The 134744-nt window shown below is 39.6% G+C and overlaps 4 protein-coding genes across 4 annotated transcripts; all 4 read right to left on the bottom strand.

Moving 5' to 3' along the window:
• Positions 1 to 8783: 8783 nt before the first annotated feature.
• On the bottom strand, positions 8784 to 26940 carry LOC311170170 (cytochrome P450 4V2-like; the record flags this gene model as incomplete). Its single annotated transcript, XM_084232568.1, has 11 exons — positions 8784 to 8956; positions 10100 to 10279; positions 10371 to 10505; positions 11800 to 11902; positions 13190 to 13375; positions 15675 to 15801; positions 17697 to 17766; positions 18142 to 18332; positions 19056 to 19141; positions 20504 to 20616; positions 26712 to 26940. 11 exons carry the CDS (start codon positions 26938 to 26940, stop codon positions 8784 to 8786), a joined length of 1593 nt encoding a protein of 530 aa, XP_084088694.1.
• A 10402-nt stretch (positions 26941 to 37342) lies between these two features.
• LOC311170169 (cytochrome P450 4V2-like) lies at positions 37343 to 55296 on the bottom strand (the record flags this gene model as incomplete). The annotated part of the gene is made up of 11 exons (XM_084232567.1): positions 37343 to 37515; positions 38657 to 38836; positions 38928 to 39062; positions 40740 to 40842; positions 42254 to 42439; positions 44316 to 44442; positions 45732 to 45801; positions 46177 to 46367; positions 47360 to 47445; positions 49073 to 49185; positions 55068 to 55296. The coding sequence occupies 11 exons, from the start codon at positions 55294 to 55296 to the stop codon at positions 37343 to 37345; spliced, it is 1593 nt and encodes a 530-aa protein (XP_084088693.1).
• Positions 55297 to 65011: 9715 nt separating this feature from the next.
• FAM149A (family with sequence similarity 149 member A) lies at positions 65012 to 103600 on the bottom strand (the record flags this gene model as incomplete). Its single annotated transcript, XM_084231602.1, has 14 exons — positions 102825 to 103600; positions 81502 to 81612; positions 80793 to 80925; positions 79576 to 79718; positions 79238 to 79363; positions 78145 to 78297; positions 77428 to 77618; positions 76440 to 76588; positions 71604 to 71707; positions 70905 to 71114; positions 69402 to 69522; positions 67803 to 67931; positions 67642 to 67720; positions 65012 to 65085 (listed from the first exon to the last, which is right to left on the bottom strand). Exons 1-14 carry the CDS (start codon positions 103511 to 103513, stop codon positions 65012 to 65014), a joined length of 2412 nt encoding a protein of 803 aa, XP_084087728.1. The 5' UTR covers positions 103514 to 103600.
• Positions 103601 to 116736: 13136 nt separating this feature from the next.
• Positions 116737 to 123547, bottom strand: TLR3 (toll like receptor 3; the record flags this gene model as incomplete). The annotated part of the gene is made up of 4 exons (XM_084232566.1): positions 116737 to 116965; positions 117206 to 119058; positions 121218 to 121409; positions 123104 to 123547. 4 exons carry the CDS (start codon positions 123545 to 123547, stop codon positions 116737 to 116739), a joined length of 2718 nt encoding a protein of 905 aa, XP_084088692.1.
• Positions 123548 to 134744: the final 11197 nt, after the last annotated feature.

Below are 134744 nucleotides of genomic sequence, written 5' to 3'. Positions count from 1 at the left end.
GAGAAGGGACCTGGAGACACAGAGGGGTTTGGGGATTAGGTGGGCTGAGCTTTGGGTTATAGGACCCAGCTCCTGAGCAAGGGAGAATGCCTGCAGAGAGAGTGTGCTCCCTCCCTCTTACAATCAAAATAAACAGGCACCTGCTTTGAAAGTCAGCTTTTGGCACTTCACGGTTCCTTGCTGGGTACCTGGCCATTAGCTTCTCTGCACCACCCGCAGCTCCTGTTGTCCGCTAGGACTGGCAGCCTCCCCAGCGCTGGGTTGAGTCCTGACTTCTGCAGCAGAGTCATCCAGAGCAGCTACTGCTGGGGTGTGGAGTTTGCAGACATGGGTTTTCAAATTGCTCAGTGCCTGACGGAGACACTGAAGGACTGACTTAGATGGTTGTGTTCCAGATATTTTCCATACTATCTTCTGGACCAAGAAAAACTGAACCTAAGAGAACAGGGAAGGGACAAGTAGGAGAGGGTGGATGCCAAGATTTCTAAATGCAAGGGAGCAAAGTGATACTGAGAAAGGAGGGATTGAGGAGACAGTCCTTATGGAGAACTCTCTAAAGGAACAAAGACAAACCCCAGCCTGCCCAAGGAGAAGGGAGGACAGGGAGAAGGCTGCCCCGTTTCAGACCAAGGCCGTGTTTACTCTCTTCCACTCCAGGCAGACATACCCCAAATTGTCTACATGGAGTCTTCTTACAAAGTGGGTGGGTGAGTGTCCCTTTGATAGTAGCAGATGCCTGAGCTATGGGAGCAGTGTCAGGAAGATGACATAGTGAGAGATATCCTGGATTCCTACTCTGCTTAATTAGATTTTTTTTTTTTTTAACTTGCAGCTAATGTGCAGGTTTGCCACAGCCACCTGCAGGGCCTCTTTGATGTAGAGAAAGACATCTAAAGTTTTTCTCCAACTGAATTTGTTAAGATCATCTATATGTACTGGCATGAAAAGACATTTTAAAATAGTAAGTGAAAAACTTAAACAGTTTTCAGGACAGAATATGTAATGTAATGCCATTTGGGGAGAAAATCTGTCTCTAGCTGGACTAATGTCTGGAAAGAGAATGCTGATCACCTCTGTAGCATGGAAAAGTACATTTCTATTGAGTATAGATATGAGAGTATAATTGCTAGGTCATAATATATGCATGTACTTAGCCTTTGTAATAATTACTGCTACTTTTTTAAAGAAGTGGTACCGATTTACACATCCATCAGGAATTTATGATAGTGTGCTTCACATACTGTCTTTTCTTTAAAAAGTCATTTGGGGGCCTCCCCGGTGGCGCAGCAGTTGAGAGCTGGGTTGCGAAGCTGCCCGCAGCCTCTGCAGTGCTGGTTCGGTCCCCGGCTGCTCCCCGGCCACCAGAGGAGGGTCCCACATGGTGCGCAGACCTCTCCTGCCGCCCGCTGCTCCCCTCAGCAGTGTACTTCGGTCCTTCTGCCTGCTCTGCTCCCCGCTCTGGCTCTGGTGAACTCTCTCACCCTCCCGAGATTCTGACTGTACCCAGTGCTTGTATAAATAAATAAAAATAAATCTTAAAAAAAATAAAAAAATAAAATAAAATAAAAAGTCATTTGGCCAGATTATGTAGTATTATCACATTGAGTTTTTAATGTGCATTTTCCTAATGACTTTTGATAGCACATTTTCATATGATTATTGGCTATTTTGACAATGCCCATTTTTAATGTTGATATTATTTAATGTTAATATTGTCTGTATTTATAGGATTTGTATATACCTATGTTGGAGAGGTATATACAAATCCTACAAATCACTAAGAAATAAATATATAATCAATAAACAACTTGTGTATATGAATACAAGTCTTTAGATATATAACATGAGAATAGTCTCTGAATTCAGGATATTTCTCAAGAGTTGCTTAGCCTTTATAAAAAAAAAATTCATGGCTCTTAGATGAGCTCATATCTCCTTCCTATGGACCCTCTCCTTCTTTTCTTGCCTTAAACTCCCCCACTGTCTTTTGTGCAACATGAACACTAAATTCACTAAGCAGGAATATGCAAATTTGTCCCTTTTGTTTTCAAGGAGCAATAGTTTTTTCATCCAGACATTCATCCTTTTTTTTTTCTGATGGGGGAGAGGAGAGTCTTTATAAACAAGAAAGAAAATTATTTACAAAATGGAAAAAATAATTACTGTCTTCACACAGCACATTTCCTTTCCAAGATCTGCATCCCTGCTCACCTCAAAGGGAGGCTGAGTACAGGGGGGTCTGGAGATGTGGGGGTACTGAGGGGTCACTGTAAGAGGAAGGCCTTATAATACCTTCTATTTCCACACCATTGTAACTTTTTTTCTCCCCTGCTCTTATCTGCCTCACATTCTTCCTATTTCTGTGAAACCTCTAGACTTCAGACTTCAGCATTAAAACATATTCTTCTGACCATGGATTCAGAAAAATTGTGAAGAGGAATTTGGGGCCATTACCTTGATGGTGGCACAAGGTCACCAAGAAGATAGAAAGCTGGACCCAGGACCCAGGCCTCTTGACCTGCATATCTGCAGGAACCATGAGTTAATGATACTGGGGACTAAACAGATAATCTATAATTAGACCTTTTTTTTTTAATGTCTTGTTTTGATTTTTGCTTCTTCTGTCCTCTAACCATGTGTTGTACTGTTATTGCATGCATAATATTGAACATCTTTAATTCCCTATAAACTATTAATTCTTGTGTTATCTATGTAGTCTAAGAAAGTGACAGAATTTCAGAATATGTCCCATAATATTTTAAAATTTGATGTGATGAAATGTATATTAAGTTCATATCACCTAATATAGATGACATATTTAAATGCTAGTTTTTATCTATATTGGTTAAGTTTTAAAGATGATAAAATACTGTCATTACATATAAGCCTGCTCATTTGGGACAGCATGCAGGTTTTAGGATAGACTGAACTGCAACCATTGAACTATATTACACTAGTTTGTTGCTGTGTTAAAGTTAAGGCTGAGTCCCAAATTGCATGACCCATTCCAGGTCAAAGCAATGACTGCATAATTTATTTTTTTAAATTTCAAATAAAATCACCTCCTGGTAGCCCAGCACCTTCTGCTACTTCATCCCTGTAGAAATTCAAGTATTAAACAGTGATCACAGCCTTCACAATTTTGTGTATCTGTTGAAATGATGGTCTGAAATGATTGCTGCTTTCTGAACGGGTGGAGTGCAGGCTTGTTTGCTGGGTGGACTGCTCCCTACAATGTTGCTTTTCCCATAACACAGGCTGCATGACTTCTCACAAATATGTCCTAAGGCATCCTCAGCACTCTCACCAATGGAGAGTGACTTCATCTCAGGAGCCAGGAAAGCAAGTGAGAACAACTGAGCAACATCACCAGGGAAGGCCTGATGATGTCAGCACATGAGATTCCATAATGGAGAAGGGACCAGATGGATTTAGTTTTGCAGGCAAGACAAAATCACGCACATGGCACAAAAATATGACAAGACAGAATATTCACTTCACTTCCCAGACAAGACTATTCAATCACAGTCAGTCCCAGCCTCATGCCCAGGTTTGCCTGGACACCTTTCTCCAGCAGGGAATCAGAATTCCTATGTGGTACTCAGGGGCACCAGGAAACTGAGGCAGAAGCGGTGAACTCTATTAGAACCTTTCCACCTACTGCATATCGCAGCAGTCACAGAATCAAGGCATTGCAAAAATAGAGCCCACCTCTCAATAGGAAGATGTCACAGGCTGTGCAGACACTTTACTCTGCCATAATCCACCTTTTGCAGCACCTTATTTATACCCCTTATTTATACATGCACAATATTCCCAGGTTTCTCTGGGGCCCTCTAAAATTTCATCATTTCATGTCCTGCCAGGAGGAGGAAGTTCCTCAGGGGAGGGGAGGCATTACCTCTGGACCTGAACATCTGTGAACTGAAGGTGTAAGCCAGCAGTCCCCCACATGTACAACAAACGATGGTGAGACAGACACAGGATCACATCAATTTATACTCTGCTTTCAAAAGAAGGGCAGTGGATTAAGATGTTTTCATGCAATGCTGCTGGAATACCACTAGATGTCAAGCTTCCCTAATTTATTAACACTTAAAGCTAGATGGATTTTAATGTCACCGTGTTTTAGTTAGGATTCAGTGAACTTTCATTCTCGTGGAGATGTAGAATCCCATTTAAATTGCCAATAGTGTAACATCTTCAACTGGAAAACTGGACATTTTATATTTCATTCTAATACATTTGATAAGTGCATCCAATAATATTCTTTAATATCCAATATTTTTTCCTTCTTATTTAGCATTTACCTCAGGATATCTTTATCTCTAGAAGATGAAAGGAAAAACAAACAAACAAACAAACAGGGGCCTCCCTGGTGGCACAGGGGTCAAAGTCTCAGCGCTATCAAGCTATCACAAACCACTGCAACACAAGTTTGATCCCCAGCCAGGGAGCTACCCACGTGGTGCAGCAGACCTCTCCTGTCTTCCCGCCTACACCCCCCAGCAGTGTATTTCAGTCAGTCTGCTGTTCTGCTACCCACTCTGTCTCCAGTAAATCCTCTTACTCCCTGTACTTCTGGCCTACACTCCAGTTCTTGCATGCATAAATAAATAAAAGTAAATCTTTAAAGAAAAACAAAGAATTCCAAAAACATTTTATAAATATTTTTATAAAGAATTCATCAAGTCTTTAAAGTGGTAATATCTACTTACATACAGTCTCTGAAAAGCTTAATTTCTTAAACTGTTATCAATACAGACAAATTTTCTGAAACAATGTTTTGAAGATTAGACAACTTATTCTTTCAGTTAGTAAAGCAGAAAAGGGAAACTTTGTAATAATTGCTACATTAATAAGTTTCTGTTTCATTGCATGTAATTGAAAATTAAAGTCTCATTATTCATGGGCTCCATATCTGTGAATTCATCTATTTGCTAAAATTTAGGTTTATTCATAGACATATGCAGAGCAGCAAACGCTCTGAGCCTCCTGGACCTCCGCCCTCAGCTGATGTGGAAGGAGCAGAAGTGCTTTGTAGGGTAAATGAATTAATCAGGTTTTTGCGCCACTGGCCTCTGTGGCCATCACCTGTGGCCTCGATGGTGTTAATGCAGAAGGCACTTGAGAGTGTGGGTGCAAGGCACGTGTGCCTGATTGTGGAGCATGGGTGTGTGCGCATGTGCAAGTGTGCACACCTGATCCTAGAGGTCAGGGATATAAAGGTGGCGTCACTCAAAGACAAAGGCTATGGGGGACATCTATGGGAGGACAGCTATAGGAAGATGGCTACTATGAGTGAGTACAGAAGAGGCAAGACCAGAGGAGAACACCAGAGAGTCCAGAGAAAGTGCAAAGATCCACTGGGGGATATGGGGCTTGTTTGCTGCGTGTCTCCTGTCCTCCACCCCACTCTATCCCCCCAATACCATCCCTACCCCCCATCCTTCCCCTCCACCCTGTCCTACACCTGGTTGGCCTGCAACCTGCTTTAATTTCTGTTTCACATTTGTACTATAAATGAGTGTCCTTGTCCTGATCTATGTGGTGCCAGGTTTTTCACATTTCTGTACTTTTTTTTGTGATTAGTCTGTGTTAAAAGGCCTCCAGTGTACTGTTGAAATGCCTTCTGTTCCTATGTGCAAGGGTCCTGCAACACTGATCTTGTTTAACTGGGTACAATAAAACTGAAAATTTCTCTGAGGAATTCTGTAGGAACAAATCAGAATGAAGTGAAAGCGGCCATGTTGGGCAATATTCTAATAGTTCCCCTAGATTTCCCACTCTAATCCAGGGGGCTGAATAGGATGAGAGTCTTTACCTGTGCTTATATTATGTGGCAAAAGCAATTTTGCAGGAATAATTAAGGTTATTAGCAAGCTGCCTTTGAGTTAATCAAAATAGAGAGGATCAGGGTGGGTTTAATCTCATCATAGTCCTTTAACAACAGAGTTTCTTCTATGATAAACATTAGTCAGAGAGATTCAGCTTGTGAGAGAAACTTAACCAGAGGGAAGGTCTCCATTACTGACAATGAATGGAGTCAGAGCAAGAAGCTAAGAATAATTTCTAGGACTGAATTGTTCTCTGGACAAGAGTCAGCTTATAACCTCCAGGATCTGAATACTTCCAAGAAATTGAAAGTACTTAGAAGACTTTTCTTCCCCAGAACCTCCACACCTTGATGCTGGGCTTGAGACACAAAACAGAAAACACAGCTAAGCCTACTCACTTATTTACAGAACTTTGAAATAATAAATCAGTGTTGATCTAAACTAGTTGGCGTGATCTGTTGAATCGTAAAAGAACACTAATTTATCTGAAGTGACAGGCCCTGGAGAAACACTGGGAACTGGACAATTCTGGAGTGAGGGAATGCAGAGTTCCTCATGAAACCTGGGATCTCTGGGTGCAGGGGATAGGCTAATGTGGGGTGGTGACCTGCCTGCTATGGAAGATTCAAGAGAACCTGTGATTTTTTTTTTTTTTAAAGGAGGGGTCTCAATTCTCTGGTGGCGCTCCTATGTGACCAAGAGTTTTGTCCACCAGGAAAGAAACTAATGAGCAAAGTGACCTTTTGCTGGCCATGAGCAAAGAATCTCGTTCACTGAGAAGGTCTTTACACTTAAGCATTTCTTCTCTTGGGTCTCTATAAATTCTGTTATGTGTCTCCTAAGAGTGGCTATATAATGGGCTATGTTCTTCGTACCTCAGTGAGAACTGTAGCCTCATTTATATAATACAATAATTCATATATGCAGATATATAATACAACGAAACTGGACATTCAAATAAATCAAGTACATATTTTAACAGAATTATTTTAAAAAGGTTAACAGACCAATTGTCACAGTCCTTGTTGCTGAAAGGACATGTCTGGGATGTATCTAGAAGATCTAAATATATTTTTTGTCTAGCAAAAAGGAGATGCTGGTAACTACATAAAATAGAGAAAATAACCCTTTTCTAGATATAAGACTCTCTTTAGTTTTTACTCTATCCTATGATTAAAAAAAGAGAGAAAAGTTTCTTTAAATGTATCCTTAAGGTAGACAACTCATAGTTTCTATTTCTTTTTTTTTTTGAGATTTCTTTAGAAATGGAAATTGAGTCCTGCCTTCATTTTGTGCTGTCCTTCCTGCACACAAGGACTGTGACAATTGTTAAAATTTTTGTGATCATCACGTCCTTAATCGTAAGATAGGTTAGTTGGTCACACAAAATATAATTTATTTTTCTTAACATGACACTTCTAAGCAGGAAGAAAACAGGTAATATGGATACACATATATGATAATTATATATATTTTTTAAAATCAGCATCTGTATTGCAGTACTATAGACTACGTTGTGATTAATCAATTTCAACTCTGAAAGTGTTTACATGAATTCCAATTAAAATAAATATTCAGAGATGAATGAAGATTTTAGGCTAAAAAAAACATTAAACAGGGGCCTCCCCTGGTGGTGCAGCAGTTGAGCACTGGGCTGTGAGGCTGCCTGCAGCCTCTGCAGAGATGGTTTGTTCCCCGGCCGTCAGCAAGGGTCCCACAAAAAAAAAAAAAAAAAAAAAAAAAAAAAAAACCCATTAAACAGTATTTAATTTTAAATTTAATTTTGCATCCAGAGTGAAGTATTAAATTCTTGAAAAAGCAAAGTTAATGTAAGTGCATACATGGATAAATGACTGACTTCTATGAATACAACTACAATTATCCAAAGTCATCTGGGAACAACATTTTTTACAAATATTCACTTTTTAAAACAGAGGCAAATAGAGATGGGAATCTTTTACAGTGGTGTCATCTATTTGCTTGACTGATTCTCATCATCTTAGGAACTGGATTGTCTATTTAGGGGCTCTTTGGGAGAGTAAAGTGAATGCACTTGCTGAGCCTCCCTAAACTACCTCCTGCAATATTTGCAAAATGGCTTTGTTCTTGTACCTCTTTCCTTGATTTTTCACTTGAATATACATTCCATCTTCTTAATTTGCTTCTTCTATCTGTTGCTATCTTGGGAACACTGGAGAAACCATCTTGTTAAAATTATGTATTGAAGAAGCTTTTTTAAAAACCGCTAAATGAGATTATTGAGATAAAGTGTCTGGAATTAAATGCAGGGAATATGTCAGCTGTCATCTTGGTAAGTACCTTCTGGCTGATTGAATTTACCAGAAGTACTAAGCTAAATGAGATATTACTGTGTTATAAATATTAGATGAAAGGCTTCTCTTTTCCTTTTAAGATGAGATAATTGTAGAAGAAATATGCCAAAATCAGAGGTAGATGATGTGTTTTAATGAAACATCTAGTTATAGATGAAAGAGCAATAAGGCAATAACATATTGTAGTTGAAAGTGTGTCATATCAGACAAAAGAGATTTAAGATAGTCCTGTATTTCCAGATCAATCACCCATTTATATTGTGACTTTGGCAGAAATATACTTTCTCATGGATCTCATTCCCTAACTTCTAGTAAACCTATTTCTTTAAAAATTCAAGATTTCAGTTAAATTATATTCTTTGGTCTGGCAATGGAAATTGGGTGTGCCTGTGAATGCCTCCATTGAGAAACTTGTAATGTGTTTATTTGGGTCTAATTTTTGGAATCAAGAATGGGAGTAATAACGATGAAAACATAAAAACCCACTCATTGACTTAACAAGAAAATAAGGTCTTGGGTTTAACAGTGTTGAGCTCATGATCTAGAAATTATAAATGCAAATTTATCTTAATGGAAGAAATTTTGCATGATAAAGGCACAGTTAAATAATAAGTTAGGATTCATTGGTGTGTCTCCTCTTCAACTTGATCCAGATGCCATTAGTTGGACGAAGAATCAGATCTCCTGCCAGGCCAAGTTCTTCTCTTTTCTGGTTGCAGTCTACCCAAAAATGTCTCAGAATGCAGGAAAGAATGGTCTTTTCTTCCATCATGGCAAACTTTTGACCTTTAAATTAGTGCAAACACCATGAATTTAGTTATAGGTATATTTCAAATGGGAAAATAACACTGATTTGGAGGAAACAAGCTGTTTTGTATTCAGAGCAGGTCTTGGGATAACCAGGACCAGCTGGGAAGCTATTTAAAAATGAATCTTGAGTTCCCTTCTCTGCTCATACCCATTGTATCTGACTGCTGGGGTGCACCAGGAAATCTATATTTTAGCAATGCCCCCAGATGAATCCTGGGCTCCTTAAATCATGAAAATCCCTACTGTAAATCACCTTGTTACATAGCCTTTATGTAACTTATGACAATCTCCAAATATGATTCAGATTCATCCCCTTAAATCTGACATCATGTCACTATACCTGCTTTTACATATATAATAAAATGCTAGAGATGCTAGAGCCAAAACTGTTTATAATGATGATGATGTACATTATTTTTTTTTTTAAAGTAGTTCAGCTGGGCATGTTGTAAATTTTCATTGTTTTATATTTGTAGAATACCATTCATAGAAAACCCCACAAAAAGTAAGTTAAATAATTATTAAATTTTAAACATGAAATGTATATTTTAACACAAAATATACAACATGTGTCAGTTCTACCATGAAAGTGATTATTTTTTATGTTAAGGGCTGAATTGTGTGTTCCCTATCCCCCTAAATTCATATGTAGAGTTCTAACATCTTGTACTTTAGAATGTGACTATGTTTGGGATAAAACTTTTAAAAGGAAATGAAATTAAAATGAGCTTGTATACATGGACTGTAATCCAATGTGACTGATGTCCTTAGAGAAAGAAGAGATTAGGAAACAGATACACACAGAAGAAAGATCATGTGGTGATACAGAAGAAGATGAACATCTACAAGTCAGAGAGAGTCCACAGAAGAAACCACCATGATCCTGGACTCTAGTCCCTAGAACTATGAGAAAATAAATTTCTGCTTAAGCCACAAGTGTAGTACTTTGAAAACTAGTACAGTGAATGTTGATAATATCTTAAAAATAATGCATGGTAAGATGTAGAAAAAAGGAAAGCAATTTTTTAAGAGCTGCAATGGACCACCACATTGCAAAGAATGTGAGAAACCCTCTATCGTGTGACCTAAAAGGTCAAACCAACTCAGATGGATACAAACCTATACAGTTTCTTGGTCCAGCAGAGAAGGGCACATATGCATATGGATGGCGTCCTTGTGAGTTTTCTGGAAAGAACCTTTCTGGCTTGAAATCCTCGGGGTCTGGGAAGAACCTGGGGTCTCTGTGCAGTGCATAGGTAAAGATGATTACTTCAGAGCCTTTCACGATTCTGTGACCCGCTGTCAAAAAGAAAGTCGCCATTCCATAAGAATGAAGCAAGACAGACATACAAGCATCCATTTTCCTACTCTTCTATTGTATAATACATACCAATTTCGCAGTCGTCATTAAGGTGTCTGGAAAATAAAGGCACTGAAGGAAAAAGACGAAGGGTCTCCTTAATAACACATTCCAGATATTTAAGTTTCTTCAGGTCCTCTAAGGTAGCAGGACGATCAGACCTTCCTGATTAAAGGAAATACACGAAGTGACAATGACAGAAATGTTGGGCTGGGAGATGGGTGGTCAGGGATGGGTGCTAAATAGCTTCCGATGAAGTAGAACTTCTGCTACTACATATAATCAGAATAAAATGAGACAATATGCTCAACAAAAGAAACCAGACACAAAAATGTCACAAATGCATGATTCCACTTATAGTAAATACTCAGAATAGGTATACTCAAAGAAAGTAATCAGAGACTGGGGAGGCAAAACTGGGAAGTGGCTGATTAATGGCACAGGGTTTCCTTTTTGGGGTGCTGAAATGTTTTGGAATGAGGTAGAGGTAACATTGTACAACACTGTGAGTGTACTGAGCTGCACATTTTTAAATGCTTAATTTGAAGTCTCAGAATTTCCTTCCAGAAGTGCTTCTTTGGGTCAGATTCTTGGACTTGCATTACAGTATACCCTCAAAGCCCCTCCCCCACCTCAGGCAAAGAAACCAAGACAACTCTAGGCCTTAAGAGACATCCACTTCCCTGGTTTGGTGGAGGGAGAAAAACAATAGCGAGAAGCAACTGAACATATTGATAAAATACAAAATGAAGTAGACTTCATGCAGAAGCCAAATGTGGAGTTTTTACAAGCAGAAAAGCTTTTGGTTAACAAAAGCCAATTAAATTTCATCAGAAGAAATTTAAATTCACCACCAAAGTCTCAAATTGCAGGGTAACATTTGTCCACCTAACATAAGTCTACACCGCTTGGAGAAGACAAGGAATTGCTCTGTTCTTAGACTAGAGTTGAAGTGACACTGTAACAAAGGAATCTCCATAAAAAGGGGAGGTTCCAGTTTCCCTGCTGCACCTAATGAGGAGCAGAGCTGAGCAACCAGGTGAAGCTTTAGAAGGTTTGAAGGAGACACGGGAGAGGAGAGAAATGGAGCAGAGAGACCCGTAAAGAAGGCTGCCTTTCCGGAGAGAAGACTATGACTACTAGAAAACCTTTATGCTTTATATACAAATGTCTATTTCATCTGTTAAGCAGGGAGACTCTTGAGGACAGTGACATCTGTTTGCATCCCCAACATCTAGCCCAATGCAGTCACAAGCCAGGCAATTAGCAAATGCCTTTAAGTGAATGCAGGAAGCAGAGGACCTAGGCAAAGGAGGGGAATCCCCCTGGGGGTATCCCCATGGGGGCCTCCTGCCATTGCAGCATCTTTAGAGCAGGTCCTGCACATCCTGATAAGAGAGAACACCACTGACTCAGAGGACTCGGGACCCAAGTATAACGACTGAAGGGCGCACCGTACCAAACACTTCCTCCAGCTCCTTGTGCACTTCTCTCTGGACTTCTGGGTAAGAACCCAGGAGGTATAAAGCCCAGTTCATTGCAGCTGCAGTTGTATCATGGCCCTACAAATGGAAGGAAAAAAATAATTTAAAAGCCGAGCAATAGTGAGAAGAACAGCAATAACTACACTTTGAATTCACAGAGGCAATGTGGCTGCAGAGCACAGCAAATTAACTCTGTATAGCAAGTCACTGCAGTGAGACACAGAAATGCTGGAGATTCACACTTAGATTTTTCATGCTACACGGAGTTGCCAGAAGTTTTAATAAGGGGACTTCTAAAGGAACTAATGTGTGAGACTATTTTTAAGGGGAATAAATTCTGACTTTCATGAGTCAAACTGCTATATCTATACTTTCTACCTTCCCATTTGTAAGGTAGGTTCTACCTGTCCGTGCTGGACACCGGCAATTATGTGTGGGTCTGAGTCATGTTCTTGCCATGACATGTTGGTAAGTAGCCACATTTAATACTTGCTGAGTTTTAGGAAAAATATGAAGTACTTTGCAGAAATGAACTCATTTTACTTCAAAAAAACTCCCATGAAATGTTTGATACTGCTAGTCAGATTTTAGAGATTAAACCAATGGAAAAAATGTTAAATAACTTCCTCAGAGCCAGATGCTTTAGTAGGAAGAAGAGGTAGAAATAGAACCCTCAGAGTCCATACTAGTCCGTTCTGCCAGTGGTCTGGGATAAGGATGTTTAGACAACTTTGTTTTCTGCTCATTGTTATAGGCCTTTGTTTCTTATGTTCCATCCTCATCTTTTTTTTTTTTAAAGATTTATTTATTTATGCATACAAGAGCTGGGGTACAGGCCAGAAATGCAGGGGGGTGAGAGGATTCACCAGAGACAGAGTGGGGATCAGAACAGGCAAAATGACTGAAATAAATTGCTGAGGGGAGCAGCAGGTGAGTCAGGAGAAGTCTGCTGCACCATGTGGATTTCTCCCTGGCCAGCCGGGGATCGAATTTGTGCTGCAGGGGAGGTGGACAGCTTCATAGTGCGGTACTTAACCCCTTGTGCTACCAGGGAGGTCCCCATCCTCAACAGGACATTTCCAATACAAAAATGGTGGGTTCTTCTGAATAAAAAGTTATGTATTTGAAGAAATGATGAAAATGATAGTTGTAGAAGGCTTTTAGGAAAAACAAACATTCCCCTCTATGAATGATCTTATTTTTCCATTTTCCTAACCAACAAATGATCATAGTAATATTTCAGTCTCTGGGCAGAAATCTTCAAATCATTTGTCTTATTTGCTTTCTTTTTTTCCTATACTATATTTTTATGAAAGTGACATTGCATTATGGCAGTGATGCCGGAAATAACATAATAGGCAATACCTCAAACATGAAGGTATCAACTTCTTCTCGAATATCATCATGACTTAGCTTGTTCCCTTGATCATCGGTTACATTTAAAAGCAAGTCAAGAAAAGCCCTGCGTTTATTTTTGGAGGAGGCGGTGCCCTGGTGGTCAGTTGGATTTTCTTCCTCCCTCTTCATTTCATTGGCCCGTTCAGCTATGACCTGTGTGATATAAGCATCACATACTTTGTTTGGAATTTATGTTAACACATTTTCTCAACAAAACATATTTGGTTCTTTGCTTAAACTCTTCTATCACTTCTATCTCAACAATTACTTGGGTTCTTGTGACTCTAATGCATCCTGTTGATACTTTAGAACATTATTCAATAAGGCTCTTGAAAATAAATTTAATGTCAGACAAATTCATACTCTTCAAGTGCAATTTGTGGCTTTTCCTAAACAAAAATAGAATAACTGTCTACTTGATAGGGACTTACAGTTTGGATGGAGTTAATGATAACCAGTTTAGGTGGCAGAGGGAATGCAATCATCATCCGATAGACTAATTGTAGGTCCCTCTAATTACGTATTGTATTTAGAGAAAATAAAGTGGGAAGTTGATTCATCAGTTTACCCTAAGTGCCTGCTATGCCTTCTGTCTACAATGCTGTTTACTGAGATGCCAGCATGGTAGTGACCTCTCTTCCTCCAGGCCTCTGCTCATCTTCACATCAGAAAGGCCTTCTCTGATGGCTGCAAGGCTGGTTCCTAGCACACACTGTCTTCCTAACACTATGTTTTCCCATTACACTGAACACTTGACATTATAATGTACTTCTTCTTTAGCATCTTCCCCAACTTGAAGAACTCATCCATAGAACAGCTAATTTGTCTTCATTCATGGATGTATTTCCAACCTTTTCAACACTGCTTGGCATTTTAAGGAATGCTCATTTGATATGTTTTGAATAAGAAAAATAAAAGTTCATAAATTTAATTTGGCTATATATGTCACTTTCTTCTTCTATCAGGAAATTCTAAATCTGTACTAGGTGGTTTTGAGGGCAAAACACTGTAACTTCTTTTGCATTTGGTGGAGGGCCTCTAGGTAGAGACCTAGAGGTCTATATGGAATTGTCAATATTTATTGATTGAGTGCTATTGTATATCTAATTTAGAATTATTTGTTTACATGCACTGATACTAATGTGTGAAATTGAGGCAAAATGTAATTATACCCATAAAACATGAACTGTTTGTCATTCTCCTACCATGAGGTGATTATAGACTTTAACGGTGGCCAGCTCAACCCAATGTCTCATTTATCTAACATCTGTTGACTTAGTAACACTTGCTCTGCTGCGATGGGATGAACCTCACTGTAAGGAACCAAATCCAACACATTTAAAAAAATATATAGCAAGGAGAGGAAAAACTTAAACAATTGAGATAGTATATTTAAATCAAAATTTGATATACTTTCAATAAAATTTTGCTTTTTTCATACACACATCATTAATACAATTGACATCCTATAATCACAACAGCACTATCACCTGATTGTATTTGAATTGGAAATAAAAGAATAATTTCTAGTTACTTTTCTTTCTTTTTTTTTTTTTTGCGGGACCCTTGCCGGCAGCTGGGGAACGAACTGGCGCTGCAGAGGATGCGGGCAGTCTCGCAGCCCAGCACTCAATCACTGCACCACCAGGGGAGGCCCTACTTTTCATCTTTTACAAGTAAAGATACTGCTATACATTTCTCTCTGCCTTTGAAAATTCTTGCCTAATCCAAACATTCTCAACAAGAGTCTGCAAACATAAATCCTTGTCTTTTATTCTTTTAACAAACTCATAATAAAAGTTCATAACCCATCTCACTTTTTGTTTACATATAACCTCTCCTACTAGACTAACCTTTAGCATACACTTGCTTCACTATGTGATATCTAGCAAGTGATAAATTAATATTTACTGAATGTATAGGTGAAATTGTGCTGCCTATTTCTTTTCTTTTAAAGATTTATTTATTTATTTATACAAGCACTGGGTACACTCAGAAGCGTGGGAGGGTGAGAGAATTCACCAGAGCCAGAGAGGGGAACAGAACAGGCAGACTGATGAAATACACTGCTGAGGGGAGCAGTGGGCACGGCAGGAGAGGTCTGTTGCGCCATGTGGGACCTCACCAGCGGCCGGGAATCGAACTGGCGCTGCAGAGACTGCGGGCAGCTTTGCAGCCCAGTGCTCAACCGCTGCGCCACCAGGGGAGGCCCATGTGCTGCCTATTTCTTTCCATTATTATTGAACTTTTATCTTGGAAGAAACCAGTTCCACAGTCCTACACTGGGCATGTTAACAAATAATAAAAATCATGAACTTATAAAAATACTGGAGGTGGACAATGTTAATGGTTGCATAATATTGAGGATGTGCTTTATACCATCAAAGTGCCTATTTAAAAGAGGAATAAAGGTCACTCATATTATGAACATTTTGCCACAATGGGAACTTACATTTTTGGTAAAATTATGTAGAATCATTAGGCTCCTCTTGTGTTCCTTTCCGTCTTTAAACATAAGGAATATTCGATCAGGCCAGAGCCAGGGCATCTTGATTCTTCTAAGTAAGATGTCACTCATTCTATAAATAGGACAGAAATATATCTACTGATATATCTACTGATACATCTACTCTGTATTTCTTTTTTTTTTTTTTTTTTTACAGAGGCATGTTTTATTTATTTATTTTATTTGTTTGTTTGTTTTGTTTATACATGCACTGGGTACAGTCAGAAGCGCGGGAGGGTGAGAGAATTCACCAGAGCCAGAGCGGGGAGCAGAGCAGGCAGAAGGACCGAAGTACACTGCTGAGGGGAGCAGTGGGCGGCAGGAGAGGTCTGCGCGCCATGTGGGATCCTCCTCCAGTGGCCGGGGAGCAGCCGGGGATCGAACCGGCACCGCAGAGACTGCGGGCAGCTTCGCAACCCAGCGCTCAACCACTGCGCCACCGGGGAGGCCCCTACTCTGTATTTCTTGAGCATCTATTTGGTGCCTAGTCTCAATGAGGGTAAGATAGGGTGGTGATGATGATTTTTTCTGAGAAGTGATTAAGAGCCCTATGATTTATGCTCATCAGTGAAGGCATGGAATGTTACATACCCAAAGAAGTTTAATTTTTTGATGAGTTTTTAGATGATTAAGGAATCTTACAAACAGCCTTACTAGTTAACCATCTGATCACTGCTTCTGTTTCTCCATAGAGTGCTGGCTCCCAAGTCTGCCTGTGACTCTTGCTCTTAAAGAGGTGATCTGTCTCTTTTTAAAATCCACTCATTGGCTTGATCACTCCTCTGGAATGACAGAAAACAACTGGCTGCCCTATTCTACAGAAAAGTGCTTGGTGCATGTTAAGTGCCAATCTGCCCCACCGCTGCCCCAAACACAGCTCTTATCATTTCCAGTGATGGAGCAGGAAGACTCATGTCTTTTCCTTCATGACAGAATGAGATGCCCATTCTTCAGGGTAGCCTTCCTAGGCCACTCAATGGGTATTTCTATTTTCTTCTCTAACAGCAAATTGATCTTTCCTTTTAACCATGTATTACAATTTATAAATTTATATTTGTTTCAAAAGCTATCTCCCAGGCCATTCTGTCTGTTGTGTGCCACAATAAAACTAGTCCGTGCCTTGTGCAATAAATAGGAGATCATGGGTGCTCAATAATTATCATAATTTAAAATGAAATGAGCAGTGAAGTTTAATGACAGAACATGTCAAATCATATCCTAGACCTACCTTTTAATAACTGAATAATATCATAAGCAATTTTAAAAGTAAAATAAATTATGTCAACTAAAAACTAATACAGTGTAGAAAAATATGGGACAGGTGAATAAAAACAAACATAATACACAATAAGAAAAAGAAACAACAAAAGACCATATAGTATCATCTAATTTTTTTCTTTCTATGAATAAATTTTTTATCTAGTGGCTAGCGGACTGTAAGACATGCTTATCTCCTGCTATCAATTAGTATCATAATGTAATGATTCAATCTCATGCAAAATTATCATTTAAAATTACTGCTGAATAAGAAATCTAGAAAACCTAAATAAGGGACCAGGAAAAAGAATAACTATAAGAAAGAAAAAATCAAAATCAACAAACAACTATGAACCAGAGACACACTATGGGGGTGGAGGGTGGGGAAAGGAAGGATTGGGGTCAAAATAAGGGGGTTGCAATTGTATGGGGAATATAAAAATAAAATAAAAAAATAAAATTACTGCTGAATGTACATTGTGTAAATGATTGTCAAATCACTAAAGTTGGAAAAATACTGAATAATAGGGGTATGCCATAAATTACATACCATTCCTCTATTGTTGAAATTCATGCTTAAATATTAAGTTAATTTGTAGTATTATGTCCATTAAGGAACAATGGAAAACACAAACAGAAATCATAAATAATAACTACTTTAAAGCCTTAATTATGAACAATTTAAAAAACAATAAAAAGGCCTCCATTTACCTATAAACAGCATGTACATATTCAGAATCTTCATGACTTTGAGCATTAATATTCTTCCCCATAGCAGTTTCTATAAAATATGGTGAGGAACAAACATTCAATTCATGCACATATTTTGTGTTTCTTTTCCAGGGGCAGGCACTTGACCAAAAAAAAGACAAATCCTGTTTGGTTCTTATGTACTTTAAAGTCCCCCCATCCCCTCTTCTCCTGCATCTTCTGCTCCCCTGCTCCCTTGCACTGCTCTCTCTCTCCTTTCTCCTTCCTGGCAGGTGGACTCTGGCTGTTCTGCTCTCAGCCCTGTGCTGTTCTCGGGCAGCAGCTCTGCAGTAGGCCCACCCTGGAGAATCCAGCATCCTTTCCAACCCCTTCCCATACCTTTCCATGAACAATAGCTCTTTTCCATTTGGGTCACATTGTCTTTACACTAATGGATGAGACTCACCACAGATGATATCTAGGGCACACAGCGTGATGTAAGAAAAACAGTTAAATGCTTCTTGGTTAACATGTCTCTCAAGCTTATTAACCAGTATATTTGCTTGTTTGTTCATAACATCTAAGAAGTTCTCCAGAATTGTAAAATGGAAAGTGGGTGTTAACATTTTTCTGCGAGCATGCCATTTGTTTCCAGTACTAGAAAAACAATGCACAGTGACAAAAGAGAAATAAGTAAAGTATAAATACAGTCATGTCAGCAAAAATCCCTTGAAATAGCTGAATCTACAGATTCTCAAATGCTTTAGTCAAAAATACAGAGATTCATCTATATGTAAAAAATATATATTTTACATATTATTCTATATTATTAATGTTTAAGTTTTAATTTCTAAATTCTGAGATGCTAAAAGTTAGAATTAATTCCTTAATTCTCTTATGATGCACCTGCTCCTGATGCTGCTTTATCTCCATCATGAGTTTTCCAAAGTCCCCACAATGGTCTCCTTTGTCTTGCTAAGTAGGCCCTCTCCCAGAGCATGGGGTCCTAACCTGGATGCAAGTTCAAGAATTGGGGTTACTGCCCTCCATATTCTTCTCTGAGACTGGCTGTCTTTTTCATTTGCTTTTCAAAATTCCCTGTGCCAAACTCTCATTTCCTTCACTCTATTGGGACATGAGGACCTCCTGATTCTCTTTTGCAAACTGGTGATCATTACTGAAGATGGTGCCTAGAGATCACCATGCACCGCCTATTTGTTAAAGACCCATAATTAGCCAGACCTATCTTTATAGCTTCTCCCTTACATCCTGACAGCACAATCTTGCTACAGAACAACCGTGTGTCGATTTTTAATATATCAAGTTATGCACTGAAACAACTATTTCTACAAACAGCGTTACAAATTGATATTGACATACCTTGTAAGAAGTCCTAGGCCAAGCCATGGTTCTAAAAAATTGTACAGATAGGACTTGTCAATTTGCCTTGAACTAGTCACAATTACCTTAGAAAGAGAAAAAAAAAATATTTGAGACATATATAGACATCAAAACAATCTCAGAGATAAGGTTATCTGCCTAGAACACACCTACTTAAAGCAACATTGCATCGCCATTATTTCTCTGATTCATTTTCATTTCTCTGCCTGAAAGAAATTCAATTAGAGATCTGAATCTTAAACTGTCAAAAAACTTGGTGACTAAAAGGAGTCTAGAGAAAGGAAAATGATCCAAGATGATTTCTTGTTTCCTGTTATGACCTAGGATCTAGAAGAGTTATGTATTAAGCAAGTGCGCTGGGTGGGGAGTGTGGACAGGTGAATCCTGTCTAGGATGGACTACATCTAGGGAGACGAGAATCACCAGGTCATTTTCAGATATTGAATTTAGCCTCGTCTATAAGCAGATGTGAAGCTCAGGCTAAAAGCTGGAGCTAGAGGTACACATCTGAATGTCTCCAGCAGACACGTAACATTGGAAGCCAGGGGTGTGACTAGGTTGCCTATTCGCAAAGTGAAGTAGAACATTTAGTGGATCAACATTGGCTCCTTAACTCTAACAAAACTCTGCCACCTATTCCTAATCTATGTACCTATCTATGGTCATAGGTCTCTCTCTTGCCCTCAGGATCCCCTCTGAACCAGGGTTCCAGTTGTGTACAAGAGAAATGCCAACATTTTCACCATAGTAACTAAGAAAGACTATCCCAGCACTATTCCCTAGAAATTTCCATTTTTAACTTTGTTCCATAAAGAGAAACTCTATTTACTTCATTTTTACTCTCACCCAAATCCTTTTTTCATCAAACCACAAGATAATTTATTTCACCAGTGTCCCATAATAAATAACAAGTATATATCCTTCCTAGAATTAATTTCAATCACACAGAGTATCTATATCTGTCCTATTAATATCAGATTAGCATTCTCTTTTAGGAAAGTTAATTTGGAATAGTACTTTTATAATGAATATAGGATGAGAATGTGAGCCCATTCAGGGAAACCCTCATATTAATTAGTATATATATGTATTTTATCTTCAAACAGTGCCTGGCAGATGCCATATGCGACCCTTGTGGAATCTGAAATGGTTCTATAAAATGTCTGCTTCTGCAGACTTTCCAGAAAGGGAAACAAACAAATTGGCACCTGACACCCAATGTTCCCTGATATCTGGAGGCTGTTGCTCTCCCAGGACTCAGAGTCCACTGCAAAGCAATGAATGCTCCTATCCAGCTGTAATAAAGTTGTCAACACTTGCTCATGCACTTAACATAATTAAATATATGGAAATAGTCACTATACTGATTCTGATCTCGCACCATCAAATACAGAGTGGATTAGTGATCATATCTACCCTGTACTCACCTCCACACTTTCTGCATTATAAAGGGCCACCATTGGCATTGGCCCAAGCCAGAGTTTGACCAGTGGCAGGTGTCGGAATTCTTCAGCATACACAATTAACTGCTGAAAAAATTCTGGAAAAAAAATATATTTTAAAAGATTTATTTATTTTTGCATACAAGAGCTGGGGTACAGGCCAGAGATATGGGGGGTGAGAGGATCCACCAGAGACAGAGTGGGGAACAGAACAGGCAGACTGACTGAAATACACTGCTGAGGGGAGCAGCGGGTGAGGCAGGAGAAGTCTGCTATGCCATGTGGGTTTCTCCCTGGCCAGGAATCAAACTCATGCTGCAGAGGCTGTGGATTGCTTCATAGTGCAGTGCTTAACCCCTTGCGCCGCCAGGGAGGTCCAAAAAGAATAATTTTTTTAAAAGATTTACTTTTTTATACAAGAACTGGAGTACAGGCCAGATGCGTGGCAGGGTGAGAGGATTCACCAAAGACAGAGCGGGGAACAGAACAGGCAGACTGACTGAAATACACTGCTGAGGGGAGCAGCGCATGAGACAGGAGAGGTCTGTCTCACCATATGGGCTTTTCCGCAGTTGGCAGGGATCGAACTGGCACTGCAGAGGCTGCGGACAGTTTCACAGCGCTGCGCTCAACCACCTGCGCCACCAGGGAGGCCCAAAAAATAAATATTTTAAATCAAAAGTAACTAACTCAGCCAAGATGACAATTTTGTAATAGGTCCCTTAAAGTGTCTATTTAGGTATTTTTTTATTTAAATTTTATTTTTACAGTCCCCTTACAATTGCAACCCTCTTATTTTGACCCTAAGCCCTCCTTTCCCTGCCCCCACCCCCCATAGAGTGTCTCTGGTTCATAGTTGTTTGTTGATTTTGATATTTTCTTTCTTATAGTTATTGTTTTTCCTGGTCCCTTATTTAAGTTTTCTAGATTCCTGCTATGAGTGAGACCATCCGGTATTTTTCTTTTTCTTTCTGGCTTATTTCGCTGAGCATGATCCCTTCCAGCGCCATCCATGTTGCTGCAAATTGCATGTGTTTATCCCCAATGTCTCATTCTTAAAGGTAAAGTATATCATCCCTAGAAACTGATGATTGAATTATGAGGGTAACTTAATTTAATTATGACTGATACAATATATATTAAACAACCAGGTTAATTGTGATATGCCAAACTTTACATCAACAAGAAAGAACAAGTTTTGTCTACATAAGAACCACATTTCATGGATTTCCTAAGTGCCTGGAGGTTATTCAATTTCTCTAGTCTCTTGCAGCCCTTTTATAGGGAAGGAAACCTATTCATCCTTCCACTGGGTGGGCTGTAGTTTTGTTAATAAATAGCGATATACAAATGTTAATTGTTTAGTTTTGATAATTGTATTAATCATATAATAATTCACCAGTAGAGGAGCTGGGTTAAAGGCATATGTGAATTTTCTACTATTTTGCAACTTTTCAGTGGGTCTAAAACTATTTCAAAATACATAAAATTTTGAAATGAAAAAGGAAGTATATTTTTCTGAAGGTGGAGAGTAAGAAGTAAGCTGGAGGAGGATTAAAAAGATATTTCGTTGACTTGGAGAACACTTACATACAAATTTATTGTAATTGACTAATGTCTGTATCTCCTCTCATATAGGACAAAAGGTTTTACTTAATTCAAACGGTGGAATTGGTTTGGAAATGTGAAAAAATAAGGAAGAGTTCTCATAGTGAATAAAAGAAAAAAAATCATTGACCTAACGAATTTTATTGAGAGGCTTTGTGGACAGCATAATGATTAGATGGGCAAATTTTATAGTTAATGAAGTCAATTTTTGATTACAAATCCAAAATGAGAATTAAGAAGCTGGAAGCCAGCTTCGTGGCTCACACATGCAGTCCTCGAGCATCGAATGTGTGCCTCCAAACAACTAACCTCTAGCCTCAGGAACGGATAAAGGTCACTTCCGCAACAAATCACAGTACCAGAGGCAATGAAGAGGTTGCTAGAATGGAAGGTTAAGTCTGAGGAATTACTGAAAGTGACTGAGAAGATAGCAAATACCATGAAGTAGATGGCTTTTGAGTGCTAAAGAATGATCTGAATTTTTATAGGTAGAAAAAGGGAAGTGGAGGTGGGAGAGAGACTATAAATTAAGCAGCTGAAACAGTACATCAGAGACATAGAAAATTCTCTGTCTGTCCAGCCAAACTATAAGATCAGCATGATAACACTGGGAGATGAGACTGTAATGTTGGAGACATGGAAATTTGATTTTTTCTCTTATAGGCTCTGGGAGTAACAGAAAGTATCTGATATGGACTAACACACGGGACTTTATTTTAGGACAGTAAAACTAATGCGTGTGAGGTCAGAGAATAATGTTGGACCACAGGGTATAAAAAAGGGTGAGCTCTCATGCACCTGGGTTAAGCTGCTGATCCTGCTTCATGACTGCTCTGGTATTAGGTGTGGCAAAATGGTGACCATCTTCCCAATGACAGCATTGAAGAGCTGTGAGAAACTTGGGCGCCACCACTCTCTGTGCTAACACCCAGGAGGCCCCAGCCCGGGAAATGCAGCATGGCACTGGGAGAAGTCATTCAGTGACAAAAGTGTCCATCAAGGAACAGCACACTGGCGAACACCACCCGGTAGAAACACATGGCAGTACCCGTTGACTAAAGGATGAGGAGTCAGGGTCCAGGCCTCAGAAGAGAGCTGGCAAAGGTTAGACAGTTGTCGTGACCCTCATCCAGCAAGGTGAGGAAAAGGATTGAGTCCTAGTTGGGAGCTGATTACACATGAGGATCTGAGGCCTCACTACACAGGTAGAAAAGGCCAGGTAGGGGAGGGCTTGGGGGCAGGCCACCCTGGTATGTGGGTATGTGGGTGCCAGGACTTTTACTGAGCAAAGGCAATGCCCAAATGACACATCTGGACTTACTCCAACCCCACTACGAGGCTACTGATATGCACTCAAAATTTCAACAGAGCAGCTGCAAATGGGAATTTGGGCACCAGGGACAAAAGTGCATGGCATAAAAAAACAAACCAGTTAACCTTTTTTTGCCCATAAATGTGTACATGCTCAGCCTATACCTGCTACTCATCCATCCCGAAACTTCAACCCACCCCTGGTCTTCAGGACAAGCTGCTCAAAGTCCAGTGAGAAAGGGCCTGAGGCTTACGGATGTCCACTGCAAATACTACTAAAGAGCAGTGATTTTGAACAAAGTGTTTGTACATTCTGCATCAAAATCTACTATAATTGTCCTAAAAATCTAACACTCATTCTATTTATTTACTGTTTCAGATTATTATAGGCCAAATCTAGTACCAAGTGTATTATATGCATTATATCTTTTATGCCTCACCACAGTTAGATGAGAAGCATTATTATTGTCATTACATAACTGAGGAAATTCTACACAGTTAATTAATTTGTTCATTCACAGAGCTAGTGAGTAGTAGAAACTGGTTTTGAACCTGAGAGTTAGACCTTGACAGACAGATAGGGTCTGGGACCCTGGGAGACATAACAGGAGGGAGCAAATCAATTACAGGGAAGAAAATCAAAACCCTGTGTTGAAAAGCCACCAGTTTGCCTATATGAACACACAAATCCCAAAGAAGCAATCAAGAAATTGCAAGACCACCAATGCTATTCCCCTAGACCCAAAACCTGAGCATTTGGCACTGTATTTACCCAGCAACAACAATTTCCAGACCCCTCCTGTGTGGGAGCTGCTCAGTTTCTTTATCTGTCCCTGCATAAATCTCCTCGGGGCTGCTTGCCTTGCGGAGGGAAGGAGTTGGTCTGTTTCTTTAAATAAACTCTTCTGCTCCATTGCTATTGTGTGTCTATGATGGTTTCATTCTTTGATCAACAGTTTCAGTTTCAGCTTGTCACGCTGCATTACAAAGCCAAGGGAGCCTGACTCTAGAATGATCCATTTTAACTATTAGACCATACTGCTTCAAATTGTCTTCCAGTCAAAATCGTGGTCAAAATTGCTGTGAGAAAAGCTTGTCAAAAGACCCATGTCAAAATATGGCTTCCTGCTAATGTAATGTCTCTTTGGTCTGGTCTGACAAAGGAGATGGGTTTCTGAACCTGTGGTTTAAAGGTATCAGGTCCAACAGCAGGGAGCAGCTGGGAAATGCAGGTGTTGACATAATATACCAGAAAGGCAAGAAATTAGAATTCGAGAGGGCAATGGGAAGCCAATTGCAATATTCCAGTTAGGTTTACTGAGGCCAGAATTTGGATCATCATCACAAAGTGAAACACAGCCTGTCGTATGAGATTAGGTGACTGAGAACAGAGAAAATATTCAGAATATTCTGATAGTCACGACTTTGATGAGTTCAATGCTGGATACTGGACAAGGCCTCAATAAATGTTGATTGACTATTATGGCTCTTATTCTAATCAAATTCTCAACAGTGATTTGGAAACTGCATGCATTCATTTTAACCTAAAATAACTCTGCAATAGTTTCATTTATAATTAAAGGGAAAATAACTCTCATTTACAGAGTTTTAAACAATGTCTCAAAGTCCAGCACTTGGTTGCAAACCTAGAAATTGAGTAATGTTTTCTGTGATGCCAAGGCATCCTAATTACCAACACTTGTTGATGGCTTAAAAAGTCCCTTTGTAAGACTACAAGTGTATTGATGGTGGGCATGGTGTGGTGACATACATCTGAGGAGGTGTGACCTATTCCCCTAAATCATATACAGTATTATTATAAGCCAATGTTACCTCAATTATGTATATTTTAATAAATGAAAAAATATATTAAAAATTCCTTTGTAAAAGACAGTGTATTGTCATTCAATTCAGCAAAATAATTACTTTAATTACTCCCATCAAGACAGTTTGTTTTGAAAGGGGTCTTATTCACTGGGGACTCAAATCGTAGAAAATTTCCCCAAAAGAATTTGATGAGATTTCTTAAGTATGCGGCTTCCTGTTGGGGAGCTATATTTCTGTACTTAAAGCCTTAGGGTGGAAGCTCTGTTTTTACTATGAACCAAGATGATTTTAAAGGTGATATTCACATCTCTAAATGTCTTGTGGGATCACTGGCAAAATTAATCACACTGATGGTTAAAGATTTACTTGAATTTCTTCTGCCAAAAAACATTTTCAAGATTTTGGTGACACTTTCCCATGAGGGCTCATCATATAACCATGAAGATAAAATTACAGCATTCTATTTATTTGAAGGAACAGAATGTAAAAGAAACAATCACTGAAGCATTACAGTCAATGAGCAGTAAAGTTACTATTAACAATGAATCTGAAGGCAAATTGGGATCTGGTCCTGGGCTTTTTTACACTAGTCATTTTACAGGTCAGTCTTTTCAGCGCTGGGTATCTCAACCTAAACACTCAGGAAATGAAGTGCTAAAAATCTAATTTGCTTTCCTAAAAGGGAATTACAAATACCTGGTGTTATTGGGGAGCTTTCTAGATGAAAGTCACTTTTCCTACTAGCAAAAAATAATAAAAATCAAATTCTCTAAAATGATAACAAACAAATGCCAACGCAACCACACTCCAATAAATAAGGCTAATGGAATTTGTTGATTAGATTTCCAGAAGATGCTGTCATCACAGCTTGCTGCTATTATATAACCTCCTTAAAAGGGCTAAAATATGAAGGTCAAGAAGGAATAAAGTTGTCCTAAGATCATGTGATGTGTGTTTGGGGTGAGGGGTGCAGGGCCTCAACTGAGCCTAGGAGAGAGGGGAGACATCTAAGGTATTCGTTGGCTGGGTTCCTGGGAAATTCCTGCCTTTAAAGTTTGATAGAACAGACAGAAAGACAAGCAGAGTTTTGAGACAGGACAGCTACAAAGTGGAAAGGGGAAGAGAATAAGCAGAAGGACAGGAGTTTGGAAATACTGCATCCAGTTATAGCTGAAGAGAAAGTTCTTATGGATGGAGGGCAGAGCGGGTTAGGCAAGTGCCAGAGCAGCTGGAGAGAAGTGAAGAGTCCATTCTTTAGCAGGTGACACTTTCTCTCTGCTGGCAGCCAACACCTCAAGCAGTGGAGATCCACGAAGACCCAAGGGCTGGAGGGAGATGAGGACTATGGTTCAGGCTGTGGGAGGAGCTCCTGCTTCTCACAGACGCCCTCCTAGGCAGGGTCACATCAAGGAGCCCACCAGGCCAGGGCCAGGGCAGAGCTCCTTACCTCTTGCATCGGGTTTCAACCACAGCGCGTGTCCTACAAAGGGAAGGGCGCCACGTACTGTCGGGACGGTCCACAGCTGCAGCCATTTCTGCGCGTAGCTCGCCAGCATCTGCAGGAGGTTCAACATTAGGGCGGCTCCGGCCAGGGAGACAGCGCTCAGGACGCCCCAGAGCAGCATCTTCTGCCCCATGGGCACCAGCCACATCTCTGTCACCACTCCGGCGGCCATTGTGCTCAGGACTTAGCTGTGGGGACCGAAGGAGCAGAGTCCCAATGGAGGCAGCAGCCCTGGGTCCAGCCTCTGAAGTTACACTGCACTGCCCCAGACGTTTCAAGATCCAGCGAAGTGAGAGGCCCAGGAGGTGGGAAGAAACGACCTCAGGCTACTTACACCTCCTCCCCCAAGAGAGGCACATGTCTGGGTGCACTGGAGTGCACTGTGTTTAAAATGAGATAAAGAGGCATGTGGCTTGAAATTCCGCGTTTGGAACTTACTGTTCTGGGCTGGGCACCTAACCACAAGCTTCTTTGCGCAACTTGCAGTGTTTTTGTCCTCAGCTGGGTCTGGCTGCTTGCCTGGGTGGGAGGTGCATCCTGGCTTCTGGATTAGGGTCAATCAGAGCAGCTGCCTGTGGATCTAAAGAAGACTTTGGGCACAAACTTAGGGGCACCCTTTATCAGTTTGACTCAGGTACTGAGATTCTGAGGACTGACTTAGATGGTCGTGCTCCAAATATTTTCCAAAATATTCTCTGGCCCAAGAAGAGCCAATACCTAAGAGAACAAGATTGTTGACAGGTTGATGAGGATGAACGTTAAGGTCTGTAAATGCAGTGGAAGAAAGAGATGCTGGAAAGAGGGTTTGAGGAGACAGTCCTTCTGGAGGATTCTAGAAGGAGCACAGACAAACCCTGGGCCTGCCCAAGGAGAAGAGGAGGACAGGGAGAAGGCTGCCCCATTTCTGTCCAAGGTCGTGTTCACGCTCTTCTACTCCAGGCAGACGTACCCCAAATTGTCTACACGGAGTCTTCTTACAAAGTGGGTGGGTGAGGAGTGTCCCTTTGATAGTAGCAGATGCCTGAGCTATGGGAGCAGTGTCAGGAAGATGATACAGTGAGAGATATCCTGGATTCCTACTTTGCTTAATTAGATTTTTTTTTTACTTGCAGCTAATGTGCAGGTTTGCCACAGCCACCGTCAGGGCCTCTTTGATGTAGAGAAAAACATCTAAAGTTTTGCTCCAACTGAATTTGTTAAGATCATCTATATGTACTGGCATGGAAAGACATTTTAAAATAGTAAGTGAAAAAGTTAAACAGTTTTCAGGACAGAATATGTAATGGAATGCCATTTGGGGAGAAACTCTGTTTCTAGTTGGACTAATGTCTGGAAAGAGAATGCTGATCTCTCTGTAGCATCGAAAAGTATTTTTTTATTGAGTATAGACATGAGAGTATAATTGCTAAGTCATAAGATATGCATGTACTTTGCCTTTGTAATAATTACTGCTACTTTTTTAAAGAAGTGGTACCGATTTACACATCCATCAGGAATTTATGATAGTGTGCTTCACATACTGTCTTTTCTTTAAAAAGTCATTTGGCAAAGGATACAGAAACATTAATTCCAAAGAGTACCTGCACCCCTATGTTTATAGCAGCACTCTTTACAATAGCTAAGCTTTGGAAACAACCCAAATGCCCAAAAATAGATGACTGGATCAAGAAGTTGTGGTACATATACACAATGGAATATTACTCAGCAATCAAAAAAGATAAACTCATACAATTTGCAGCAACATGGATGGAGCTGAAAGGGATCATGCTCAGCAAAATAAGCCAGAAGAAAAAGAAAAACACCGGATGGTCTCACTCATAGCAGGAATCTAGAAAACCTAAATAAGGGACCAGGAAAAAGAATAACTATAAGAAAGAAAAAATTAAAATCAACAAACAACTATAAACCAGAGACTCACTATGGGGGTGCCAGGAAAGGAGAGATTGGGGTCAAAACAAGGAGGGTGCAATTGTATGGGGAATATAAAAATAAATAAAATAAAAATTCATTTGGCTAGATTATGTAGTATTATCACATTGAGTGTTTTTTTTTTTTATAGAGGCATGGTTTTTATTTATTTATTTGTTTGTTTGTTTGTTTTGTTTATACATGCACTGGGTACAGTCAGAAGCACGGGAGGGTGAGAGAATTCACCAGAGCCAGAGCGGGGAGCAGAGCAGGCAGAAGGACCGAAGTACACTGCTGAGGGGAGCAGCGGGCAGCAGGAGAGGTCTGCGCGCCATGTGGGACCCTCCTCTGGTGGCTGGGGAGCAGCTGGGGATCGAACGAGTGCCGCAGAGGCCGTAGGCAGCTTCGTAACCCAGCGCTCAACCACTGCGCCACCAGGGAGGCCCTCACATTGAGTTTTTAATGTGCATTTTCCTAATGACATTTGATAGCACCTTTTCATATGATTATTGGCTATTTTGACAATGCACATATTTAATGTTGATATTATTTAATGTTAATATTGTCTGTATTTATAGGATTTGTATATACCTATGTTGGGAGGTATATACAAGTCCTACAAATCACTAAGAAATAAATATATAATCAATAAATGACTTGTGTATGTGAATACAAGTCCTTAGATATATAACATGAGAATAGTCTCTAAATTCAGGATATTTCTCGAGAGTTGCTTAGCCTTTATAAAAAAAAGTTCATGGCTCTTAGATGAGCTCATATCTCCTTCCTATGGACCCTCTCCTTCTTTTCTTGCCTTAAACTCCCCCACTGTCTTTTGTGCAACATGAACACTAAATTCACTACGCAGGAATATGCAAATTTGTCTCTTTTGTTTTTAAGGAGCAATAGTTTTTTTTCCTCCAGACATTCATCCTTTTTGTCTGATGGGGGAGAGGAGAGTCTTTATAAACAAGAAAGAAAATTATTTACAAAATGGAAAAAGTAATTCCTGTCTGTACACAGCAGATTTCCTTTCCAAGATCTACATCCCTGCCAACCTCAAAGGGAGGCTGAGTACAGGGGGGTCTGGAGATGTGGGGGTACTGAGGGGTCACTGTAAGAGGAAGGCCTTATAATACCTTCTATTTCCACACCATTGTAACTTTTTTTCTCCTCTGCTCTTATCTGCCTCACATTCTTCCTATTTCTGTGAAACTACTGGACTTCAGACTTCAGCATTAAAACATATTCTTCTGACTATGGATTCAGAAGAATTGTGAAGAGGAATTTGGGGCCATTACCTTGATGATGGCACAAGGTCACCAAGAAGATAGAAAGCTGGACCCAGGACCCAGGCCTCTTGACCTGCATATCTGCAGGAACCATGAGTTAATGATACTGGGGACTAAACAGATAATCTATAATTAGACCTTTTTTTTCTTTTCTGTCTTGTTTTGAATTTTGGTTCTTCTGTCTTCTAACCATGTGTTGTACTGTTATTGCATGCATAATATTGAACATCTTTAATTCCCTATAACTATTAATTCTTGTGTTATCTATGTAGTCTAAGAAAGTGACAGAATTTTAGAATATGTCCCATAAGTATTTTAAAATTTGATGTGATGAAATGTATATTAAGTTCATATCACCTAATATAGATGACATATTTAAACTCTAGTTCTTATCTATATTGGTTAAGTTTTAGAGACGATAAAATACTGTCATTACATATAAGCCTGCTCATTTGGGGACAGCATGCAGGTTTTAGGATAGACTGAACTGCAACCATTGAACTATATTACACTAGTTTGTTGCTGTGTTAAAGTTAAGGCTGAGTCCCAAATTGCATGACCCATTCCAGGTCAAATCAATGACTGCATAATTTATTTTTTTAAATTTCAAATAAAATCACCTCCTGGTAGCCCAGCACCTTCTGCTACTTCATCCCTGTAGAAATTCAAGTATTAAACAGTGATCACAGCCTTCACAATTTTGTGTATCTGTTGAAATGATGGTCTGAAATGATTGCTACTTTCTGAAGGGTGGAGTGCAGGCTTGTTTGCTGGGTGGACTGCTCCCTACAATGTTGCTTTTCCCATAACACAGGCTGCATGACTTCTCACAAATATGTCCTAAGGCATCCTCAGCTGTTGGGACTGATGGAGAGTGACTTCATTTCAGGCACCAAGAAAGCAAGTGAGAACAACTGAGCCACATCACCAGGGAAGGCCTGATGATGTCAGCACATGAGATTCCATAATGGAGTAGGGACCAGATGGATTTAGTTTTGCAGGCAAGACAAAATCACGCACTTGGCACAAAAATATGACAAGACAGAATATTCACTTCCCAGACAATAGATGTTACCACTTTAAAGACTTGATGAATTCTTTATAAAAATATTTATAAAATGTTTTTGGAATTCTTTGTTTTTCTTTAAAGATTTACTTTTATTTATTTATGCATTCAAGAATGGGAGTGTAGGCCAGAAGTACAGGGAGTGAGAGGATTTACTGGAGACAGAGTGGGTAGCAGAACAGCAGACTGACTGAAATACACTGCTGGGGGTAGTAGGGGGATGACAGGAGAGGTCTGCTGCACCATGTGGGTAGCTCCCTGGCTGGGGATCAAACAAAAGACTATTCAGACAATCACCGTCAGTCCCAGCCACATGCCCAGGTTGACTGGACATCTTTCTCCAGCAGGGAATCAGAATTCCTATGTGGTACTCAGGGGCTCCAGGAAACTGAGGCAGAAGCGGTGAACTCTATTAGAACCTTTCCACCTACTGCATATCAAAGCAGTCATAGAATCAAGGCATTGCAAAAATAGAGCCCACCTCTCAATAGGAAGATGTCACAGGCTGTGCAGACACTTTACTCTGCCATAATCCACTTTTTGCCGCACCTTATTTATACTCCTTACTTATACATGCACAATATTCCCAGGTTTCTCTGGGGCCCTCTAAAATTTCATCTTTCATGTCCTGCCAGGAGGAGGAAGTTCCTCAGGGGAGGGGAGGCATTACCTCTGGACCTGAACATCTGTGAACTGAAGGTGTAAGCCAGCAGTCCCCCACATGTACAACAAACGATGGTGAGACAGACACAGGATCACATCAATTTATACTCTGCTTTCAAAAGAAGGGCAGTGGATTAAGATGTTTTCATGCAATGCTGCTGGAATACCACTAGATGTCAAGCTTCCCTAATTTATTAACACTTAAAGCTAGATGGATTTTAATGTCACCGTGTTTTAGTTAGGATTCAGTGAACTTTCATTCTCGTAGAGATGTAGAATTCCATTTAAATTGCCAATAGTGTAACATCTTCAACTGGAAAACTGGACATTTTATATTTCATTCTAATACATTTGATAAGTGCATCCAATAATAGTCTTTAATATCCAATATTTTTTCCTTCTTATTTAGCATTGACCTCAGAATATCTTTATCTCTAGAAGATGAAGGGAGAAAGAAACAAACAAACAGGGGCCTCCCTGGTGGCACAGGGGTCAAAGTCTCAGCGCTATCAAGCTATCACAAACCACTGCAACACAAGTTTGATCCCCAGCCAGGGAGCTACCCACATGGTGCAGCAGACCTCTCCTGTCATCCCCCTACTACCCCCAACAGTGTATTTCAGTCAGTCTGCTGTTCTGCTACCCACTCTGTCTCCAGCAAATCCTCTCACTACCTGTACTTCTGGCCTACACTCCCGTTCTTGAATGCATAAATAAATAAAAGTAAATCTTTAAAGAAAAACAAAGAATTCCAAAAACATTTTATAAATATTTTTATAAAGAATTCATCAAGTCTTTAAAGTGGTAACATCTACTTACATACAGTCTCTGAAAAGCTTAATTTCTTAAACTGTTATCAATACAGACAAATTTTCTGAAACAATGTTTTGAAAACTTGACAACTTATTCTTTTAGTTAGTAAAACAGAAAAGGGAAACTTTGTAATAATTGCTACATCAGTATTATAAGTTTCTGTTTCATTGCATGTAATTGAAAATTAAAGTCATTATTCATGGGCTCCATATCTGTAAATTCATCTACTTGCTAAAATTTATGTATGACCCCAAATTGCTACTGGTGTACAGACAGGTCTGACTGTCCCACTGATTCTGGTTACTCACGCATTTAACTTGTAATTTCTTTTAGGTACCTGGGCATTTTTGTCCTCAATCCAATAGCTTTTTTGAAAAGCATATGTAGTGCAAACACTAAAAATAAGCTTCAGGTTCCAAAAGGAAGCACAAGCATAAGAAATTGCTCTTGACATTAAAGATGTTATAAATATGTAAAGCCAAATGAGACCTATAGATTATTTAGCTCCATCTTTTTTGGTTTTGATTGATATTCAGAAAATTCATGTCACTCATTAATGAATGTAATTTGTGTCAACCATTGGCAGAGCTGGGACCAGAAGCAAATGCTTCTGCCTTCTGTCTGATTTCCTAGTGAAAATACTGGGGTAAGAATGAAGGGGAAATGCTTGGTCACAGTGTTCAAACTGGTAAAGTCTGTGTTATCTTTATTCATTACAAATTAAGTATTGACGCTAAAACTGTAGTGAAAAGTCATTCTTCTTGGAGATGAAGGTTGTATTCTTGTTTTTCTTTAATATAAGCACTAGATTAAAAATGTTAAGTTATGTACTAGTTAAAACACTATTTCTGGGCCTCCCCCGTGGCGCAGTGGTTGAGTGCTGGGCTGAGAAGCTGCCTGGGCCTCTGCAGCGCCGGTTCGATCCCTGGCCGCCAGGCGAGGGTCCCACATGGTGTGCAGATCTCTCCTGCCACGCCCGCTGCTCCCCTCAGCAGTGTATTTCATCGGTCTGCCTGTTCTGTTCCCCGCTCTGGCTCTGGTGAATTCTCTCACCCTCCCATGCTTTTGACTATACTCAGTACTCGTATAAATAAATAAATAAATCTTTAAAAAAAAAAAATTGCTACTAGTGTAGCTCTCAGGTTTATTCACAGACATATGCAGAGCAGCAAAGGCTCTGAGCCTCCTGGACCTCAGTCTCTCAGCTATGTGGAAGGAGCAGAAGTGCTTTGTAGGGTAAATGAATTAATCAGGCTTTTTGCACCACTGGCCTCTGTGGCCATCACCTGTGGCCTCGATGGTGTTAATGCAGAAGGCACTTGGGAGTGTGGGTGCGAGGCACATGTGCCTGATTGTGGAGCATGGGTGTGTGCGCATGTGCAAGTGTGCACACCTGATCCAGGAGGTCAGTGATATAAAGGTGGCGTCACTCAAAGACAAAGGCTACGGGGGACATCTATGGGAGGACAGCTATAGGAAGATGGCTACTATGAGTGAGTACAGAAGAGGCAAGACCACAGGAGAACACCAGAGAGTCCAGAGAAAGTGCAAAGATCCACTGGGGTCTGGAGGGCTTGTTTGCTGCCAGCCTCCTGTCCTCCACCCCACTCCATCCCCCCAATACCATCCACCCCCCCCCCCACTCTCCCCTCCACCCTGTCCTACACCTGGTTGGCCTGCAACCTGCTTTGATTTCTGTTTCACATTCATACTATAAATGAGTGTTCTTGTCCTGATCTATGTGGTGCCAGGTTTTTCACGTTTCTGTACTTTTTTTTGTGATTAGGCTGTGTTAAAAGGCCTCCAAGTGTACTGTTGAAATGCCTTCTGTTCCTATGTGCAAGGGTCCTGCAGCATTGATCTCATTTAACTGGGTACATAAAACTGAAAATTTCTCTGAGGAATTCTGAAGGAACAAATCAAATGAAGTGAAAGCGGCCATGTTGGGCAATATTCTAATAGTTCCCCTAAATTTCCCACTCTAATCCAGGGGGCTGAATAGGATGAGAGTCTCTACCTGTGCTTATATTATGTGGCAAAAACAATTTTGCAGGAATAATTAAGGTTATTAGCGAGCTGCCTTTGAGTTAATCAAAATAGAGAGGATCAGGGTAGGTTTAATCTCATCATAGTCCTTTAACAACAGAGTTTCTTCTATGATAAACATAAGTCAGAGAGATTCAGCTTGTGAGAGAAACTTAACCAGAGGGAAGGTCTCCATTCCTGACAATGAATGGAGTCAGAGCAAGAAGCTAAGAATAATTTCTAGGACTGAATTGTTCTCTGGACAAGAGTCAGCTTATAACCTCCAGGATCTGAATACTTCCAAGAAATTGAAAGTACTTAGAAGAGTTTTCTTCCCCAGAACCTCCACACCTTGATGCTGGGCTTGAGACACAAAACAGAAAACACAGCTAAGCCTACTCACTTATGTACAGAAATTTGAAATAATAAATCAATGTTGATCTAAACTAGTTGGGGTGATCTGTTGAATTGTAAAAGAACACTAATTTATCTGAAGTGACAGGCCCTGGAGAAACACTGGGAACTGGACAATTCTGGGGTGAGGGAATGCAGAGTTCCTCATGAAACCTGGGATCTCTGGGTGCAGGGGATAGGCTAATGTGGGGTGGTGACCTGCCTGCTATGGAAGCTTCAAGAGAACCTGTGTTTTTTTTTTTTAAAGGGGGTTCTCAATTCTCTGGTGGCTCTCCTACGTGACCACAGGTGTGTTCCAGAAAAGAAACAGATGAGCATAGTGACCTTTTGCTGGCCATGAGGAAAGAATCTCGTTCACTGAGAAGGTCTTTACACTTAAGCATTTCTTCTCTTGGGTCTCTATATATTCTGTTATGTGTCTCCTAAGAGTGGCTATAATATGGGCTGTGTTCTTCGTACCTCAGTGAGAACTGTAGCCTCATTTATATAATACAATAATTCATATATGCAGATATATCATACAACTAAACTAGACATCCAAATAAATCAAGTACATATTAACAGAATGATTTTAAAATAAAAACATTAACAGACCAATTGTCACAGTCCTTCTTGCTGAAAGGACATGTCTGGTATGTATCTAGAAGATCTAAATATATTTTTGTCTAGCAAAAAGGAGATGCTGGTAGCTACATAAAATAGAGAAAACAGCCCTTTTCTAGATATAAGACTCTCTTTAGTTTTTACTCTATCCTATGATTAAAAAGAGAGAGAGAAAAGTTTCTTTAGATGTATCCTTAAGGTTGACAACTCATAGTTTCTATTTCTTTTTTTTTTTTTGAGATTTCTTTAGAAATGGAAATTGAGTCCTGCCTTCATTTTGTGCTGTCCTTCCTGCACACAAGGACTGTGACAATTATTAAAATTTTTATGATCATCATGTCCTTAATCGTAAGATAGTTTAGTTGGTCACACAAAATATAATTTATTTTTCTTAATATGACATTTCTAAGCAGGAAGAAAACAGGTAATATGGATACACATATATGATAATTATATATTTTTTTAAAAATCAGCATCTGTACTGCAGTACTATAGACTACATTGTGATTTCTCAATTTCAACTCTGAAAGTGTTTAAATGAATTCCAATTAAAATAAACTATTCAGGGATGAATGAAGATTTTAGGCTAAAAATAACATTAAACAGTATTTAATTTTAAATTTAATTTTGCATCCAAGGTGAAGTATTAAATTCTTGAAAAAGCAAAGTTAATGTAAGTGCATACATGGATAAATGACTGACTTCTATGAATACAACTACAATTATCCAAAGTCATCTGGGAACAACATTTTTTTCAAATATTCACTTTTTTAAAACATAGGCAAATAGAGATGGGAATCTTTTACAGTGGTGTCATCTATTTGCTTGACTGATTCTCATCATCTTAGGGACTGGATTGTCTATTTGGGGGCCCTTTGGGAGAGTAAAGTGAATGCACTTGCTGAGCCTCCCTAAACTACCTCCTGCAATATTTGCAAAATGGCTTTGTTCTTGTACCTCTTTCCTTGATTTTTTCACTTGAATATACATTCCATCTTCTTAATTTGCTTCTTTTATCTGTTGCTATCTTGGGAACACTGGAGAAACCATCTTGTTAAAATTATGTATTGAAGAAGCTTTTTTAAAAGCCACTAAGTGAGATTATTGAGATAAAATGTCTGGAATTAAATGCAGGGAATATGTCAGCTGTCATCTTGGTAAGTACCTTCTGGCTGATTGAACTTACCAGAAGTACTAAGCTAAATGAGATATTACCGTGTTATAAATATTAGATGAAAGTCTTCTCTTTTCCTTTAAGATGAGATAATTGTAGGAGAAATATGCAAAAATCAGAGGTACAAGATGTGTTTTAATGAAACATCTAGTTATAGATGAAAGAGCAATAAGGCAATAGCATATTGTAGTTGAAAGTGTGTCATATCAGACAAAAGAGATTTAAGATAGTCCTGTATTTCCAGATCAATCACCCATTTATATTGTGACTTTGGCAGAAATACACTTTCTCATGGTTCTCATTTCTAACTTCTAGTAAACCTATTTCTTTAAAAATTCAAGATTTCAGTTAAATTATATTCTTTGGTCTGGCAATGGAAAACGGGTGTGCCTGTGAATGCCTCCATTGAGAAACTTGTAATGTGTTTATTTGGGTCTAATTTTTGGAATCAAGAATGGGAGTAATATCGATGAAAACATAAAAACCCACTCATTGACTTAACAAGAAAAAAAGGTCTTGGGTTTAACAGTGTTGAGCTCATGATCTAGAAATTATAAATGCAAATTTATCTTAATGGAAGAAATTTTGCATGATAAAGGCACAGTTAAATAATAAGTTAGGATTCATTGGTGTGTCTCCTCTTCAACTTGATCCAGATGCCATTAGTTGGACGAAGAATCAGATCTCCTGCCAGGCCAAGTTCTTCTCTTTTCTGGTTGCAGTCTACCCAAAAATGTCTCAGAATGCAGGAAAGAATGGTCTTTTCTTCCATCATGGCAAACTTTTGACCTTTAAATTAGTGCAAACACCATGAATTTAGTTATAGGTATATTTCAAATGGGAAAATAACACTGATTTGGAGGAAACAAGCTGTTTTGTATTCAGAGCAGGTCTTGGGATAACCAGGACCAGCTGGGAAGCTATTTAAAAATGAATCTTGAGTTCCCTTCTCTGCTCATACCCATTGTATCTGACTGCTGGGGTGCACCAGGAAATCTATATTTTAGCAATGCCCCCAGATGAATCCTGGGCTCCTTAAATCATGAAAATCCCTACTGTAAATCACCTTGTTACATAGCCTTTATGTAACTTATGACAATCTCCAAATATGATTCAGATTCATCCCCTTAAATCTGACATCATGTCACTATACCTGCTTTTACATATATAATAAAATGCTAGAGATGCTAGAGCCAAAACTGTTTATAATGATGATGATGTACATTATTTTTTTTTTAAAGTAGTTCAGCTGGGCATGTTGTAAATTTTCATTGTTTTATATTTGTAGAATACTATTCATAGAAAACCCCACAAAAAGTAAGTTAAATAATTATTAAATTTTAAACATAAAAGGTATATTTAACACAAAATATAAAACATGTGTCAGTTCTACCATGAAAGTGATTATTTTTTATGTTAAGTGCTGAATTGTGTGTTCCCTAGGCCCCTAAATTCATATGTTGAGTTCTAACATCCTGTACTTTAGAATGTGACTATGTTTGGGGATAAAACTTTTAAAAGGAAATGAAATTAAAATGAGCTTGTATACATGGACTATAATCCAATGTGACTGATGTCCTTAGAGAAAGAAGAGATTAGGAAACAGACACACACAGAAGAAAGATCATGTGGTGATACAGAAGAAAATGAACATCTACAAGCCAGAGAGTCCACAGAAGAAGCCACCATGATCCTGGACTCTAGTACCTACAACTACAAGAAAATCAATTTCTGCTTAAGCCACCAGTGTAGTACTTTGTAAACTAGTACAGTGAATGATGGTAACATCTTAAAAATAATGCATGGGAAGATGTAGAAAAAAGGAAAGCAATTTTTTTAAGAGCTGCAATGGAACACAAAATTGCAAAGAAATGTGAGAAACCCTCTATCATGTGGCCTAAAAGTCAAACCAACTCAGATGGATACAAACCTATACAGTTTCTTGGTCCAGCAGAGAAGGGCATATACGCATATGGATGGCGTCCTTGTGAGTTTTCTGGAAAGAATCTTTCTGGCTTGAATTCTTCGGGGTCTGGGAAGAACCTAGGGTCTCTGTGCAGTGCATAGGTAATGACGATTACTTCAGAGCCTTTCACAATTCTGTGACCCGCTGTCAAATAGAAAGTTGCCATTCCATAAGAATGAAGCAAGACAGACATACAAGCATCCATTTTCCTACTCTTCTATTGTATAATACATACCAATTTTGCAGTCGTCATTGAGGTGTCTGGAAAATAAAGGCACTGAAGGAAAAAGGCGAAGGGTCTCCTTAACAACACATTCCAGATATTTAAGTTTCTTCAGGTCCTCTAAGGTAGCAGGACGATCAGACCTTCCTGATTAAAGGAAATACACGAAGTGACAATGACAGAAATGTTGGGCTGGGAGATGGGTGGTCAGGGATGGGTGCTAAATAGCTTCCGAAGAAGTAGAACTTCTGCTACTACATATAATCAGAATAAAATGAGACAATATGCTCAACAAAAGAAACCAGACACAAAAATGTCACAAATGCATGATTCCACTTATAGTAAATACTCAGAATAGGTATACTCAAAGAAAGTAATCAGAGACTGGGGAGACAGAACTGGAAAGTGGCTGATTAACGGCACAGGGTTTCCTTTTTGGGGTGCTGAAATGTTTTGGAATGAGGTAGAGGTAACATTGTACAACACTGTGAGTGTACTGAGCTGCACATTTTTAAATGCTTAATTTGAAGTCTCAGAATTTCCTTCCAGAAGTGCTTCTTTAGGTCAGATTCTTGGAATTGCACCACAGTATGCCCCCAAATCCCTTCCCCCACCTCAGGCAAAGAAACCAAGGCAACTCTAGGCCTTAGACACATCCACTTCCCTGGTTTGGTGGAGGGAGAAAAACAATAGGGAGAAGCAACTGAACATATTGATAAAATAAAAAATGAAATAGACTTCATGCAGAAGCCAAATGTGGAGATTTTACAAGCAGAAAAGAAATAAAAGAAAAGCCAATTAAATTTCATCAGAAGAAATTTAAATTCACCACCAAAGTCTCAAATTGCAGGGTAACATTTGTCCACCAGACATAAGTCTACACTGCTTGGAGAAGATGAGGAGTTGCTCTGTTCTTAGACTAGAGTTGAAGTGACACTCTAACACAGGAATCTCCATAAAAAGGGGAGGTTCCAGTTTCCCTGCTGCACCTAATAAGGAGAAGAGCTGAGCAACCAGGTGAAGCTTTAGAAGGTTTGAAGGAGACACGGGAGAGGAGAGAAGTGAAGCAGAGAGACCCGTGAAGAAGGCTGCCTTTCCGGAGAGAAGACTATGACTACTAGAAAACCTTTATGCTTTATATACAAATGTCTATTTCATCTGTTAAGCAGGGAGACTCTTGAGGACAGTGACATCTGTTTGCATCCCCAACATCTAGCCCAATGCAGTCACAAGCCAGGCAATTAGCAAATGCCTTTAAGTGAATGCAGGAAGCAGAGGACATAGGCAAAGGAGGGGAATCCCCCTGGGGGTATCCTCATGGGGGCCTTCTGCCATTGTAATGTCTTTTTTTTTTTTAAATAAATTTTATTTTTATATTCCCCATACAATTGCAACCCCCTTATTTTGACCCCAATCTCTCCCCTCCCGGCCCATCACCCCCCATAGAATGTCTCTGGTTCATAGTTTTTTGTTGATTTTGATTTTCACTTTCTTATAGTTATTCTTTTTCCTGGTCCCTTATTTAAGTTTTCTAGATTCCTGCTATGAGTGAGCCCATCCAGTATTTTTCTTTTTCTTTCTGGCTTATTTTGCTGAGCATGATCCCTTCCAGCAAAAATATGGAACGCTTCACGAATTTGCGTGTCATCCTTGCGCAGGGGCATGCTAATCTTCTCTGTATCATTCCAATTTTAGTATATGTGCAGCCGAAGCGAGCACCACTGTAGTGTCTTTAGAGCAGGTCCTACACATCCTGATGAGAGAGAACACCACTGACTCAGAGGACTCGGGACCCAAGTATAACGACTGAAGGGCGCACCGTACCAAACACTCCCTCCAGCTCCTTGTGCACTTCTCTCTGGACTTCTGGGTAAGAACCCAGCAGGTATAATGCCCAGTTCATTGCAGCTGCGGTTGTATCATGGCCCTACAATGGAAGGAAAAAAATAATTTAAAAGCCGAGCAATAGTGAGAAGAACAGCAATAACTACACTTTGAATTCACAGAGGCAATGTGGCTGCAGAGCACAGCAAATTAACTCTGTATAGCAAGTCACTGCAGTGAGACACAGAAATGCTGGAGATTCACACTTAGATTTTTCATGCTACACGGAGTTGCCAGAAGTTTTAATAAGGGGACTTCTAAAGGAACTAATGTGTGAGACTTTTTGTTTGTTTTTTGTGGGACCCTCGCCAGTGGCCAGGGAACAAACCGGTGCTGCAGAGGCTGCGGGCAGCCTCGCAGCCCGTGCTCAACCGCTGCGCCACCAGGGAGGCTCTATGTGAGACTATTTTTAAGGGGGTTAAATTCTGACTTTCCTGAGTCAAACTGCCATATCTATACTTCTCTACCTTCCCATTTGTAAGGTAGATTCTACCTGTTGGTGCTGGACACGGTGATTATGTGTGGGTCTGTGTCATGTTCTCTTCATGACTTGTTGGTAAGTAGCCACATTTAATACTTGCTGAGTTTTAGGAAAAATATGAAGTACTTTGCAGAAATGAACTCTTTTTACTTCAAAAAAACTTGCATGAAATGTTTGATGCTGCTAGTCAGATTTTAGAGATTAAACCAATGAAACAAAAAAGTTAAATAACTTCCCCAGAGCCAGATGCATTAGTAGGAAGAAGAGGTAGAAATAGAACCCTCAGGGTCCACGCTATTCCCCTCTGCCAGTGGTGTGGGATAAAGATGTTTAGACAACTTTGTTTTCTGCTCATTGTTGTAGGCCTTTGTTTCTTATGTTCCATCCTCATCTTTTTTTTTTTTTAAAGATTTATTTATTTATGCATACAAGAGCTGGGGTACAGGCCAGAGATGCAGGGGGGTGAGAGGAGTCACCAGAGACAGAGTGGGGAACAGAACAGGCAGATTGATCAACGTACACTGCTGAGGGGAGAAGTGGGCAAGTCAGGAGAGGTCTGCTCCGCCATGTGGGTTTCTCCCTAGCCAGCTGGGGATTGAACTCATGCTGCAGGGGATGTGGAAAGCTTCAAAGTGTGGTGCTTAACCCTTGTGCCACCAGGGAAGCCCCCATCCTCAACAGGACATTTCCAATACAAAAATGGTGGGTTCTTCTGAATAAAATGTTATATATTTGAGGAAATGATGAAAATGATAGTTGTATAAGGTTTTAGAGAAAACATACATTCCCCTCTAAGGATGATCTTATTTTTCCATTTTCCTAGCCAACAAATGATAATAGTAATATTTCAGTCTCTGGGTAGAAACCTTCAAATCATTTGTCTTATTTGCTTTCTTTTTTTCCTATACTATATTTTTATGAAAGTGACATTGCATTATGGCAGTGATGCCGGAAATAACATAATAGGCAATACCTCAAACATGAAGGTATCAACTTCTTCTCGAATATCATCATGACTTAGCTTGTTCCCTTGATCATCGGTTACATTTAAAAGCAAGTCAAGAAAAGCCCTGCGTTTATTTTTGGAGGAGGCGGTGCCCTGGTGGTCAGTTGGATTTTCTTCCTCCCTCTTCATTTCATTGGCCCGTTCAGCTATGACCTGTGTGATATAAGCATCACATACTTTGTTTGGAATTTATGTTAACACATTTTCTCAACAAAACATATTTGGTTCTTTGTTTAAACTCTTCTATCTCAACAATAACTTGGGTTCTTGTGAATATGACGCATCCTATTGATACTTTAGAACATTATTCAATAAGGCTCTTGAAAATAAATTTAATGTCAGACAAATTCATAATCTTCAAGTGCAATTTGTGGCTTTTCCTAAATAAAAATAGAATAACTGTCTACTTGATAGGAACTTATAGATTGGGTGGAGTTAATGATAACCAGTTTAGGTGGCAGAGGGAATGCAATCATCATTCGATAGACTAATTGTAGATCCCTTTAATTACATATTGTATTTAGAGAAAATAAAGTGGGAAGTTGATTCATCAGTTTACCCTAAGTGCCTGCTGTGCCTTCTGTCTACAATGCTGTTTACTGAGACGCCAGCATGGTGGTGACCTCTCTTCCTCCAGGCCTCTGCTCATCTTCACATCAGAAAGGCCTTCTCTGATGGCTGCAAGGCTGGTTCCTAGCACTCACTGTCTTCCTAACACTATGTTTTCCCATTACACTGAACACTTGACATTATAATGTACTTCTTCTTTAGCATCTTCCCCAACTTGTAGAACTCATCCATAGAACAGCTAATTTGTCTTCATTTGTTGATATATTTCCAACCTTTTCAACACTGCTTGGCATTTTAAGGAATGCTCATTTGATATGTTTTGAATGAGAAAAATAAAAGTCCATAAACTTAATTTGGCTATATATGTCACTTTCTTCTTCTATCAGGAAATTCTAAATCTGTACTAGGTGGTTTTGAGGGCAAAACACTAACTTCTTTTGCATTTGATGGAGGTCCTAGAGCCTAGAGGTCTGTGTGGAATTGTCAATATTTATTGATTGAGTGCTATTTTATATCAAACTTAGAATTATTTGTTTACATGCACTGATACTAATGTGTGAAATTTGAGGCAAAATGTAATTATACCCATAAAACATGAACTGTTTGCCATTCTCCTACCATGAGGTAATTATATACTATAAAGGTGGCCAGCTTAACCAATGTCTCATATATCTACCATCTGCTGACTTAGTAACACTTGCTCTGCTGGTGATGGGATGAACCTCATTGTAAGGAACCAAATCCAACACATTAAAAAAAAAATATAGCAAGGAGAGAAAAAATTTAAACAATTGAGATAGTATTTTTAAATCAAAATTTGATATACTTTTCAATAAAATTTTGCTTTTTTTATACACACATCTTTAATATAATTGACATCCTATAATCACAACACCACCACTATCACCTGATTGTATTTGAATTGGAAATAAAACAATAATTTCTAGTTACTTTTCATCTTTTACAAGTAAAAATACTGCTATACATTTCCTTTTACCTTTGAAAATTCTTGCCCAATCCAAACATTCTCAAGAAGAGTCTGCAAACATAGATCATTGTCTTTTATTCTTTTAACAAACTATTAATAAAAGTTCATAACTCATCTCACTTTTTGTTTACATATAACCTCTCCTACTAGACTAACCTTTAGCATACACTTGCTTCACTGTTTGATATCTAGCAAGGGCTAAATTAATATTTGTTGAATATATAGGTAAAATTGTGCTGCCTATTTCTTTCCATTATTATTGAACTTTTATCTTGGAAGAAACCAGTTCTACAGTCCTACACTGGGCATGTTAACAAATAATAAAAATCATGAACTTATAAAAATACTGGAGGTGGACAATGTTAATGGTTGCACAATATTGAGGGTGTATTTTATAACATCAAAATGCCTATTTAAAAGAGGAGTAAAGGTCACTCATATTATGAACATTTTGCCACAATGGGAACTTACATTTTTGGTAAAATTATGTAGAATCATTAGGCTCCTCTTGTGTTCCTTTCCGTCTTTAAACATAAGGAATATTCGATCAGGCCAGAGCCAGGGCATCTTGATTCTTCTAAGTAAGATATCACTCATTCTATAAATAGTATAGAAATATATCAGCTGATATATCTACTCTGTATTTCTTGAGCATCTATTTGTTGCCTGGTCTCAGTGAGGGTAAGATAGGGTGGTGATAATGATTTTTCTGAGAGGTGATTAAGAGCCTCATGATTTAAGCTCATCAGTGAAGGCATGGAATGTTACACACCCAATGAAGTTTAACCTTTTGATGAGTTTTTAGATGATTAAGGAATCTTACAAACAGCCTTACTAGTTAACCATCTGATCACTGCTTCTGTTTCTCCAGAGAGTGCTGGCTCCCAAGCCTGCCTGTGGCTCTTGCTTCACCTGTTAAAGAGATGATCTGCCTCTTTTTAAAATCCACTCATTGGCTTGATCACTCCTCTGCAATGACAGAAAACAACTGGCTGCCTTATTCTACAGAAAAGTGCTTGGTGCATGGTAAGTGCCAATCTGCCCCACCGCTGCCCCAAACACAGCTCTTATCATTTCCAGTGATGGAGCAGGAAGACTCATGTCTTTTACTTCATGACAGAATGAGATACCCATTCTTCAGGGTAGCCTTCCTTGGCCACTCAATGGGTATTTCTATTTTCTTCTCTAACAGCAAATTGATCTTTCCTTTTAACCATGTATTATAATTTATAAATTTATATTTGTTTCAAAAGCTATCTCCCAGTACCTCCTGGTCATGGGTACTCAATAATTTTCATAATTTAAAATGAAATGAGCAGTGAAGTTTAATGACAGAACATGTCAAATCATATCCTAGACCTACCTTTTAATAACTGAATAATACCATAAGCAATTTTAAAAGTAAAATAAATTATGTCAACTAAAAACTAATACAGTGTAGAAAAATATGGGACAGGTGAATAAAAACAAACATAATACACAATAAGAAAGAGAAACAACAAAAGACCATATAGTATCATCTAATTTTTTTCTTTCTATGAATAACTTTTTTATCTAGTGGCTAGCGGACTGTAAGACATGCTTATCTCCTGGCTATCAATTAGTATCATAATGTAATGATTCAATCTCATGCATAATTGTCATTTAAAATTACGGCTGAATATACATTGTGTAAATGATTGTCAAATCATTAAAGTTGGAAAAATATGTACCATAAATTATATACCATTCCTCTATTGTTGAAATACATGCTTAAATATTAGTTTAATTTGTAGTATAACGTCCATTAAGGAACAATGGAAAACACAAGCAAAAATCATAAACAATGACTACTTTAAAGCCTTAATTATGAACAATTTAAAAAACAATAAAAAGGCCTCCATTTACCTATAAACAGCACGTACATACTCAGAATCTTCATGACTTTGAGCATTAATATTCTTCCCCATAGCAGTTTCTATAAAATATGGTGAGGAACAAACATTCAATTCATGCACATTTCTTGTGTTTCTTTTCCAGGGGCAGGCACTTGACCAAAAAAAGACAAATCCTGTTTGGTTCTTGTATATTTTAAAGTCCCCACTTCCCCTCTTCTCCTGCACCTTCTGCTCTCCTGCTCCCTGCCCCTGCTCTCTCTCTCCTTTCTCCTTCCTGGCAGGTGGACTCTGGCTGTTCTGCTCTCAGCCCTGTGCTGTTCTCAGGCAGTGGGCTCCACAGTAGGCCCACCCTGGAGAATCCAGTGTCCTTTCCAAACCCCTCCTGTGCCTTTCCATGAACAATAGCTCTTTTCCATTTGGGTCACATTGTCTTTACACTAATGGGTGACACTCACCACAGATGATATCTAGGGCACACAGCGTGATGTAAGAAAAGCAGTTAAATGCTTCTTGGTTAACATGTCTCTCAAGCTTATTAACCAGTATATTTGCTTGTTTGTTCATGACATCTAAGAAGTTCTCCAGAATTGTAAAATGGAAAGTGGGTGTTAACATTTTTCTGCGAGCGCGCCACTTGTTTCCAGTACTAGAAAAACAATGCACCATGACAAAAGAGAAATAAAGTACAAATACAGTCATGTCAGCAAAAACCCCATGAAATAGGTGAATCTACAGATTCTCAAATGCTTTAGTCAAAAATACAGTGATTCATCTATATGTATAAAATATATATTTTACATATTATTCTATATTATTAATGTTTAAGTATTTTAATTTCTAAATTCTGAGATGCTAAAAATTAGATTTAATTCCTTAATTCTCTGAAAATGCACATGCTCCTGATGCTGCTTTATCTCCATCATGAGTTTTCCAAAGTCCCCACGATGGTTTCCTTTCTCTTGCTAGGTAGGCCCTCTCCCAGAGCATAGGGTCCTAACCTGGATGCAAGCTCAAGAATTGGGGTTACTGCTTTTTCATTTGCTTTTCAAGATTCCCTGTGCCAAACTCTCATTTCCTTCACTCTGTTGGGACATGAGGACCTCCTGATTCTCTTTTGAAAACAGGTGATCATTGGGCCTCCCCAGTGGTGCAGCGGTTGAGTGCTGGGTTGCAAAGCTGCCCGCAGACTCTGCAGCGCCGGTTCGATACCTGGCTGCTCCCGGCCACTGGAGGAGGGTCCCACATGGCGCGCAGACCTCTCCTGCTCCCCTCAGAAGTGTACTTCAGTCCTTCTGCCTGCTCTGCTCCCAGCTCTGGCTCTGGTGAATTCTCTCACCCTCCCGCGTTCTAACTGTACCCACTGTTTGTATAAATAAATAAATAAATAAATAAATAAATCTTTTAAAAAAAAAGAAAAGAAAACAGTTGATCATTACTGAAGATGGTGCCTAGACATCACCATGCACCTCCTATTTGTTTAAGACCCATATTTAGCCAGACCTATCTTTATAGCTTCTCCCTTACATCCTGACAGCACAACCTTACTACAGAACAACCGTGTGTCGATTTTTAATATATCAAGTTATGCATTGAAACAACTATTTCTACAAACAGCTTTACAAATTGATATTGACATACCTTGTAAGAAGTCCTAGGCCAAGCCATGGTTCTAAAAAATTGTACAGATAGGACTTGTCAATTTGCCTTGAACTAGTCACAATTACCTTAGAAAGAAAAAAGAATATTTGAGACATATATAGACATCAAAACAATCTCAGTGATAAGGATATCTGCCTAGAACACACCTACTTGAAGCAACATTGCATCGCCATTATTTCTCTGTGATTCATTTTCATTTCTCTGCCTGGAAGAAATTCAATTAGAGATCTGAATCTTTAACTGTCAGAAAACTTGGTGACTAAAAGGAGTTGAGAGAAAGGAAAATGGTCCAAGATAATTTCTTGTTTCCTGTCATAACCTAGGATCTAGTTATGTATTAAGCAAGTGCGCTGGGTGGGGAGCATGGGCAGGTGAATCCAGAGATGGACTACATCTAGGGAGATGAGAATCACTTTTCAGATTTGAATTTCGCCTCATCTATAAGCAGATGTGAAGTTCAGGCTAAAAGCTGGAGCCAGAGGTACACATCTGAGTGTCTCCAGCAGACACCTAACACTGGAAGCCAGGGGTGTGACTAGGTTGCCTATTCGCAAAGTGAAGTAGAACATTTAGTGGATCAACATTGGCTCCTTTACTCTAACAACACTCTGCCACCTATTCCTAATCTATGTACTCTAGGTCATGGGTCTCTCTAGTGCCCTCACGATCCACTCAGAACTAGGGTTCCAGTTGTGGTAGAAGAAAAACGCCAACATTTTCACCATAGTAACTAAGAAAGACTCTCCCAGCACTATTGCCTAGATATTTCCATTTTTAACTTTGTTCCAAAAAGAGAAACTCTATTTATTTCATTTTTATTCTCACCCAAATCCTTTTCTCATCAAACCACAAGATAATTTATTTCACCAGTGTCCCATAATAAGTAACAAGTATACATTCTTTGGAGGATTAATTTCAATCAAGAGTATCTACATCTGTCCTATTAATATCAGATTAGCATTGTCTTTTAGGAAAGTTAATTTGTAATAGTACTTTTTTTTTAAAGATTTATTTATTTATTTATTTATTTATTTATTTATTTATACAAGCACTGGGTATAGTCAGAAGCTTAGGAGGGTGAGAGAATTCACCAGAGTCATTGCGGAGAGCAGATCAGGCAGACTGACGAAGTACACTGCTGAGCAGTGGGCAGCAGGAGAGGTCTGCACGCCATGTGGGACCCTCACCCAGTGGCCGGGGATCAAACCGGCGCTGCAGAGGCTGTGGGCAGCTTCGCAACCCAGCGCTCAACCTCTGTGACACCGGGGAGGCCCTGGAATAGTACTTTTATAATGAATATAGGATGAGAATGTGAGCCCATTCAGGGAAACCCTCATATTAACTAGTTTATATATTTTTTATCTCCAAACAGTGCCTGGCAGATGCCATATGCGACCCTGTGGAATCTGAAATTGTTCTATAAAATGTCTGCTTCTGCAGACTTTCCAGAAAGGGAAACAAACAAATTGGCACCTGACACCCAATGTTCCCTGATATCTGGAGGCTGTTGCTCTTCCAGGACTCAGAGTCCACCTCAAAGCAATGAATGCTCCTATCCAGCTGTAATAAAGTTGTCAACACTTGCTCGTGTGCTTAACATAATTAAATATATGTAAATAGTCACTATACTGATTCTGATCTCACACCATCAAATACAGAGTGGATTAGTGATCATATCTACCCTGTACTCACCTCCACACTTTCTGCGTTATAAAGGGTCACCACTGGTATTGGCCCAAGCCAGAGTTTGACCAGTGGCAGGTGTCGGAATTCTTCAGTATATTCAAGTAACTGCTGGAAAAATTCTGTAAAAAAAATAATTTTTTAAAAATTTATTTATTTATGCATACAAGAGCTGGGGCAGAGGCCAGAGATGTGGGGGGTGAGAGGATCCACCAGAGACAGAGTGGGGAACAGAACAGGCAGACTGACTGAAATACACTGCTGAGGGGAGCAGCGGGTAAGGCACGAGAGGTCTGCTGTGCCACGTGGGTTTCTCCCTGGCCAGGAATCGAACTCATGCTGCAGAAGCTGCGGATTGCTTCATAGTGCAGTGCTTAACACCTTGCATCACCAGGGAGGCCCAAAAAGAATAAATTTTTTTTAAAGATATATTTATTTATACAAAAACTGGAGTACAGGGCAGGTGCGCAACAGGGTGAGAGGATTCACCAGAGACAGAGCGGGAAACAGAACAGGTAGACTGAAATACACTGCTGAGGGGAGCAGTGGGTGAGACAGGAGAGGTCTGTCTGCGGAGATGTCCACATGGTGAGACAGGAGAGGTCTGTCTTACCATGTGGGCATTACCCCAAACAGCAGGGGTCGATCTGGCACTGCAGAGGCTACGGACAGTTTCACAGTGCTGCGCTCAACCACCTGCGCCACCAGGGAGGCCCAAAAAATAAATATTTTTAATTAAAAGTAACTAACTCAGTCAAGATGACAATTTTGTAATAGGTCCCTTAAAATGTCTATTTGGGTATTTTTTTTAACTTTGGGGAAGTCACTGTCTCCAAATGTCTCATTCTTAAAGGTAAAGTATATCATCCCTAGAAACTGATGCTTGAATTATGAGAGTAATTTAATTTAATTATGACTATACAACATATATTAAACAACCAGGTTAATTGTGATGTGCCAAACTTCAAATCAACAAGAAAGAACAATTTTGTCTACATAAGAACCACATTAGATGGATTTCCTAAGTGCCTGGAGGTTATTCATTTTCTCTAGTGTCTTGCAGCCCCTTTATAGGGAGGGAAACCTATTCATCCTTCCACTGGGTTGGCTGTAGTTTTGTTAATAAATGGCGTTATACAAATGTTAATTGTTTAGTTTTGATAATTGTATTAATCATATAATAATTCACCAGTAGAGGAGCTGGGTAAAAGGCATATGTGAATTTTCTACTATTTTGTGACTTTTCTGTGGGTCTAAAACTATTTCAAAATACATGAAATTTTGAAATGTAAAAGGAAGTATATTTTTCTGAAGGTGGAGAGTAAGAAGTAAGCTGGAGGAGGATTAAAAAGATATTTCGTTGACTTGGAGAACACTTACATACAAATTTATTGTAATTGACTAATGTCTGTATCTCCTCTCATATAGGACAAAAGGTTTTACTTGATTCAAACGGTGGAATTGGTTTGGAAATGTGAAAAAATAAGGAAAAGTTCTCATAGTGAATAAAAGAAAAAAATCATTGACCTAATGAATTTTATTGAGAGGCTTTGTGGACAGCATAATGATTAGATGGGCAAATTTTATAGTTAATGAAGTCAATTTTTGATTACAAATCCAAAATGAGAATTAAGAAGCTGGAAGCCAGCTTCGTGGCTCACACATGCAGTCCTCGAGCATCGAATGTGTGCCTCCAAACAACTAACCTCTAGCCTCAGGAACGGATAAAGGTCACTTCCGCAACAAATCACAGTACCAGAGGCAATGAAGAGATTGCTAGAATGGAAGGTTAAGTCTGAGGAATTACTGAAAGTGACTGAGAAGATAGCAAATACCATGAAGTAGATGGCTTTTGAGTGCTAAAGAATGATCTGAATTTTTATAGGTACAAAAAGGGAAGTGGAGGTGGGAGAGAGAATATAAATTAAGCAGCTGAAACAGTACATCAGAGACATAGAAAATTCTCTGTCTGTCCAGCCAAACTATACGATCAGCATGATAACACTGGGAGATGAGACTGTAGTGTTGGAGACATGGAAATTTCATTTTTTTCTCTTACAGGCTCTGGGAGTAACAGAAAGTATCTGATATGGACTAACACACGGGAATTTATTTTAGGACTGTAAAATTAATGTGTGTGAGGTCAGAGAATAATGTTGGACTACAGGTTATAAAATGGGTGAGATCTGATGCACCTGGGTTAGTCATGCTGATCCTGCTTTTCGAGTGTTCTGGTATTAGGTGTGGGGAAACAGTGTCCATCATCCCAACAGCAGCATTGAAAGTCTGTGAGAAACTTGGGCGCCACCACTCTCTGTGCTAACACCCAGGAGGTCCCAGCCTGGGAAATTGCAGCATGGCACTGGGAGAAGTCATTCAGTGACAAAAGTGTCCATCAAGGAACAGCACGGCCGTACCCAGTGACTAAAGGATGAGGAGTCAGGGTCCAGGCCTCAGAAGAGAGCTGGCAAAGTTTAGACAGTTGTCGTGACCCTCATCCAGCAAGGTGAGGAAAAGGATTGAGTCCTAGTTGGGAGCTGATTACACTTGAGGAACTGAGGCCTCACTACACAGCTAGAAAAGGCCAGGTAGGAAAGGGTGGGGGGGCAGGCTATCTGGTAGGCATGTGGGTACCAGGACTTTTACTGAGCAAAGGCAATGCCCAAATGACACATCTGGACTTACCCAACCCCACTATGAATCTACTGATACGCACTAAGATTTCAACAGAGCAGCTGCAAATGGGAATTTGGGCACCAGGGACAAAAGTGCATGGTATAAAAAAACAAACCAGTTAACCTTTTTCATTGCCAATAAATGTGTACATGCTCAGCCTATCCCTGCTACTTATTCATGCCAAAACTTCAACCCACCCCTGGTCTTCAGGACAAGCTGCTTAAAGTCCAGTGAGAAAGGGCCTGAGCCTCAGGGATGTCCACTGCAAATACTACTAAAGAGCAGTGATTTTGAACAAAGTGTTTGTACATTCTGCATCAAAATCTACTATAATTGTTCTAAAAATCTAACACTCATTCTATTTATTTACTGTTTCAGATTATTATAGGCCAGATCTAGTACCAAGTGTATTATATGCATTATATCTTTTATGCCTCACCACAGTTAGATGAGAAGCATTATTATTGTCATTACATAACTGAGGAAATTCTACACAGTTAATTAATTTGTTCATTCACAGAGCTAGTGAGTAGTAGAAACTGGCTTTGAACCTGAGAGTTAGACCTTGACAGACAGATAGGGTCTGGGACCCTGGGAGACATAACAGGAGGGAGCAAATCAATTACAGGGAAGAAAATCAAAACCCTGTGTTGAAAAGTCACCAGTTTGCCTATATGAACACATAAATCCCAAAGAAGCAATCAAGAAATTGCAAGACCACCACTCCTGTACCCCTACACCAAAAACATGAGCACATGGCACTAATTTACCCAGCAACAACCATTTTCCAGACCCCTCCTGTGTGGGAGCTGCTCAGTTTCTCTATCTGTCCCTGCATAAATCTCCTCGGGCCTGCTTGCCTTGCTGAGGGCAGGAGTTGGTCTGTTTCTTTAAATAAACCCTTCAGCTTGATTGCTGTTGTGTGTGTGGTTGTTTCATTCTTTTATCACTGGGAAAGGCAGGTGTTGACATAATATACCAGAAAGGCAAGAAATTAGAATTCAAGAGGGCAATGGGAAGCCAATTGCAATATTCCAGTTAGGTTTACTGAGGCCAGAATTTGGACCATCATCACAAAGTGAAACACAGCCTGTCGTATGAGATTAGGTGACTGAGAACAGGGAAAATATTCAGAATATTCTGATAGTCACGACTTTGATGAGGTCAATGCTGGATACTGGACAAAGCCTCAATAAATGTTGATTGACTATTATGGTTCCATATTCTAATCAAATTCTCAACAGTGATTTGGAAACTGCATGCATTAATTTTAACCTAAAATAACTGTGCAATACAGTTTCATTTATAATTAAGGGGAAAATAACTCTCATTTACAGAGTTTTAAACAATGTCTCAAAGTCCAGCACTTGGTTGCAAACCTAGAAATTGAGTAATGTTTTCTGTGATGCCAAGGCATCCTAATTACCAACACTTGTTGTTGATGGTTTAAAAAGTCCCTTTGTAAGACTACAAGTGTATTGATGGTGGGCATGGTGTGGTGACATACATCTGAGGAGGTGTGACCTATTCCCCTAAATCATATACAGTATTATAAACCAATGTAACCTCAATTACATATATATTAATAAATGAAAAAAATATATTAAAAATTCCTTTGTAAAAGACAGTATTTGTCATTCAATTCAGCAAAAAGAATTACTTTAATTACTCCCATGAAGACAGTTTGTTTTGGGCCTCCCCGGTGGCGCAGCGGTTGAGCACTGGGTTGCGAAGCTGCCCGCGGCCTGTGTGGCATCGGTTCGATCCCCGGCTGCTCCCCAGCCACCGGAGGAGGGTCCCACATGGCGCGCAGACCTCTCCTGCCGCCCGCTGCTCTCCTCAGCAGTGTACTTCGGTCCTTCTGCCTGCTCTGCTCCCCGCTCTGGCTCTGGTGAATTCTCTCACCCTCCCACGCTTCTGACTGTACCCAGTGCTTGTATAAACAAAGCAAACAAATAAATAAATAAATAAATAAAACATGCCTCTATTTAAAAAAAAAAAAAAAAAAGACAGTTTGTTTTGAAACGGGTCTTATTCACTGGGGACTCAAATCATAGAAAATTTCCCTGAAAGAATTTGATGAGAATTTCTTAAGTATGTGGCTTCCTGTTGGGGAGCTATATTTCTGTACTTAAAGCCTTAAGGTGGAAGCTCTGTTTTTACTATGAACCAAGATGATTTTAAAGGTGATATTCACATCTCTAAATGTCTTGTGGGATCACTGGCAAAATTAATCACACTGATGGTTAAAGATTTACTTGAATTTCTTCTGCCAAAAAATATTTTCAAGATTTTGGTAACACTTTCCCATGAGGTCTCATCACATAACCATGAAGATAAAATTACAGCATTCTATTTATTTGAGGGAATAGAATGTAAAAGAAACAATCACTGAAGCATTACAGTCAATGAGCAGTAAAGTTACTATTAACAATGAATCTGAAGGCAAATTGGGATCTGGTCCTGGGCTTTTTTTACACTAGTCATTTTACAGGTCAATCTTTTCAGCGCAGGGTATCTCAACCTAAACACTCAGGAAATGAAGTGCTAAAATCTAATTGCTTTCCTAAAAGGGAATTACAAATACCTGGTGTTATTGGGGAGCTTTCTAGATGAAAGTCACTTTTCCTACTAGCAAAAAATAATAAAAATCAAATTCTCTAAAATGATAACAAACAAATGCCAACGCCACCACACTCTAATAAATAAGGCTAATGGAATTTGTTGATCAGATTTCCAGAAGATGCTGTCATCACAGCTTGCTGTTATTATGTAACCTCCTTAAATATGAAGGTCAAGAAGGAATAAAGTTGTCCGAAGATCTTGTGATGTGTGTTTGGGGTGAGGGGTGCAGGGCCTCAACTGAGCCTAGGAGAGAGGGGAGACATCTAAGGTATTCGTTGGCTGGGTTCCTGGGAAATTCCTGCCCTTAAAGTTTGATAGAACAGACAGAGAGACAAGCAGTGTTTTGAGACAGGACAGCTACAAAGTGGAAAGTGAAAGAGAATAAGCAGAAGGACAGGAGTTTGGAAATACTGCATCCAGTTATAGCTGAAGAGAAAGTTCTTATGGATGGAGGGCAGAGCGGGTTAGGCAAGTGCCAGAGCAGCTGGAGAGAAGTGAAGAGTCCATTCTTTAGCAGGTGACACTTTCTCTCTGCTGGCAGCCAACACCTCAAGCAGTGGAGATCCACGAAGACCCAAGGGCTGGAGGGAGATGAGGACTATGGTTCAGGCTGTGGGAGGAGTTCCTGCTTCTCACAGACACCCTGCTAGGCGGGGTCACACCAAGGAGCCCACCAGGCCAGGGCCAGGGCAGAGCTCCTTACCTCTTGCATCGGGTTTCAACCACAGCGCGTGTCCTACAAAGGGAAGGGCGCCACGCACTGTCGGGACTGTCCACAGCTGCAGCCATTTCTGCGCGTAGCTCGCCAGCATCTGCAGGAGGTTCAACACCAGGGCGGCTCCGGCCAGGGAGACGGCGCTCAGGACGCCCCAGAGCAGCATCTTCTGCCCCATGGGCACTAGCCACATCTCTGTCACCACTCCGGCGGCCATTGTGCTCAGGACTTAGCTGTGGGGACCGAAGGAGCAGAGTCCCAATGGAGGCAGCAGCCCTGGGTCCAGCCTCTGAAGTTACACTGCACTGCCCCAGACGTTTCAAGATCCAGGGAAGTGAGAGGCCCAGGAGGTGGGAAGAAACGACCTCAGGCTACTTCCACTTCCTCCCCCAGGAGAGGCACTTGTCTGGGTGCACTGGAGTGCGCTGTGTTCAAAATGAAATAAAGAGGTATGTGGCTTGAAATTCAGTGTTTGGAACTTCCTGTTCCGGTGTGGGGACCTAACCACAAGCTTCTTTGAGCAACTTCAGTGTTTTTGTCCTCAGCTGGGTCTGGCTGCTTGCCTGGGTGGGAGGTGCATCCTGGCTTCTGGATTAGGGTCAATCAGAGCAGCTGTCTGTTGGATCTAAAGAAGACTTTGGGCACAAACTTAGGGGCACCCTTTATCAGTTTGACTCAGGTAACTGAGATTCTGAGGACTGACTTAGATGGTCGTGCTCCAAATATTTTCCAAAATATTCTCTGGCCCAAGAAGAGCCAATACCTAAGAGAACAAGAGAGTTGAGAGGTTGATGAGGATGAAGGTTAAGGTCTGTAAATGCAGTGGAAGAAAGAGATGCTGGAAAGAGGGTTTGAGGAGACAGTCCTTCTGGAGGATTCTAGAAGGAGCAAAGACAAACCCCTGGACCTGCCCAAGGAGAAGGGGAGGACAGGAGAAGGATGCGCCAATTCTGCTCAAGGCTTTGTTCACGCTCTCCCAGCTTCTCTCTTTTCTCCAGGCAGATGTACCCCAATCCTGACCCTGGGTCCCTTGTCTTCATTCGATCCTTCTTACAAAGGGGCAAGGCTAGGAGTGTCCCTCTGATAGCAGCGTCTCCCTAAGCTATAGGAACAGTGTCAGGAAGATGAGAGATGTCCTGCATCCCTACTTTGCTTAATTAGTTTCCTTTTATTTGCAGCTAACCATGTGGGGCTCTCCACAGGCACCTGCAGGGCCTCTTTGATGTGGAGAAAAACGTGTCTAAGGCTCTCCTCCAACTGAGTGTTTTTTTAAATGTCTCTGTATGCAAGGACATGGAAAGAAATTCATGAAATATTAAATGAAAAAATAAAACAAAATGTAATTGCCATTTAGGGAGAAAATCCTCCCTTCACTGCAGCAGGACTAATATCTAGAAAGAAAATGCTGATCAGCTCGATGGAGTGGGAATGGAGAAGTTACACTTTATATTGTATTCATCTCTTTATTGCTTAATCTCTTTGAGACTTGAGAACTAAATGTGTTCACTTCATATGCTAAAGCATATCTCACAGGCTTTAGTTTTCACCTCTCCAAAGGATTGAGGTTGAACAATTTCAGCTATAAAATATGATTATGTGTATTGCACTTTCTACTAATCTCTGCGGACAAAACAATAAAAGTCCTCCAATAACACCACTTCATTCAGTGTCATTTTGCTATTTTATTGATGAAGGGGAGAAAAAAGATCCCCAACTCGGGCCACTCTCTGCAGGGAGTTCACGTGTTCTTCCCGGTCTGTGTGGGTTTACGCTCAGTATTCTGGATTCTTCCCACATCACCAGAATACACACAGGAGATTCATTACTGTGGCTCAGTTGTCCCAGTGGAATGAGGTGTTTGTCTGCATGTGGATGAAAGAGAGAGACAGACAGACAGACAGGAACTTGTGAAGAAAGGGCATTCTGTCCAGCATTGGGTCCTCTCTTGGGCCTTGAATTGCTAGGATAAGCTCTGTTCACCTGGGACCCTAAACTGGAATAAGTAAATAGAAAAATGAGTGAGTGATTAAAATTATTTTAAAATAAAAATTAAAGTGCACAATAGTCTGATAGTCGTACAAATGCACTGCAATAAACAGTGATATAAAAGCACTCAGCACTCTGTCCTACTTGTGAGTGCTTGTTTTTCACCTCTAAGGGGGGAAAGACATTCCTTACAATTTTGGTTTTGGAACATTTGTTTCCTAACTTAATCCTGTTGCAGTGAGTATGACAGGATCACAGTGCCCCAGGATATCTGTGACCACAAACAGAAAAGTGTGACATTGGAGAGAAAACTCAAAGTTTTGAAGAGGTTTGGTTATGAACAGCAAGGTATAGCTATTGGAAAAGTTCTCACTCTACCAACAACTTTAAGAACACTTCACAGTAATGCTGAAAAGATTAAAGCTTGTGCTTATGCTTGAAGGGTAACAACTTTAGCTGCCACAAAACTAACTTGAAATAGAAGTAGGACAATGGGAAATACAGACAGACATGTGTCTGGAAGCAGCACACACATCAGGGAGCCCTCCATGTTTGATAATGGCCCATATAAATGAAGGCTCTCAGTTGTGAAAATGAGCACTTCATGGCAAGGTATGGTTGCCTTAAGCATTTATGGAAATGGTCAGAACTGCAGATGATGTGCAAGTAACAGGTAAGTCTTCCAAGTGCTGACAAAGGAAGCCAGCTTTACTAAAAAAATGTTATTCTAGGGCCTCCCCTGGTGGCACAGCAGTTGAGCGCTGTGTTCTGAGGCGCCGCAGCCTCTGCAGCGCCAGTTCGATCCCCTGCCACCGGCAAGGGTCCCACAAAAATAAATAAATAAATAAATAAATGTTATTCTAGAAGGGAGATACACTGTGCAGGAAATGTTCAGTGTATACGAGACAGGTCTTTTTGGGAATGAATGTCTGAATGAACTTATATTTCTAAAGAAGAAAAACCAGCACCACAATTCAAGATTATCTGACTTTCCTTCTTGGTGGTAATGCTTCAGGAGATTTTAAGTCCACACCACTGGTTGGTTATCATGAGACACCAAGAGTTATGAAGGGTTACTCTGTCTCACCTTTCTGTTGGTTGAAAATCAAATAAAAGCTGAGGAAGGAAAACTTTATTTGAAGATGATGTAATTGTCCGTGTCAAAAATCCAATATGATCATCAAAAATCATCAACAAAACTACTCAAACTAGAAAGTCCAGCTAGTGAGTTATTCCAGCTATCAAGATACACTGTTAATATACACAAGGCAATTGTATATACCAACTGTAGATAGCATAAAGAATAGGATACAGACGTTTTTAAACTCTAGTTACATAACATTTAAAAATATTAAATGTGGGCCTCCCTGGTGACAAGCACCTCACTATGGAACAATCTGTAGCCTCTGCAGCACAAGATCCATCCCTGGCCAGCCAGGGAACAACCCACATGGCGCAGCAGACCTCTCCTGACTCTCCCGCTACTCCCCTCAGCAGTGTATTTCAGTCAGTCTGCCTGTTCTGCTTCCCACTCTGTCTCTGTTGAATCCTCTTGCCCCCCTGCATCTCTGGCCTGTACCCCAGCTCTTGTATGAATAAATAAATAAATCTTTAAAAAATATGTATTAAATGGGAGTAAATCGGACAATGCACTAGGATTCCTGTATATATGTATTGCTGAGAGAAAGAACAAAATTGATAAAAATATATACCTGGAAAAAAACAAACAAAAAACAACAGAGCAGGGACTTGGGGCAGATCAAGAGAACAGGGTTTTATTATAATTCACTTCCTATTTCTGCCCAGGCACCAAAGAATATTATGGGACCAAGAACCTCAAAATAAAATTTTGCTCCTTCTGGACGATGCTCCCGGTCACACAGCTAACCTGGATGACATCACGGGTATTGTTCCAGTCAACTTTGTGCCTCAGACACAACCAGTGTGATTCAAACAGGGGATCGGGGTGTCAGAGCAACACTAAAAGCCTGCTACTTAGGGCAGAAGCAAATGATTAAGTTCTTAAGTGGTGAAGACAAAGCCACTGTAAGGCAAGTTTGGTGTGGCCAGCATTCTGAACGCTCCTGAAAACCTGAGGCAAGGCCCGACAAGAAAGCGCCACACTTGTTGCCAATGGAAATCTACCCAGAATGCATCGCGCACTTCCGGGGTGGCAGCCGCCGCCATCAAGCGCTCTCAGGGGTTTGCCTGGCGCCCTCCCCAGGTCGAATTCAGTGAAAGAGATGGAGAAGAGGCCGTTCAGTGCCTGGAATCCCGTGGAGGCCGATGAGCTAGTGGGGATCTCATGGAGGTGGAATAGGAACGTGCTTGAAGAGGAGGGAGTTGTTGAAAGTGAGGGTGCAGCGCCTCCAGGAATCCATGTGTCTGAGGCTTTCCAGAAGGTAGAGCTGCGGCCATTTCCACCAAAACAGATGGACAGAGAACGAAGCTCAGCAGCAAGCAGGATAATGAGGGATGCAACTGCTGCAGGGAACTATACGGCCAGAATTAAGAACAAGCCGTGGACATCGGTTGTTTTTTTGGGTATTTTTTTTTTTTTGGTTGCTGTTGTTATTGTTTTTTTAATTATTATTTTATATATTTTTACATCATTTTTCATTTTTGCACAATGTATGCATTTTCATCTTGGTTATAGTCCCCATACTATATTCCCACCCTCCTTATTTTGACCCTAATCCCTCCTCCCCACCCCACCCCAGCCCCATAGTGTGTCTCTGGTTTGTAGTTGTTTGTTGATTTTGATTTTCACTTTATTATAATTAGTCTTTTTCCTGGTCCCTTATTTAGTTTTTCTAAATTCCTGCTATGAGTGAGACCATCTGGTATTTTTCTTTTTCTTTCTGGCTTATTTTGCTGAGCATGATCCCTTCCAGCTCCATCCATGTTGCTGCAAATTGCATGAGTTTATCTTTTTTGATTGCTGAGTAATATTCCATTGTGTATATGTACTACATCTTCTGTGGACATGGTTTTTAAAACTCCAGTTAATCAAGAAGTTGGAGCAGCTGCAGCACCAGCAACACCAGGGGTCATTTGGCTAAACCTGAGGTGACACCAGGCCCTGGGGACACCCTACCCTTGCCTTCTGAGGTGGCTGTGACCCAGATGCCCTTCTGGCTTCCATGGTCAGGACCAGGGCACAGCCTCACGGGACTGTCACCAGGGATGGGGACATGCTGCCCACCACCACCAAGACAACCGTCACTCACTGATTCAACCAAAATTGGTAAATGATTTTTTAAATTAATCTTTCTTAACTGTGTGTGTATGTGTATCATATACATTTTAGTGTTTAATATTAGAAGAGTTTGGGTCTCTTTAGAAGTAGGAGTACAAGTTTTTGTCAAATGTGCAAATATCAATATGAAATATTAGATGTTAGAGTTTTATTAGATATTAGAGTTTATATTATCCTCTTTATATTATCCTCTTTCATCCATCTTTGGATGAAAGGAATTTGTTTACATTTTAATGAAAAAATTATTAATAACTTCTGTTTCATATTTAGTACCATAAGGTGAAAGTAATCTTTCATGTTATTTTCTAGGAACGTTCAATCTAAAAACCATCCATAAGATTTGTGTGTGTCTGTGTAGTAGTTGTGAGGTTGGGTTAAACACAGGTTTTTTAAATATGAATACCCAATTAACACACTTTAAAAGAGGTGATCTTTCTCTCTGTGTGTTGCAACAGCACATTATCAGAAACCAGGTGGCTGCCTGCATACATAGGTCTATTTGTTCTTCTGCTTTGACAATCATTGTGCCAATAAGTGTATTGTAATTACTATAATTTGGTCTGTCTTGGTATTTTTGTGTAATATGTCCAACTTGTTTTTCTAATTTTTAAAGACTATCTTGCTGTTTTTTTTCTCATTGTCTGTATGTGCACATTTTAGAGTAAACACACACACATTATACACACACACTTCCCTGATTGAAATTTGATTATGATTGAGGATCTAAGGAAGTTTTATGAATTCATGAAGTTTTGGAAACTCAACACTTTTATTAGAAATTAAAATTATGAACAAGGATATGTATCATAAGAAAACAATGACAATAAAAATATAAAACCCACATCATTATAAAAATGTACCTCTTAATTAGTATAGAAATTGAATTCTAATTCATAATAAAATCAATAGCAAGATTTCTTTTCATATTAAGTTTATAAAACCTAGCCCTTCACTTGTTATCTTATGTTTTTATATTATTTTTAAATTACTTCTCGGTTTTTGATAAACTGAGAGACATTTATATTAATGTAGCTCTAGACTTAGTTGAAAATTGATTTAAGAGAACTTCAATTTTCCTTTTCCAATAGAGAACTCTAAAATAAGACTCATTTATCAAAGTAGGTTATTATTATGAAACTATTGTCCTGATTTTTATCTACTCCATTTAAAAAGCACCATCCTTAGTGTAAGATTATTTACTAACCTTTAAATATCATTTACATTAAAATGAAATATTGTCTTTATTAAAGGCTTAAAAATATATACCCTGACAACTTTTTAAAGTCAGTAAAAAAGCCTGATCTATATGTTATCTCAGAAATATATGAAATCGAGGTCAAAAGAGTTCAAAAGATCAGTGAAACCGAAAATTAGAAGTCTTAACTGTGGTGTTGGAATAAAAGACACACAGATTGATGGAATCGAATTGAGATCCAAGAAATAAACCCACATTTATATGGATAGTTTATGTAAGACAGAGGTGCCAAGAACATACAATAGAGAAAGGAAAGTCTATTTAAATAGAGTTGGGAGAACTGGTCAGCCACATTCAGAAAAATAAAACTAGACCCTCAAAACGTACACAAAAATTAACTCAAAATGAACTAAAGACTTGGATGTTAAACCAGAAAATAAAATACATAGAAGAAAACATAGGCAGAACAGTTAGACATTAGCTTCAGTGGTGTCTTTGGGGACTTGACGCTAAAAGAAACAAAAAATGAAAGCAAAAATAAACAAATGAGATTATAGTAAACTAAAAAGCTTCTGCACCATGAAAGAAACTACCATAAAAATGAAAAGATACCCTCATCAATGAGAGAAAATTTGCACATCATACATTTGACAAGGGGTATGCACATAATCTACAAAGAACTGATACAACTTAATAAAAAAAAAACAAATCCCAATTAAATATGGGCACTCCTCCAAAGGAGACATAAATGACCAACAGGCATATGAAAAAATGTTCCAAATCATTTATCATCAAGAAAATGCAAATCAAACCACAGTGAGACACCACCTCAACCCAGTGAGAATGGCCCATATCAAAAAGACAAAGACCAGAAACAAATGTTGGCAAGGGTGTAGAGGAAAAGGACGTCTCATACACTGTTGATGGGAATGTAGAGTGACCCTGCCCCTATGAAAACAATATTCAAGTTTCTAAAAATACTAAAAATTGAACTAGCGTATGATCCAGTAATTCTACCCTTGATAAGTACCCAAAGAATGCAAAATTACTAATTAGAAGGGATATATGCACTCCCATGTTCATTGTAGCATTCTTCACAATAGCTAAGCCATGGAAACAATCAAAGATTAGTAAAGGACATGTGATAGATACACAGGATGGAATACTATCAGCTATAAAAAAAAAGGATGCACACTTGCTCTTTGGGATAACAGATGGAACTAGAGGGGCATATGCTAAATGAAATAAGCAGGAGGGAGTAAGACAGACAGCAGATGATGTCACTGATTTGTGGAATACAGAGAAACAAAATAAAGGAACTGGCAAAACTACACCAAAAAAAAAAACAAACCTAGAAATATTTGGAACAAAGAGAGGAGTGGGCTCAATGATACAGGATAAAGGAATAGAGGTGCCCTGGTGGTGGGTGTGGTGTGGTGGTGGAACACCTCTGAGGCGGTGTTAACCTATTCCCCTGAATCACTTACAGTGCTGTAAGCCAATGTTACTTCAATAATAAAATAAAATGATAATTTATCTTCAATCAAAAATGTTTAGAAAATGTTGATAATTGTTTCTATTTTTTAAAGCATTCTTATCAACACACATAAATAACATTCTTATTTGCAAAAACTGGAAGCCAAATAAAGTGAAGCTGACAGAGTGTTCAATTATTCTCTATAAACAATAATTTATCTTGGATATTCTACCTTGATGTTAGTTTAGGATGCTGTTGGTCATTTTCCTTCCTAAGAAGTCAGGACTGATTAGGGAAGGAGTGGGTGGTTTCTGGACAGTGATATAAAGCAGCCTGAATGGGGCTGAAGGAGCAGAGAGGTGGAAAATTGCACATTAGCTGTAATTATGGACCAGAATGCACCCAAATAGACTCCTTAGGAACAGGGATCCAAAATGCTCACATCTAGAAATTCTTCCTATTTCAATATGGGATCACTGATATTTTCTGTTGAAAATTTCTGTAAAGTATAGGGATCATTTAGAAAATTCTCAACATGCTTGGTTTACTTTGTGTGGGTGACTAAGCATTAGGAATGTTACCTAGTCGTGGAGCTGGGTCTTCCAAATGAAATGAGCTTACAATGATCATTCCCACTTCTACACCCCCACCCAGGTCACAATCTATAGAAAATGTAGTAGAGAAGGTGACTGAGAAATGCTCAGTGGGAGGCCAGGCTCTATGCTTGTTTTTGTTTTGCTGCTGTGTGACAGAAGACCACACTAATTCAGGCCCAAACACACCTTGTGATTTCTGGACATTTATAAATAGGTAAAAGAACAAAATCAAAACTCTTACAGCTGGAAATGTCTAAAAAAATATACTTATATGATAAAAATTCAATTGATAAAATGTAATTATCTGACAGAAAAGAAGAAATTATGGTGATTTGGGATGTGAGAATGTAGATGAGTCTAAGGACTTGAATCATTAGGGGCTGGGTACAAATGAAAAATGAACCTAGAACCTGCCCTCAGTTGCTAATGGCTCCCTTGCACCGTCTGCTCCCTTGCACGGTCTGCACCATTTGCTCCATACATGCCCAGTAGGGATATATGTGCTCAAGAAAAGTGAAGCAGAGTCAGAGGACACAGGAGGGAGCTGCTGCTTTAGACACAGGGACAAGGGAAGGCTTTATGCTGAGGTGGTATTCCAGCAGATTGTGATGAATCAGGAAGATGCTACTGGAAGCCGTCCCCAGTGAATGGGCACTTCCACTGCAAACAGAAAGAAACCACATGCCATATGTTTTATCTCATTTTATATTGAGTTCTAAAAATCAGTGTGAAATACTTTTAAATAATTGCCTGGATTTGAACATGAAAACGAGTAAAACAAAATTGCATCGGGAGACTTAGCCACTGACATTCCTCAAAGACGTTCATAGCTAAAGCACTTTTTAAAATATGTATAGGAAACTCTGCAGTAACTAGAGTGACCTGAATCTTAATAAAACTGACATACTGTAGTGAAGATGACTAGTTTCTAGTCAGGAGAGTATCATCTATTAGTAGAGAGGAATTTATGAAATTAATAATGAAATTCATATGAAATTAATAATAGACACAAAAAATAGTTTAAGATGCAAAATTACAAAATGGCATATTCCTAGAAAATGTACTCTGACACATTAAGTAGGATGAATACATTCACTAGTGTGTGTGTGTGTGCGCGTGTGCGCGTGTGTGTGTGTAATTGCTGAAATGATGAAATATCAACACATGTTAGGGTCTCCTGAGCCAAGCCTAAAGAATGTGGGGGAATCTTCCAAAAAAGGGTTGGTGAGATCCACTTATAGTCTCTTCAGCATGCAAAGTATTCAAAATTAAATTGTTTATTTGTTTCTCTCAGATAGTCTAACATCTCAGACTGTCAGACAAACCCATACATAGTATAATACTTGTTATTTTAAAGTGACAGTGTGTCATGTCGAGGCTCTGAAGATCCCAGCAGGTGCTGTCTTTCTGGCAAGACTGTCAGGATGCCACTTGGAATCTCTTTCTGGAAGTCACAGTTGTCCTCTGAAAAGATTTGAGCTGATACTGTGAACCTGAAACACCAACCAAAAAGTCACGCTCATCAAAATGTTAAAAATTCCAACTCTCAAGGGAATGTTTTGTACATTAGTGCGGATGACACTTTTGAACAAAAGTTATTTTAATAAATATCACTTTTATCTAAAGCAGGAGACAGTCATATGCAAAACTGTCATTTGAACCTGGGAAGAAGGAAGGGTGTCCCTTCCCCCCAACAATTTCCCCCACTCTGTTATCCACCAGCAAGCCCATTTGTCTGCCAGGGAACCTTTTACTAGAGGTGGGTCCCTAACACCCACGGGTTGAGTGGGGAGCTCTGTAGCCCTGTAACTTCTCAGGGACAGAAACAAAGCCACTTGCCTAAAAGAGCCTTCCCCTGTGGGTGATAAGCCTCCGCTTTCTTTTCCTTCCTGCCACAGAATAAATAGTGATGAGTTCATAGTTCCTGGCGCCTTCTTACTGGAAAGCCAAGAGTTTTTGTGATTTGCAACAAGTTGCATTGATTTTGCTAAGTGAGTAAGTTAGAAGGAGAAAGACAAATACCGATGGTGTCTCTTATATGTGGACGGTAGAGAAACAAAACATCAGATAAAGTCAAACCAAAAACAAACCCAAGAAATTTGACTGTAGAATTGAGGCCACCAGAGGGAAAATGGGTGGGGCACAATGGACTATGGTGGGTGCCTTGGTGGTGGGTGTGGTATGGTACCATACATCTGAAGGGGGTGATCCTGTACCTCTCAATCATATACAATGTTGTAACTCAATGTTACCTCAATTTAAAAAAAATGAGGAAATGTTGGAACATATCCAGCACCCTGGGTCACGTCTATAGACTAACAACAGTCCATTTATACACTGGCCTAATATTTAGGGAAAATTAAGAGTATAGTTTTAAAACAAAGTCAGAGCCTAGTTCTTGGTCCTGACCTATCCTCCAGTTGCTGAACAACCTATCAGAACTTTGCACTTAGCATGCTGCTATAACATCTCTAAAACTAAGTGTGTTAAAATCCCTTCTTTCAGGGGAAGCAAGGTTCTCTGAGAATCACTGGGGTTGCTGTGCCAGTGCTGCCTGGTCTGTTTCTGGCACTGCTTCTTGGGCACAGCCTGGGAGAGTGGGAGGCTGTGTGAATGGCAGCTGCAATAGTAGCTGAGGTAGTGGCAGGAAGGGTTGTCTGTCTACACAGGACTCATTCCATTGGGCTTTTTCAATAGAGGATTCTAACATAAGACTCATTTATCAAAGTAGGTTATTATGGAAACACTGCCCTAATTTTTACCTAATGCATTTAAAAAGTACTATTCTTAACATAAGCATTATTTACTAAAATCTAAATCTCATTTAGGCCAAAATATCTTCTTTAATACAGGCAGGCAGACAGATAGACAGACAGACACACACACACACACACACTTTGGCAGCTTTTTAAAGTCAGTAGAATAGCAAATCTTTTCTATCTCAGAAATAAATGAAAAATGGGCCTCCCCGGTGGCGCAGCGGTTGAGCGCTGGGTTGCGAAGCTGCCTGCGGCCTCTGCGGCGCCGGTTCGATCCCCGGCTGCTCCCCGGCCACCGGAGGAGGATCCCACATGGTGCGCAGACCTCTCCTGCCACCCGCTGCTCCCCTCAGCAGTGTACTTCAGTCCCTCTGCCTGCTCTGCTCCCCACTCTGGCTCTGGTGAATTCTCTCACCCTCCCGCGCTTCTGACTGTACCCAGCGCATGTATAAACAAAACAAACAAACAAATATAATAAATAAATAAAAAAAAAACATGCCTCTATAAAAAAAAAAAAAAAAAAGAAATAAATGAAATGGAAGTTCAAAAAACTGTTCAAAAGAATCAATGAAACCAAAAGCTGTTTTTTTTTTTTTTAAAAAAAACAAAAAGACAAATCTTTAGCTAGGTGCACAAAGAAAACAGGGAGAAAACTGTAATAAATAGAATGGGAAATGAAATGGAGAATTTACAACAGATACCTCAGAAATACAGGGGATCATAAGAGACATTTATGAACATCTTGACGTCAACAAACTCTAAAGTCTGGAAGAAATGACCAAATTCTTAGAAGGATACAACTTTCTAAGATTGAATCAGGAAGAAATAGTAAACTGATGATGACTCATTAAATTTTTTTTTTAATGTACTGATCTGCAGACTTTTTCATTATAAAATTATTAGGGTATCTATTAACTTTATGAAGCATCATTATAATTAAATCTTCAAAGTGACTCTAAGATTAGAGTTCATTTAGAAGGAAAGCATGAATAGCCTATAGCAGAGAGACAGACAGTGATTTCTCATGAGATTCATAGGAAAGCATTTCCCTATTTTCATGAATGAGACCCTACGTTGAATAGGAGCTTTGGGTATTTTCCTCTTTAACAACAACAACAGGTAATAGCCAGTCTTTGCAGTTTTGCTGTGAGCCATAAATAGTTGGTATTTCCTCTTACATGGTAAAACAGTTCTATCAAGGTAACAATCTTGAACAATCTTCAATCTTTCTTTCCAAAACTTAAAATGTCACAAATCACTATATTTTAATTTTTTTATGAGAGCACTGACCTGTTACAAAACTTTGCCCTGTCCATGTGTGACCAGCAAACTCCATCTGGGTCAGTGAGCCTTTTCGAGGGGTATCTGACTATTAGGGGGAAAAATGAGGGATGAGTTTGATTGTTTCAAAGAATTTTAAAAATCAAAACCGTAGCTAACAAAGAACTTACCCGAAATGTATGGGTTGTGTTAGGCCTTGAAAACTGTTCCATGGGAAGAGTTCTTTCTCGAAGAGGTGACCGTTCTATACTATCAGGTATGGCACTTAACACACGGTTTTGTGGGTGCCTTCCTCTGTACTAAATGAAGGATAAGATGTCCTCTTTAAAATGCATATAATCAAGCCTCCCTGGTGGCACAAGGGGTTAAGACAAAACCTATAAAACTATCTGCAGCCACTGTGGCAGGAGCTCAATTCCTGGCCAGGGAGCTACCCACATGGTGCAGCAGACCTCTCCTGACTCACCCGCTGCTCCCCGCAGCAGTGTATTTCAGTCAGTCTGCCTGTTCTGCTCCCCACTCTGTCTCTGGTGAGTCCTCTCACCCCCACCTCTGACCTGTACTCCAGTTCTTGTATGCATAAATAAATAAATCTTTAAAAAAATACATATAATCTTTAAAAACAGCAAAATCTAGATATGCTTCTGTCATGCACTTACTAATCACTTGCTTATTTGAAAATTTTATTTAAATATTGCTAAGTAGAAAGTTTACTAAGCATAATTTGAATATTTAAATGAGATACTTGTATTTTTAACCTGAAATAATGATAGTGTTATAAAAGGACATGGATAACAACTTTAACCACATAAACTTCATAATAATATTAAATTGTCATAGAAATAACTTTGCATTTGTGATGCATCAGACTTCTTTGTGAGATTTTTGTCTTCTTTAATCATTAGATTAATCACTAGGGGGTAAGACAAGCTATCACACACATAAACATTGAAAGCCTTGCAACTCTTGCTGTTGGGAATGGGTGCTTTGCTGTGGTCAAGGAGGCAGAGAAACTCAAGAGAAAACATTGCCACAGTCACTTCCTCTCTCTAAGTCCCCACACTCCGGGTCCTTGTGTTTTGTAAAACAGACAGAGGTCACTTGCAGCAGAGTAAAAAAAGAAATCATTGTAAACCCAGAGAGAATCTGGCTATACTTAGTACCAGTGGAGAACCTTCCCTAGACCTCTAGCCACTGCATGGCTGAATGAGCTTGGCTCAAATAGATTCTGGGTCCACAATGCAAGGAATATGGATCAAGTCAGGTGGAAAAATGAGAGCTGATAAACATGATGGGCATTTTACTGAGCTCTTAATTTGCTAGGCATTATTAAATATCCATAAATTCATTTAATTCTTTATAACAATTCTTTAAAGTAGGAATCATTATTGCCCTTGAATACTAGAAAATTAAGGGAGATTAATTTGTACCAAATCATAGAGTGAGTTTGGGTAGCAGGGTTCAGACATGGAGCTGCCTGTCTCCTGACATAACCTCTGTTATTTTTTCATTCCCCCAGGCTGGCTAACAGATGTTGCCTTGACGCCTGGATTGTCTCAGTTAGTTCAAGTCTTTTTTTTTTTTTCCCCCTACTACATAGTGAATTAACTCTTCCACTCCCTTAAATTCTTACAAGCCATTTACTTTCGGAAAGCAAATTATGGAGATATATTATATGGCCAGTTTTCACCTAAAATATCAATTATATTATCTTCGTATGTTCTCCACCTGACTATATGGTACATTTAAGTATCATGAAACTGTCTTACAGAAACAGGGCGAGATCCAGAAACTGCCACATTCTGTTCCCCAGTGTCTGCGCCTATTGGGGGTAACCTGTTCCGTGAGCTCTGAACTGGCGTGGAGGACAGGAGGTCTGTGCCAGTTTGCCTGTGAAAACAACAACATGTGGCTGAGTACCCTGTTGCAGACAGAGGAGAGACCTAACCACGAACTTCCCAGATGAGCCATAGATCACAAGTTGCCTCCCAAAAAAACTCGTTCAAATATAATGAGCTGAGCTTCAGAAAGACAAACATGGGGAAACCAACACCAGTCATGCTTTCCTTGTTCAGCAGTGACTGTCCACCTGTACTTACCAATGCTGAGCTGTGCCAGCAACTGGGAAACACACAATTGATCCAGTACCTACTCCCCACCCTTAACGTGCTTACAAGTTATTGAAAACTGGATGAGAACATACGAATTATTTAGGCAACAGTGCAAAGCGGCATATAATGAAGTGCCAGGGATAAGGTTCAGAACACCTTGCTGTAGAGTATTTCAGGAATGGAATGATGATTGAAAAATCAATCATAAATGGGTCGGACCTAGATGAGGAAACTACAAAGCTTCATGTAAAATTACAAAAAGGAGATACATCACTAGAGAAGAGGCAACATGTGTTCTTTGATGGGAGACCTGCTACTAATATGAAAATACCCTTTTTTTAAATATTTTTAATGGATTTAATGCTATGAGGGCCAATATAGATTAGATTTCGATCTATAGTTTTAGTATTGTCCTGATGTTCCACAGTGAACTTGTAGTGCATTGAGAAATAGAAAAACTGCCATTTCATTAAAAAGGAAAGCATGAACAAACTCGCAGAAGCAAGCACAGGAACAGCTGCTTTGTTTGTGGTGAGAGAAGATAAGGCCGACAGCCTCGGGTAGGTGATGAGAAGGAACGGAGACAGACACACATCAGAAGAGGGGGTGCTGCCAAAAGGGGGCATATGTTGGTTCTCAGCAGGTCAAGAAACCTTCCTCTTGTTATGTATAAAGCACAATAGAAAAACTGCATAGCCAGTACAGTATATTTATATTAAAATTCAAGGGGTGGGGAAAATTAGGAAAGATACTTTCAAGGAAACCCTGAGCATCGCAATAATGAAAAAAAAAGGTTGAAGACACAGGCCCAGGACAGGGAGGGGCCAGAACAGAACAGAAGGGACAGGGAGGCATCTGGATCATTGGTCAATTACTGGTCTTGCAGCTGAAACCACTGACCCCAGCTGAGCCCCATCCATGGTCCCTTCACCATGAGTTTCATTTCCTCTCCTGCCTATGCTATGGGGTCACGGCCCACATTATTTTCTAGGGCACTGCTCAGTATATGACTGGAACAAAGTCCTTACTATTCAGAGACCCTGAGAACAGAGCCCATGTGGATCTGATGGAGGCTGCTCCGTCTGGGGTAACCCACAAGCCCCGCTGCAAGCGTTTCTGGGTACTGCAAGCTGTGGTTTACCGCGAGAGATACAGACTTACAGTTTTGTCCCCCTAAGGACTTCATCACTGTACACATTGGGGGTTCTCATCCTCTGTGAATCTGAAGTAAGAGAAGGCAGCCTCCTGTGTGTGGGTGTTTTCTTTGCAGATGTCTGTGGACCGCGAGGATCTGAGAGGCGTCCCAGGCGGTGCCTGGGCAGGGAAAGAGCACTGGCCCCTGCGCTCAGGGATCGGTCCTCCAGCTCATTCCTGAGTGAGGGAAGTGAGGAGAGAGACTCAGAAGCAAGCACTCTGAGAACAGGGCATGGGAATAATTGCCCGTTTCGATGCCCTGTCTAGAGGACTGTTGGGAGCACTGGAGGTGATTATTTGTTAACTGAGTGGACAGACTATCCAATTCCCAATTTATTTTCATTTGACCATTCAATGTCAAGGAACAATCGGCCACAGGACAAAAAAAAATTCCAAGGATATCATTGTCTGAAATCTAACAGTCAATGGCACAAGATTAATACTTCCTAGTGATTTTTACCTTTTCTCATTTGCTCCAACCTAACAGTAATTGCTCACATTAGAACAGTGATTTCATTCTTACATTGACTGTATCTCCTCCTCCCTGCAATATGCTCAGACACCAGGAGCCTGGGGTTAATGTGATTCTGGCTCTCTCATGCCCTCTGCTGACTTCAGTGATCCACTGTGCCCACAGACAAAAGAGGTAGGGAGTTTTATACATACTGGGTCCTGTCTGTGCAATACGTAGGTCTCTGCTGAAGTGGTTTTGCTTGAATCGTCATCACACCTTTCAGATCATTACAAAAATTATTTGAGAAGCGGTGAATCTGAGAAAAGTAAAGAGAATAAATATTAAATGCCTGTAGTGTCATTCCAGTTACTGATGCCCATCAGGAACTAGCAGGAAAGAAATGTCACACTTAAGCTGGCCAAGACTAAAGATGTGGGAAGAAAAGCAAATAAATACTTCATATTTTCCTGGACTTGTATCCGTGGGACATATTACCCACTGAAATGAGGGAGCAGTTTCTGGTTTCTGGAAAGCACAGCTGCTTTCCAGAAGAAGGGCCACCATCCCACTGTCCCCTGGCAGAGGGATCAACAAACAAACGAAACAAATACCCCAAGCCTTCCTGACCTCCCAGGTAGCAGGGTAAGAGGGGGCAGAGCACTAGGTGGTAGAGACAGCCAATGAGCATCAGCCTCCAGGGCACACCAGGGTTAGCAGGGTAGAGAAGGATCTGGAGAAGCAAAGGAAAAAGGATCACAGCTCCTAACAGATGTTTTTCTGGACTCTTCTCCCATCCCCAGCCTTCCCAGCTGACCTGCTGAGCTTCCCAGGAACAGCAGAATAGTTTGGGAAAGTCACCAGATCTCAAAGGCTTAAACTGGATTCCTGGTTCTAACTGCTTCCTGATTGGTGATCATGGAAAGATTTCTTTGTTCTTGGAATTTTAATTCCCTAATGTTTAAGTAGGTAATGATACCTACTACATAGTGTTATTTTGAGAAATTAGATAACATTGGTGAAAGTATGAAGTGAGGGCTAAAAATTATTAACTTCCACTTTAATCTCACAGTATCACCAACTATGATGTAAAATGGTATTTTAGATTTGGGTAAATAGGATTTCTGAATCTAGAATTCTACTCTAGTTCGAGATAGAAGTAGGAATCACAGTCACATTTTTCTCAAGCTGAATATGCCTAAAGAGAAATGTTATGAGAGTAAAGTCAGACCTGTGGATATTACCACTAGAATGTTTTGACCATTTCAAAATGGATTCTTATTAGAATTTTATTTTTGATTTAACTTTGTTCTCCATATATTTTTTTTAAAGATTTATTTATTGACGCATACAAGAGCTGGGGTACAGGCCAGAGATGCGGGGGGTGAGAGGATCCACCAGAGACAGAGTGGGGAATAGAACAGGCAGAAGGACCAAAGTACACTGCTGAGGGGAGTAGCAGGCAAGTCAGGAGAGGTCTGCCTTGCCATGTGGGTTGCTCCCTGCCAGCCGGGGGATCAAACTCATGCTGCAGAGGCTGCGGATTGCTTCATAGTGCGGTGCTTAACCCCTTGTGCCACCAGGAAGGCCCTTTTCTCCATATATTTTCTCTTAATATTTTTCAAATGAAATAATGGCAAAAGCCACAAAGCAATGCTATAAACAACTCCTTAGCTTTTAAGATTTCCCTATATTTCAGGTTTATTTTTCTTGATATTTAAACATCTTTTCTATGTTATCTTTTCTATGTTATCATGATGTTCTTTATGATTCATACTGCATATGTCAATGTGCAAATTACAAAACTGTGGGACCTATTAGTGCAGTTTGAAGAGACCAAAGCAACAACAACAACAAAACAATAAGCCAGTCGCAAATTCAGAAGTCGCTTTTGAACAGCAGAAGCAAAGGTGTATAAAAAAGCCTTTTTTTTCTTTTCTTTTTTTTATAATAAATTTTATTTTTATATTCCCCATACAATTGCAAACCCCCCCCATTCTGACCCCAATCCCTCCCCTCCCGCCCCCCACCCCCCAAAAAGTGTCTCTGGTTCATAGTTTTTTGTTGATTTTGATTTTCACTTTCTTATAGTTATTCATTTTCCTGGTCCCTTATTTAAGTTTTCTAGATTCCTGCTATGAGTGAGACCATCCGGTATTTTTCTTTTTCTTTTTGGCTTATTTCACTGAGCATGATCCCTTCCAGTGCCATCCATGTTGCTGCAAATTGCATGTGTTTATCTTTTTTGAATGCTGAGTAATATTCCATGGTGTATATGGACCACATCTTGATCCAGTCATCTATTTTTGGGCATTTGGGCTGTTTCCAAAGTTAGCTATTGTAAACAGTGCTGCTATAAACATAGGGGTGCAGGTGCTCTTTGGAATTGATGTTTCTGTGTCCTTTGGGTAAATACCTAGGAGTGGAATTGCTGGATCATATGGAAGCTCTATGTTTAGTAGGTCCAGAAATCTCCACACAGCTCTCCATAGTGGTTGGACCAGTTTGCACTCCCACCAGCAGTGCAGGAGAGTTCCTTTTTCTCCACAACCTCGCCAACATTTGTTGTTGCTAGTTTTTTTAATATGTGCCATTCTCACTGGTAAGATGTGTAAGATGGTATCTCATGGTAGTTTTGATTTGCATTTCCCTGATTACAAGTGATGTTGAACATTTTTTCATATGCCTGTTGGCCATTTGTATTTCCTCTTCAGAGAAGTTTCTTTTTAGCTCTTCTGCCCATTTTTTGACTGGGTTATTTTCTTTGTTGTTGTTGAGTCTCATCAGCTCTTTGCAGATTTTTGTGATCAGTCCTTTATCATTAGTGTGGGGTGCAAAAATGTTCTCCCAGTCAGTGGAGTTTCTCTTTGTTTTTGTTATTGTCTCTTTTGCTGTGCAGAAGCTCTTTAATTTGATGTAGTCCCAGCTGTTTATCTTTGCCTTCACTATCACTGCTTTGGGTGATGTGTCTATAAAGATGTCTTTGATATGCAAATCACGTAGTGTTTCGCCTATATTTCCTTCTATATACTTTATGGTTTCAGGTCTTATGCCTAGTTCTTTAATCCATTTTGAGTTGATTTTTGTGTATGGTGTGAGGTAGTGGTCAAGCTTCATACTTTTGCATGTAGCGACCCAGTTTTCCCAGCACCATTTATTGAACAAACTTTCGTTGCTCCAATGCATAGTCTTTGCTCCTTTGTCAAAGATTAGTTGACCATAAATCTGTGGGTTTATTTCTGGATTTTCTATTCGATTCCATTGGTCTGTATGTCTGTTCTTGTTCCAATACCATGCAGTTTTGATGATTATGGCTTTAAAAAGCCTTTTAACTAAAGAATGAAATGTTCCTTTGGATATTTCTCTCTCTCCCACTGCTCCTGACCTGCACAGCCTATGCAGACCCGTGCTCTTTCAGTCACACAATGATATTCTGTTTATTTGCACCTGTGCTAGGTTCATATTTTTGCATCTGCTTTGAATATTCTCCCTTTCCTTTTTCTCTTAAGTTTTGCCTGTCATTTAAGCTTGAGTTCCTTTTTTTCTAAATCCCACAGCATTTCTGGGCTATGGGACAGCTAATCATAGTATGAAACATAATGTCAGATAATATAATATACTGTATTATAATTAGATAATTATAATAATGCCTCTGAGCATCTGATTGTGATAATAAAATCAGACAATTACTGAGTGCCTAAGCTGAGCCACATATATACTGAATCTTCCCCGATTCTCACCTGACCTAGCTTATAATCCAGCAAACAAGTGACAACTTAGACAAAAGGACGACTTTAAGATCACACAGCTAATAAATTATGAGTCTACCTTTCATCCTCATCCAAAGCTCAAATTCTAGTCCACCCTACTGATCCCAGCTCCCCTACCCTTTGTGCACATGTCTGTGCATGCATTTGTAATTTGTTCAGCATGAGTTGACTTCCTCCAACTAAACTGCATGTACATCAACACCAGGAATCCTGTTTTACCATTTTTCCTTTTCACAAGAATGGGCTGTGCAGAACACAAAGAACAATCTCCTTAGCACTGCTGATCCCCAATGAACAAGTGTGTCCTTTAGCCTTGCTTCTGCTAGACCTTCAAATAAAGGTGCAATTTAAGAAAAATTTTCTTTATGCCTGGTGTATACCAGGTTCTGTGTAACCTGCTGTCATCGGTTTATATGATTCTATCCTCACGACAATCCCTTGGACAACATATTATCCTCACTCTGTAGATAAAGAAACTACAGTTTAGAAAATTTTAATAACATCCAAAATAATTTTCCTCATAGGTCTCTTGATTTTAAATGCCCTTGTCTTGCCACAGTGTCTCTGCTGGTCCCAAGGTCCTGTCCTCTAACCCTAAGTCCAATCACTATGCCAAAACATGCCCCAACTTTGATTATTCTATGCCGACTTGTCCTGAAGTGACCCTTGTAGACTTTCTACCCATGAGGATCTTTCTACTCATTTATTTCTTCATGTTTCTGTTCAAATTTCACTTCCAATCTCAAGCTCTATTGAGGTAAATCATTCTATCTTATCCTCTTACAGTTCTCATCTTTGCACATGGCTCAAAGAAGAATATATTTTCTGATTTATTATACCTTTCATTCTACTATGTCTAGGTCTTTGCTTTGTTCATATAACTCCCCAAAACATTCAATATATTAATACACTATAAGCACATTAAATGTTATAGGAACCCACTGTATATTTACTGATTGATTCTTTTATCAGTCTAATGGAAAGGGAGAAGAGAACATTTGCAAACTTCAAATTGGCTAGAAATATTGGACAAGAGCATTTTTCCTCTTCAGAAATTAGGAAACAATCTTATAGTTCTAAGTAGACAAAGTCCCAAGTTCAGAGTGCCCCTAATTCTGTTAAAGAATATGGTGCATCTATTAAACTCCATGAAATAATTACTTAATCTTAACAAACAGACCAAAATATCTTGCCAGTGGCATTTAGTAGAATAGCAATCTTAAGAAACAGGCCAGAAATACAGATTGAAGGAAAGAGAGAGACTAGTATACAAGCATGTACCTGAGGAGGATTAAGATGAGAAATCAGGGAGATGCTTCGAGTTTCAGAACTTCTGGAAGGGGGAACACTTGATATATCAGCATTAGTGCAGGAATTGAGTACATGGGGAGATTTGTTCCCAGCTTCTTTTAATTTTTGTTTCTTTCCTTCTGTGTCAACAAAAAAAATCAATATTATTAAGAAACATCATATTATCTAATATACAAACTTAAGTGTCAATGTTCAAAGAAAGTATTTGCTTTTGAATCACCAGGAGTCTGAGTCCACTCTAGAGAGCAAAGACCCTTTGGAGCAATTGGTTGATAAGATGCTTTTTCTCACATAATAAAATGCCTAGTATTCACTGATAGGTAGAGGAACAGCACTTATAAATTTAGATCAGGAAAATTCTTGATATTGTGCAAACTCCCAACTAATCTTTTAGACTGGAAAAAGAATGATTGCACTATTACATAAAATGATTATATAACAACAGTCATTAATCTCCACCACTGACACATTTTATTTGCTTCTGCTCATTGTTAAGTAGTTTAAAGACATTTCATAAATAGAAATGAAGACAAGTGATTACTAAATTAAGTATATTTATATTTTACTTCACAAATAATATAAATATAAAGTCAATATCCCGTTGTTAGATATTAAGTAAGTTTTTACCACAATATAAAAAAGTGACTTCAAGCTTCTTTTTTGTATATTTCTGTGGTTTTCACAAAGTATATATGTATCATTTTTATAATCAGGAGACAATAATGTCCTTTTAAATTGATTTAAAAATCATTTGTTAATAGAGGCAAAAAAGTCACTTCCCTACTTACCTCTATCATGTCCTAGGTTTGGCTACAGTGGGGATAGGGTTGGAAGTGGGGGGGGGGAGAGACTAGAGAGGGTAGGGGGTGGGAGGAGCTAGAGGGGAGGGGTGTGGGACACAGAGCTGTGGAACAGGGTGCTTTTTCTTTTCAGTTGGTCAAATGCTACAAACAGGTACCTGTGAGTGCCATGTCCCAGTTTTTTCTAACCAGCTCTTCCAGTATTTCTACCATATTTGTCCAGATGTTGTCAAACACTTCTGCCACTATCGCATCTTTGATACAGTCGTGAGGGGAAACTGGAGGAAGTCCATGCTTATGCCACCTCCTATGGCGCTGAGCTGGTTTTTGTTCAAGACAGTCATTGTCACTAAGGACAAAAAGCATTGGAGGTCAGCGTCAAAGGAATGCCGTTATCATGCACAGATATGTCTTTGTACATATGCACATAAAGCTAGCAGTCTTTTAATGCAGCTCATCTCTATTTTTAAACAATTTATAAACACGAGGCACATTTTTATTATACAATATTTGTAGCTTTTGAGAATCAAATATGTATTTAGTACAGAGACTAAAACTTTACCTTGCCCTTCAATGCAGGCAAATAGAGCATCTCAGACGCCACTAGGCCCCCGGCCACTAGCAGCCTTGTCCACTTTCACCAGCATCTGACCACCATTCTCATGTCTTACCTATGCCCTGTGGTCAGATATGAAGGGAGGCTCTGCTCTAGTGTACACACTTCCTGCCAGGAACCTAAGAACTTTCGGGAGCACATTGTTCATCTTTTGGAGAAGTGAAAAATACGTTCTCACACACAAAATGAAATGAGCACAAAATCAAAATAAAAGTCAAATAAATATCATATTATTAATGTCAAATGAAGTTTCATTTACTCTTCTTTTCTGTCAAAAGCGAAATACTCTTCAGTATTTCCATCCACATCATAGACCTCTTCTTCTAGGGATGAACCTGTCATCAGGTCAGCTGCCCCTGGGCACCCCAAGTTTGGCAGGGCTGGGACCATGTGGGAGCCGGAGATGCATAACCTATGGGAGAAGCAGATGTGATACGGTGTGTGCACAGTGTCAAGAAAATAATGTTTGCGCAAGCATGGTAGCTCTTTAAATGCCCCATAAACTATAGCTCTGGAATAAAAATTCATTAAAAATTACATCTGGCAAAACTCATATCCTTAAAAGCAACATTTTAATGTAGTCATCACTAAAGTGTTTTCAGGGCTTCTCAAACCCTAAATTTTGGATACTCTTTTGCAGAACGAAGGGATGTCAATGCACCACCCCCAAAATGTGTGACTGGCATAGAGGGATTTATCAAAACCTGCTAATGAACAAATGACAATGGGCTAGAGGTTCTATTCTTCTACCACTCCGTGGGGCTTAGGGTCCATCACAGTGAAGCAGCTTTTGATTCTGCCTACCTTTCACAGAGGCTTTGAAACAATTTAAAGTTAACACCCTTGATATTTACATTTTGCACGCATGCACCATGATTATCATCACCAATTTAAAATCAGAAGCATCATGTGAAAAAAATTTTCTGTAGTAGCTCTTCACTGAAATCTAAACTTCCAAATTGGTGGGACCAAGACTGAGAGAGGCAAGAAATAGTATAACTAAAATGAAATTAAAAATACTTTTCCAGGGCCTCCCTGGTGGCGCAGCGGTTGAGCGCTGGGTTGCGAAGCTGCCCGCAGCCTCTGCAGCGTCGGTTCGATCCCCGGCTGCTCCCCGGCCACCGGAGGAGGGTCCCACATGGCGCGCAGACCTCTCCTGCCGCCCGCTGCTCCCCTCAGCAGTGTACTTCGGTCCTTCTGCCTGCTCTGCTCCCCGCTCTGGCTCTGGTGAATTCTCTCACTCTCCCGTGCTTCTGACTGTACCCAGTGCTTGTATAAATAAATAAGTAAATCGTAAAAAAAAAAAAACCAAAAAAAAAACCACTTTTCCAAAGTAACTTAAAGGAGCTTACTCTCGGATGTTGCTGTTTCGCTCGCAGGTATTAAGGAGGGATTTGTGGGCTGCAGCCCGAGGCTCACTGCCCTGGAAGTACTGGAACCCTTCATCACTCGGCAGGATCAGCTGTTTTCCTAAGATTCTGAAAGAGAGGAAAAAAGTAAGCTACTAATATTTGCATTAAAAAAAGGAAAGCATTTTAAAATTTTGAAAGTAGAATAATAAAATTTTTGAAGGAGCATGTCTGAAGTGATAAGGATACATATTTTGATGGGCAAGTGTTTTCATCAAAATGAACTGGAGTGGGTGGTTCCAACACCCATTCTAGGGAAGTATAATGAATAACTTTCCTACCTCAGGTGGAGGGATCTTCTCGCCCACTCACTGCATTCAGCTTGTAGATTCTGAGTCTGAGGGCTTACTTTCCCTTCAAATAGCATTTCCTCCACTTCCCAGAATAATTGCTGTACTTTCTGTGCACTGGCGTTATCAAAGTCCTAAAACAGAAAAACACATTTAGCGATAACATTAAGTCTAAACTTTAGTATAAACATTGTCTAAACATTGTAAATATATAGGCTTGATTATCAATGTAGCCTGTTCAAGAAAAGTATGGCATGATAAAAAGATTGTGGACTTTGCAATCAGATACACCAATTCTCCAATTTTTACTCTGCTGAGAAATTACATTCCAACCTCAGTCTCGGTTTCTTTAACTGTTAAATAGTGATAATTTCTACCACGAGTTATAAAATTTATTTAATATTTTTATACATAGAGATACAGGCATATGTATGAATACATATTGACACAGACATCCATATACATATACCTATACATTTATGCCCACACACATATGCTCATATATGTACATGGACAAATGTCTCTCATTATTTGGGACTGACCCACCTAAGAAACTATAATATATAAACTATTTTTTTGTCTTATGCTAATACACTGAAAAGGAAATTTCTTAGAAAGAGCCATTTGCCTTTTTTAATCAATAAAGAAAAATCTTTAGTTATCCCAGGAGATGTAGTGATGTGAGGCCAGAGTCTTCATTTTTGTTGCTTGACCTTAAGTTCTTGGATTGTGACTGTAGTGAGCTGTAGTGAGAAAACCTCTGAGTCTTTGGGCATGTGCTTAGGAGGTAAAACTAAAATATTCAACTTAGGATACTAAAGGGAAATTTCCTAATTACAATGATTGTTTACAATTTTTATTTTTCCTAATTTTTTCTTTCATTTAATCCTAATTGTCAGAATCTGTTCTGAATTTCCAGCCATACTATCGCAAAATCATATATTTCATACTGAGATGGAGGGTTAGAAGGTGGAAAGAACAAAATTATCAACAGCTAAGACTCTGGGTTATGAGATCATGAGTGATTTTGAACTTTCCTACATTTTCTATATTTTTAAATTGCTATGTGTAACATAGAAATGCTTGTATATGCATGTGTGCAACTGGTAATGCTTTTTATGTGGGTAAAAAGATTTTTTTTCATTCTCCATTCTAATGTGTAAAATGTGTATAATCCTAGAATTATCCAAAAATATTCTGAGACCTACATCATCTCTCCAAGAGTAAACTGAGCTCCTCTCTGTAGATAAGCCAGTGGTTGAACTCTGGGTCCCAGACCAAGAGTTGTGGGCTTCTGTGGGTGTGGAGCTGCCACTGGATGAAAGAGATGACACGGATGTGCTGCAGGAACAAAGGAAAGGGATATCAGTACCACTTACTGGGAAGGGGCTCTGAGTCTCCTCCCTCCTTCAGGTCCTATTTAACCATATAAGCATTTTTTTTTTTTTAAGATTTATTTATTTATTTAAACAAGCACTGGGTACAGACAGAAGTGCAGGAGGGTGAGAGAATTCACCATAGCCAGAGCGGAGAGCAAAGCAGGCAGAAGGACCGAAGTACACTGCTGAGGGGAGCAGCGGGCGGCAGGAGAGGTCTGCGCGCCATGTGGGACCCTCCTCTGGTGGCCGGGGAGCAGCCGGGGATCGAACCAGTGCTGCAGAGGCTGCGGGCAGCTTCGCAACCCAGCACTCAACCGCTGCGCCACTGGGGAGGCCCCATATAAGCATTTAAAGATGTTTAATTGCATAGCACACTGATGCTAAAATTATTTCTGCAGTGTAACATTTCATTCAGCTGAAAACAAAACTGCCTCTTACAATTTTAGAAATTCATATCCAATCACTAATTTTGCTTGCTCTCTTTGTTATGGGCATGTCTTAATTTTTCAATGAGAACAATTAGCAAGTTAATTCTTACCAGGTATATTTATCAATGGCTTTTTGCACATTTCTTGTAAAATCTGTAGGTAAAGGATCTTTGCTTTTCACAGTAGAGCTATGCTTTCCAGATCCCTCTGACAGTCCTTTTCTGTAAAGAAATATATAATAAAACATGAATAACATCTCTAATGTATTATTATAATTATATTCATTAAAACTTTTAAAATTTCTTTTGAACAAAGTTGCTTCACTCCTCATGCCATGTCTCCCTCAATGCACACACACGCACACACACATACATACACATCACGCATACACACATCACATATATTGAAGAAACTGAGGTCTAGGACATCACCATCTCTTTGTGAAGATGATAACCTTAACCTACCTATACCCTTTATGTAAACTGGGAAAAATAGACAACTCTCGTGACTCAGTGGGATAAAAGTTCCCCAAATGCTAGGTGGGCAGAACCTGACTACAAAGCATAAGACTCAGCAAGTGAAACATGGACTGGATTTCAGGTCCCATTTGTCCTTTAACCAGACATTGTTTACTTGCAAAAGTCACCCAGACTTCCAGAAGAGATGGTTAATTCCAGACTGACTTCTTTGAATCAGTAAACACAAAGAAAGAAAAGAAATGACTGAAACACATAAGCGATTCACTTTAGTTCGGTGTTCATGTTTGATATGTATGATTTGTAGAGAGCTTTAAAATATTAAAAGTAATGGAAAACTAAAGAGAAGTTCTAAATTTTAAATAAGATTAAACTTCACTAGTGTAGCACAGTTAACGTTAATCATTAAAATGTCCTTTCAGTGAACCTCTTAAAATATTTACTTCCCCCTAGTCAAAATAACTTCCTAATGTTAAACAGAAGTTAACTTCTATTCTTTTAGAAATCATGTTTTCAATATAAATAACACACATTACATTAACTGAAGATATATAGTGGTGATTTGGAGAGAAAAGTCAACTTTCAACATTTCTAGCATTACTTAAATATGTTAATTTTGCCTAGGTACAAGTAATGTTGTACCTAATTTTTATAGTTGTATTTCTGAATGTAAATGAGTTAAAAAAAATACATCACCATTAAAGAATAAATTCTGCTTAACTATGTGCCTATAGTACTTTACAACATGGGATTTAAAAAAAATTAAATACTATAAACAGAGGTTAACAAGAACCTCAACTTTTCTTACATATATCTTGCATAAGTAAGAAAAATAGAATTATATAATTCCCTTCTCTTATTGCTCATGTTGTAAGTACAACCAAGTAATTCTGAGGGAAAAGGTGTTACCAAAAAGTACCATAGAAAAGAATATAGGACAAGCTTTTATGTCAATGATCTGCTTTATCTTTCGCCCTCTTCTGCTGTATTAAAACCACCAATTATTTATCATTTACATGTGACTCAACAGCTTTTTAGATAAATAATATATGACACAAAAATAGGCAATCAGCTAAAAACTTATATCAAATATATCTGCCTTGAACATTAAGCAATATAAGTTAATTTGTTTGTTATTAAGAACTGATTTTAAATCTCAGGGGGGCAAAGTCTAAATATCTGTTTATATATTATATTATTCCTTCATAATATCCATATAGTAATAAACACGGATCCGAATCTTGCTCTGCTACTGACAGGCTATGAGCTTTAAGCAAGTTAATTCTCCTAGACTCAATATCCACATCTGTAAAACAGAGACAATATTGTCAAAATTTTTGTACAGTTATTGTGATACTTAAATTAGAGAAAGTAGGTGAAGTGTCTAGATAATCAGTGCTAAAGAAATCCTATCTAAGATTTGCATTCTTGCTCACCTCAAAGGGAGGCTGAGCACAGGGGTCTGCAGATGTGGAGGTGTTGGGGACTTACTCTAAAAGGAAGGCCTTACAGCACCTTTGACTTCCACACCATTTCTCCAACCTTTTCCTCCTCTCCTCTTCCCTATCTCAACTCCTTTAAAGAGTCTAGATTTCTGGGAAACTTCAGAGCTCAATATTAATAACATATACCTGGGACCACAGAATTCAGGACTCTGAAGTCAAATTTGAAGCCATTACCTTAATCGTGGCGCAAAGTCACCAAGAAGATTGAAAGCTGGTCCCAGGGCCCAGGCCGCCTGACCTGCATGTCTCCAGGAACCACAAGTTACTGACATTATGAAACAAATCTAAAAATGTGCCTTTTCTTTTTATGTCTTATTTTGAGTCTTTCTCTGTCTTCTAGCCATGCACCATACTGTTATTTCATCATAAACATGAAATATTAACTATCAACAGCCATATAATCCGTGCAGTCTTAAGAAAGTGATAGCCTATACTCTTAAAACTTGAATATGATAAAATGTCTAACAGTTTAACATTAATTCCTATCTATGTTGCTTAAAATTTACATATAAGGCTCATCATTTAGGGACAGGATGCAGGTTTTAGGATAGACTGAAGTGCAACCACTGAGCTATATTACCCAAGTTCCATGCTGTGTTACAGTTATGACTGAGCCCCAAGCTGCACGACCCATTCCAATTGTCAAAGAAATGACTGCATCACCAATTTTAATGTTTAAAATTTGCCTCCTGACAGTCCAGAAACTTCTGCCACTTCATCCTATAGAGATTCAAGTATTAATCAGTGCTCACAGCCTTCACAATTTTGCGTTTCTTTGAAATGATGGTCTGACATGGGCGCTGCATTCTGAACGGGTGGAGGGCAGGCTTGTTGGCTGGGCAGACTGTTCCCTACACTGTTGCTTTTCCCATAACACAGGCTGCCTGACTTCTCACAGATGGGTCCCTAGGACAGCCTCCGTTTTGGGGACTGATGGATTCATCTCAAAGCCATTCATCTCTAGCAATAGCTTTACTTCTCCTGGGAAAGCCTGATGATGTCAGCACGTGAGATTCATGAATGCAGGAGGGAAGCCGACCAGGCGCATTTGGCTCTGCAGGCAGGGCAAGATCACGCCCTTGGCACAAAAATATTACAGAATAGAAGGTTCACCCCCCAAAACCCCCCTCCCCGCCCCTTCCCGGACAAGACTCACCCAATCACAATCAGCCCCAGGCCTGGGCTCTCCTCCTCAAGGCCCGGCCCCGAGCCCCGGGGCCTGGGCGCCGCCGGGCGCTGGCATCCGGAGCTGGTCCACCGCGGGCGGCGGGTGGCCGCGCGCCCCCGCGCCGGGGCTCCCCGCCCGCCCAGCCCTGCGCCCCCCGCCCCGCTAGCCCTGCCCCGCAGCCCAGGCGCGCCCGGGAAGCGCGAGCCCCGAGCGGCGCGTCCAGGGGCGCTCCGGGCCGGGTCTGCACGGCCCAGGGGCGCGGCTGCTCGCCACCCGGCGTCCGGCTCCGCTTCCCCCCTCGGCTCCTGGGGCCCCGCCAGGGCCAGATTCCGGCGCGGCGGGGCGACGCCTCCCGTCCCAGCTCACGCCCATCCCTCTGCTTCCCCCGGCCGCCGCACCCCTCGCCACGTCGGGCGGCGCCAGACGGCGGGCCCCCGGGCTCCCCGCCTCCAAGGCCGGGTGCGCTCCCCACTCCCGCCCGCTGACGCGCGGGCCCAGAGCCACGGAAAAGCACGTGGCTCCCCTCCCCGCTGGCGGAGGCCGGGGTCCCTAACCCAGTGACCTGAGCTTTGCTGCCGGCCACTCCACGCTGGCACCGCCTCTCCGCCCCCCGGGGGCTTCAGTGTGCGGGATCCGCTGCCCTCGATTCTTCTAAAAGAATTTTAACCAACAGGGGGAAGGCCCAGAGTTACAGTTCAGCTCCCATCAGAGTATTCCCGGTGAGCAATGGCTGGGGAGGGGGGTGCAGTTGTAGAAGAAGCCAAGTTAAAAAAAAGATTGCAGTCTCAGACCTGCTCTAGGCAGCATGCAGGTCCAATTAACAGGTACTCCAGGTCTCATTCTGCACCAGAGATTGAGCTCCTTTCAGTCCTGCCTCTCCATCTTCCAGTAGATGCTTTTGTTTCATTCAGTCGAGTACATTTTCTACAATCCAGAGGATATACCTGTATTTTTGACTTCTTAATACGTGCTAGTTTCAATTTTGCAGCCATACAATTATATTAACACCAGTGCCATGGGACGCTCCGTTGTGAAGAAGCAAAATGACCAACCACAGTTTCATAAACTAAAAGAAACAGCGGTTAGCTGAAGTAAAATGCATTTTCAAATTGCTGTGAGCATTCTCTTTTGAGATCTCAGGCATCTAAGCCTGAACAGGAACGAAGAGGCTGGCTCATTTCTTCTGCTCAGAATGTTGCACTTGTACAGAAAAACCATGTCCTTTCCATTTATCAGTGAAAAATTCAGCTGGTTGGTTTGCATCCAGCTTCTCATGGACAACCCTAAAATGATGATAACACACCGCTATGAACAACAAAACAATAACTCATTTCTTGAACCCAGGATACTAGAATCCTGACCACTTGAAGTGGTGACTATAAATCCTAAAATGAATGAGATTTTAAATTCTTTTACAAATATACCATATCATGGTATGTGAAAAATATCTGCATATCTGTTAGTGCTACTTATATGTAAAAGGAGGTATAGATACGATAGGGAAACAAAAGAAAGTAAAAAGAACATCTGATCCAAACATATGCTAGTTGATTTACACACACATTATTCTGTTTTTTAACACACATGCTAGGAATGTGCTATTATCCAGTTTTACTGATGAAATCACTGAATGCAGAGAACTTAAGTAGCATGTTCAAGGTCATTGAACTAGTGGTATGATATGTGCCTCCCAGGTATTTACTACTACATAAAGAACCACCTCAAATTTGGGGAAATAAAATAATCATTTTGTTATGCTCAATCCACCAAATTCAGGAATTCTGGCAAGACCTGACTGATTCTTCTGCTCCCAGTGAAAACATTGACTGGATTTATTCAGTGGTATTCAGCTGGTGACAGGCCTGGTCTGCAGTGTCCTAGAAAGCTCTAGCACTTGACCACATTATCTAGCACTTTGGGGTAGGTAATCATTGGAAAGTTGGGTGCAGCTGGGCTCCTCTCCCAAGTTGTCTCATGACCTCTGCAAGCAGTCTTTCCAGCAGGGTAGTCAGAACTCATATGTGGCAACTTAGGGTCCCAAGAAACTGAGGCAGAAGCTGTCAACTCTATTAGAAGCTGGTCTGGAACGGACACAGTGTCCTTTCCACTGTACTCCGTTTTCAAAGCAGTCACAGAATCATTGGAAGATAGAGCCCACCTCTCAATAGGATGATGTCAAAGACTTTGCAGTCAAATGCTCTACCCCTGAGCTATACCCCCAATGATGTCAAAGACTTTGAAGGCACCTTTACTCTGCCATAATTCCCGCCCCCCCCCATGTTATTTACACTCATCCATCTGTGCAATAGGGCCCCTAAATTTCATGATATCAATCATGTCCTGTGAGGGTGAGGAGGTTCCTCAGTAGCAGCATTTTTTCTGAACCTGAATACCTGTAAACTAAAGGCACAAGCCAGCAGCCTCTCACATCCCCTATGAACAATGGAGAGACTAAGGATAGCCACAGTTTATACTCTATTTCCAAGAGGGGCAGTGGATTGAAATATTTTCATGCAGTGCTGTCAGAAAGCCACTAGATGTCAATCTTTCCTGTCTTTTACTAATTTAAGAACTATACCTAAAAGGTTTTTAATACCATATATGTATTTTCCCCCAAGGTTTGGGGTTTAGTGAATTTTTACTCCAGTACAGATGTAGGATCCTTTTAGATGAGAAATAATTATTGCATTAACAATATCTAGTATGCAAAGTCAATGGAAAATGTCAAGCTACCAACATCTTCCATGGATGGAGTGCTTTCACTTTGGCAGGCAAATAAGATCAGGAACTTACATACCTTACTTCCAAATCTCACAACAACCTTGAAAAGTGAGATTTTTTTTTGAACAAGAAGGAAAATGAAAGGTCAGCAACATTAAGTAAACTACTGAATAAACATGTTTATCCAGATCTTTTACCTTTTAAAATTCATCTCAGATTTAATTTGCAGATGTCTGTTAAAGTTCTTTTTCATAAAGATGATCTAGGGACATCTATTATAGACAGATCAAATATGTTCTATCCCGGGCCTCCCTGGTGGCGCAGCAGTTGAGCGCTGGGTTGCGAAGCTGCCTGCAGCCTCTGCAGCGCTGGTTTGATCCCAGGCTGCTCCCCGGCCACCTGAGGAGGGTCCCTGCTCCCCTCAGCAATGTGCTTCTAAATAAATAAATCTTTTTTAAAAAATGTTCTATACCAATATTTAGTGATATTTCTTAACTACTTGAAACATCCCAGTCCCTGTTATAAGCACTTGATATATGTTGGTGCATTTAAGTCTCACAGTAGTTTTTCAAAGGAGGAAACACATGCTTCAGATTAGTAACTGAGACACAAAGAAGTTAACTGCACATCAAGTCAACACTCTAACTTAGGCTGTTGGTAACAAAGCTCATTTAGCACTATGATTCAATCTATCTATGCAGCATATACCACCGGAAAGCTCTCTAAAAGTGACATAGAAATGCTAAAGCTCACTCTTATCAAAAAATGTAAGTTTTAAAATTTAGAGGAATGCTATATCTAAAAAGAGAGAGCAGGAGGAAAAAAATACTTAGACTTTTAATATGAAGTGTATAAAAAACTAGAAAGTTCTGAGTAATCTTTGAGGCCAACAGTCTTCAAAAAAGTATAGAAAACTATAGTTAGTATATTATTCAAAACAAAGTACTTAAGTATGTATAAATCATATTTTAACTGGCAGCTTTTTTTAGTGGAATGTAAAATAATCATGGCTTACAATAAATAGCATTTTAGATTCAATGAAATTTAATAACTCCTGAATTGGAAGTATAGTCTCTTCAACATTAATGTCTTAATTGTTTAGTGGATAATAGGTCTATAAAAATCTGCCACATATTAAAGAAGGGAAATTTAAAAAAGCAGCATGAACTGGAAAATGATATTGTACTAGAGTGATTTGTCAAATGGTTAATATTACTAGGTCCTTGCTATGGAAATAATCCGTCTTTCACTGAAACAACTTGTTTTTGTCTTCCAACCTTCATAGAGCTAACAAAGCAAGAACAAAAGCTAAATTCAGCTCAAAAGCAAATTCCAAAGGGCCTCCTATGTAGTAATTAATTACAATACAGGATTAGCTGACTTTACAAAGCAGTCTTGGGGTAATTAAAAACCCATAAATGGACTTTCTAATTAACCAAAGTTCTTAATTTTAGCATAATAAACATAGCAATCTTTTCTTTCTGGCTAGCATTTTTGGTCCTATTTTTGAGATCTTTGGCTCCTATGTTTCTCTAGAAGCTTCTTTGCTTTTTTTCCTTATGTCAATATTTAGATCTACCACACACTTGAAATTGTTTTTGTGTGTGAGTAATGTGACATCGGTGATCAAGTTTCTTTTATTTCCTTAAGGATATACAATTGATTCTGCACCATTACTGAGATCACCTTTTCATCAATACTTGCAATGCCAATTTTACAACAATCAAAAACAATACCCATATAGATGTGTTTGTGGCTTCCCTGACCTGGTTATTGTTGTATCAGTAACACTATCTTATTTACTATAGCTCTGTAATAAATTGTATATCCTTTATAGTAATTAAGACACATCTCAGAGATATTGCAAGTTGGTTTCAAGATAACTACAGTAAAGCTAATATTGCAATAAAACAAGTCATATCAATATTTTTTTGTTGCCCAGTTCATGTAATTATGTTTACACTATAGTGTATTACATTGTGTGCAATAGCAGCATCTAAAAAAATATACACACTTTAATTTAAATTACTTGACCACCTACTAACCACCATCTATGACTTTAGTGATTCAATAACTTACATTTCAATTGAGTTCATAAAATAAAAGTTTAATCTTGCTTTCTTGGCTTAAAAAGTTTTATCTGCTCTGGGAATTTTCAAGTTTGATCTCTATTTTGTATGTCGTCACATAGATATTGCCACGGGCTCATAATGACTGTGTACAAAAGGTGATCCTATCTGTAGCCGAAGTGTGCACTAGATTTGTGTAAGAACACTTCATAGTGTCTGCATAAGGTGAAGTCAGATGTCACATGAGATGTTCTCAGAATGTTTCCCCATTGTTGAGGCAAATGACTGTACCTCAATGTGTGTTTTCTAAAAGGACATTCTCTTATATCCCCCTAATGCTGTGACCATGTCGAAGGAAATTAGTAATAATTCCCTGAAACTATTTAGCACTCATTCCAATATTCACTCCAGTTGTCTCAAATGGCTCTTAGAATGACATTTTTAATCTAGCTTTCATCAGGGTTTCATATTTTAAAATCTCTTTACATCTCTCCAGTCTATTTTGATCTACAAAGAAAATGGTTCTTGGGCCCTTCCTCTGAGTCCCAGTGAAACCGACTATTTGAATGAGAGTAGGTCAGTTATCTTGTAGAATAGATTATGTTCAGAATGTCTTGTTATTTCCTGACCAATCATATTTTTAAATTACTTTATGGCATCATTTTGGTTTATAGATATTTTATCAGAAATGTTCTCACCTGATACAAAAACATAATAGTGATGAATGAGAATTTAGTGCAAAGAAAACAAGTGTTTTTCAGAAGACAATTGTTATAAATGGATCTGGAAATCACAGCAGGACCGGTATAGACCTGGTGTTAGCCAAGAAGGCATGTGTTGGTCAGGTTAGGGCCAAGGTAGGTTGATCAGCACAGTTAGCAGAGAATCCAGGAAGAGAATTTTAAGGGTGCTTAAGTCAGGTTGTCTGGAGTTTTTAGAGTTAAAGTAAGAGACATATTTATGCAGCAAGTCAAGGTTAAATGCTACCATCAGTCAGACAAAAAAGGGTTAGAAGTAGAACTTCAGTGAAGTCAGAGAAGTAAAGGAGACAAAGACAACTGCTGGATATAGGACGACAGACAAGGTTCATTTTAATTTTTAACCCCAAATTGGGTGGTGTGTATATGCGAGGCAGTGTGTTAGGACAGCTGCAATGTATGCCGGCTTACACTGGAATTCAGGATTTGTCATCAATGTGGCTTTTATATTTAAATTGAGTTACATGATTCCTTTCAGTATAATTTTGATGTGCTCTGTCAAAAGAAATTTCATTGTAAGGAATTTAAGTTAATGATTAGTTTAGAATTTATCACCTTAATGACACTTAGATTTTTAGATCATCAAAATTATATCATTTATGTTAGACATTAACAACAAGAAAGATCCAATATTATGTGAAAGAATAGATTCATTAGCTAAACATGAATATAAGTGATTGGCAAGGATTACAGTTGTCAATATTTAATTATAAGGCTTCTTCTAAAGTCTTTAGTGAAACATCTAATTAAGAAGATGCTAATGCACAGGTATATCCTTACCTAGAAAGCACCATATCTAATTGCTTCTTCTCAATTTTTTTTCATGTGAGACAATGCTTGCTTATTCCCTGCCTTACTAGTATGAATAAAATATTTTCTTTGCTACTAAACCAACACAGAATTATTTATAACAGATACTAAACTAGAAAAGAGTTAGCAAAACTAATGCTTTATTTTTAAAAAGTTGTGACTTTATGATAAAGCCATTAGTTGCCTGTACTTCAAAATGGACAAAACTAAACTTTAAAACGTATCTTCTGGTAAGTATTAATAGTGATATTTTTCTGAGGAAGATACCTTTAGATTACTTACTAACATGATTTTTTTTTCAATTTTAGTTTCATCAGAAAAAGTATAATTTCTTAGAGTCAGTTGTTCCAGGAAAAATACCACTAATAACTTGAGAAGTGGATTTTAATGTTCATTACTATCTTGAACAATTCATTAAAAACACCTGGTAACCCATCTGTGGGTGATGTAGGTTGACTTCCTAGATATGAATTTTACATTTTCCAAATATTAGTCATATAGAATTAGATAATTTCTTATGTTTCTGAACATAATTTTTTCATGGATCTATAATTATTATCTCATGTTTGTGTTGGGGATTCATGTTAATGTCCACAAAATATGTGTGCAATACTTGGTACTGGATGTGCATGGATATACCAACAGTTATTTCAAATGCCAGGAACCTTAGTAGAATAATATATATTTGAGCAACACATACATGTCTGCCTCAGGGCTTCTCAAACTATTGTGTAGTATCTGATACCATTATAAAAAATGGCCAATTCATTGTGGATATGTTTTAGGATATATTAAAATTAACTGACTACAAAATAAAATGGACAAAAAGATGCACAAAATACAAATCCAAAGGTTCTAGGTTTTATTATCAGTCAGAGTTACTCTGTCAGTTGCTATAAAGTTTTCAAAATGTTTATTTTCACCTTCTGTACTTCTTTCCTGATGCTTGGGTAATAGGAATTAGCTGGAAACTTTTACCCAGTAACTAATGAAGGTTAAGTTGAGATACACTGGTCTAGCAGAGACAGACAACGCAATTTTAAGAGATCTCACAGACACCCAGCAACAATAATAAATAACGTGTATCTTGCAATGCAAGTAATGTAATATATTACATGATTTGTAATTGCTGTATTTATCATCAACCATAAGTAGAAAGCTACCAAGTTGATATTTCCAGTTCTTACCCTTCTCCTAAATTCCACTCATGAATGTCCGCTCTGCCTGACAGTCTTCTTCAGATGTTTTCCTAAGACTTTAATTCAATGTCTATCCCAAGCTGAATTGCTCTCTCTATCTAACAAACTCACTTCTGTGTCCCCAACTGTATTAATGACATTCTTCTCACAGCCACATAAAATGACCTTCATGTCTACCTCTTCAGCCTCACCCATGCATTGCTAAGTCCTGTGAGATAGATCATCCCATGTCTTTATTTTTATCATCTTCACTCCTAAGCCTCTATACCTCTGGTTCATTGCCAGAGAATTCTTACCAACACTAAGTTTTTACTCTCTCTGCATTTGTTTAATCTTTCTAAAGCTCAGCCCTGTTCATGCCACTTCTCTGCTTAAAAACATTTAATGGTTTTTCCAGGTGTATCAAACAGAAGCTGGTATCCAAGATTCCCCCCAGATTTTCCTTAATGCCTTTTTACAAACACGATGCTCCTAACGAATTCAGCTTCTTACGTAGCTTTGTATCTCCACGCTTTGCTCCCAGTTTTAGTTACCTGGAAAGTCCTCCCAAACCCCAAGTCTTGATGCGTCCCAATTTTATACATTCTTTTTGAACTCAAACCCCAACATCCCCTCCTCATCATCGATTACAGACATGTGTTTTCTTGACTATGTGCGCAGAACAATTTGTCTGAATGTCTCCTCAGTCACCCCTCTTGTTTTTCCTGCCTTTTTGATGACAAGATCCATTTCCAATTGTTGCTCTGAGTCTAACTCCATATGGCCCTGAGATAGAATGAATATTTTATAACACAGGTTGATAAATAATGTTAGAAATCTAATGTTTCATCTTTACTGTAGATCATAGCAATATACCTTTACTTTTTGTATAACTTTATACAAAGGGTGTTGATGATGAGTGATAAATAAAAATGTATTTAGAGTAATGAGGATTATGAACTAATAGTAATAGCTACTTATTGAGTGTTATGCCCCAGCTGCCAGAGACAGTTTTATGTACTTTTAAATGCTTGCAGTATCTCTTTGAATAAGTTTATTAATTCTCATTTTATGATTGAGAAGGTGAGGCTAAAAGAGATTAATAAGATACTCAAGGTAAATATGTAATAGGTACTCTATTCTCAATGTTTTCTCGGAAAAAATATAAAATGGGATTTGATTCAAAGTCAATTTGACTTTCAACCTATCTGCAAACTATAGTAATTTATTAGCTATTGCAATTTAGAACTATAAAGATTTCAAATCCCATATCATAAGATTTTTATGTACCTGGCACATATCAAGTGTTCTACACATTATTACCTTACAAAAATTTCAAAATTTGTTCTTAAAAACACAGAACATATAATTATTAGTTCAAATACAATTTTTGAGGTTTAAAATGTCAACAAAGGAAAGAAGATAATTAAAAGCTTAAAAATCTATTACATATGACAGTAAGAAAAAATGTTTTGAGTTTAAGGTAATGCTAGACATGGGCAGTGAAGTTAAGTTCGTTACTTTTTTTTTTTTTTTTTTTGTGGGACCCTCGCCAGTGGCCCGGGATCGAACTAGCGCAGCAGAGGCTGCGGGCAGCCTCACAACCCAGCGCTCAACCCCTGCACCACCAGGGGAGGCCCATTTCATTACTATTTTTAAGAAAAGTAATAGTCCTATGACTGTAATAGAAAGTAGTAGTCACATGCCAACTATCTATGGAGGCTACCTCTCATCCCTGTGGAAATGCAAAGTCCCAGCAGAAAACATTACTAATTTTGGAGAACTCCAAGACAACAAAACAAAAAGCCCAAGACAACAATGATTCTTCAAAAAGGACATTTAAATTGCCTCTAGAGTTTTATGAGATTAGGGGCCCAAGAAAGTGAATTTGTATAAGAAAGAAAATACTCATTCATTTTATAGATACATAACAAAAGCCCTCTGTTGGCCTTAAGTGTCACTGGATAAAAGGTTTGGAGTCCAAAAATGGTATAAAATCTGAATATAAAAAACAGGAATACAAGGTCAAAATGGGCAAGAGTTATAAAACTCATGTTTCTATCAATCAGCCGATGGTAAAATTGGTTTGTTATAAGTTATTTTGCTTGGAGTTTTAATTGCCAAGAACCTGTCAAAGACAGTGTGAGGACTTACTGTAGACACCAAGCTGTCTTCTTCTCTGCCCTGTCTACTGATAGAAATTCTTGGAGATGAAGATCTTTTACAGGGTGATTAAGTGTGTGGTGAAAATGAGAAGTGCAGAAGCAGATGGTGAAGAGGGATGGTCACGACTAAGCAAGCAGTGTGGGCGAGGTGCAGGGTATAAACAAGCAGCACAGGGAAGTGAGAGTGAAGGTGAAGAATGCTGGATCCCATCTCTGGGCTTGTTAGTGAGGTAGGAAGAGAGAGCCCCCTCTGCCTTTGGGTCAGATACAGCAGCCAGTGTCTTGCGAAATGAAAAGAGTAAACCCTCTCCCAAGGGCTGTGCATTTTTCTAATGTGTGGGTCAGAGATCAAAACTTACTCTGCTGTACAATATTTTGTGTGTGTGTGGGGAGGCTCTGAACTAAAAGATAGTTTGCATATTTTTCCACTCAAATTAATTTACTATTCTTAGTGCTGCAGGAGGCCTTGTTGCTCCAGCCAGATAGGATACTGACAAGCAGCAAAGAGAAAGGGCCTCACACCGTGGGGCTGAAGATCTGGCATTCCTTTGCTGTTTGTTCTTGGTCATAGAGAGAGAAAAATTTATCAAAAAGTATATTAGCCAATAAATTATATGTATCAGCATACTGTAAGTAAATAGCATGGAAAATTGTTTAGAAATTAGTTGTTGGGCAGTTTGGCCCACTTGACAATGGGAGACAAGTTATTGAACATGCCTGACAAGCATTACAATACAATAATTATAATAGGTCTTTCTATTTTGTTTTCTCTTAAAGTTTCAGCCCTTTCGTTTTCGCCGACGACGTCTCATCCTTTCAGGAACCCCTGGCACGACGTTTTGCCGGAGGCTGGTCCCCGGCAAGTGGCGCCCGGAACAGGGACTTGAAAGGTAAGATTTCTTTCCCATGCGGGGACGGCTAGGATCTGCTCCATAGGGTAGGGCGCATACCCGCCTGTAGAGAAAGCAGGTTTGAGGGGAGCAGTAAGTCAGAACCGTAATAAGGCGAGTGAGTGTCTTATTACGTGATAAGGCGAGTGAGTGTCTTATCGTTGAGAAGCATTGGGCCATATTGAGTCTAAGGAAAGAGGACTCTTTATTGATATAAGTATACTTGTTAAGAGAGGCCTTAAGACCTCTCATGCCCAATTGGCTAGTTTCCTAAATTTTGTTGAGATGTGTTGTTCTTGATTTCCAAAAGACAGAAGAAAATTATGGCTGTCTGCATGCCTAAAGGACATCAAAGAGGACTCAGCTGACAGCCCCGTATTAACAAAACAGTATTAGAAAAAGTGATCAGGATTCTTGGGATAGTGAAATTGTTTTTCAAAAGCCAAAAGTTGATTCTAGAGCCAATACTGACCTCTTTGCAGAGGCATCGGCTCCCAATTATGAGACTATTCCAAAATCCAGCCCAAATTTCCAGCCCTGACATGGCTAAAATTGTTGAGATAAAAATAAAAACTCAAAAACAAGTAAGAGATAATGTGTCATGATCTTAAATGAAAGAAAAAATGCTCCAATCTTTTCCTGTTAATTATTTGGGGAGGAGGCTAGGTTCCCCCTGGTGGAGTTTTGCCATTTGTTTCTTTTAAAATAAATAAATAAATAAATAAGGCATTTCTAAATAATAGTATTCAAAGTTCATTCACAATTGGTAAAGTAATAGAAAATGGTTAAATATGACTATGTAAGATTATATGACTATAATATGACTAAAAGGTTTTTATTAAAATAGTATAAACCCACTTCAGTGGGCTCGTGGGGGCTGCCCTTGATCTCAACAAGCAGCTGCCTGGACTTTTTCTCCAGTGTTGAGATCACTGGCAGGTCTCTACTGCCTTCCTGCTGTGGGGGACTGAACTTTGCTATTGTCCACCTTAAAAAATTATTTTGGTTCATTCTACAAAAATAGTTCTATTTCCCTGTGTTTCTCTGATTTTAAAGTCCAAATTGTCTTAGGCAAAAACTGTTGAGTTACTTTTGACTTGTTAACAAGCTATACAGAATACTTATTGGTTGAATAAAAGCTTTTAAATTTACTTATTGAAACTGTAAAAGGTTAAGTTTCTTGTTAAAACTATATGGTAAAATATAAAGTGGTAATATAGACATTTTTGAGCTAAATTCTAAACCTCAGTATCTTCACACATATTGGTAAAATAACTCTATTTTAAAATATATGCACATGAAGAGCTGATGAGACTCAACAACAACAAAGAAAATAATCCAGTCAAAAAATGGGCAGAAGAGCTTAAAAGAAACTTCTCTGAAGAGGAAATGCAAATGGCCAACAGGCATATGAAAAAATGTTCAACATCACTTGTCATCAGGGAAATGCAAATCAAAACTACCATGAGATACCATCTTACACCAGTGAGAATGGCACATATTAAAAAAACTAGCAACAACAAATGTTGGCGAGGGTGTGGAGAAAAAGGAACTCTTCTGCACTGTTGGTGGGAGTGCAAACTGGTCCAACCACTGTGGAAAGCTGTATGGAGATTTCTGGACCTACTAAACATAGAGCTTCCATATGATCCAGCAATTCCACTCCTAGGTATTTACCCAAAGGACACAGAAACATCAATTCCAAAGAACACCTGCACCCCTATGTTTATAGCAGCACTGTTTACAATAGCTAAGCTTTGGAAACAACCCAAATGCCCAAAAATAGATGACTGGATCAAGAAGATGTGGTACATATATACCATGGAATATTACTCAGCATTCAAAAAAGATAAACACATGCAATTTGCAGCAACATGGATGGCGCTGGAAGGGATCATGCTCAGCGAAATAAGCCAGAAAGAAAAAGAAAAATACCGGATGGTCTCACTCATAGCAGGAATCTAGAGAACTTAAATAAGGGACCAGGAAAATGAATAACTATAAGAAAGTGAAAATCAAAATCAACAAAAAACTATGAACCAGAGACACTTTTAGGGGGGCGGGGGTGGGAGGGGAGGGATTGGGGTCAGAATGGGGGGGCTGCAATTGTATGGGGAATATAACAATAAAATTTATAAAAAAAAAATAAAAAAAATAAAATAAAATAAAATATATGCACATGGCCAAAAATTTATATGTATATCAAGAGATCTCTGTGTCTGTTTGTGTCTGCTTTTGTTTTTGTTTTGTTTTGTTTTTTACCTCTGGAGGACTAATAATAAATGGCGCCTATATAAATTCTCATAAAAACAAATTTTGACATCATCTTCCAAAATTTTTAATATGCAAAAACTAGTTCAAATTTTATGATATAATTCAAAGCATATATGCCTTAAAGTTATGTTAAATATTAATAATCTACTCTGTGTAAATGTATCTTTAAAGTATTTTTCTTTCCTTGACTAAAAACGTATATATATGCATATATGTATGTATATGTAAAATTTTTTTTTTCATATTAACTTTACCAAGTGCAACTAAGCTATACTGTTTTTAAGTCAATTTTAGTAATCTGCTATGTTTAAAGTAACTTTTTGGGGTGGTGAACACACAAAGCACCTCCTTATGTTCTGGACTACTAAAAGAAAAACACCATCATGATTTGTTGAAAGTTTCAGTGATGTCTGAAGAAAAGAGGAAGGAAATTGATGACTGATGGTTAATTAAAAAAAGAAGGTAAGGGAGAGTAGTTTTGTCTTAAAATTAAAATGTCTGGTTGTGCCAGAATGTGGAAGAATAGAGAAAAAAGCTAAAATTGAGGGTATGTAGTAAGTTGTAGAAGGTTTGAGGAAAGTGAATTTTATTTGCCTTGCTTTATAAAACCTGCAAATAATGGGTTTGAAGAGAAACAATGATATGTGTTGGAAATTTGGCTGTGTTACATTATTTGATCAATTTATTCATTTGATGGAAAAAGGACTAATTAATACTAAATCTTGCTTTCGTGTGGCCACACAGTCCGTTTCAGTGAAGTTGTCCACACAGGCCATTTCAGTGAAGTTGTCAACACAGGCCATTTCAGTGAAGTTGTCAACATTGTGGTGCTGGACTAAACCGGTGCCTTCATGGAAATTTTGTGTTGTTGTTTCTGTTGTTTTTCTGATGCTTATGGCAAAGCTTCCTAAAAATCTAAATTCAATTTCAAATCTGGCAGCCTGTCATTTGGCTGATGCAAGGAAATTTTGTGGAACCTCAGTAGAGCTCCTGAGACACTCCACAAAGTTTCTCCCTTTCCTCCTGGGAAAGGCGTTAGATGAATTTGTTCTATTTGGCTTACCTAGTGTAGTAAAACTGGAAAGGAAGCATTGTCATTTGGGAAAAATAATAAAACTTTGGCATGTACAGAAATGTTAACACTGGTTTTCTAAAATGTGTATAAAACCTTCCAGTACCTGATATGTATGCAAATTGTCAGTGGTGATTGTCACCTTGTAATATTGTATATTTCCATTGTTTATTGATTATTGATTATTTATTGTTTACTGATTGTTATTACAGAAATTATTTCTGGAAAAATAGGGGAAAAAAAGACCTCAATGGATTCCTATTGATGAAACTGTTGAGAGTACAAATTTCCTACACAGGACTGAATATACCTGATATTTTCTAAGTGTTTTTTTTTTGACATAATACTGGTAATTTTTTTGCATTTTGTTCTGAATCCACAAAGTTTTCTTGTTTTGGTGACCAGGATCTGCAGCAAGGTTGCAATTTTCTTTCCAGCAAACTAACTTGTGTTCACATTTTCTCTCCCCTTGATACCAACACAGCATAAAAATAGTGGTAGTAATCTTTTACTACTTATCTCAGAGTCTGTTTTTGCATAACTTGCATAGGGATTTTGTCTGTTTAAACAAACAAATTTGGACATGAGTTTAATTGTGTGGCTTTGAGTGGAGTTCTTCCAGAAAGTTGAAACAGAGCTGAACCAAGAAGAGGAGAACTTGTTTGCTTTGTTCGTAGGGTTCCAGAAACCTCCAGAGAAGGTGAGGAAGCTTGCCTCCATTGGCAGGACTGGACAACCCAGCCAACGAAAAGTCCCTGGTACCCTCATGGAGAGGAAAGCCCAGGTGGAGTCTGATGAGACCAACTTTGTTCCTGAAGCCTACATGGACCGGATGCCAACAGTTTGCTCTGATCGTATATGGAGTGTTCCAACAAAGCCAGCTGAAATTGCTGTTTAGTTATTCTGCCCTGTGATTGTATGCAAAAATAGGTAATATGGTTTAAAAGTAGATTTAGTTTACAAACTTTCGCTAGGCTGTTAAAGTTTGGAATCAAGGTTGGGAGAATTTGTGTTTTACATAAATTGAACCATTTTAAGATTTTTTTTTTCTGAGATTTTTACATATTTACTGTCTTGTTTTGGCTAATGCCTCCGAATTTTTTTTTTTGCTTGGACTGATGAACTGTTTTTCCAGAAATAAAGGACTTTTGCTTTCCACAATGGACAATACCTGGAGGGACTGATTTTCTTTCACACTGGAACCCGGTAAAATTTTCATCTGAGACTGCATTCCAACATCCATATATTCGATCTTCATCGCCATAAAAATAATGGTCAAAAACAAAAAAGGGGGAGATGCTGCAAGAGGCCTTGTTGCTCCAGCCAGATAGGATACTGACAAGCAGCAAAGAGAAAGGGCCTCACACCGTGGGGCTGAAGATCTGGCATTCCTTTGCTTTTTGTTCTTGGTCATAGAGAGAGAAAAATTTATCAAAAAGTATATTAGCCAATAAATTATATGTATCAGCATACTGTAAGTAAATAGCATGGAAAATTGTTTGTTTAGAAATTAGTTGTTGGGCAGTTTGGCCCACTTGACAATGGGAGACAAGTTATTGAACATGCCTGACAAGCATTACAATACAATAATTATAATAGGTCCTTCTATTTTGTTTTCTCTTGAAGTTTCTTGGGAAAGTTTTTAATATGAAGCTATTTGAGTTAAGGAATTTCTAGGTAAAAAAAGTTCTGATAGCTGAACTGCAGCTGGTCTCCGGCTGAAGGTCATGTGAATAGAATAGTCCTTTGATGCTTAGGCTTTAGCTGATAGGGATGCACTGGCGGTTATTCACTGTTTTAAATAATTGTCTAAATGAAAAAATAAGTAGCTTTAATGTTAGGTCTGGTTTATTATCTATTAACCTTGAAAGATGCCGTCTAGCTGAGATCTGTAGGGGCCAGTAGTCTATGGGAAACATAATATACTAATTGTTGTTGCTTTACACATGATAATGTATTTCCTTATTATTATAACTAATAATGAATAAAAAAAGACCTGCTGAGTCTCTCAGCAGAAGATACTAGCACCTCACCAAGTGTCAGTGTCTCCTCATTCTACCTCATTTCCCTCCGCCTCAGCCCTTAAGTTTCAGATCTTTCGTTTTCGCCTAGGCCGTCTCATCCTTTCAGGAACCCCTGGCAAGACGTTTTGCCGGAGGCTGGTCCCCGGCATCTTAGTTTACAAAGAACAAGTATAGAACCAGCTCAGATATGATGTAATAATCCCTTCAAAAATATATAAGATGTGAAATAGGATTTTCTTTTGTAACTGAGTGCAAGTTTTAAAATTAGATTACTGTTTCTCAAGACTTGTTTACATTTGTTTTACATGGATTCACATCCTTTCTACCTACTCTTTTTTCCTCTGACTCCTGCTTTAGCCACCTTCTCCTCCCATGTCCCTCAGCTTTAGAAAACTAAATGTTTTAATATTAATCAAGCAGATTAATAATTAGCAGCAGCTATCTGCAAACTGACAGGCAGGGTAGTACTTGTATAATTAAAATTTTTTGTTTAATGACTTTTGTTTATTCAGCATTATAAATCATTAGCCCCCGAAATCCAGAAGGAAAAAAAATAGTTCAAAGTAGAAAAAGTCTGTGGTATGGAAGGGGAAGAATCACCTTAATACTTTCTTCCTTTCCTCTTGTCCATTTGAAACTCATGTTTAAAAAAAAAAAAACAGAAATGAGGTATGCCAGGAAGGGACTAGAAGCATTTATGTATATAAAAAAGAAAAATGGTGCACCTTGCAGCTGTCTGATGTCCCCCAGAGCTTGTAGACATACATTATCAGAAAGGTCCTTGAATGAATATATCTGTCCAATTATTTCTATGGCAATTATCTAAAATTAAATATTTACACTTTCAGTAAAATGAATATATTTACTTGTGCAGAACAGTCACTACTTTAAGTAATGCCAAATACAGTGCTATTCAAAAAGTATAAGAAAATATTTTGGGCCATAACCAACATGGAACACCATGCTCAAGAATGGAAACTCAGCCCAGCTCTTTCACTAGCTATACTTGAATATTTTAGTCAAACTGTAAAAAGCACTAAAACTGCAGTTCATAGTCACCTTGTAGATCTGTTTGCTCACAAACCATTAATTGCATAAATGTTTAGGACCGGTAGTCACTGACAAAGATCTTTTCCTTAGGCCTATATATTCTCAACACTTACCCAAATGCAATTGATTTTCCTCAGGGGGGAAAATTGCATAACAAATCTGTTAATATATTCCATGATACGATGTTTTAAATGAAAAGAAACAACTTAATATTATTTACTGTTTATTTTAGCACTGAGATGAATGCCATAATTTTGTGGAAAATGTGATTATTTAAACTGTGAATTGGGTTAGAAGACTAGTCTTAATCTAAAAGTTTTCCAATTCAAGTTTTTTTTGGGGGGGGAGAAGAGGGGACTTTTGTGCTAGTAGGTCTGATTTTTTTCTTCCTTCACTAGATTTCAGTGCAGAAATCTCCATTGGTGACTGAGACCTAATGATCTGCCTTTGATTATTTCATTATTCTTTTGTAGTATTCAGAAGGCTGAATTTTAAAAAAATCCACCTTAATTTTAAAATAAACATTTTACAAAAGGATTATTTTCATCACTGCTCTTGGTGATGAAAAGATGAGGTGCCTGCGGGTTGTCCTGCACTTCTGATGAAATCATTCGGGAGAAGTCAGTCTAGTTCCTGGAGTACCTGAGGACTATTGCAAGAACCCAGAAGCTCCAGGGTATACAATCACGTATCCACAGCATTACATATTCCTTTTGTGTCAGATGATGCTATACATATGTAAATTCACTAGATGTTGCACAAAGGAAATCTATCCCACAAGGGATAAGAATTGAGTCAGATCCTTGAAGGGAGGTGCAGTGTCTCACAGTTTCTTAAAACCACACTCCCAGTTACCAGCTCGCCTGCACATTTGCCTTCATCTGCTTCAGAGAGGGGGACTTGAAGGTTCCTCCTTTCAAAGACCTGAGAAAACCAGATTATCAGAGGACTTAAGTGCGCTGAGCTCAGCTAGGAGAGAAACACATTTCTGTCCACCTTTCCTTCAAGCCCTGCTTCACCTCCTTGCCCTCTCCTCTGGTAAATAACGAAGGATTATCCCCCCACGCCCCCCGCAAAAAAGTTGAGCAAATGCATGTCACAGTATGTGGGTGAAAAGTACAGAAACCCAAGGAACATGACTATGGAAAGAGGGGGAGGGGGCCAGGGGAGTGAATGGAAGCTGCACGTTACAAATTTTCTAAAGAGCACCTGGCAAGGCGCTTGAGCTTGAGGGCTAGGGGTCCCACAGAGCCCGAACCCCGCCGCTACTCACACTTCTCCGCCACGCAAGTCGCTCTCCGGGTCGCTGTCGGAGGCCCACTCCTCACCGATGTCCGGCAGGGTGAAGAACAGGGTCTTGGGGCCGGGCCCTGGGGGCACCCACGTGCTGGGCTCTCGCTCTCCGGGGCCAGGCTGGCGAGGAACCCGCGGGCTCCCGGCTGAAGTGCTGCAGCCTGCGGCGCCCCCGATGGAAGGCAGCGACGCCCAGATCCCACCGGGACCCAGGGGCGCCCGCGCCACCAACGCTAGGTGGGCTGGGGAGCCGGCGGCGCTGCAGCTCCCACTGCCTGGGGGCAGGGGCAGGGGCAGGGGCTGGAATTTGGCCGACCTCGGGCTATTAGGCAGCGAAAGAGGGGTCCCTCCAGCTTCTGACCCGCGGCTCGCGCCCGACACCCTGGGGTAGGAGGCGGTGAGCAGAGGGTGGGGCGCGCCGGGCGCGGGCTGCAGCGGGGCGTGCGCCCTCCGAGGGGCCGACGGCGAGTCCGATGCCAGGGCCGGAAAGAGGGTCAAAGTCGGGGCGGCCGTGAGCGAGGGGCCGGCGCCGGAACCCGCGGGTCCTGGGGGGGCAGCTCCTCCTGAGTGGCTGGAGGAGGCGACCGGCGAGGGGACCACGGGGGGCGCCGTCGAGGTCTTGAAGATTTTGGCAAAGAGAGACCCAAGGTCCAACACCGCGACCTTCATGTCCCGGCTTTGGAAACGCGGTACCCGCTGCTGCTCGGACTTCCAGACCCCCGGGCGCCGGGCTGCAGGGCTCCATCCACCGCCGCCCGCGGGAGTCGGGGCGAGGGGGCCCCGCGGGGCGCGGGTCTTGGGCTTCCCCGGAGGCCCGGAGTGCGCTCTGCAGCCGGAGGAACCTCTCCTCTGGCACTACGGACCCACCTTCCCGGCCGCCCTGGCCCACCTGCAGATTGCAGAGGCGACTCTGGGCAGCCGCGGGACGAAGGGCACCTTCTAGAGAGCAGCTCTTTCTCTGTCCTAATGGTGTGAGACCCCCAAGGACCAAGGGTCCTGAAGCCCAGGAAAGCGACTTGGCTGCAGCTGCCAGAGCCACGGCGGGCTGTGGGTGGAGATCAGGGCCTCCGCCTGCTGGAGATACCCCGATGGGCCCCCGGGGCTGCGCAGGCGGTTGCTAAGCTAAACAAAAACCCTGCTTAGCTCAAAGCTAATTGGGCCCCAGAATGCAACTTGGGGCTGTGTCCACAATAGATACCCTGGCTCCCCTCCTTGAGCCATGCCTTAAAGGAGCAGTCTCCAATTTCTCCATCACCCTTTAGAGCTTCACTGGATTTGCCCAGCTCTGGACTGAAGGCGAGGAATTTGAACCTAACCCTGGGGGAAAATAACCCCGGTTCCAAAAGATCTGCAATTCATCTCTTACAAGGCCAAATGTGCCAGGATGGGGGTGATGGCCAGTTCCATGACAGAGGGAAGGTTGATAAAAACATGCATGTAGGTGAGTAGACACGAAACAGCGGTGCCTACTCCTCCCACCGCAGAGCCATGGCCCAAGGGTATCACTACATTGGACAGAGGGGAACAACAGTGAAGTAATTTCACCAAAGAACTTGGAAACACAATTGGGCCCTAATAGCTAAACTAGTTAAATCTACAAGCAATGTAAGGGTTTAAATCCCTATTGGACTGAACCAAGAGACTATGAACTAAAATGTTTGAGAAGTCAAACTATAATCGATGGATTGGATACGAACTCAAAGTGAGCTACAAAAATAAGTTTTTTTTTTTAAAGTGGAATTTGAACCTAACCCTGGGGGGAAATACACCACTTTTTTAAACTGCTTTGATTAATATGAAGAAATATATGTGAAAAATTGAATTTATGAAGTGAATATCTTCAGGAGTGAGGGAGCAAGATTAAAATGTAAGATGGGGGCCTCCCTGGTGGCACAAGGGGTTAAGACGCAACCTATGAAGCTGTCCGCAGCCTCTGCAGCACAAGTTCGATCCTCAGCCAAGAAGCTATCCATATGGCACAGCAGACCTCTCCTGTCTCGCCCGCTGCTCCCCTCAGCAGTATATTTCACAATCTGCCTGTTCTGCTCCCCACTCTGTCTCTGGTGAATTCTCTCACCCTCCGGCGCCTCTGGCCTGTACCCCAGTTCTTGTATAAATAAAAAAATCTTTTAAAAAAAATGTGGACAGGGCCTCCTCGGTGGCGCAGCGGTTAAGTGCTGGGTTGCAAGGCTGCCCACAGCCTCTGCAGCGCCGGTTCGATCCCCAGCCGCCGGGCGAGGGTCCCACATGACGTGCAGACCTCTTCTGCCGCCCGCTGCTCCCCTCAGCAGTGTACTTCAGTCCTTCTGCCTGTTCTGCTCCCTGCTCTGGCTCTGGTGAATTCTCTCACACTTCTGACTGTACCCAGTGCTTGTATCAATCAATAAATAAATCTTTAAAAAAAAAAATGTCGACAGGGTTTATGTATTAATGTTCAGGGGAGAGTTTTTTGGTGTTTTTTTTCTTTTAAAGGTTTATTTATGTATGCATACAAGAGCTGGGTACAGGCCAGAGATGTGGAGGGTGAGAGGATTCACCAGAGACAGAGTGGGGAACAGAACAGGCAGACTGACTAAAATACATTGCTGAGGGGAGCAGCGGGCAAGACAGGAGAGGTCTGCTGCGCCATGTGGTTTCTCCCTGGCTGGCTGGGGATCCAGCTTGTGCTGCAGAGGCTGAGGATTGCTTCACAGTGCAGTGCTTAACCCCTTGCACCACTAGGGAGGCTTAGTTTTCTGTTTTGATCTCAAGAGATACATTTTCTGATTTGGGTCAGGAAAAGAGGATAAGTCTGTTAGTGAATAAATTAAATGGTATTTAAGATTATATAATTAGTGTTTTACAAATTATCAAACTGGATTCTGAATCACAGCAAATTTCCATGGTCACGCCATGCTTTGCATCTTCTTGTAGTCAGCTTGTCAATTTTCTACTTGTGATATTCACAAACCACCACTACCCCTTTTCTGCATAAAAACAACCTTAAGCAAACATGGACTGAGGTTGTTACTACTTCGTGATTGTGTTAACACTGAGATGGAAAAAAGGAAGGTGCTCTTCTCCCCCAGCATGGATTAATCAGCTTCACATCACAGAGTCAGTCAGGGGAGTGTCACAGAAAACAAGTACAGCTGGTGGCAACCATCACAGTCACCATTTGCTCAGGGAAAGAACATTTTTATACTTAAAGAGAAGAGACAAGGAGGGGAAAGGACAGATTATAAAAGACTTGGATTTGGGGGGTGGGAAGAGCATGCAATTGTCAAGACAAAATACCAGTACACAGTGAAGAGTCAAATTGAAGAAAAAAAAAACAGGGAATGATTAACAGACATCTCTGAAAATCCCAGTGGAAACTAGAGACAGAGGTAGGTCAACTCCATCATCAGGCATGGAGCCCAGAAGCAGGCTGCATTTGCACCATGGACATTTCTCATATTTTTCCTTTTTGATAGCAGTTCAGTAGGTAGCTTCAGAGGCATGTGAAACCCATCACAACATTAGGCTATTTTCATACCAGCACTCATTCAGGATTTCAAAGCTGTTTCCTAACGATTTTTTTGTTTATTTTATAAGAACCTTGATTCTGAGTTATAGAACAATTAAATCTTCAGTAGATTAGGTCACTCTCAATACAAGCAGAGATCATATCTAGCGTACATGCTCTCAGTATTTAAGCTGCTAATCATCTGATTCTGTACACATGTAAAATAAATTGAAGGGAGAGGCAATGATGGAGGGTCATTGGTGAGTGATACCTGATTCAATTCACCCAATTCCTTGAGAACTGTTGCCCCTCAGGTTTTCTGATTTTTCAGGCTTAGAAATCTGATCCCAGATTACCAACATCTTTGGTTAGAGCCCCAGTACCCTAACTCATAAAATTCTAATGTACAAATCCCCCCAACTTAAGTGTGTTAACTAATAATTACACAGCTGCAGAGTTGTCCTCTCATTCCCTAAGAAAGGAATTCCTCTTAAGACCAAATCAAATAGAAGGATTGTTAGGGGAGCATAGATTCATAGTAAGGGAGTATAGGGTTCATAGATAGGAGGTACTAGTCATAAAATCTGATCATCCTGCTCCTTCTTGGAATACACGTACACAATGCCTCATTCACCTACCTATCTTTGACCCTCTAGATATTTTTATGCATCTTTTGCAACTTTCCTTCTGGGAATGCACTTTTCTTTAAGTATAGGATATTTTTAATTAGACTACAGAAAACCTACCTACTCTTCCAGATTCCAGCCTTAAAAGTATTCTGTGTCTACGGTACATTTGCATGTATTCTATTTGTTACAAATTGAATTGTGTCCCCCCCAAAAGATGTGTTGAAGTCCTTACCCTCAGTTCATGGGGATGAGACCTTATTTAGAAATATAATCTTTATAGATATAATTAAGTGGAGATAAAGACATGAGTGTGTGCCCTAGTCCAATCTGCCTGTTATACTCTTAAGAAGAGAGAAATTAAAGCACAGAACCCACAGGGAGGCCACCGTGTGATCATAGCGGCAGAGATGGGGTGACGCAGAGATGAGGTGATGCAGCTGCAGGTCAAGCAATGTGGAGAATCAACAGGCTCTGCCAGGAGCTGGGATGAGGCAAGGAGGTCTCCCTCCAGGTTTCAGAGGAAGCATAGCCCTGCCAGCTGCTCACAGCAGACTTTTAGCTTCTAGAACTACAAAAGAATAAATTTGTTTACTTTAAACCACCCAATTCAGGTCACTTTGTTATGACAGTCCTAGGAAATGAATTCTCTATTGGGATATAAATTAATTAGTAAGTACTTGATGGTCATAGTATCTTTCCATTATTTCTGTAAAAGTCTTCAGTGGAGATAATAGCTCTAAAAAACTGGTAACAAATTAAAATGATAATTATAATTATCTCAAATCTACAGGGAAATGGCAGGAGACATTAAAAAGGGTGGGGGTGGAAATATTAGTGTTGTTTAAGGAAGTACAAGTAACATTGAGATCAGCCAGCCTACGAGGAAGGCATATAATCGATGCTTTTGTTGAAAGGTCCTTTGAAAGGACATATAATGGCAAACATGATAAATAATTCTGAGCAAGATGCTGGATCATTTATGCCCATTGTTCACCTATCAACAGTCTTTCAGACAGATGTCAGCGGCTACCAGCTTCTCCATTAATTACCAGTAACAGGCCACTCCCTTCACAAGCGCCCCAGGCGATGGCTGTTGCAGTCAGGTTCAGGCAGTATAAGGAAATGAAAGCAGCTTGGTAAAGCATTGTTTCTAACTGGGACACTTTGATTTTACAATAGATCAACTTTATTAGAGATGTTTGAGCAGTGTTTTAATAAAATTCTCTTTCTATGGTTAATTAGCACGTGGAGGTATTGCTTTTCTGATGTGTACAAGAAAGCTTAACTACATCATTGAGAGAGGATTAAGAAGTTATTATGACCATGTTGCTATGAAGAAATATTATGTTTTGGAAACCTGAAAGTTAAAACAAATAACCTGAGTAATTAATCTGTTGAAGAATTTTAATTGCCTTAATTCAGCTTGACTCTGAGCCCAGAACTTACAAACAGAAGTATTATCAAATTCTATTGTAAAAAATTGAAAACTTCTGAACAATGAAAGACATTTGTTGGTTCAACAAGTATTTACTAAGCACCACGATAAGAGCTTGGTGTGTAGAGTCTGGTTAAGAAAGGGTCCACTTCCCCCAACACATTGCCACATGAACAAAATCAGGAATCAAGACAGAAGGAGAGATGGCGTGTTGGCTGGGAAGGTAACTGGCAATGTCTGCTATAGTAACTAGTCCCCTAGGTATACGGTGAGTAGTTTGAGTATCTGGTATTACCAAATTAAAATGGCAGCTACCAATCTACAGCTCTCAATATGCTCTTTGGCCCTAATACGTCGCTTGATCAATTTTTCACCGTTTTAAATGCTATCCTTACGGAGGTAGACATAAACCTACTTAAACTCACTTCTTCCTATTACTAGATGATGTTCCACATAGTCGATGTCATGGAGTATTTTCATAGTTTTAAATTTTAGATTGGAGCTCAAATCAGGACCCTGCTAAGTGGCAGAGGAGACATTGGGGAACAGTAGAACCCCTTGCTTCAGTTTCCTCATTGTAGATGAAGGTAATAATGGTACCTTAAGGGCTTGTGAGGATTGAAAGGATGTATAAAAAGGTGTTAAAAGAGTGTCTGATACATAGTAAATGTGCCATTAATTGATAGTAATAATAATATTAACAACTATGACTGAGAATTTGGCAAATGTTCTTCAAGACTCACCTCTCTGCCTTTTCAGTCTTTGTTTAGTAAGCATAATTTGCCTAACACTGTATCGTTCCAAGTGGAGCGCTAGGACTCTGTCACAGCCGAAAGATCAGTGACTTTGTAGCCAGACCAAAATGGATGTGAATTTTGCACATTCTCGCTATTTGGTTTACGACAAGTCACTTGGCTCCTGTGGGCTTCAGTTCTCCTATCTGCAGTAGCCTTCCCTCACTAAATTATGATGAATAGTAAATAATCTGGGCCTCCCTGGTGGCGCAGCGGTTGAGCGCTGGGCTGCAAAGCTGCCCACAGCCTCAGCAGCGCCGCTTGGATCCCTGGCCACCAGTGAGGGTCCCACATGGCACGCAGACCTCTCCTGCCGTGCCCGCTGCTCCCCTCAGCAGTGTCTTCATCAGTCTGCCTGTTCTGTTCCCTTCTCTGGCTCTGGTGACTTCTCCCACCCTCCCGCACTTCTGACTGTACCCAGTGCTTGTATAAACAAACAAACAAACAAACAAACAAATAAATAAACAAACAAATAAATAAATAAATAAATCTTTAAAAAAAAAAGTAAATAATCTAATGCTCAAGATATGTAGGAAGAATAATGTTCAAAAAGTTTATCAGGGCCTCCCCAGTGGCGCAGAGGTTGAGCGCTGGGTTGCGAAGCTGCCCACAGCCTCTTCAACTCCAGTTCGATCCCCGGCTGCTCCCTGGCCACCTGAGGAGGGTCCCACATGGCGCGCAGACCTCTCCTGCCGCCCACTGCTCCCCCCAGCAGTGTACTTTGGTCCTTCTGCCTGCTCTGCTCCCCGCTCTGGCTCTGGTGAATTCTCTCACCCTCCTGCACTTCTGACTGTACCCAGTGCTTGTATAAATAAACAAACAAATAAATAAATCTTTAAAAAAAAAGTTTATCAGTGGGTTTGTCAAAGTAAGTGGATGCACATTGGCGAATAGTAATTATAAGAAAACAGAAAACTATGGATGCAAAGGTCAATTGACTATGTCTAGGATAACATTTCTTAAAGTGTCATCTACATTGTACTTTGACAGAGTCACTTGGAATGAATGTCAAAAGTGCAGATCTCTGAGCCAAAATTCATGACTTAGTGTTTCTGCGGTGATGATCAGGATTTGCATTTTTAGCAAGCTATCCAGGTGAGTGTTCAGCGTGCTAAAGTTTTAGACCCATTTGTCTACCTCCTAATGAACAGGGCCCCGTCAGCCTGGCCTGTTGACTGAGCCCACAGGAGTGAACCAGACTTCATAGGAGAAGGGCTGTATAATACAGAGATCTCCTCCTGCGCTGTCCCCACAGCTGCCTAGCAACTAGGGGGCCTGTGAACTCCGCAACCTTCCCTCAGGAGCAGGGAAGGGGTGTTACCATGCAGATGACCTCGAGAATGATGACTGGGAAACTCCAGATTGATATGTTTAAAAAGTGCAATCAGAATAGGCATTACATCTTGTGGGGGTGGTGGAGGAGGACACATTTTGGGCCTGGTTTCCTTTTTACCAATGCCTCTCCCCTTCACAGACTCTGCTGTTTGTAGAGAATTTACCAGGTGCTCCTTACTGACTATGGGTGTGGCTCTGGAGAAGGTGGGAGTTGTTTGCTTCACTCTCTTCCCAGCTAGAAATTCACCCCCTCTGAGGCCTGAGGATGCCACAGACAGGAAAGCTGCAGAGCCACAAAGCTGCCAGGCCGGGAAGTTGGAACTGTTATCAGGTAAGTCTTGAGGGACCCTCTGTTTTTTACCACTGCTTAGGTAACAAGGTTTCTCTGAGGAAGGATACTCTCCCTTGACCCAGTGTTTATCACAGTCACGATTGCTTCACAGCAAAACAACCTGAGCTGAATAACTCTTGAAACCCCTTTGCACTGAAGGTTGTCTAACTAGTGGAGTGGATCAAAGACTCTGACCTGAGAGCCCCTCCAAAGTCACATGGTCAAGTCTCCTGCCATGGTTAGGGCAGATTCTTATACCTGCAACAGTGGATCTTAGAATTACACCCTCTAGATGCTCTCCAGGCATTCACACTGCTGAAAAGATTGAGTGTTTGCAACAGAGTAAAGACCTGACTAACTCATCCTATCTCACTCTTCCTAAAACCTGGCTTTCCGCTGGGACATCTTTATGCATCTTCATTTTCTGCGGGGAAGGAGACTTAACACAGGTTTCTATTTGTACCTACTTGAGTTCAGCTTGATCCATATACCAGTGGCACGTATTTCATATGATAGTTAAGAGCTGCTTGGCTTGATCGGCTCTCCTCTTTGGGAAGCAGTGAGGAATCCACATGGTGAGAGTGGATGCTTCCAATCACAGGACCTCACCCCATGACCACCAAAATGGATATCTGCCCCAGTGAGGTCAACCAGAGGCTTTCCCTTGTTATAGGACAGGGAGAGGGGCAGCCCAAACCCCGCAAACCTGCCTATTCTAAATGGGTTCTGCCATCCGCCGCATCAACACAAAACATAGGAGACTTTAATGGGAAGGAACTTTAATACAACTAGGAAACAATACAGGAAAGGCAAAGAGTCTAGTTTCTAAATCAACAACCCAAAGTTACCCGTCCCCTCGTGGGTAAAAGTCCATCCAAATGGGATTGGCCCAGAGCAAGGCCCCAAAGCCTGCCATGAGTCTAAAGCACCTTCCAGTGGGGACCCACAGAAAAGGGTCAGAAACAATCAGACAAGCCCAGAAGGAAAAGAGCAAAATCAACATCAAGATAAAAGCTGCCATGGTCACCTCCCCACGGGTCTCACCCACATCTGTGTCACCCAGTCCACGACCAAAAGACAAGCTCAGTTTCTTCACATGTCTCTAGGCTCCATGCGCCTCCTCCAGGTCTCCTGGCTCCATCCTGCTTCCTTCCTCAGTTTCTTCTTCAGCTTCTCCTTTTCCTGCTCAGCTCCACCCTCCCTTGGGTGGGGCAGGGAACCTCCCCCTTTCCTGGGGACCACCCTGTTACACCCTGAGGTTTTGAAATTTGAGATTAGGAAAGGACAGTCTCTTGTTGATATGAATTGGGAGCTTGAGTGATCCTGGGCACCTGAGTTTCCAACAGTATAAGCCAAGGGACCAATACAGAGAAGAAATACCAAAATATAAACATTCCTCTCTTAGGCAAGTGACCACTATTTCTTAGCAATTACATCTTTATTCTTGTTCTAGTCTCCTCTCCCTATAGATAAGATTTATTGAGAAACTGAATCAGAAAGCGTCCTTTTTCTGTATCTTAAAACAACCTCCTCTTCCTTAGACTCTCCCCCAAATCAGCCTTAGGAAAACCCAAATCTAACTAACAGTTTCTTTCAAGCACCTTCTAACCTGAGATACCCCATGTCCTATGTGGTGTATGTCATCCCTCATTGAAATAAATAATAACCCCAACTTGTTCAACTGCAGACATACTCCTAAGATTCATTAGGAAGTTTATCAAGGAAGGTACAGTAAATAAAAGGTATACAGATTACATTCTGCCTTCTCCCCTGGGAAAAAAAAACCAAAAACCTAGGAGATTGGGTCTTTCCAGGAGAGACCTTACAGAGACAATACAACGAAAACAACCTTCACCTGGTCTTGAGAGCTCCTTCCAAGAAATAACCTCTAGCCAAAAAGACATATTTGGGGGTGGCATATCTTTGTTCCCCTCCACTTACATACTTGTGCAATCCTTGTCGCAAGTCAATCTCAGAACATTTCATCATCCCACAAAGAACTCTCTGTAGCTTACAAGATATATTTCATCAACTCTCGATTTGTAGCATCTTTCTATCTTCAAATGTTCACTGTCGCTATTGAATCCCTTTTGCAAGTAGTCTAATGTAGTCATTTGAATAAGTAAACATTATTAAATAAATGAAATTAAAAAAATACCTCTTCGTTATTAAATTAGTTGCCTCTACTTTGTATTACAATCTAAAAGGATTCTAAAAATATAACTCATTTTTAAGTAAAATCTAAATACCAAGATTTATTTAAAATTTATTTAAAACTCAATGTTGTTGATTCAGCTGGGATTTGATTTGAAAGTGAAAAACAGGAAAGAATTGGAGTGAACAAATTCCATGATGGCACCTTGAGAACATTCAAGCAAGTCAATTCACTTGTGGAAATTAAATAGGTCAGACAAACATCCTTCTCTGCAGTCCCTTTGTCTACAGCCCAAGGGAGCAGGATCCCTCCTGAGAACAATTATAAAGGACAGGCTTCAGGAGCTCAGGATGTTGCTTTCTGTGTAGGTCAAACACAAATGAGTGCTTACACCCTTTATTCATTTTACTTAAATTCAGTTAAACAGATGATCTCTTGCATATCTTATGTAAATATTTAACAGCTTTAAAAAATTACACTTGAACTCAATTTAAATTGTCTTCATTGCATCAACTAAGTCATATGCAAATAGAAAATGAAAGCAAAATCACTGTGTGCTCTGCTTTTCACAAATTAATGATATATTGATTAATTCATAATTGGTTTAGAAATATTTTAATAAATATTGGTAGATAGCATACAAAGTACATCTAGTAAAAGTAGTTGTGATTTTATTTTATGATACCAAAATAAAATGGGATTATATTACAATTAGAAAACAAATTTTGATGAAAACTCTGTAAAACAAATGTCTCATGTGTAAGAATGATGTATAATATGAAAGCAAAAGCGGCCTCACTGCACATTCACATTGTTGGGACACTGGAGGCTCTCTTCCAGAACCAGCAGTAGAAAGGACATTAATTTTTCCAGGATTGTGTGAACTTAAGCCTGAGAATACTAAACTATATAAAGATTCTAAAATCTGACATCACAAATGTTTCCTAAGTTCAGCAGAAAATTAAAGTTTCAAGCACAGAAATTCTCAGCATTATAATTTCAATACCTTCTTATATTTGAGAATTTTTTTTTTAAGATTTATTTATTTATGCATACAAGAGCTGGGGTATAGACCAGAGGTGGGGGGGGGGGTAGGCGGGCATGAGAGGATTTACCAGAGACAAAGTAGAGAACAGAACAGAAAACAGGCAGATTGAATGAAATACACTGTAACAGAACAGGAGGACTGAATGAAATACACTGTTGAGGGGAGCAGCAGGCAGAGGTCTGCTGTGCCCAGGGATGGAACTCGTGCTGCAGAGGCTGCGCATTGCTTCATAGTGCGGTGCTTAACCCCTTGCACCACCAGGGAGGGCCCCTTCTTATATTTGAATACAAGAACTGTAAAGGTTTAAGATCATGTCATTTTCCAAAAATTACACTTTTTATTGTAAAGCAAGAATTTCTAGATTAGGACCAATTTATACAAAACATTAGTTATTAATATCAGGAAAGTATTAAAGTATTTATTTCATTAATTGATCAAAATTAGCTGCAAATGTTTCCTGCCCTTAAGTATGTATATTAAAATAGTATTTAACATTTAATAAAATCAACGCTGGAATAGGTACAACTACTACTGGGCAAAGAAGGGCACTAAAACTGTGCCCAAACCGTTTACCTGCACGCGCAATTGTAAGACCATTCACATTCAAGAAACAACAATAATGGGATTTATTTTTTTTTTGTGTGTGTTTTTTTTTTTTTTTAATAAATTTTATTGTTATATTCCCCATACAATTGCAGCCCCCCCATTCTGACCCCAATCCCTCCCCTCCCGCCCCCGTCCCCCTAAAAGTGTCTCTGGTTCATAGTTTTTTGTTGATTTTGATTTTCACTTTCTTATAGTTATTCATTTTCCTGGTCCCTTATTTCAGTTTTCTAGATTCCTGCTATGAATGAGACCATCCGGTATTTTTCTTTTTCTTTTTGGCTTATTTCGCTGAGCATGATCCCTTCCAGCGCCATCCATGTTGCTGCAAATTGCATGTGTTTATCTTTTTTGAATGCTGAGTAATATTCCATGGTATATATGTACCACATCTTCTTGATCCAGTCATCTATTTTTGGGCATTTGGGTTGTTTCCAAAGCTTAGCTATTGTAAACAGTGCTGCTATAAACATAGGGGTGCAGGTGTTCTTTGGAATTGATGTTTCTGTGTCCTTTGGGTAAATACCTAGGAGTGGAATTGCTGGATCATATGGAAGCTCTATGTTTAGTAGGTCCAGAAATCTCCACACAGCTCTCCACAGTGGTTGGACCAGTTTGCACTCCCACCAACAGTGCAGAAGAGTTCCTTTTTCTCCACACCCTCGCCAGCATTTGTTGTTGCTAGTTTTTTTAATATGTGCCATTCTCACTGGTGTAAGATGGTATCTCATGGTAGTTTTGATTTGCATTTCCCTGATGGCAAGTGATGTTGAACATTTTTTCATATGCCTGTTGGCCATTTGCATTTCCTCTTCAGAGAAGTTTCTTTTTAGCTCTTCTGCCCAATTAATGGGATTTATTTAACAAACAGGGAAACTAAGAGTCAATAAGTCCACAAGTGGCCAATTATTTCACCCCTAATAGCGTCCAGTGTTCAGAAGTCCTAAACAGAATGGTGTCCAAGATGGCATCTTCCTGTCCCTGATTGCTTGGAACTCGTGCAGCCAGAGGCAATAGGCAGGCATCCAACTCTTGAGGACATCAGTAAACATTCACCTGAGCCACCAAGATGAGCCTGAGGCAATAGCAAGGTATCAGACAAACAACAGCAGAAACAGCAGAACGACTGTAGAAACTGCAGAATGACTGGACACAAATGGGCCACATTCACATGGCTCAGTGAGTGAGGCACGCAGCTCCCGGCCCTTGCCTTCCCCTTCAGGCTGTAACAGCAGCAAAACTGGGAACAGTTTTAGCTGCCTCGCTACCCGCAAAACTTCTCAACTTTTCTTCTCCATGGTCAGCTGCTAGAAGCTTTATCACGTCCTTTGGAGGTCAATAGCAATCTTCAGCAGTGTAGGCCTCTCCTTGTCCTTCAGAGGCCAATAGCAGCCTGGAAGATTTGCCTGGTGGGGCTGGAATGGCTGACCCTGGGGGCTGCTTATGCAGTCCTTTATATTCCCTATCAGATTCCCCACCCCTACTGATTATTTCTTGCCAGGCATATTCTACCTGGGGCTATTTATCCCTACTTGTGCCCCAGCCAGGTGGTACCACTTGGCTCCAGCCTTGCCCTTCAATTTCCCCGCCCCCCACAATTAAAATACAAAGTACAAAGCCGTATAATTAAAAAATATTATTATCACACTACAAAATTAAAGCATGTATTTTACTCTTCCATACTTGAAATAGCACTGTACCCATGAAAATAATTATCTTCTCATTCTGTTATGAATGCATCTGAAAAATTAACCAAATATAATTATCACAAACCCCTACGTAACTATAATATTTTTATGAGAAATATTTTTAAACTTTCTTAAATGTTCGTAAGACTCAGATATTCATTAGCAAAAGATAATTCTTACATGTTTATTTTGGGTCAAGGCAACTCAATTGGTAAAGGCCAAAATGAGATCTATATCCATAGAAGATTGATATTTGTGACATCAGACTCTCACATATAAATATGAATAGACAGATTTACCATCATTTTCAAATAAAACTTAAATTTACCATTGAACTTTTTAAAATTGACAGAGTTACACCTTTGTTCATGTAGTCTTTATATAAATTTAAGGTGCCGAATTTCTGGATCCAAGAGCTACTTGTAATTTGTGATGAAAGGCATTTATCCGTTCTTTCTGAACTGGCCAGTTCAAGATGCAGTGAGACTTAAACATTCCTCTTCTCAAACATAGAGCATGGTTCAGTTTATAATCTGGAATCTCCTCAAGAAAGATCAATATAATAGAATCCAGATTTTGTTCAATAGCCTGCTGAACTGCATGGTGCACCTTGAATCTAAGTAAAAAAAAAAAAAAAAGGTGTCAAATTAAGTGGATATTAATATACAGGTTTCGACAGCCAAAAGCTCTAAAATCTAAAATTCCCCTTAGAATTTGATCTTTACTAAAATTCTGGATATGTGGTTATGTCTTTTCTTAATTTTATTTTTAAAATTATTTGAGGTGTAATATTAGTGATTATTAAAAGCTCAACTGAAAACTGATACACACTTAAAATCTCACAATATTTACCTACCTTTTGCATAGTGGATCTTTTAACAGATGTTGTGTTATGACAAAAATAATTTTTCTGCTCCTTTTGATGCTATTAACAATTGCTTGAAGTTCAAGTACGCCTGCCTCAAAGTCCCTTTCTTCCAGACAAAATCTGAGAGTTTGATCTCTTTCTTCCATTGGGGAGAAGTTTTCCCAGACCCAATCCCTGTCTTTACGGGCGTGAATTATATATGCTGCATATTTAAACTGCTCTGGTTGTTTGTCTATTTCTTGGAAACCAAGAATTCGATGCACTGAGACATTCCAATAAAAAGATATCCTCCAGCCTTCAAAATGGACAAGCAGAACTATAATGATAAAAATCATCAGGGTGCTGGTACATATCATGAAAAGGAGTTCAAAGGGAGCACTGTCCTTGCAGGGTGATGTATCAAAATGCATCACTGGGAAACCATGATATTGAGGTGGAGTATTGCAGAGATACTGACTTGATAGCTCGGAGATATTGGTGTGGGTACCATTCATCCAGTTAACAAACCAGGCAATACTTGCACATGTACAATCAAATGGATTAAAGCTCATATCTAAATTACTCAGGTTCTTGAAAGCTGGCTCAAAAACATTCTTCTCAACTGATGTTATGAGATTCTTCTGAAGGTTCAATGACTTTAGAGACCTCTGATTATCAAAGACGGAGGGTGGAAGTATGTTTATATTATTCAGTCCTAAATTGAGGGTCTTTAATTCAACTAAGTCCTTGAAGACCTCTGTTGGGATCTCATCAAAACCATTGGACTCTAAGTTGAGGATGTGGAGGTGAGAAAGGCCCTTTAAAAACTGAACGGGACCACCAGGGTTTGCATGTTTCCAGAGGCGTGCTAAATTGTTATGCTGCAAATCCAGAATTTCTAGTTTCTCGAGACCTTCCAATAGTTCATCGTCTATGTTGGCCATGTTGTTGTTGCTTAAATCCAGAATGGTCAAGTTACGAAGTAGGCAAAAAGGCGAAGGAGAGCTCACCAGATTTTTAATGTTTACCCTTCGGAGCATCAGTCGTTGAAGACTTGGAACCAACGCAAATGATTTGCTGTTCAGTTGTAGGTATTTGTTGTAGGAAAGGTAGATTTCAACAATGTTGTCTAGACCTTTCCATTCCTGGCCTGTGAGTTCCTGTCCAATTTCATTCAGGCCGAGGTCAAGTACCTCTAAGTGGCCCAACCAAAAAAAAGCACCACTCTGTATTTTGGAGATTCTGTTTTTGGTTAGGTTGAGTAATAGTAAAGGAGAATGAGTAAGTGATAAGAATGTTTCATTTGTTAAAGTCTGCAAACTTGCAAAAGAGTTGGATAAACGTAAGTATTTCAGCTTTATCAATCCTGTGAACATATTGCGTCCTATGTTTGGGAAGTTGTTATCTTCCATGTCAAGATACTCCAAACCTTTTAGCCACTGAAAGGCAAAATCATCAATCTTGGGAAGTGCAGCAAGGGCATTACTTTGTTTAGTAAAAGATCGTCTCAAATTCAGGTATCTCACATTGGAAAGCCCATAAAAGGAGTAAGAAGATAAATGACCTATATTATTATACTCCAGGGAGAAATATTCTAGATGGGGTAGCCAAGCAAAGGAACTATTATCAATTACATTTAAGCCGTTGCGGGAAAGATCGAGCCTGGTGAGATTTGTTTGCTTTAGCCCAAAGAAAGTCACATTGCTTATTCTGTTCAGCTGGACATTGCTCAGAAACAGATGCTGTATGCTTGTGTTTGATAATTCCAAACAGAGTTTCGCAGTGAGACTGGGGCCCAATTGGACATTGTTCAGTGAGAGGCCAAATAATTTTCCAATTGCATGAAAACACCCTGGAGAGAACTAAAGGTGGGAGGAAAAAGAGGTTAATAACCAAAACACAGTAAAATTGTAAAACCTCGGTGACCCCCCCCCTTTCACCACCATATTTGGATTTTCTCTCCTTTCTTCCCATGCACAGTAACTTCTCTGTGCTGCTGATAACTACCTTCTCCTCCAGCCCCTCACCTGCCCTTACCTGGCTAACTTCTGTTTTGATTTAGATGTCCCTTCTTTCAGATACTGTCCCTGACCTTCCAGCTCAGACTAAGTCTTCTGCTACTTTTACTTCATCACATTGATTTTTTTTTTTATAGAGGCATGTTTTATATATTTATTTGTTTGTTTGTTTGTTCTGTTTATACATGCACTGGGTATAGTCAGAAGCACGGGAGGGTGAGAGAATTCACCAGAGCCAGAGCGGGGAGCAGAGCAGGCAGAAGGACCGAAGTACACTGCTGAGGGGAGCAGCGGGCGGCAGGAGAGGTCTGCGCGCCATGTGGGACCCTCCTCCGGGGCTGGGGAGCAGCCGGGGATCGAACCGGCGCTGCAGAGGCCGCGGACAGCTTCGCAACCCAGCGCTCAACCACTGCGCCACCAGGGAGGCCCCATCACATTGATTTTAATTATAACTGACAAGCTATTTGTAAAGTCACCATTGGGAGAGATCCGCTTTCTGTCTTGATGAGTTCTGTTTTCCGTGAACATCATGGAATGAATGAGCGGATTTTATTATAAAACAGTGATAAATACTTTCTCTTCTGTTTGCTCCTGACTTGATTTTATTACAAAGTTTCTCATTCCCTTTACTCTGTCCCCATTTGCTCACCAGAAGCTGCAGTGCCCTGGGATTCAGCTTTAGAACAAGAGACAGAAGGAAGGGCAGAAGGAATCCAGAGAGGACAGTAGCCAGGAGAGCAAAGAGGCTCTGATTTCTACAGTGTCCCTTGTGAAATGTTAGGGCTAATGAAAAATATGACAGAAAGGTGGAAGAAAACGTGCAATATTGTGAGTAAAGTGAGTTAAAATATAAAATAAGAAATTATTAAATTATGATAAATCTACATGATAAGATTTTTTGCAGTCCCCTTTAAAATAAGTTTTTGAATAATACTTAGTGACTTGGAGGATGTTCTGAGATGTTACTTTTTTTTTGGATTTTTATGTATACTTTGTTTTATTTTTGCTATTAATTTCAAATGGCAAGATACACTGTCATGCTTCACAAGACAATAGAGCACAGCTCATAAACATGCAGGCCCTGGTCTAACATTGCCAGAAAGCTGGCTAGGTCATCTGCTGTGAGATCTTGGAGTTTCTCCTTATTTTCTGTTTAAATAAACTTACTTTTGGGTAAAGTGATGGTAAGAATAAGTTGGTTACAGGACGATATACAAAAATTTAAAAAAGAAATTGCCATAGTACCTGGCACACAGTTAAGTATTCTATTTACTTTCAGCTGCCATAACTTTTTCTTCTTATTACTTGGACAAAAACTTGAAATTAACATACCCAAATGCTAACAATAGCCTCTGGATTGAAGGCTTTGAGTGATCTCTATCTCCCATATTATTTTTATGTATTTAAAAATATTTCTACAATAAACATTCTACCACAAAAAAACCCACTGCTCAAAAATTATGAGTAGCTTACTTAGGATATTTAACCATCATTTTAAAATGTGTGTAGATTCATGTCAATACTGCACAAGAAACTGTGGGGCTGCATTTAAGCCCTCTTGCAAGTCTGTCATTCATTTATTTTGTATTTTTTGGTGATCAAACTTAACAGCAAGTGAAAAATCAGAGTGTACTGCCACATTGCAAACTACTATACTAGAAAATACAGACATATCTGCTTGCAAGGAATTACTTTTTTAATCTTCAAAGGAGAAATGAATCCAATATGCCAGCCAGTTAATTCTTTTCCCTCTTATGGCAAAATTGCCTTACAGCCAACTAGTTTTGCAAGGGAAAGGTTTGCAGCAAAGAGGTTTGTGGTGAAAGCAGAGATTGCAGGAAGCAGATTCCATGGCACCCCGGCAGTAAGTGTGAAAAAATCCTGAATAACATGGCAAAAGTTATCACTGTTTTCTCTAGGAATCTTTGAATTCTTATTGATGTGATACAGGGACTGCCCACACTTAAATGCTGAACACCAAATCACTTTACCTTACTTCTTACCTCATTAATTGGATTTGATGACAAGTCTAATATTTTTATGGAGGAGTTGCCAAGGAAATCAAATTCTTCACCTCTTAGTGTGTGAATTTTATTATTTGATAATAGAAGCACTTGGAGATTTTCCAGTTGGAGCTGAGTTCCTAATTTAGTAGATGATAAACCAGTACGAGATAGATCTAACTTGATTAAATTCTGAGGAGAAAAAAAAAAAAAACAACACATAAGTTAGAGTCCTGTCATCAAAAACAGTTATTCTAAATGCACATGAATTTTAGGAATATCTCCACATAAAACACCACCTTTATTCAACAAAAAGCTAACAGTAATAATCTTCATTGTGATTAAAAATACCAGTATTGCAAAGATTTAGTTTCTTGAAGAAAGAAACTATTTCCTTTACCAAAATAAAATGAATTAGCTTGTTTATTTGTGATATAAGGAATGTTCATGTAAATATTTGTTTATTGATGATAAGTAAAAGGAATCAACAGGCCCAATATGGAGTCCTTCTTGTCAGACCCCCACCATGACTAATACCTGACCTAATTACAGTTTCAACCTCTCCTGAGAGTAGACTTCTAAACCAAACAATCTGGAGTTTCCAGGTCAAAGCTGGTGAGGTTAACTACACAACACATCTCCTTGCTAAGGGAAGGTTATTTTGTCTCAAATATTCTTTCTTTTCTTTTGCTAATAAGCTCATCCAACCTCTTTTCTTCTGTAAACCACCCCATACTTGTGCAATCCCTTGCAAGGCCATTCTCCTTGCTGGAGGAAATTCATGAATTGTTTAATAAAGTCAACTAGAACTCTACATTAGTCAAATTAATGTTTTTTTAAAGGCGTTTATTTATAATACAAGGCCAATCAAACATGCAGTGTCATACATCAACTCTGAAACTAAACAACAGAAAAAAGAAGAAGAAATGTTTCCCTTAAAAGCATGGGAAGAAGTTTGCTGTCCATGAAATCAGAAAAAGACTTCTGTATTTAGAAAGAGTAAAATTTTGTATCATGACTAGTATAGAGAATTTTTTTGTTTGTTTTGTAAGTGTCTTGGGGTATTTATCACTCTATGCTGCTTTTGAACATGTAAACTTCCAACTCAGGTAAAAGGTAAGGAAGATCTGATTTCTCTTAGGTCAAAATAACATTTTGCCAGTCATTACTGTCACCAGGTTTTAAGGTCCAAAGACATTCCATCCACATCATAATCTAAGAAAGCACAAACAAGATGTTCAAATCTAAGCATATTTAAATTTTTACATTATTCCTGGCATCTAAAGTCAAGGAATACTCAGTTTTTTATAAATTCATAAAATAAAGAAAAAGAGATTTGTAAATGATGTGGGGTTAAGAATGGCACTAATAATATGCATTTTTTACAGATTTAAAATTCAATCAAAGTACCGAAAAGAATAAGATAGTAACCACTGGAGAAGCAACGTTAAGAAATTAAGAGGAGACTTCCTAAGTCAGTAGGTAAGTTTTAATTAAACAATTTTCTTTATCATGCATTAGTCTGTTAACTTTCATTACAAGTTCTAAATCAAAAGCACTGAGAGTTCATCTGTTATGTTGCCCATGAAATATTCTTATTCTGCTGTGATCATGACCTCCATATTTTGTGTCTAAGTTCTATTTCCAAAGGAGGCAGCAAGTGAGGCAGAGATCTGTAAAATCAATAATAAAGTAATTTAAGACTATGTTTACTCTTTTGAAAACAATTTCAATCATAATGGCAATATTTGTGTGGGAGTAGATCAGATTTCTTAGTCATGACTTTGATATTTAGATATGAAGTCTAAAAGATGGTGAAGTGACTTGAAAACAACATTAGATAACATTTTTCATTTCTTATATGAAAACAAACCTTTCCATCTTACCTTCAGGTTTACGAAGGGATTATTTTGAATTTTCTGGATTGGGTTGGACATTAGATGGAGTTCAAGTAAATTCAAGCAGAAAATAAACGTTTTATCAGAAAGATGAGATAGCTCATTGTGCTGGAGGCTCAAAACTTTCAACAAGTGGAGTTGTTGGCACAGTTCTGGGTCTAGTTTTGAGATAGAGTTAAATCCTCCATCCAATATGGTGAGTTGCCTGTATCTTGTAAAATTGGCAGGTGGTAATCTTCTGAGTTGATTATGGGTAAGATTCAATACTGTTATATTTGCTGGGAGGTCATCAGGTACTTGAGTCAACTTCAGATGACTACAGTCAGCTACCTCATCTCTTATAACACATTTGTTGGTAGAGGATACATAGAGTAGCCAAAAGGGCAACAGTCCCCAAAAGGAATAGATGTGATAAGGCAAACTCAGTCTCATGATTCTGCCCTATAAAAAAAACATAAAAAGTAATGGACAGTGTTAAGAACACATGATTTCCTATGCATTGGTATATTTCTTGTATAGAGCCAAGATGTGACTGTAGATGATCATTTTATTCTTGACTTTTATGATACATAAGTATGCATTATTTTTTTAAAATTTTTTAGAAAAGATTTACTTATTTATTTATTTATACAAACACTGGGTACAGTCAGAGGTGCAGGAAGACAAGAGAATTCACCAGAGCCAGAGCAGGGAGCAGAATAGGCAGACTGACGAAGTACACTGCTGAGGGGAGCAGTGGGTGTGGCAGGAGAGGTCTGTGTACCATGTGGGACCTTCGCCAGAGGTCAGGGATTGAACTGGCACTGCAGAGGCTGCGGGCAGCTTGGCAACCCAGCGCTCAACCGCTCGCCACCAGGGAGGCCCTTTATTTATTTATTTTATTGAGATAATATTGGTTTATTTCACAGTTTGTATTTTGGTATTAAGAAAAATTTCTTTAATAAATGGTGCTGGGAAAACTGGGAAGTCACACACAAAAGAATGATGGATCAGTCTCTAACTCTATATACAAAAATAGACTCAAATATTTTTAAGATTTAGGTATTAGATATACAACAATAAAATACATAGATGAAATTATTGGTGATATGTCCATCACATCAAAAATAAGGATGTTTATGGAGACTTGACCCTTAAGGAGAGACAAATGAAAACAAATATAAATAACTGAGATTACTTCAAGTTAAAAAGCTTTTGCACAGTGGGATTAAAAATACAAAATGATTAAATAGAACCCTATTAAATGGGAGAAAATGTTCACATCATATATAACTGATAAGGGATAAATATCTAAGGTATATAAAAAGCTCATGCAATTCAACAATAAAAAACAAATAATGTAATTAATAAATGGGCAGCATATGTGAACAGATAATTCACCAAAAATGGATATCCAGAAGGCCAATAGGTGTATGAAAGAAAGTTTGTCATTGATTCCAACAGAAGAGATTTAGGTTAAAACCACAATGAGATACCATCTCAAACCCTTGAATATGGAACATATTAAAAAGTTCACTAACAAGGCCTATAGAGGATGCTGGTAGAAGTGTAAGTTGGTGCAACCACTATGAAAAGCAATATGGATTTACCTTAAAAAAGCAAAAAAATGGAAATACTGTACAACCCAGCAATCCAACTCTTGGGCATCTACCCCAACAACATGAAAGTAATGCAAATATGTGTGTGTGTGCATGTATGTGTGTGCCCTACAATGTTCATACCAGCATTATTTACTATAGCTAGGACATGGAAGCAGCCTAAATTCCCACTGACAGACAATTGGCTCAAGAAGCTGTGGTCTAACCACACATGGAATACTGTTCAGCCATAAGGAAAGATGAAAAGCAGTCATTCAGCAAAATGGAAGGAGCCTAAGAGAATTAATTACATGTAGTAAAGCAGTCAGAACATTAAAAAAAAATACTGGATATTTACATAGCAGACATTTTTGATAAAATATTTTCAAGAACTAGTAGACATCAGTACACACTTAAGGGCTATGAGGCTGGGGGAAGAGGAAGGATAAGTGACAAGTGGAGAGAGGAATAGTAGTTATAAAAAAAAAAAAGTCAATTAATGAGACCTAACAGTACCAAAGCAACAGACCTAGAAGAAAAGAAAACAAATGAAAAATAAATTCGCAGAGCCTTGTGATTTTGGAGAGCCTTTTTAGGGTATGTAGGATAACCTTTCTTCAAGGTAGAAGCAACACTGCATTACAATGAGAACACAGAGGATCAACTGAACCACTATTTACAATAGGGATGTGTAATTTGATTTATACATTTCATTTTCCCCCTAAACTTATACAGATACACCTATATACAGACCCACACCAACATGTAATTGTGTTGTAAAGCTGGGAGGTAACTTTCTGAAACTAGGCAGGCATTGTTCTTAGCTGAGTAACCTACTATTGCCTATCATTTTCCATACATCTGGACATCTGTCCATCTTATTTAGCTCCATTTTCCCTTATTAGCCCTGAGAAAGCTAATTATGTGCTAACAGAAACCCTCTAAGTATCTTCTCATTTTCAAGTACCTTATTATAAAATCATAAAATGCCAACCCTCTTCCCTTTTCTGGTCAGCAAAACTCAGAAAAAGAAATAAGCCTCTTTTAAGCTTATGTAACTTTGTGTCTTTAAGGTGAAGATATGACTTTTTAAAAACTGTGTTGCAAAATTACTCCCATAGCTAGCTGTCCTAAAGTGTTTTCCCAGGCATATCACTCTACACAAGAAAAACAAAACAAAACAAAATAAAAACAAAACACTAATTACTGCATAAAATGTTTTACCTGTTATTCAAAATGATTGCTGCTGCTCATACCGACTTAGGCTACATTTCTCCCAAACCTGAGTTTTTCTTCCACGGTTTTTGATTCTGACTGGATTTCAAACTCCAAATGAAGGAAAGGCCAACGAATGCTAATATCAGTGTGCACTCTAGCTTCATTCAACATGGGAGATTCTATTCCAAAAAGGATTTAAAACATGTATCTTCACTTACTCTGACAATGGCTTACTGGTCTCTTTTTCATTCGTCCAAATCCAAACGTTTTTGTCAGGGAAGTGGGGATAAATTGGCTGCAATCCTGAAAGTGAAACTGAAGTTTGAAGAAAAAAAAAAAAAAAAAAGGGCTTTTGTAATTGGTGCATTCCCAGGAAGACAAAGGAAAAAAGCAGTTTCAGCAGGAAGTGTTTTAAAGTGCTTTTTAAAAATGTCTTTTTTTTTTCTTCAGGTTTTTTTTTAAATGAGAAATCTTTCTCATTTTCTTTCTTTTCTTTATCTTCTAAAACACAAAGCAAAACAAAAAATGTGCCACCATCCAATATAACCCTTTTTTCACCCTTACTTCTGTGTTCTCCCCTCTTCACCACTGTCACCTTATTTAGGTTGTCAATGTCATTTTATTGGTTTTCATTGAAAGGGGTGATTACAGATTTAGCAACAGAAAAGTTGCAAGAGTGGGACTCTACTACTTGTTGTAGGTGTGGTTAGGATACTGGAGTTCAAACATGCCTAGCAGTGTGTACAGCTCTGTTTTTACTGAAGACATGGAGTCATGAAGTGTCATGAAGTCAAGAAGTGGGACACTTCTTGCAACAGGAAAAAAAAAAAGCTTAATCAAAGATAAGAACTTTCATTTTTCTTGCTTTATCTTCTTAGCAACCCTGTAAGATAAGCAATGCACAAACTAACCTCCAGATCAAAGAAGGGAACAAGTTGACAGCAGAGTAAAGGTTGGCCATGCAAAGCCAGGGGTTAGTCTTGACACCCTGCTCTGATCGCCACAGTCCCAGGGAACACATGGAAACATCCAGAGAAAGTCCAGATTCACCAGTTAGGTCTCAATTAACTTTCCTGACTCCAGGTAGAAAAAAGAAATGTGATTGTCAAGAAAAGAACATTTTTTTAAAATAATTAATGTAATATTATAGCTATTGTTAAATGGTAAAATATAATAAATAGAAGGAAATGCTGATGCCCTAATCCAGCTTCCTTGTTTGAGAAATGAGGAAAATAAAACCTACAGGATGAGTGATTTGCCTAAGGGCAGACCACAAATGGCCACATGCTTCCTTATTGGCTTAATAAAACAGCCTGAACCAGTTGCAATTAGTCACTACCTTGATCTGATTATGGAATTGAGAGCAAGGCATAAGTTCACTTCAGAAGCAAACTGCCCTCTTCTGGGCCCAGGCCTTGTGGGTCCTGGGTTCCTGGCTACACCTTCCTAATTTTCAGTTGTATTATACTCATAGAAGTGAACAAATGTTCTGTGAACAATTGTCTCCCACATCTATCCTCTGGGATATACAAACAGTGAGACATTACAAGTGTTAGACGAGAACTGTATGTCTAGACTTGTGCCAGCAGTGACTATACAATTATCAGCAAACTACTGGGTATTTGAAAGAAAGGTTTAATTTAGAATGGTTCCCATGCATTTCTGAAATAAACCTTTGTTAACATAAACAAAGAGACAGGACTAGCCATTTCCCCTGTCCCAGCAGAATGTTAAAACTATACCTTTTTATCATTAAAACTGACTGTGGTTTGCAATGTGATGAATATATTGTAGACTCAAATAAAAAGTTACACTTACCTCAGAACATGAAGCACAGATAGCCTTTTTAAAAGAAGATTTATTTTTTTTTTTATGCATACAAGAACAGAGGTGTGGGCCAGCGGTAGGGGATTCACCAGAAACAGAGTGGGGAGCAGAACAGGTGGATCTACTGAAACACACTGCTGAGGGGAGCAACAGGTGAGGCAGGAGAGGTCTGATAGGCCATGTGGGTCAGCTCCCTGGCCGGGGATGGAACTCATGCTGCAGTGGCTGGTGATAGCTTGATAGCGCTGAGACTTTAATCCCTGCACCACCAGGGAGCCCCCAGTCATTTTCAACTCTGCTCCTTGGTGTTCCTGCACAGACAACACTGAGCAAGGACATGTCCTCTGTAATGTCTGAAATTCTACAGGCATGTCTTTTTCTCTTTAAACTCCATCTCTAAAGTAAAGCTACAGTTCCTCTTAATGGCATCATTTCTATTTCTACTCATTGACTTTCAAGTGGTTTAAATTAAGCCCAACCAGACAAGGAACTCAGCAAAATCTTGAGAGAGGAAATAACACTACCTCCTTCCTGCTACTCTCACTTACTTCTGCTGAGCAGGGTTGAGATAGAAATTCCTTTCTGAAGAGAAACCAACACAGTGCTCCAGTTTAACCTTTCTTTCTTTCTTTCTTTCTTTCTTTCTTTCTTTCTTTCTTTCTTTCTTTCTTTCTTTCTTTCTTTCTTTCTTTCTTTCTTTCTTTCTTTCTTTCTTTCTTTCTTTCTTTCTTTCTTTCTTTCTTTCTTTCTTTCTTTCTTTCTTTCTTTCTTTCTTTCTTTCTTTCTTTCTTTCTTTCTTTCTTATTTATCTTTATTTATTTATGCAAGCACTGGGTACAGTCAGAAGTGCAGGAGGGTGAGAGAATTCACCAGAGCCAGAGCGGGGAGCAGAGCAGGCAGAAGGACCGAAGTACACTGCTGAGGGGAGCAGCAGGCGGCAGGAGAGGTCTGCGCGCCATGTGGGACCCTCCTCGGGTGGCCAGGGAGCAGCCGGGGATCGAACCGGCGCTGCAGAGGCTGCGGGCAGCTTCGCAACCCAGCGCTCAACCGCTGCGCCACCGGGGAGGCCCTTTTTTTAATTTTTTTTGTGGGACCCTCACCAGTGGTGGGGAATGAACCGGCGCTGCAGAGGCTGCAAGTAGCCTTGCAGCCCAGTGCTCAACCACTGCGCCACCAGGGGAGGCCCTCTTTCTTTCTTATTTTTTGGTAATTTTTCAAAGTTGTTGAAAGTGATTTTATCTTTCTGGCTCTTTTCTATCTGTGAAATGAGTGGTTGAATGTGAACTGGGTCCCACACTTCACTGACAATCTCGTGATAGGGCAAAAAGTTCTTCATTCTCTGGGCCTTGATTTTGGTGTTTATTAAAAAAAAATTCTAGACCAAACTTTGCAGTCAGCCAACATTTTAAACCTTTTTGCTAAATCTGAATAAACTCATGTTTACTGGGCATCCAAGAAATGACGTTAAAGATGTCTGATAACACGCTTGAACAATCACGCTTAACAGAAGGAAGGCCCATGTGTCAAAAGCAGCTAACAACTCATTGTAATCAGACTGAACTTGTCAGTTTGTGAGAATTAATTTTCATGAAGATTGATCTTCATTTTATAATGCCAGTTTTTTTTTTTTAAGATTTATTTATTTATACATACAAGAACTGAGGTATAGGCCAGAGGTGCAGGAGGTGAGTGGATTCACCAGACAGAGTGGGGAGCAAAACAGGTGGAACCACTGAAATACACTGCTGAGAGAAGCAGTGGTTGAGACAGGAGAGGTCTGCTGTGCCATGTGGGTAGCTCCCTCACTGGGGATGGAACTCATGGTGTAGTGGCTGCCAAGAGCTTGATAGCGCTGTGTCTTTAACTCCTGCACCCCCGGGAGGCTCTGTAATGCCAGTTTTGGACCAACAGGAAAAATTAAATGAAGGCCCAGAGTTAGACTATGTAGACAATTGCTTCTGAACATCCTCCTTGCCATTCACCTAAGAGGAAGCTTAATCTGTATCATGACAGGATTTATAATAAGAATATGAGAACTGGTCCTTAAAAAGTGAGAAGTAAAAGTGTAAAGGAGCTGGGCGGCGCAAGGCTTACTGTGATAAAGATTTGGAGATTAAAATAACTACATTCAGAAAGTGCCAAGAGATAGTTTACAACCTGTAGAAAATGTTATTCTGATTATCCTTTACTTTATGTAGCAACTAGTCTAAGAGTTGAATGTATACTTTAACACCATCAAAAAAAATGGTAACGGTAATTTTTCTCTAAATTATCTACTTGTGTTGCTTGTACAATCACAGGATTATATATAAAACAACTTGCAGAAAGCTGAGCCACTCCTGTGCAAGAATGTTTTTTTCTATTTGGTTTTCATATTTTCATTATTGATTTGTAAAAACTTTTTGAAAATGGTGGAAATTAGCTTTCATCTAATTTATTGCATTTTTTAGCTGAGATTTTTTGTTTTGATTTTTTTTTAAGTGATTGCTTTAACTACACAATTCCTGAAGTCAATAAATGGCAAAGAAGGAAGCTTCAAAACCTCCTTCTCCCATGGCAAACCATCAAAAAACATGTGGCTGAAGTAGCCTTATTGTTGTTCTGGAAAATAGTCAATGGTTACTAAGTCAAAAGTAACTTAGTGAATGCTCAATGAAGAAAAAGTCACCTTAAAATCAAGTAGGTGCTCACCATAAGGAAAATGCACCCCAATACCATAATGAGATATCACCTCCTAACTCAGAGTAAGTAGGAATACGCAAGAAACAGTGTTGACCTGGATATGGAGAAAGGGTAACACCCCTGTTGTTGGTTGGAATGTAAATTGGTGCAGCCACCAAGGAAAACATTATGGAGATTCCGCAAAAATTATAAATAAAACTACCATATGTCCAGTTGAGGAAACAGACAAAAACACTCACTAGAAAAAATATACACTCTCATGGTCATTGCAGCATTGGTTACATAGCCAAAGCATGGGAATTCCCTACCTGTCCACTGATGGATGAGTGGATAGGGAATGGAAAGAGAAATATTGTAATGGATAACGCACTGCGTGTGTGTGTGTATTCAATATTTCATTGTAGAACCCATGACATAGTTGGGATGGTGGTGTGCATGTCTGGATGAAGTTATGTCTGATGTAAGGAGCAATGTTATGTTCTAAAAGTATTAAAGAGGAGAAAACAGGGCCTCCCTTGGTGGCGCAGGTGGTTGAGCTCAGCGCTGTGAAGCTGTCCGCAGCCTCTGCAGCTCGGGTTCGATCCCGGCCGCCGGCGAGGGTCCCACATGGCGTGGCAGACCTCTGTCTCGCCCATGCTCTCCTCAGCAGTGTATTTCAGTCGGTCTGCCTGTTCTGTTCCCTGCTCTGTCTCTGGTGAATCCTCTCACCCTCCTGCAAATCTGGCCTGTACCCCGGTACTTGTATAAATAAATAAATGAATGTTTAAAAAAAAAAAGAGGAGACAACATTCTGAACTCATTCGATGAAGGCAATATTACCCTGATAGCAAAGTCACATGAAAACACCTTGAAGAAAGAAAACCACAGTGCAATATCTCTTATGAATACTGATGCAAAAATCTTCAACATACTACTATCAATGCATTCAGTAACATATTAAACGGATTATAAACTATGATCGTACAAGATTTATTCTTGTAGGAAAGAAAGTTCAACATACCAAAAAAATCAATCAATATAAGACACTACATGTATAGATTGAAGGAGAAACCCACAGGGTCATTGTAATAGATGCAGAAAAAGCATTTGAACAAATTAAATACATTTTCATGATAAAGCACTCAGCTGTTTGAAAAGATTTAAAGATTATTTATGGCAGGATGCAACACAATGGCCCTCAGTAAGATAAAAAGGCAGAATTCTTTGTTACTTACAGTTCCAGATGAGAGAAAGCTGCCAGGCAGAGGCACACAAGGGTTTGCCCCTAGAAACAGAACTGACAGTAAGTTTGCTGCAGGGAAGAATCGATTCATGGCAAAACTGAATTGAATAACTTGGGGGTACTCTGGTACTTAGGGGCTTTCCCTAATGATCTGGTACATGTCCTGGGGAAAGCGGTGTGGGTATGTAGTGATCTGGAATATGAGAACCCAATAAGGAAGTGAGAAAGTTGCAGACTTAATCAGCAACTCCAGAACAGAGCTGATTGAACTCTGACCAGGCCCTCAAAACGAGGTCAGAATTTTTTTTAAATTACATTAAAATTGACCCATGAATGTCTTGACATCAGTTTTGAGCTTTATTGTGAGGGTGTTTGAGTGTCCTGGCCAGTAAAGGGGCTTCCAGTGATAGGTGGGACATGTGTTGTCTTAAACAACATAAAAAACTATTCATCTTGAGAGTAGAAAAGAGGAAAACATGTAAAAGTATAAGGAGTCTTTATAGGTCTACCTTTAACCAAGTTCCTCTTTAAATGATATTGACCAAGAAGAGAGATCTGAAATTTCTGGGGTTTTTACAGTCTTTTGGGGGAGTTATAAAGTATGTTAAAAGTATGGATATATTTTTGGTGACACTAATTATTTGGTATATTTTTTGGGTCATAGTGGCAGGCCTAGCAGTTATATCATTGGATCATATAAGTTAATCACTCAGTAAGGTTCATATAAATGTTAGTGGTATTTCTTTGCAATCAAGGGGAAGAGAGGTTTTGCTGGTCATGGTAAAAGTGTGGAGTGGACAGATCTATGGTCAACTAATCTTTGACAAAGGAGCAAAGAATATGCACTGGAGTAAAGAAAGTTTGTTCAATAAATGGTGCTGGGAAAACTGGGTCGCTACATGCAAAAGAATGAAGCTTGACCACTACCTCACACCATGCACAAAAACCAACTCAAAATGGAGTAAAGAACTAGACATAAGACCTGAAACCATAAAATATATAGATAGAAGGAAATACAGGCGAAACACTACATGACATGCACCTCAAAGACATCTTTATAGATACATCACCCAAAGCAGTGATAGTGAAGGCAAAGATAAACAGCTGGGACTACATCAAATTAAAGAGCTTCTGCACAGCAAAAGAGACAATAACAAAAACAAAGAGAAACCCCACTGACTGGGAGAAAATTTTTGTACCCAACACTAATGATAAAGGACTGATCACAAAAATCTACAAGGAGCTGATGAGACTCAACAAAATAATCCAGTCAAAAAATGGGCAGAAGAGCTAAAAAGAAACTTCTCCAAAGAGGAAATACAAATGGCCACCAGACATATGAAAAAATGTTCAACATCACATGCAATCAGGAAAATGCAAATTAAAACTACAATGAGAATGCTCAGCGAAATAAACCAGAAAGAAAAAGAAAAATACTGGATGGTCTCACTCATAGCAGGAGTCTAGAAAACTTAAATAAGGGACCAGGAAAATGAATAACTATAAGAAAATGAAAATCAAAATCAACAAACAACTATGAACCAGAGACACTCTATGGGGGGTGGGAGGTGGGGAGGGGAGAGATTGGGGTCAAAATAAATGGGTTGCAATTGTATGGGGAATATAAAAATAAAATTTATTTAAAAAAACTACAATGAGATACCATCTCACACCAGTGAGAATGGCACATATTAAAAAAACTAGCAACAACAAATGTTGGCGAGGATGTGGAGAGAAAGGAACTCTCCTGCACTGCTGGTGGGAGTGCAAACTGGTCCAACCACCATGGAAAGCTGTGTGGAGATTCCTCAACCTACTAAAGATAGAGCTTCCATATGATCCAGCAATTCCACTCCTAGGTATTTACCCAAAGGACACAGAAACATCAATTCCAAAGAGCACCTGCACCCCTGTGTTTATAGCAGCACAATTTACAATAGCTAAGCTTTGGAAACAACCCAAATGCCCAAAAATAGATGACTGGATCAAGAAGATGTGGTACATATACACCATGGAATATTACTCAGCATTCAAAAAAGATAAACACATGCAGTTTGCAGCAACATGGATGGAGCTGGAAGGGATCATGATCAGCAAAATAAGCCAGAAAGAAAAAGAAAAATACCGGATAGTTTCACTCATTACAGGAATCTAGAAAACCTAAATAAGGGACCAGGAAAAAGAATAACTATAAGAAAGAAAAAAATCAAAATCAACAAACAACAATGAACCAGAGACACACTTTGGGTGGGGGGTGAGGAGGGATAGGGGTTAAAATCAGGGAGTTGCAATTGCATGGGGAATATAAAAATAAATTAAAAAAAAAAAAGTGTGGAGTGGGGGCCTCCCCAGTGGCACAGTGGGTTGAGTGCTGCGCTGTGAAGCTGTCCGCAGCCTCCACAGCACCGGTTTGATTCCCGGCCGGCCAGGGAGACCTCTCCTGTCTCCCCCGCTGCTCCCCTCAGCAGTGCCTTTGGTCCGTCTGCCTGTTCTGCTTCACGCTCTGTCCCTGGTGAATCCTCTCACCCTCCCGCAACTCTGGCCTGTACCCCAGCTCTTGTATAAATAAAAATAAATCTTAAAAAAAAAAAGAAAGTGTGGAGTGGGAAGTCATAGTGGAAAGCTGGAGGCAGGGAGAAGAGAAGGTATTGAAAATGAAGGAGCTCTCCCCAAGGGCTCTCAAGTTGTGGACTAATACTTTTCATTAATTTTAAGAATAAAACAGGTAGTAGTGACCTCTGTAAATATTCCCGTTAGGCATGAAGAATGTAGGGGTTTGGGCAGAGGGCAACTGTACACCAGATTCATGGCTAAGCTGACAGTATGCTCAGGGGTGTAACAGATTCCCTAATATCAAAGGAAAAGTAGTAGTACCTGGACTATGTGTAAGTTATCAGTGTCTTAGAAGAGGCAGCCCTGGTGTAGCTGGGAGTTTGGTCTGAGTTTCTGGGGTGAAGATATATCAAATGAAGGATGTAATGTTATCTTTAGCAGCTTTTGGGCCAGGGTGATGTTGTCTGGAATGTTCTTTCCAAGCAAATGCCCACTTGGTTTGATGTAGGTCATGCTTCTGTGGCCATATGGTATCATAACAAGTCTGAGA

This window comes from Talpa europaea (genome assembly GCF_964194135.1).
Source record: "Talpa europaea genome assembly, chromosome: 4".
In the NCBI taxonomy this organism is placed as follows: domain Eukaryota; kingdom Metazoa; phylum Chordata; class Mammalia; order Eulipotyphla; family Talpidae; genus Talpa; species Talpa europaea.
This window is presented reverse-complemented; position numbering and strand designations above follow the sequence as displayed.